Raw genomic sequence first — 144,179 nt, 5'->3', positions numbered from 1 at the left:
TTTATGCCCGCATACTCCAAAGCTCTCCTCTCCATTGGTAAAATAAGAAGTATATTATTCGAGGACATGAATGTCTTTGCCTCCCACCTGACATCTGTCATGGAGTTTAGTGTTCCCTCAGGTCTACATCCAATTCCAGCACTTTCCTTAGAGAATAATTATTGATTTGGAGGCTGGTGGCAAGCACCTCTGCTCTGTACCATTCAGTATGAGAGAGCAAGGAGGGGGAATGTTCTAAAGCAGGTTTTTAAGAAAGAAAAAAAAATCCTGATAATTTCCCAGGACCTGTTTTTCCTCTTCCTATTCATTTACTAGGGAGTAATAGAAGATTCAGAAAACTATAAGTTCAGGGTGGTTTTCTTCTTGGTTTATGTTAGACTGTGGCACTCTCTGCTCTGGCCAGTTTTATCCCTTCTATTTTCTATAGTCCAGAAGTTTCTTAATTTCTGCCAGAAAATGATCCCCTTTCCTGTTTACTACCACTATGACATGTTTATATCTTTTCTGTCATGTTAATGGTTTTGAGTAAAAAAAAAAAAAAAAAAAGGAAAAATGTATGTCATCAGTCCATCATCTTGCTCCAGTCCCCTGGGTCACTAAGCCCCTCTCCTCAGGTTTTCCTACCTAAACTGTTGGCTCCCAAAAAAGTCCCCTAAACCCACCAGTCAGTGTGTATTCGGTCCTGCAATCTCTTTTTTCAAATATGGTAATTACAGAGTAAGATATTCCCTTAGCACTTCTCCCACAGCGTTCTCACCTGTATGAACACAAGCAAGGATCCTGTGGTGAGGCTGGTGAGTCCAAACTGCAGAGTCCAACCAGCAACAGGATGCGCGCATTTGGGAGGGCGCCATGCTGGATGGCTTCCTCCGTCCCAGTCATTGCAGAAAATAGGTTAATTAACAGGCCGACTTCAGCCTTACTAAATTTATTATGAATTATATGTTCTAGGATGTTGGTAAAAGGCCAACACTGGCATCTCTTTAACTAGTAATAATTGTGTTTTATTGTTGTGGACCTATAACGTATTAACCAGACAGGACTCGGCTTTATTAGAATGCACGTGGCTCCCCGGTTCCATGCATATTTATTATGTGAGAGAATGGGATTCTTCTTCTCTAGCCTTCACTAATTTAAAAGAAGATATCCTCAATGAAATGTATTCAAATATTTTGACATTTTGCTTCACCTCACTTACAGAGCAGAAATTGTTTCTGACAGTTATTATACAGTGCTGGAATCCTGCTGCTTCCGCCGTTGAAGAACAGGTTGAAAAGACACAGCGCTTGCATTTTGTTCAAAGAGTGATTCTGTGGCTTAGAAATTGCAGCACTGTCAGCTGTGATTCACTGAGAGTTTAGATAACATCCAGTCTGTAGTCACTGCGAACGGGGGCTTCTAGGCTTGCAGCGAAAGGAAATGCATGGGAGCTGGTACCCTGAGTTTAGCCAGGAGGACCAGGGCAAACTAAGGAGCTGGCATTTGGCCACTTCCAATTTTGGTAGAAATCTTCCTCCCCCTGCTCCACGTGGTCATCCCCCCATTATAACAGGCTTAAATTTCAACTGCATCTATTTGTACAAGGCACACAACAGTAAATGTTAAACTGATACACCGGGGCATTCCAGAAGCTTGAACTGTCTAAAGCGATTAGAGGCAACAGTTGATAGGCGTTTCTTTGATCTTACTGCACTGAAAGCCAAAAATTGCTCTCAGATCATCTGTAAGGGGGCGTGGGATGGTACGCCACAGAACAACTAACAAACCTAAGAAGTCAACGTTCTGTGATTTCTTTAGGGTACCTCTGGTTTATTCAGTAGACTTCTGCTCTGAATGCAAAAGTAATCTTCCAAAGTAATAGGATAAAATATTTACTTGCAAAGGGCCTGACAGTAGCAGTGGCAGAGTTTGGCACCAACAGATTTTCACAGAGCTCCTGAGACAACCCTAAGCAATGAAAGAGCCACTCATCAGCCCTGCTGCCATGATTTATTCAGTTTTCTCCCATTTCACACCCGACCCAAGGCTGTGTCTGGAAACAGCAACACTCAAGGTCAAGGTTGACCAAGGATGCTTTCAGAAGGGCCAGGAGGAGGGCTTCCCTGGTGGCGCAGTGGTTGAGAGTCCGCCTGCTGCTGCAGGGGACACGGGTTCGTGCCCCGGTCCGGGAGGATACCACATGCCGTGGAGCAGCTGGGCCCTTGAGCCATGGCCGCTGAGCCTGCGTGTCCAGAGCCTGTGCTCCGCAACGGGAGAGGCCACAGCAGTGAGAGGCCTGCGTACCACACACACACACACACACACACACACACAAAAAGAAGGGCCAGGAGGGCTCAATTCACTGTACTGCATGTATGGAGATGTAGTTGACTCCGTTGAGCATAAGTCAAAGTGAAGAGCCAGCCCGTGTGGGAACTGAACTTGTTCTTGCAGGTTAACAAACAAGTACATCACAGACTGAGGAGACACTGATGTGAAAAGGGGAAACTCACAGGGTCATGGCTCTGCCTACAGCAGACCAAAGAGTCTAGAAATCTGCCTGGTGCAGACATGCATCTGGGGAACTGAGGGTATTCTGGGTTTGACATCTGGATTGGATAAGCCTGAGAGAACCCAGCTAAGGAGTCAGTGAAAAGCCCCAGGAAGGGCCTCAGCGGGAGAAAAAGATCCTATAGCAGATCAGGGGATTTATTTGCTGGCAATGTCCCCAGCGACCTGTGAGTAAATCTGGAGGGCACTGAAGGGTGACGAGTCCCATTATTCATCAGAATGAGACATGGCCAATTCAGCCCTCATTAGGGGTCTCTGCTGGGCGGTGAGGGGTCATACCCCAGCAGCAACTTGGGAATAAATGAGAAAAAGTTTTTGCCACTTTGGAAAAATGAAAAGAAATGCATCTAGATTTTTTTAAGGTAAATTCAGCCCTAAAGGAACTACAGAAGAATGTCTACATTAAACCAAGTAAATTGTTCCAGGGAACTCTCTCAGTGAATAAATCTGGTCCAGCAGGAAGAGAGGAAGTAGGATCCCAAAGCATGAATCACACTGAATTGCAAATTATCTACTCCTTGTCTTATTCATTTTTATATCTCTAGTTAGTACCTTACAAAATGCTGGACACACAGTAAGTGCTGAATAAATATTGGTGAATGAATGTCAGACTCTTTCATCTCCAGTGTAATCACAATAGGGAACCAGGTGGGAAGCCATAGATTATAGTAGTTTTGAGACCAGCATGAACAGTGGCTGCCCAGATAACTTCTTAGGAGGCATGATTTGTGGGCTCTAGAAGTGTTCCATTGCTCTAAAATATCTTTAAATTTCTGGATTTCTGAATCTCAGCAATTCATAGATTTCCCACTGGTCATGATAATGTAGCTAAGTGCTCTAAATGGGTTATCTCATTTTGAGGCAATAGTGCTCTCCCCATTTTAGGGTTAAAGAAGCTGAGGTAAGTGATTTATTCAAGTTTACAGCTCTGGAAAGGATCTGTATTGACTCCAGAGCTTGGGCTTTTGAGCACCATTCTATTATACCTCCTACACTATTACTAAAAGTCCACAACAGTACAAATATCTTTCTAAAAAGAGAGAAAAAAAGAATTGTCAATCATTAGCATATTTTAAAAATTGATTCCTCAGTTAAATTAGCCAGACATTGAGCTGGACCCTGAAGAGAGACAATTGAAAGGTTTGAAGAGAATGTTTCTGAAAATTTCAATCTCAGAGCTCTGACTTATTTATTTAGCACTTACTGTGTACCAGGCATTTTGTAAAGTATTAACTGAGATATATGCTTCTCTGGATTTATCTTTACCAGGCCAGTTTCATTTTCTGCCAGGAAAACCCTGTTTTCCATATATGTATACTACAAAAGATGTATTACTTACTTAAGTTTTAAAATAAAATCTTAATTACCCATAGAAATGGGTAAACTTTTTTTCTCCTTTGTACTACTGTATCACCAAGAGTTGGAGAGCAAATTGAATGAGAAGATTCTCCAAGGGAACATCCAAAGAATAGGTTAATAAAATGTGCTATTGTCCTATTATCTGGAGAGTGAGGCCATATTACATTTATAAACTTCATTGCAGGAGAATCTCTATAACAAAAGCACTATTCAAAGGGCCATCTATTAAGGAATAATCAAAGGCTTTAGAAAGTGCCTTTAGTAAACATTTGATAGAAAATTGAAGCAGTTACCTATGTAATTCTTGCTATGTGTACTTGAGACCACCTCATTTTTCCCCTTGAACTATCCAGAGATTTTCATGAGGGTAAACATAGCCCGAGGGTCACATTTTTATATGAGCGGAGTTGCTTACTTTTCTTTTCCCAACATAGAGAAGCTTTAACAATGTGAATAGTTACAAGAAAAGGTAACATTTGCACATCTAGATTGTTGAATTTCCTAATAAAATTGAGTCTTCCTTAGTAGAGATTTCCAGGGATTTTCAGTAAATAGTATAAGAAACTATTGGGATAAATATTTCCTCAAGCTGGGCATGTTAAGGGACTGTCCATAAAGATATGGATATCCTTTGACTTTCATATTTTTGCTGTGAATTAAAGACATCTGGAGAGCTAATCTAGTCTAATATATATCTAATGTATATAAAAATACAATGTAAATCTAATATAATATTAGATATTGTATAATACAATACAATGTGATTTAATATATTAATATATCTTAATACATATATTAATATATTGATTAATAAATTAACTGATATACATATATATATGATTGTGTGTGTAGATGAATGTTTAGTGGTCTACCATATGCCAAGTATTTTTTTTTAATATTTATTTATTTATTTTGGCTGCAGTGAGTCTTAGTTGGGGCATGTGACCTCTTAGTTGCAGCATGCATGTGGCATCTAGTTCCCCAACCAGGGATCTAACTCAGGCCCCCTGCATTGGGAGTGCGGAGACTTCCCCACTGAACCACCAGGGAAGTCCCATGCCAGGTATTTCTAATAACAGTGAACTAACACTTATTGAACACTTATTAAATGCCAGGCACTGTGTTTTTAAAATCTTGTCCTAGAACTTGATCAGGGAAAGTTTTATTGGTTACTTTTATCAGCCCTGTTTTACAGTAAGAAAATGAAGGTAGGGGTTAGGTAACTTACTCAAGGCCACACAGCAAGTAGCAGAACAGGATGGCAAGCCAGGCAGTCTGACTCCAGAGCCCATACTCTTGGCCACTTTATACATGTGGTCTCATCTAATTAATAAATTCTAAAGCATTGGTGACACAGCTCCATTTCCGACTTATTTGTGTTTCTCTTTGTGAAGACCCGACATAAGAGTTTGTGCCTCTTGCCCATTTTACTCAAATGAAGACTATTTTATGACAGAACATAGCCTTCACACAAGATTAACAAATGTATAAAATGTGCCAATATCCTTGTGCCTGATAAAACACTTTCAAGTTGAGGATCATCTCAAGCTAACACTGACCTGATCTCCTTTGCCATATTCATTAACCTTCTTCAACTTTTTTTTTTTTTTTTGGCTGCGTTGAGTCCTCATTGCTGCACACAGGCTTTCTCTAGTTGCGGCGAGTGGGGGCTACTGTTCGTTGTGGTGTGCAGGCTTCTCATTGCGGTGGCTTCTCTTATTGGGGAGCACGGGCTGTAGGCACGTGGGCTTCAGTAGTTGTGGATCTCCGGCTCTAGAGTGCAGGCTCAGTAGCTGTGGCACACGGGCTTAGTTGCTCTGCAGCATGTGGGATCTTCCCAGACCAGGGCTCAAATCCGTGTTCCCTGCATTGGCAGGCGGATTCTTAACCACTGCACCACCAAGGAAGTCCCGAAAAGTGAGAATTTTTTTTATCACATATTATGCCCCCCAGAAAGAATCCACCACATGAGAGGCACTGAACAACCAAGTAGACAAAACGACACTGGTCAGCCTTCATCATCAGCTAACCCCAAACTGGCATGGTGAGCACACAAATGAACTGGCCTTAGTGACAGAGATAGAGGCTACATAGCCACAAGGACTTGCTGAGGTGATAGCTGAGGATGAGGGTAATTTAGAAAAGATAGCATGGAAGGGTAATTTAGAAAAGATAGCATGGAAGGGTTGCACCCCAAGACCAATTGCAGCCATGAGGTCTATAGTTTATCCCATTAATTCCCATGTCTAATTTTCCCCTCAGGAAAAGAAGCCCAAGGAATCATGAAGAAGCTGTTCCTTGAACCTGCATGGAGAAGTCGAGCTGTGTGGCCCGATGGGTAGAATGCAATGGCACTGAAAATATACCAGTCAGATTTCCTGTTGTGCGGACCATAATTGACCGCTCCCCCCGGCTGCTGCCCTCTGAATCCACCACTGTGTCTACACAGAGGCAACAGTTTCCGTGGGCAAGTCCCAGCCAATGACTAGCGCAGAGGGCTACTAAATCAGGTCCATTCCAGTGAAATGCAGGACTCTTCAAAAGAGCAACTTGGACCTGAGGACTCCTCATCAACCTGACTGAAACTTTCTTGGAACTGTTCTGAACCCTGAGACTTTATCTATATTGATCATCCGCTCGTTCCATAGGAATCAGACCTGCATTGTGATTGGAAGCCTCTTTCCACCTTCTCCTGCTCCCTCCTCCTTCTTGCATAAGTGTTCCTCCCAATAAATCTCCTGCACATCTATCACTGTGTTGGTGTCATCTTCTAGGAGGACCTAAACTAACACAACCATCTACTGAGTTCTTAATTTCTTCTATTATTTAGTTGTAAATTTCCATTTGATTTTTAAAAATATATTCCAGTCCTCTTGTGAAATTCCCTACATCTTCCTTCTTGAATGTATTAGCCATAGCTATTTTTAAGTCCCTACGTGATAATTCTAATATCTGGATCAGCTGTAGGTCTGTTTCTAATGCTTTTTTCTTTTTGTTTTTGGAAACTTGATCTAGTTTCTTGGCATGCCTGGTAATTATCATCGTGGTTCTAGATGGTATCTTTTTTTCAGGAAAGTTTTAATTTTCTTTTGGCAAGCGGAATAGAGGCAGACCACCTTGATCCAGCCAAAGGGGAGTGTCAAGCTTTGTTAGGGCTGATATGTTTCTGATTTAGTCCTGCTCTTATCATATAATTACTCTAGAGTGTAGTCCTCTTAGAGTCTCAACTGAAAACTTGGGTTCTTTCCCAGTGCCCCTCTATTTTGGTGGGCTCTATTTTGGTGGGCCCCTCTGCTTTCCCAGACCCAGGAAACTGCTTCTACGTCTTGCTCAGCTCTTTATCTTCCTGGATGCTGTTATTCGTCAGGTGTCTTGGCATCTCTCCTTACATTTGCATAGCTTCTAACTCAGCAAATGCCTCAAAGAGAATTTCTGGACCACTTCTCTGTAATTGCCTCCTCTCCTAGCCCTTCAAGTCTTGGCTACCTTGGCAACTCTAAACTCCAACTTTTATCTTTCAGTCCAGTGAAACTGCAGAAAGCTTCAGGCTGCCCCTATCTACCTAGTTTCTTTTCTCCATTTCTTGGATCAGCAAATGCTGGAAGGTAAAAATAGATGCACAAGTGAGGCTTACCTGAACGTGCCTCCCTTTGCTCTTGGACTTTGGTCCTGCAAACCTGGGCTTCCTTGATGTCTCTCTGATGCATTCAAACACATTGTGTTTTATCTAATCCAGTTCTTCAGGCTTTAAACGTGCCACCTTTCCTCCTAACCCCCGGCCTTTGCACATGCTCTTCTCCCATCTTACAACATATTCTTACCTTGTCCACCTATGTGGTAACCACTTTTCTTTCAGGTATTACCTCAACCAATGTTTCTACAGAGAAGCCTTCTCTTACATCCTTGCTAGATCATATCGTCTCTCATAGGCTTTCCGGCTATCACACCTACTGCTACTTTCCAGCTATTGGTATAATTTTATATTTATTAGTGTAACTATTGGATTAAATTCTATCTTTTCTAATAATGTGGGCATTTATCATGTCTGATCAACATTTTAACCCCAGTGACTAACAAAGGCCTGACATTTAAGGAATGTTTAGTAATTACCTATTGAATGAATATGGTGCTATAATTACCTTTTGAAGTAGCTCATCCACTATATTGGAATGTGAGTATATGAATTAAGAGTCTGTCAATGAGTGAGTGAAGCCAATAGCTAACAGCAGAACAGTGTCCCTCTCACTAACAATGACACTATGTGTGTGTGTGTTTGTGTGTGTGTGTGCATAATTGGAATTGAGTTACATATGGCAAAAATGTAAACTACTCAGCAGTAGGAAAGAGACTTCTTGGACAAGTACTTGAATATTCATTGAAAGCAGAAAACTACAAAGATCTCCAGGGATATAATTTCAGACTCCTATAAGAGCATTTATGCAGTAATTCATTGAGCAACTCTATCAAAATGAAATGCTGACAAAAAGAAGAAAGATCAAAGAATGCTTTCATGGACAGAGCAGGAATTAGGCATTGCAAAAGGGAAGGATGAGTTTTTGGCAGAAAGGTTCAGTGAAAGGGAGAAACAGCGCAAAAAGTGAACTGCTGGGGAAAGCAGAAAGTTCAAAGTGTCATGTTACCCGTGTTCAACACAAATCAAAATATAACCCAACATTCCCACCTACCTGACTTTATAAAACAAAATGGACGTTAAGGGTGAGAGATTAATTCCAAATAGCCTAATCATTCTGTTGAAATATCCCAGGAGGCCCAAAGCATTTTTCATGTATCTAGGACGTCCACTACTTTGCTGAAAAACTAAAAAGTCAGAAGAAGTTTAACTATTGTACAGTATATTAGTTGGTACATGAAACTAGTTAAGGTTTACTCTGGTTATCTGAAGCCAAAATGGGCATTTGATCAATTCATCCAAATAACCAATAAAATTATCCAAATTAGTAGTTTCAGTGAACTAGTTAACTTAGTCACATGTGGAATGAACAGCTCCACAGAGAGATCCCCAAATCCAAAGTCTGTTGGTCTTGCCTGGAGCTAGTAGTCTTAAATGACAAAATAGACCAGTTGGACTTAATAGTTATCTACGTGGCATTCCATCCAAAAACAGCAGAATACACATTCTTTTCAAGTTCACATGGAGTATTCTCCAGGATAGATCACATGGCAGGCCACAAAGCGAGTCTCAACAAATTTAAGAATATAGAAATTATATCCAGCATTTTTTCCGACCACAACAGTATGAAACTAGAAATCAATTACAGAAAGAAAAATGGGAAAAGAACAAACATGTGGAGACTAAACAACATGCTACTAGAAAAACCAGTAGGTCCATGAAGAAATCAAAGAGGAAATCAGAAAATACCTTGAGACAAATGAAAATGGAAATACAACACTCCATAATCTATGGGATGCAGCAAAAGCAGTTCTAAGAAGAATCAACTTCAAGACAAGCTCCTAGCACAGTGCCTGGCACATGGTAGTATTCAATACATATCTGTTGACAGATTTAATGTTATTGTTTGGGTGTATCTTACCAAAAGAAACTGGACTAGAAGCTCTTTTCCTGGGCCTTTTCTGGGAATGTTACCAATAAGCAAAGTGTGCAGACTGTATGGGGAGGTCTGGCCAACTTCAAAACCACGTGTTGACATCCTCAAGGGTGCTGAGACATCCACCAGCCTTCTACTCTGGCTGAAATGGCAGGGGAAATGGTGAAGAGATTAACTGGAATGCAGAAAGCCCTCCAGGTCAGCACTCCCAACCTCTTTCAAGATGAGTGAGAAGCATGTGATGACTGCTTACTCCTAGATCTCAGATCTTTCAGGAAAAGAATGAAAGATGGGGAGACAAAGCCAGAGTAGAGGAGGTTGCAACCTAAGAGAATAAACCACCAGGAGTGGTCATTTCAGAAATATTGCTGTAATTAGAATGAAAGTAAGAAGTAAAATCACTGTGAACAGCTTATTTAAAGAGTCCAAAGCACAACATGTCCTTCTCCTCGGTGTCATTTGCTGTCATTGTCTGGCCCACAGGGCAAAAGCAAACCAGGTAGGCAGGTTTGGACGGGCTCTTGTTTACTGTGTCTATGACTTTACAGCACCAAATTTGCAGTTAAAATACCAAAAGTAAATATGAAAAATAATATACATATATGAATCACTTTGCTGTACACCAGAAACTAACACAACATTGTAAATCAACTATACTTCAATAAAAAATTTTCAAACAGTAAAAAAAAAAAAAAAAAATAGCCAACAGCTCACATGCCAGATGTTTTCCTCTGGTATGATGGTCCTCAGTGGTTGCTTAGGCCTGTGTTGGTGCTAATGCATTTTACAAGACTTGTGAAGAAACTCCAATTCTCCACACACAATTATTTATGGTTCATGTAAAGGTGATTGTCTTTGTTGATGATGACACTTACCTGGATACAGAACACAGGATCAATGCAATAAGCAAGGACTGCTCAGGCAGAGCAAAGTGGAAGGGAAGAGCTTGGCAATGGTGAAAGGGATTAGCTTGGGTAGCGAGAGTCAGTTGTAAGTTACACTGAGTATTGTAGAAAAGCTCAAATAGACATAATACACAAAGCAAAGCAGAACTCACAGGAAGCATTAAGGGAGACTGCAAAGTTTATATTGGGCCAGGGAAACATAGACAGTGGAGAGAACAAAATGTCCCTAAATTCTAGAGGCAAAGAAATCCCAGACTATAGAGTTAAGGCACTGCCACTGCTGAGCCATGAGACACTGACAAGCCTTCTTCTTCTCCAAGTGCCGGGAGCCAGGCTGTATTTCCAGTAGGGAATACAATGACCTAAAGCCAAAGGAATAAGCCTATACCCAAGATGGCAAGAACTTGCTCTGAGGAATATGATAGGGGTTCCAAAGGACTGAGAAGCCAATGGGGACAGAAAGGACCTCAAGATTTGCCTATTTAAGACAAAAACAGGTGGGATGAACTTGGTTATAGACTAAGTCATGTCAACTTGAATGTAACAGGAGGTTCCCATTAGGTCTGAGTTACAGAAGGAGGGGACCTTCAGATTTTAACAGTCATGCTGCTTTAGGGTCCCCCTTCCATAGGCAGGGGCCATCAAATCAAGCATTCTTGACCCCTCAGCTCATAATGAGGCCCCAAATATCAGCCCAACAGGAAAAATGGTAGAGCCTGCCCCTCGGTCCTTGGAATATGATTGCAGACTTGTGGCTGCTTTGAAAAGAAACACGGGTGATGCATGCAAGTGAGTTCTTCTCAAATGCTTCTAGCCACACTGCCTGACCATGTCCAGAATTACTGGCCCTGGGGCTACATGGAAAAGCAGAGTTGATCTCATTGGCATCTCTTAAACCATCAAGTTGCCACAGTAGCCCCTTCACCAGCTTGGTCTGAGGGTTTATGCATTTAATCTCCCACATCTCCACATCAGAACTGGAGCAGACAATCTTTGATTAAACAACATATCCACCAGCTCTCATCAGAAGTCCCTCATTCTTCGTATTTGCCCTGCTCTGAACTGAAAGATGGAGGAGAATATATACATGCAGATGGTCTTTAGCTGAGATGAGCCTCATTCTTTGTGAATGGAAAGGGAGTAGATTCATGTAACAAATATTCAGCCTTTCTGCAAAGGACTACAGAAGGATTGTGTGGCAGGACAAGGTGCATGGCACAGGACAGCAGGTTTGTGGACAGAAGACGTTGGGACCCAGAATTTGGTCTTGAAAGCAGACAGCGCCTCTTTGAGGCGATCACCAGGTGCTGGTGGTGGGATGAAGGGACCGAGTAATTCAGGATGAGAGACACAAGGGCCTGGAGGCAGAGATCTCACTCCTTCCCCTCCTCAAAACCTTGTTTTCATTGCAAAAATCACACAAATGCCTCTTACATTAAACTACAACTGAGAACAGAAGATTGGCAAAATTTTCACTTTTCATCTGGATGATTCAACATCATGTAGAAACAGCTACTGTGGACCTCCTAAGGAGGCAAAGGGTGGGAAACAACCTATCTTGAAAGACTGATTTTAAAAAAGTTTAGAAGCCACTAGGTGTTTGGTACTTATTTTCAAGGCTATAAATCCCACAGCAGGTGCACCTAGGCAATCAGGATAGGCAAGAACTCTGATAAATTCAACGGTGATACTTAGGGCCACAGAGACCCTGGGAGGCTATAAATAGTCATTAGGAGTGAGATGTTGCTGAACACAGAGGGGAAAATCCACCAATGGAGCAGAAATGTAAATCAGGAATTACTATGATGAAATTGTGTTTTCATATTAAGTATAAAGGAAGAAAAAAGAGAAAAAGCAAGAACTAGTTTTTTTCCAGTGCTTAGTCAGAATCTGAGCCATTTCAGAAAATGTCCTAAAAGGGAAAAGGAGGAAGGCAGGAAGGGAGGGAGGGAGAAGACTCTCCTCCCCCCATTTCATTCAAATGTCTATCGAACCTGGCAGGTTCAGTCCAGATGTTCCAGCTGTGTCCACAGTTAATGAGCTATCACCTTTCTGTTACCAAGGTTGGGTTTCTTTTTGACAAGAGAACAAAACTTATTGATAAACACTGTTTACTTCTCACATATTCTCTGAGGACCCTGGGATGATTAATATGTATTTGAGAAGTCGTTCTTGAAGTATGTGAAAGTCCTGGCAGCAAAGGTACCAGGTATAGGTAAAGCAGTTATACAAATCATTTTCAAAATTCACTTCTTGCCTGTTTCCACCTCCAAAAAACACATACATTTTCATCATTAAAGTTCTTTGGTTTATTGGATTACATCTCACAAATTTCAGGGAACAATAGAAATGTATTTCATTGTACTATATTTAACAATGCAGTTTTCAGGTTGTTTCTGTCTGTAGTTGTGCTTTTGATCATCTTTTCCATGAATGATATTTCTATTATTGGGGTAGGTCACCTTGAAACGTAGGTGTTTACTATGTATAAATAACTCTATGGAAGTCACATTTTTTGACGTTCTCTCTCTCTCTTTCTCTCTCTCTCTCTTTAGCAAATTCCACATGTGGATTTATAGAGCAATTATTTTTGCAAATATCTAGCAATACAGAATCAGACTGGTGAAAGAGTTGGTAATGATATTGTTATACCGCTTAATATGTTCTCAGCTGACCCACACAGACCCTATTTCAGAAAATGCTTCCACGGACCCAGAATATAATTGATTTATTTCCTTGGTCAGGGAAGGATGGTCATTTATTAGCAATTGAAAAATGAGGTTCAGCATCAAATAACGTTTTATTAAGCCCTCCAAGTGTGATCAGACTAAAAGAAAGAAGACTGGGAGTTCTGAAAATAAATAGAGGGGATAAAGAATAATGGTGAATAGCACCAGCTGTGAAGGTGAACTGCCTGGGTTCAAATCCTGACTCTACCACTTACCAGCTTTCTACCCAAAGCTATAAAATTTTGGGCATTGACTTCTGTGATTGAATTACTTCTGTAAAATGGTAATCTTGAGAGTACCTGCCTCCAAGGTTATTGTAACAATTAATATAAGTATCTACATAAAGCTCTCAGCACATAGTACATACTTAATGTAAAAATTAAGTGTGGAAGTACAAATGCTTAATTGTAGGAATAGTTATATATATTGAGGAGGTTTAATGCTGTATCTCTTCTCCACCACTGCCTGTCCCATATATTAATGTAGGTGGCCACCAGGTCCTCTCAGTCGTCTTCAGAGTCTCTGACATCTTTGCCTTCCTCTTCATCCTGTCACCAGTCTTACTACAGATTCCCTTCACGTTGGTACCTGGACTATTGCAATAGTCTCCTGACTCCAGTCTTGATACCCTTAGATTCCACCCCACCCTGCACACTAACTCCAGTTCTGCTTTCTTATAATCATATAATCATGCCTTCTATGCCTAAAAAATATTGATGTCTCCCAAATGCCCACAGGATGAAGTTGAAATGTTTTAGCCTGGTCTTCAAGGTCCTTCCCATCCTGGCCACAGCCTATCTTGACAACATTTCCCACTATCCACCAGCATTGATACTTTGCCAAGGCAAGCTCATTATCCAGAGCAATGGCATGCTGCCATGTTCCTAAATGTTGATATTCAGTCCAGAACATGGATTCTCAGAAACTTTTCCTAAAGTTTTTTACCATCAGAATCAAAGGAAAATCAGAGACTATATAGGTTCTTCCCTACGCCAAACCTCTTCTCTTTTCATACTAATACACTGAAAGGAAGCAAAATTGCACATCACCACTCTGAAGAGCTTTGAGAACACAAAGGACTCATTAGATTCATCCACATTTGAGATGTTATTCAGCTTATTCAGAATCAGAATCTCAGCAAGTGTGGGGAGGTCAGGATGGGTCAATGTCAGGATGGGGCCATGGGTAAGGGGCTGTGGGATAAGGTCAAGGAGGATGCCTGCCCCCTCCCTAGGCTGCAGGAGTGGCACTAGTGAGGGAAGGGGCAAGAGTAATGAAGGTAATTCACTATTCTAGTTACTTTGCTGCATAACAAATGATTCCAAAATTAGTGGTGAAAAAAAAAACCATTTTATGTTGCTCATGATATCGTAGAAACTTAGAAAGGGCTCAGTTGGGCAGGTCTTTCTAGGGCTAGAAATACAGATATGGGAGTCATGGACATAAAATTTGTGATTGAGGGCCTCCCTGGTGGCGCAAGTGGTTGAGAGTCCGCCTGCCGATGCAGGGGATACGGGTTCGTGCCCCGGTCTGGGAGGATCCCATATGCCGCGGAGCGGCTGGGCCCGTGAGCCATGGCCGCTGAGCCTGCGCGTCCGGAGCCTGCGCGTCCGGAGCCTGTGCTCCGCAACGGGGGAGGCCACAACAGTGAGAGGCCCGCATACCGCAAAAAAAAAAAAAAAAAAAAAAAAAAAAAAAAAAAAAAAAAAATTTGTGATTGAAATCATGGAATATAAGATTTTTCAGAGAGAATGTGCAGAGAATAGAGAGGGTCAAGAGCAGAACCTTGGGAACACCAGCCTTCACAGGGTCAGCCAAGGAAGGTCTGTCTTACTTCCTACTTGTATACACTCCTTATGTATTAAGGACTCCTTTGGAAAGACATTCCATAGCCACTGAGAAAATAGGTGACCAGAAACCCTGCTTTCCTTCTTAGCTCTTCCTTGGAGTCCCTCCTATGGTTGCAATTAGATACTGGGTTGGAGCTGCCATCATCTGAAGTCTCAACTGGACTGAATATCAAGCATACATCTGTGAAGTGAACTGAATGAAGAGACATCAGCATTATGTATTCACACTATCAGTCAGAATACACTAGGTTTTGCTGCAGTAACAAACAACCTCACCATCTCGATGGCTTAAACAACAAACGTTATTCCACATCATGATCACTGTCAATCTATGATCCAGGCTGATGTGGCACCATGTGGATTATCACTGATTGCCATGGCAGAGGGAAAAGAGAATACGACAAAGCACATACTGGCTCATAAAGCTTCCACATGGAGGTGACACAATCACTTCCATTCACATTTTGTTGGCTGAAAATGTGCCACAACCACACTTGAGCTCAGAGTAGAGAGGAAGAATCTTCTAACAAGCCCTAAATGAGAGAAACAAATGCAGTGGACAGCTTTAATGACTTACACAATGGGCGTTCACAACAAAAATGTTTGGCTTTGGTGGGAAGGTCAGGGGAGACCTACTGGGTTTAACCAGGAAAGATAGCATTTGGGTTATACATGAAAGGTGGGAAGGAGTTAAATGAATGGAGATGGAGAGAAAAGAGAAGAGAGAAAAAAGCATGGAGATAAGAAAGCTCCAAACAATGTGATAAGGAAGAGTCTCACTTGACTGGAACACAAGGTTCATGTTTTTTCATTATGCTGGAGAAAAAGATGGATTTGCTCTACACCCAACATGTAAGCTGGATAAGCTAAGAGTAAAATGATATGCTAAGTTATAGAATGGATAATGGGGTTGCACGATAGGCCACGAAACGAGGTTCACCAAGTAAACGAAAGAAGAAGCCCTGAGGATGAGCTCTAAGGAATAAGTTTTTGCTTAAATCACAGAGACAGGAAGTATCCTTTTGGAATTAGAAGATAATAATAAAAGAGTCCCTGGAAAGAGGGGACACGCATATTCTCAGGTAAATTTTCAGTCTTTTCTCATGAATAAAAGAACAGGCTATATGGCTTTTGGTTTTAGATGCCATTGTGCTGTGAACATCTCCTGAGTTCCTTGGGTAGGAGAAATTATTCACATTAGAAATATCTTCCTGGTCATGATTGTCACATAGTAGAAAACCGGTAGTTTCACTGCTGCTCTGAAAATCAATTTTGATTTAAAGCAGTAGATGGTTAACTATCAAATAGCAGTTAATCTCCTCCTCATTGTAAGCTCCTGGAAGGCAGGGCGTGCAACCTATTCAAATTTATGTCTCCATTGTGAGCGTAGAGAAGATATTCAGTAAAATGTGTTGCATTGTCTACTGGAAAGAATAGAAAATTATAGGAAATGACTTCATTTGGTTTGTTCATATTTTTCTTTCAAGGCAAATATTTTGCTTACGTAAGATTTTCCCCTGCATTAAAGCTTTCACGAGCAGAAAGTACGCAGTTTGAATACTGATGGTGTGAATTACCATTTTCCTTAAAACTGTATTCTATGCTGGGCTCCCTTCTCTCTGTGTGTTTTTTGCAGTACCTGTCAACTTCCCACCCTAGTGAGCTGAGGGGAACAACTTAGACAGAAACAACAACTGCCTGCTGAAAACCTCCAGCCAGGAGCACTTCCAAATAGTCAGCTTCAGCGTCTCCCCACAGTGCTGTCACACTCTTTGAGTGCTAACTTCCAAGCTCCAAAACTAAGAGGAAAAAAAGAAGGAGAGTATGAAGAGGGAAAGTTCTTTAGGTGTCTGCTATTTAAGTAGCTCCTTCAGGTTTCCTAGATAATTCTTTTGTCCAGAGTGCCACGTTCTCAAACATCCGTGGGTCCCGGATCCCCATAAGGGAAAGAAGCCTGCATCTCCCGCCCCCTAGACAGCCAGGGTTTACTTTTCTAAACATGGGTATGGCAGCTTTTGGTGACCTAGCAAGTGTATTTATGTCACTGATGCTTGACAAGAACCCTTCCTGAGGACGCTAAATTGTGGGTAAAGGGTGTTAGGCCAATAGGTTATGAAATTATCCTTTGTGAGTTATAGACTTAATATGGTATCTAGATGGGGGAAATATTTACTGCCTTTTAAAAGAAAGAGACACTTAGAAAGCACCTCCATTTTTGGAGAAAGTGGGCATGGTTGTCTAAAATCAGCCAGGGCGTGAATGACTGAGGTGGGGAGGACCCACGTCCTGGCTGGCCCTGGTGAATAAGGAGCACATATCTCTGCGCTTGAGAGTGTTTGGGTGAAAGCACATTAGCAACATCATCACACTCCACATCATCTAACTGTACCAGTACCGTAGCCGGGACAGAGCAGGCTTCAGCGAAGGATGTTTACCAGATAGATCGTATTAAGCAGATAAAAATCATTAAATCATTAGACATTCTGTAAATTATGTTTAATAGAAAATCTCTTGATCATTCTGTTTCATTTATGTAGCACGGTGTTAAAATGGGAATCCTCCAGCTGCAGTTTTGACTGAGGCATTAATACAACAGGCCCTAGCATGAGAGCTGCTACACACAAGGACCAGGGCTGGAAGGAAGAGCAAAGGGACTTGGTGAAGAAATTTATTTGGAGGCAGCTATTAGCCATTACCTGTTACCTACTCGTAGTGTGAGGATCCTCAGCAGGGGTGTGACTCCTTTACTTGGCGCCTAGTGAGGGCATCCTCTGGGATGCAGCCCCTGAGAGCCACACCCAACACGCTGAGGACCACTATGGCCAGGTGAGCAGGTGCCCGGTCAGTCTGCACCTGCAGCGCCCGTGTTTCCCCTGCACCCGAAGGAGGCCACGATGGAGAGAGATTCTGTTGGGTCCTAGACGCCAACAGGAGGAGTCTGCAGCTGATCCACCACTGCCCAGGAGCCCAGGAAGAGATCACGTGAACCCCGCCTACACCGCAGGAACTGCAGGTGAGAGGCCCCGGTGATGGGACTCTCTGAAGAACCAGGAAAGCGCCCTCCAAGAAAGAGCTTCTCACTTCTCCTCCCTCCCCCTCGTGGAGATGAGAAGCAGGAAACAAGTAGGAAATGAAAGACGTCAATACAGGCCTTAACATGGGGGTGGGGCTTCAGCGCTGAAGTCTTCCCTTTGCAAGAAAGCAAGAGTTTACCACTTGGGCCAGAAAATCTAATTTCTGAATTGAGACTTTGTTTTCAGCTTAAAGGGATCCTATACCAATCTTTTATCTAAGAATAATCATAAAAATCACGGGATCATCTCTCCAGGGGCAGAGAAAGATTCTCCTCCCTGCCTAAATTTTAAAGGAGCAGTAGAAGCAAATGCAGAGTAGGGTTTCATCATATCCTAGAAGCCATGCATTCAGCACAGCAGTTACATTTATGATCACCTCCTGAGCCCTGACTGTGACATCACATATATGAAAACTGCCACCATCTTTTATGTGATGTGAAAATCTAGTTTCCTAAGAGAGGAGATTCAATCTACCAATCTTGATCCCTTGAAACTTCTGTAAGGAATAAGAGGGCAACTTTTTGGAGATCTTGTTTTCTCATCAGTGACCCAAGTGTAGCCAACTCTTTCTCACATGTTACAGGTTTGGAGGCTTAGGAATTTAAACTAAGATGGGAATATAAAAACACAGAATTCTGACCCATGCATGAAATTTGCTAGCTACTCTTTTCTACTGTAGCTATTAGCTGCCATTTCTTTAGATGTTGTACTACTAAAATTTCCTAGATGACTGGGTTCTCATTCCTCTGCTAACAGGAATCTTTAGAAACTTAAGTGGCAGAGATGTGCATGTGGGCTATTATTCTCTCAGTGTTGAAGATGAGAGGGGGACGGTGCCCTTGACTTCAGTGTGGTTACCTGAAGTGGGCTGCACCATTCTAAAGGGCAATGGGATCTTTGATTGCAAAGTAAGCATTCGAAATGACTTTTTATTAACAACAACAAAAAAAAGATTAAATATAATTCTTTATCTTCAAAGTGGTCCTTTTGAAAAATTGTGACATTTCTACAAAAGATGACAATCTGCCAACACAGAATAACTTGTGAATGCCAATATTGCTCCCTTCATTGTCCCTGGTTTCCTTCAGAAGCTACATAATCTTACTTTCTAAAAAATGTAGGCTGCAAAGATAATAGAATTCAAAAGGACTACTTTTCAATCTGAAAAGTTATAAAGATGTGAGTTCTCCATGTCTTTAAGGAAATCCAATTATAGGCCTTTTTTATTATTATTATTATTCAAGCGAAGACCAAAAGAGGAGCTTTTCTTTCCTGGTGTCATTTGCTCAGCAGGAACTCACCTTGACACTGGAGCTGATTTTCCTGCATTTCTCATTAAGAAATTACTACCAGATACCCAAACTCAGACATAAACTATGTTTAAGCAGTCCCAGATTGCCCTGCACACCTCAGATATACCGTTTTCTTGATAGTTTATCTGTGGCATTCAGGGATAGGATTAGGGTGGGGCAAGTGAAGTGCCTAGGGCACAACATTTAAGGAAGAACTCACTCTCAGAGTCATGCAAGTAAAGGGTGAGGGTAAGTGTCTCCTTAAACTGTATACCCTGCTTGCCTCCCTCCCTCAAGCTAGTCCTGGCCCTGGTGGAACTTGTTATTTCTAAGTAATCCCTAATCATTAAAAAAAGAAAATGAAAATAAATTTTTAATAGTCTACCAAAATGTGTACTGAGTTGTTTTGGAAATTTTCAAAGAGCAATGATTAAATATTTAATCTTCACACAAACAGGGAGTTGAGTGAAGCAGACATTGACTGATAGACTTTCTGTGAATTACACACAAAATCAGTCATCCCAGAGAGAGCAGGACTCTTTGAGGTGTTCAAAACACAGAGGTATCTGGAAACATTCATCTCTGTCCTAGGAGATAGGTTCCTATTAGTTTTGCCCAAACTAGCTGGTTTATTTAATATATTGACGTGAATACAACAATTTGACTGCAATTCTCTTTTTCTTTCATCTTGTCATCATACCAATTAAACTGTTTTACCACACATTTTTTTTTACAGTGATCCATTTTCCCTTGCCCAGGTTTTAGATATTATCAGTTTCTACCAATTTTTACAATGGTGCCAATTCTTAAACTTTACCAGAATATAGAGTTTTGTCTTTAAGACTATATGAGACTGTTTATCTCACTCTTGGGTTTCCGTTAGCTCAGTACTTAAAGAGTACTGACTAGTAGCCGCTACAAAGACAGTGAGTACCGATTAAAAGAGGGAAGATTGACTTCCGGGTAAGATGGCGGAAGAGTAAGACGCGGAGATCACCTTCCTCCCCACGGATACACCAGAAATACAGCTACACGTGGAACAACCCCTACAGAACACCTACTGAACGCTGGCAGAAGACCCCAGACCTCCCAAAAGGCAAGAAACTCCCCACATACCTGGGTAGGGCAAAGCGGAGAGATCCCCACACAGAGGATCGGTGCCGAGCGGCACTCACCAGCCCGAGAGGCTTGTCTGCTCGCCCGCTGGGGCGCGCAGCGCTGGAAGCTGAGGCTCGGGCTTCGGTCAGAGCGCAGAGAGAGGACTGGGGCTGGCGGCGAGAACTCAGCCTGAAGGGGGCTAATGTGCCACAGCTAGCCGGGAGGGAGTCCGGGAAAACCCTGGAGCTGCCGAAGAGGCAAGAGACTTTTTCTTCCCTCTTGGTTTCCTGGTGCGCCAGGAGAGGGGATTAAGAGCGCTGCTTAAAGGGGCTCCACAGACGGGCGCGAGTCGCGACTGAAAGCGCGGAGCCCAGTGACGGGCGTGGGACGCTGGGGCTGCTGCTGCCGCCGCCGAGAAGCCTGTGTGCAAGCGCAGGTCACTGCCCACACCGCCCTTCCGGGAGCCTGTGCAGCCCGCCACTGCCGGGGTCCCGGGATCCAGGGGCGGCTTCCCTGGGAGAACGCACAGCGCGCCTCGGGCTGGTGCAACGTCACGCCGACCTCTGCCGCTGCAGGCTCGCCCCGCACTCCGTGCCCCTCCCTCCCGCCCGGCCTGAGTGAGCCAGAGTCCCCGAAGAGGCTGCTCCTTTAACCCTGTCCTGTCTGAGCGAAGAACAGACGCCCTCCGGCGACCTACACGCAGAGGCGGGGCCAAACCCAAAGCTGAGACCCAGGAGCTGTGAGAACAAAGAAGAGAAAGGGAAACCTCTCCCAGCAGCCTCAGAAGCAGCGGATTAAAGCTCCACAATCAACTTGATGTACCCTGCATCTGTGGAATACATGAATAGACAACACATCATCCCAAACTGAGGAGCCAGGAGTCAGTGCTGTGCCTCTGAGGTGGGAGAGCCAACTTCAGGACACTGGTCCACAAGAGACCTCCCAGCTCCACATAATATCAAACGGCAAAAATCTTCCAGAGATCTCCATCTCAACACCAGCACCCAGCTTCACTCAACGACCAGCAAGCTACAGTGCTGGACACCCTATGCCAAACAACTAGCAAGACAGGAACACAACGCCACCCATTAGCAGAGAGGTGGGCTAAAATAATAAAAAGTCCGCAGGCACCCCAAAACACACCACCAGACGTGGACCTGCCCACCAGAAAGACAAGATCCAGCCTCATCCACCAGAACACAGGCACTGGTCCCCTCCACCAGGAAGCCTACACAACCCACTAAACCAACCTTAGCCACTGGGGACAGACACCAAAAACAATGGGAACTACGAACCTGCAGCCTGCAAAAAGGAGACCCCAAACACAGTAACATAAGCAAAATGAGAAGACAGAAAAACACACAGCAGGAGAAGGAGCAAGATAAAAACCCACCAGATCTAACAAATGAAGAGGTAATAGGCAGTCTACCTGAAAAAGAATTCAGAATAATGATGGTAAAGATGATCCAAGATTCTATTTCCCAGATCCAAAATATTGAAAATAGAATAGACAAAATGCAAGAAACAGTTAACAAGGACCTAGAAGAACTACAGATGAATCAAGCATCGATTAAAAACACAGTAAATGAAATGAAAAATACTCTAGATGGGATCAATAGCAGAATAACTGAGGCAGAAGAACGGATAAGTGAGGTGGAAGATAAAATAGTGGAAATAACTGCTGCAGAGCAAAATAAAGAAAAAAGAAGGAAAAGAACAGAGGACAGTCTCAGAGACCTCTGGGACAACATTAAACGCACCAACATTCGAATTATAGGGGTTCCAGAAGAAGAAGAGAAAAAGAAAGGGACTGAGAAAATATTTGAAGAGATTATAGTTGAAAACTTCCCTAATATGGGAAAGGAAATAGTTAATCAAGTCCAGGAGGCACAGAGAGTCCCATACAGAATAAATCCAAGGAGAAATACGCCAAGACACATATTAATCAAACTGTCAAAAATTAAACACAAAGAAATCATATTAAAAGCAGCAAGGCAAAAACAACAAATAACACACAAGGGAATCCCCATCAGGATAACAGCTGATCTCTCAGCAGAAACTCTACAAGCCAGAAGGGAGTGGCAGGACATAATTAAAGTGATGAAGGAGAAAAACCTGCAACCAAGATTACTCTACCCAGCAAGGATCTCATTCAGATTTGATGGAGACATTAAAACCTTTACAGACAAGCAAAAGCTGAGAGAGTTCAGCACCACCAAACCAGCTTTACAAAAAATGCTAAAGGAACTTCTCTAGGCAAGTAAGACAACAGAAGGAAAAGACCTACAATAACGAACCCAAAACAATTAAGAAAATGGGAATAGGAACATACATATCGATAATTACCTTAAATGTAAATGGACTAAATGCTCCCACCAAAAGATACAGATTGGCTGAATGGATACAAAAACAAGACCCATATATATGCTGTCTACAAGAGACCCACTTCAGACCTAGAGACACATACAGACTGAAAGTAAGGGGATGGAAAAAGATATTCCATGCAAATGGAAACCAAAAGAAAGCTGGAGTAGCAATTCTCATATCAGACAAAATAGACTTTAAAATAAAGACTACTAGAAGAGACAAAGAAGGACACTACATAATGATCAAGGGATCGATCCAAGAAGAAGATATAACAATTGTAAATATTTATGCACCAAACATAGGAGCACCTCAATACATAAGGCAAATACTAACAGCCATAAAAGGAGAAATCGACAGTAACACAATCATAGTAGGGGACTTTAACACCCCACTTTCACCAATGGACAGATCATCCAAAATGAAAATAAATAAGGAAACACAAGCTTTAAATGATACATTAAACAAGATGGACTTAATTGATATTTATAGGACATTCCATCCAAAAACAACAGAATACACATTTTTCTCAAGTGCTCATGGAACATTCTCCAGGACAGATCATATCTTGGGTCACAAATCAAGCCTTGGTAAATTTAAGAAAATTGAAATTGTATCAAGTATCTTTTCTGACCACAATGCTATGAGACTAGATATCAATTACAGGAAAAGAGCTGTAAAAAATACAAACACATGGAGGCTAAACAATACACTACTTAATAATGAAGTGATCACTGAAGAAATCAAAGAGGAAATTTAAAAATACCTAGAAACAAATGACAATGGAGACACGATGACCCAAAACCTATGGGATGCAGCAAAAGCAGTTCTAAGAGGGAAGTTTATAGCAATACAATCCCACCTTAAGAAACAGGAAACATCTCGAATAAACAACCTAACCTTGCACCTAAAGCAATTAGAGAAAGAAGAACAAAAACATCCCAAAGTTAGCAGAAGGAAAGAAATCATAAAAATCAGATCAGAAATAAATGAAAAAGAAATGAAGGAAACGATAGCAAAGATCAATAAAACTAAAAGCTGGTTCTTTGAGAAGATAAACAAAATTGACAAACCATTAGCCAGAATCATCAAGAAAAAAAAGGAGAAGACTCAAATCAATAGAATTAGAAATGAAAAAGGAGAAGTAACAACTGACACTGCAGAAATACAAAAGATCATGAGAGATTACTATAAGCAACTCTATGCCAATAAAATGGACAACCTGGAAGAAATGGACAAATTCTTAGAAATGCACAACCTGCCAAGACTGAATCAGGAAGAAATAGAAACTATGAACAGACCAATCACAAGCACTGAAATTGAAACTGTGATAAAAAATCTTCCAACAAACAAAAGCCCAGGACCAGATGGCTTCACAGGCGAATTCTATCAAACATTTAGAGAAGAGCTAACACCTATCCTTCTGAAACTCTTCCAAAATATAGCAGAGGGAGGAACACTCCCAAACTCATTCTACGAGGCCACCATCACCTTGATACCAAAACCAGGCAAGGATGTCACAAAGAAAGAAAACTACAGGCCAATATCACTGATGAACATAGATGCAAAAATCCTCAACAAAATACTAGCAAACAGAATCCAACAGCACATTAAAAGGATCATACACCATGATCAAGTGGGGTTTATTCCAGAAATGCAAGGATTCTTCAATATACGCAAATCAATCAACGTGATACACCATATTAACAAATTGAAGGAGAAAAACCATATGATCATCTCAATAGATGCAGAGAAAGCTTTCGACAAAATTCAACACCCATTTATGATAAAAACCCTGCAGAAAGTAGGCATAGAGGGAACTTTCCTCAACATAATAAAGGCCATATATGACAAACCCACAGCCAGCATCGTCCTCAATGGTGAAAAACTGAAACCATTTCCACTAAGATCAGGAACAAGACAAGGTTGCCCACTCTCACCACTCTTATTCAACCTAGTTTTGGAAGTTTTAGCCACAGCAATCAGAGAAGAAAAGGAAATAAAAGGAATCCAAATTGGAAAAGAAGAAGTAAAGCTGTCACTGTTTGCAGATGACATGATACTATACATAGAGAATCCTAAAGATGCTACCAGAAAACTACTAGAGCTAATCAATGAATTTGGTAAAGTTGCAGGATACAAAATTAATGCACAGAAATCTCTGGCATTTCTATATACTAATGATGAAAAATCTGAAAGTGAAATCAAGGAAACACTCCCATTTACCATTGCAACAAAAAGAATAAAATATCTAGGAATAAACCTACCTAAGGAGACAAAAGACCTGTATGCAGAAAATTATAAGACACTGATGAAAGAAATTAAAGATGATACAAATAGATGGAGAGATGTACCATGTTCTTGGATTGGAAGAATCAACATTGTGAAAATGACTCTACTACCCAAAGCAATCTACAGATTCAATGCAATCCCTATCAAACTACCACTGGCATTTTTCAGAGAACTAGAACAAAAAATTTCTCAATTTGTATGGAAACACAAAAGACCCCGAATAGCCAAAGCAATCTTGAGAACGAAAAATGGAGCTGGAGGAATCAGGCTCCCTGACTTCAGACTATACTACAAAGCTACAGTAATCAAGACAATATGGTACTGGCACAAAAACAGAAAGATAGATCAATGGAACAGGATAGAAAGAGTTAAACCCACGGACATATGGTCACCTTATCTTTGATAAAGGAGGCAGGAATGTACAGTGGAGAAAGGACAGTCTCTTCAATAAGTGGTGCTGGGAAAACTGGATAGGGACATGTAAAAGTATGAGATTAGATCACTCCCTAACACCATACACAAAAATAAGCTCAAAATGGATTAAAGACCTAAACGTAAGGCCAGACACTATCAAACTCTTAGAGGAAAACATAGGCAGAACACTCTATGACATAAATCACAGTAAGATCCTTTTTGACCCACCTCCTAGAGAAATGGAAATAAAGACAAAAATAAACATATGGGACCTAATGAAACTTAAAAGCTTTTGCACAGCAAAGGAAACCATAAACAAGACCAAAAGACAACCCTCAGAATGGGAGAAAATATTTGCAAATGAAGCAACTGACAAAGGATTAATCTCCAAAATTTATAAGCAGCTCATGCAGCTCAATAACAAAAAAACAAACAACCCAATCCAAAAATGGGCAGAAGACCTAAATAGACATTTCTCCACAGAAGATATACAGACTGCCAACAAACACATGAAAGGATGCTCAACATCTTTACTCATTAGAGAAATGCAAATCAAAACTACAATGAGATATCATCTCACACCAGTCAGAATGGCCATCATCAAAAAATCTAGAAACAATAAATGCTGGAGAGGGTGTGGAAAAAAGGGAACACTCTTGCACTGCTGGTGGGAATGTGAATTGGTACAGCCACTATGGAGAACGGTATGGAGGTTCCTTAAAAAACTACAAATAGAACTACCATATGACCCAGCAATCCCACTACTGGGCATATTCCCTGAGGAAACCATAATTCAAAAAGAGACATGTACCAAAATGTTCATAGCAGCCCTATTTACAATAGCCCGGAGATGTAAACAACCTAAGTGTCCATCATCGGATGAATGGGTAAAGAAGATGTGGCACATATATACAATGGAATATTACTCAGCCATAAAAAGAAATGAAATTGAGCTATTTGTAATGAGGTGGATAGACCTAGAGTCTGTCATACAGAGTGAAGTAAGTCAGAAAGAGAAAGACAAATACTGTATGCTAACACATATATATGGAATTTAAGAAAAAAAATGTCATGAAGAACATAGGGGTAAGACAGGAATAAAGACACAGACCTACTAGAGCATGGACTTGAGGATATGGGGAGGGGGAAGGGTAAGCTGTGACAAAGTGAAAGAGCGGCATGGACATATATACACTACCAAACGTAAGGTAGATAGCTAGTGGGAAGCAGCCGCATAGAACAGGGAGATCAGCTCAGTGCTTTGTGACCGCCTGGAGGGGTGGGATAGGGAGGGTGGGAGGGAGACGCAAAAGGGAGGGGATATGGAAACATATGTATATGTATAACTGATTAAATTTGTTATAAAGCAAAAAAAATAAAAAATAAAAAAAAATAAAAGAGGAAAAAAAAAGAGGGAAGATTGCGTCTTAATAGGAAATTCCTTTGACTAGCAGATATATTTATCACATACGTTGTTTGGTCCATTGTGTTTCTTAATGCTAGCAATAACATTAAAAATGTAATGTGGCTATTGACAGTTGAAGATTCTATGATTCATTTTCTCCATTCATGGACTAAGTATAAAAATAAATGGCATTTCCTGCTATTTCCCAAGTCTTAACCGTATTTTTTTTGCCTACCTCATACAGATTATACTTGTCCCCTTTCATCAAGTATGGCCAAAGAAAAGTCAAAAACTTGTGTTTCTCTCTGAAATCAAGGTGGCAAATTATCAAGAAGCAACTCTTTGATGCTTTTGAATGGCTGAAGCAAAACATCCCACCTTGACTTAGGCAATAAAAAAGCCAGAGAACTCCAGTTGTTTTACAAGATCTTAACATCACCAAAGGAAAAAAAAAAATAGAAAAAGGATTACTGATTTCTCTTTCCTCATAGCTTTAGACCACAGAACTTGTCAGGATTTCCAATAGGCTCCATTACTCAGAAATCAGAGTGTGTGTGTTTCTCTCCAATGAACTAATTTACCATCCTGTAGAAGACCAAGGGATTTGGTGCCTATATCAATCAGGTAATTGCTATGACAAATAAACCCCAAAAGTTCAATAGAAGTTCATTTCCTGTTCACTTAACAGCACTATGCAGCATTTCTGGTAGATAGGCAGATTTCTTGCATTCAGTGAGTAAGAGGTCTGGGCTTCTTCCATCCTGTGGTTCTGCCATTCCCTAGGATTACAGAGTTCCCTACATCCAGTCACAAGGACAAACAGACTTTGATGAAGGCACACTCTATTCTCCATACCCTGGGCCAAGAAATGTATAGCATTTCCACTAATAGCCCACCAATAAGAATAGTCATGTGATCCTACCAAGAAGCAAGGAGTTTGGCAAAGAAGTCCATGATTGGGCAGACACTTTCCAGTGACAATTCTGTGATTGGAGGGCACTTATTTTGGTGAACATCTCGCTCTTCCAAAATGTTCAACTGAACATAGAAATTTTCATGAACTAATGACATGCACTGATCTCATATTCTATTTTGAAGCAGATTCTCTCAATATCAATACACCATGATTATAAGTTACTTAATTTTTCTAAAATTCTCCACTCTTTGAGGTTTTGGGGATACTCTTTAGCACAACAAAGAAATGGTGTACTAAAAGTTATTCAATATCCCAAAGATTTAATGAACTTTCCATATACCTCACTCACAGAGAAAATTGCACGTGATTGGAGCATCAGTTTGATAGTATGACACTTATCTGTGTTCTGTAATTTTTGCCTGCATATTGTTATAGTTTCATTTTTATCTTTAAAAATGCCCTGAATTTGAACATTGTTTATAGAACCTTAATTCTTGAGAAGAAAAGTATACTAAGTTCCAATTAATAAGCCAGTCATTTCCCTCTGCTGCCTGTCTGCTCCTTATTGGATCCATAGGTCCATAATGTGTCAAAGATAGCAAGAACCTTGGACTTGATCCAGTCCCAAACTCCTCATTTTACAGATGAGCAAGTATGCTAGCAAACATTATTGATTCTCACTCTTCAAATGAGTTTTTCCTTTGCTTTTCAACCCTTCATCACTTCTTTTTACCATTGTGAATGCCAGGCCATTACCTGAACTAGCTTCCCTGTGACTCCTGTACCCTTGTCTGTGTTTACTCATGAAGTAAAAGGGCTTCTGCTATCCAAGCAATTTCCTAAGTAATATGGCAGGCAGTCTGTGTCTCATTTCAATGTTATTAGTAAAAGTGATCTACTGATATTTCTATTTAACTCTTGGCATTGTTCTTCTTTGACAGACATTAGTCAATATAAAATAAAGCTCTCTTGTTCTCTCCCTTCAGGAACAGAAACTATGAAAGAAATGTCCTACACAACACCCTTGTCTTTTTTGGTTATTTCCTGCCACCAGAAGCTGGAATTGTAATTTAGTTCATCATAAAAGACTCATTTCTCCCCATCAATCTGCTCCACATTCTCATTGACCTTCCAGTAGGACAATCACAGAGCCAAATGCCTTTAAAGGTTAAAGATATCAATTATATCTCAATAAAGCTGGAAAACAAACAAACAAACAAATAAATGTTTAAGAGACTCATACTAGGGAAGTTTAGTACAGGTATTTTTTTTCTTTTATATTTTGCAAGGCTGGATGTTGAGAGTCACATTTCCACATCAAAAAGAGTCATGTACGAAAATGTTCATTGCAGCTCTATTTACAATAGCCTGGACATGGAAGCAACCTAAGTGTCCATCATCGGAAGAATGGATAAAGAAGATGTGGCACATATATACAATTACTCAGCCATAAAAAGAAACGAAATTGAGCTATTTGTAATGAGGTGGATGGACCTAGAGTCTGTCATACAGAGTGAAGTAAGTCATAAAGAGAAAGACAAATACCGTATGCTAACACATATATATGGAATTTAAGAAAAAAAATTGTCATGAAGAACCTAGGGGTAAGACAGGAATAAAGACACAGACCTACTAGAGAATGGACTTGAGGATATGGGGAGGGGGAAGGGTAAGCTGTGACAAAGTGAGAGAGTGGCATGGACATATATACACTAACAAATGTAAAATACATAGCTAGTGGGAAGCAGCCGCATTGCACAGGGAGATCAGCTCGGTGCTTTGTGACCACCTAGAGGGGTGGGATAGGGAGGGTAGGAGGGAGGGAGATGCAAGAAGGAAGAGATATGGGAACATATGTATATGTATAGCTGATTCACTTTCTTATAAAGCAGAAACTAACACACCATTGTAAAGCAATTATACTCCAATAAAGATGTAAAAAAAATTTATTTTATTAAAGTATAATTGATTTACGGTGTGTTAATTTCTGCTGAACAGCAAAGTGATTCAGTTATACATATATATACATCCATTTTCATATGCTTTTCCATTATGGTTTATCACAGGATATTGAATATAGTTCCCTGTGCTATAGTAGGACCTTGTTGTTTATCCATTCTATATTTAATAGTTTGCATCTGCTAATACCAACTCCCAACCCATTCCTCCTCCACTGTCCCTCCCCCTTGGCAACCACAAGTCAAGAGCTTGTTTTTAGTGGTAGCCAAGAAGGTCAAAGTAATGCCCCATCATAATGAAAAATGAAAAACAGAAACAATTTGGGAAGGTGGTTGTAAACAATAGACTGTGGAACATGGAGCATAAGACCAATGGCCCCTCATGTGTACATCTAGAAAATCAGTTGGTCAATGTGGACACGTTCAACCCCTGGTTGTGCTGGCATCCTAACCATAGGCAGAGGAAGGAAGAAGGATGAGGTTACAGGGAGTCAGGATTGCAGAGCTGGCTTGACTGAAGGAATGGCTCCTCCTGATGGGATATCTGGTTGTCTAACATCCAGCGTTGAAAGTGACATGGCAAACTTGCCCTTGGTTTGAGCTGGCAATAAAACCCAATGAGATCCAGAATGGCAGGCCAGTCATGAGAGAAAGGCCTGGTTCCTTAAGAGAGAGGTTGGCAAGAGTTTGGATAAGAGTTAGGCCTCATGTCTCAGTGGGGACCTGGAAAGCATGGCAGGCAATGGTGAAAGAAGCTGGTGACTAGAGCAAGGGTGTTAATGAAGACAACGGCTTGAGGCTTTCAGACTTTGGGGCTTCTCCCAATGCTGAAGGGCCCTGCTGGGGCAGCCTGTGTGATTCTGGCTCTATCTCAGGAGTGGAGCTGAGGCAGCTCATGTCCTGTCTGTGTTCAGGCTGGCCAGGGTCCAGGAGGTGCCCGGCCCAGGAGACTGATGGAAGAGCCAAGGTCTGAATAGCTCAGGGGAGCCTGGAGGAACAGCCACAGAATTGCCTTTGTACCAGGAAGGTGTGTGGGGTAGAGAACAGGCTGTGTACCAGAAACCGTTCAAAGAAAGCAGCGGAAATAGTTGGAGATTCAGGGCTGACTGAAACAGGAAAGTACAGGCCAAAAAGGCAGGTGAGTCATTGTATAAAGAGAGCGCTAGAAGCCATGAAGGTCTTCTTCCTTTGAAAAACAGAAACAATTCTCAAAAGGTGGGAATAGGCTTTGTAGACTGCGTGTGATCTCTGGCTAGGCTCCCATGCTCAGCAGGAACCTGTCCTAAAAAGGCTTTGGCTGGGGAGAGCTTGTACGTGGAGAAGCCTAAGCCCTCAGAAGAAAGGCCCATGTTTCCATTAGGTCTAAGTTCTCAATTGATTAATTGAATTTAATGCCTTGTGTAAAGTCATAGAAATAAATCCAAGTACACTTGATGCCTCAAAGCTAACAAGGAAGAGAGTTTCAGGGAAATGAATGACAGATTAAAAGAGAGAAAGTAGAGGAGATAAAAGAAAAGATAGGGAAAGAGAGAAAGAGACCACACAGACATGGGAACATTCTTTATCTTTAATTGCACTGATTTATACATTTTGACTGAACATTCTGAAGATGAGTCTTTGCTAGACTTTGTTACCTTATTTTTTCGTATTTAAGTCAGATTTTACACAAAAAAGTTTGCAGTACGATTACCAACTTCTACAAGGCATGCCTCACTTGTGTTACTTTCTACGAAGTTGATTTATATTAAAACGTTGAAAACATCACTGTCTGGATGTGGACAGTGTTGGCCCTAAATGCTTCTTAGTGTAACTTCTAAATGTACTGCTAAACATCCAGGTATTTAGCAGTTGAGAAATGCTCCCCTCAGACCCACGCTTTCCATTGCCCCGTGAACCTGAACTTTTCCATCCTAGACCTTGGTATCAATGTGTGGTCCCTGGTTAAATGGTGTTTTCCTCTCACGTGCTTTTTGTATTTACCACATCTCTGTTTACAATCTTCAGTGTAAAACAAACTCTTTCAAAATGAAAAAAAAAAAAAAGACTCATTTCTCCCCATCAATCTGCTCCACGTTCTCACTGACCTTCCAGTAGGACAATCACAGAGCCAAATGCCTTTAAAGGTTAAAGATATCAATTATATCTCAGTAAAGCTGGAAAAGAAACAAACAAATAAGTGTTTAAGAGACTCATACTAGGGACGTTTGGTGTGGGTATTTTTTTTCTTTTATATTTTGCAAGGCTGGATGTTGAGAGTCACATTTCCACATCCAAAGATTTTCATCCCATTGCACCAGAGTATATTTCACTAAATGTTTAGTCAGTCTCCAAACATTTTTTTCTCAACATGGAATCCACCTATTCACTGAAATGTAATGCATCACTATCAGAGTATGAGAAGCCACCATCTCCACCATCTTCTTCCTGAGCTACCCCGTCCTTGCATGCACACACACTCACAAGGTGGGTAACGCTCTCTCCCTTTGCATTTCCACAGCAGCTTCTATTTATATCTGTCTTAATACTTATCAAGGTGTATACTTCAGAGGTTGAGGTGGAAACTAAACTGTAGCACCTAGTGAAATATGGAAGATTCTCAATAAATACTGGCTAAGTAAATGCATAGGAAACCATTAACATTAGGTTAACCCAGATATACAAATTAACACAGACCCCTAAGCTTCAGACCAGAAAAAGCACAAAATAGATAACAGAAAGATTTCTTCCTAATTGACAGAAACAATACAATTGCAATCAGGTGAGTGGAGCCAAAGGTGAAATTTTTTAGACTACTGATGATTGCTGAACTCATGGATAGAAATATAAGACTGAATATTTGTTCATATATTGAACAAATATTTATTGAGTGCCTACTGCTTACCAGAGGCTGTAAATAGGAGGAAGAGTATGGGTAAAGCCAAGGGTGACTTTTAAGTTCTTTATTGAATGGCCTTTAAAAAATCCCTTCTCCATGGTTTTCCCATTGTGTTCCCAAGGGGTTATATCCTGAGGAGCCCCTTACTCTCAATACTTCTTTATAGCAACATGTGTTTTGTTTTGTTTTGTTTTGTTTTGTTTTTGCGGTACGCGGGCCTCTCACTGTTGTGGCCTCTCCCTTTGCGGAGCACAGGCTCCGGACGCACAGGCCCAGCGGCCATGGCTCACAGGCCCAGCCACTCCGCGGCATGTGGGATCTTCCCGGACTGGGGCACGAACCCGCGTCCCCTGCATCGGCAGGCAGACCCCCAACCACTGCGCCACCAGGGAAGCCCAATCAACATGTTTTAACATTCCTCTGAGCCTTACTATGTATCAGTCTCTGCGCTAAGCGCTTTACGTGGCTTATCATATCCAATCCTCCTAACAATCCATTTTGAAGATGAGCTGGAGACAGAGAGGTGTAGTCATTCTCCCCAAGGCCACATGACTGCAGAAGTGATCTCCACACCCAGGCCATGAATCGCAGCACTGTACCCCTCCTCGCGGTTTGACCTCCCTCCCATTTTCATAGGGGATATTCAGCCCCCACATCATATATTCAGCAAACCCTGGCTCAAGGTCAAGACTGAGGGCCCGTGTCTTACTGCTGGCCCCTCGCTTGCCACTCTTTGCTCAGTCATTCTTTCTCCCACAGCTCCACATTTGGATGCTTTGCACAGTGCTAAATCCCCTGCTCCGTCTCCAAAAAAGGACACATGTGGTAATTCAGGATCCTGACATAATGAAGCACAGCACGGTTCTGGGAGCATGCCATGGTGAGGGTTGGGCACGTTGGGACCACACGTAGCCCATGAGATCACAGTGCCCTTCGAGGCCTTTGGGGAAGGGAAATAAACCCCCCTGGTCTGAGGAACTAAACCCCCAGGGATGGGATGGATGCTTCCCTTGACTCAGCAGTCTCCCTTTTTGACCCGCAGACCATTGGCTCTGGCGGGCTTCAGATGAAACTTTCTCCAGCCTGCCTCATCAAAGGGAAGCCTGCTACTGTGCACAGAGGCTTTGAGGCTTGAAGAGGAGAAAGAATATAAAGCGAGGAACTGAGGGCTCTCAGAGGACGTCTCTCCCAAAAAAAAGCAGGACGCAAGAATAAAAGACCCATGATTTCTCTAACGGTACGTAAAAAATACGGGTTGCTAGTTTGTCACATCGTAAACGTTTTCCCCACTGACTCCGAAGCCGTCGTGAGCTGAACCAAATCTGAATTAAGAGAGGCTTCAAAAGAAGCTTAACAGTTGGTCACAAGAGGTAAATTTCCCCGTACTGCCAAAGGGAAGGCTCCCCAGAGGGTGCTAAGTGGTAGGGTCTCTTCAGTAGCTAATACAGTAGAAAATCATAACTCTTCACAGGCCAGAGCTGGATGCCATTGCCACCTTCACCAACTTGCTCAAAGTCGCAGTAAAACCAGAATGCAGACACACAGCTGTCATCTCTGGTGACGGATTTACTGACTCCGGATGGCCGCTTCTCTTTTTAATACTTTCCTCCCCAGCCAGGATGCGAATGACACAGACACACGCCACTGAGATTCAGAAAACTCTTCCCACAATTGCTGTGCTTTAGAATAAAGTGTTACCTTCTCACAGAGTGGGACACCTTGGAACAAGTGCACATTTGAAGACAAAGCAAGAGGAGAATATTCAGGCTCCTCCTCCAGCCTGAGGGGATGGGGTTTGCTCAGCCTCCAGCTGCCTATCTGCTCTGGAAGCCTTTCTGGATGACGACCTACATCCCCAAAAGGGAAGAGGAATGCCCACACTGTTCCCACCAACTGGGATTTTGACTCCTCATCAGGGAAATTTGTGAGTGTGTCTTACAAAGAATTCAATAGTGCTCTAAGCCAGGCACTATTCTAAATGCCTTGCAACTTGTCACAGGAACAATCCCATTATAATACCAACAAGGAAACTGGGATGTAAACGTAGTCATTTGCCCCACATCACACAGACGGTAAGTGGCAGAGCCAGGCACCCAACTCAGTCTTGGGCTCCTGAGTCCAAGCTCTTCAAGGCCAAGTCCGCTGCCTCGCCATTAATTCTCTTTTTCTGCACAAACTAAATTCATGTCTCTGTTACATAAGAGCTTCCTCTAGGTTTGATATTCCCAGCAGGACTCATAAATTATCAGCGTTTGAAGGTGCAATTCCACAAGCTGGCCCAAGATGCTGGGGGGAAAGGGAGAAGGTCAGAAGGAGGTGGAGAACCATTGCCATTATGTTCCCGTGGGCGGTAAACTGGGCAGCTTGGTTTTTCATTGCTGTTTTTCCAGTTGCTGTCAGGAAACCAGGGAGCTTGTGATTCATCTGCTGCTTGGAGCGATACCTGTGACAACTTCCGTCTGCAGGCTCCTCTGGGTCTTTTATGTCCCCACTGGTTGTTACTTGGTTTCTCTACTTCTGAAATGTCTCTGGATGCTGTTTCATTATGTAGAGTCAGGCAGAAGACAGACGGATGTGTGTGAAGCAGCGGTGAAGCTGGCACCAGGTCTGCAGTGTCTGTGGTAGTTTATTACTTTTGCCAGCAGAAGAGAAATCTGATCCTGGCAGATGCAGCCTGCTGTGAATCAATATTTTACAGGTAGTATACTTTGAAGAGATGACATCAAGACAGAATCAAAAGAGAGGAGGGAGAGAGAGGGAGAGGGGAAGAAAAGGCACAAGCAGGAGCAGAGAATTTATCCTGACATCCTTTGACAGTCCTTTCCACAAAGAGCTAGAGGAGCAAGCCAGGGTAAGGTGAGCCGAAACTGACACGGGGGACGACGGACTCTTTGACAAAAGCCATTACTCCCCACTTGCCTTCACCACACACACGCCATCACAAAAGGGGAAACGCAGCTGTGATACCCTTTGGACCAAAGGATGCCTGTTCTGAGGCGCAAGCTGAGAAACACCCAAAGACATGACAGGAAGCAGACCTTTTCCCCTCTGGTTCATGGACTGGGAAGCTGAGAAAGCGCTTGGTGGAGACACGAGCAAGCCCTTCGCATGACTGTCCTGGTCTGTGCTTTCCAGGTGTCCTTGGGGATCTCTGGAAAGCATTCCGGAGCCTCAATGTGAGGACAAAAATAGAGGGCAGGTAGCAGGAGTTTGCCAAGGCCTTCAGGCTCCCAGTGGACTGCGCGTGGGGAAAGCTCTCCCCGGGAGCACGCCTGCAGACGCAGGCGCTGACAGACTGGCTCCCGGATGAGGTGGGGAGGCTTGCTGTGCTGCCCAAGACACAAGGAAGCAGTACTTATACGTGGCCTAGAACAGTGGGAACGTGGCTTCTCGAGGGCAGAGAATTAATGAAATAGCCATCAAGTTCCTCCCCTGGACAAGGTAGTAGGGGTATGAGAGAGATACAGAAACTAATAACCCCCAACCCTTGCCTTCATGGGGAATTAAGACAGACACACATTCTGCACTAATGCACAGTCGACTGATGAGTGCCCAAGAGATACTGCAACAATGCACTGTGGGATTTCAGAAAAGACCGAGCTCTCTTATACCCTAGACTTGCAGCCTTTTAAGATCTGGGAGGAGCCTTGACTTAAGGGATGACGACAACTGACTTGACACTGGACAGTGGGATCTGGGAGAGCCTCCAGCCACTTGTGCCAGGACTGGAAAGATGGGTGGCATCTGGGTCTGGCAAGATGCACTGGGTTTCAAGAGGGCAATAGGGCAAGGAGGCATCCCAGGCAGAGGGAGTTATCTAAGTCAGCATTTCTCAGACGGTGTTCCATAGCGCACGGGGAGTGTAAGAGAGACGTTACATGAAATAGCCTCTTGGACAAATACATTTTGGAATTCCCAACTTACGTGGAGATATCCACCTAGGGTTAAAAATGTTAGAGAAAGTTTTAGGGGGAGGAAAAGAGGTGACCAATAGTTAAAATCTACAGCAGTTAGAGTGAACTTTTAAGAAGGCAAATCTGATCATTTCACACCCCCGCTTACAATCCTTCCACGGTTTTCCACTACTCTTAGAATTAAGCCCACATGCTTAAGAGAGTTGTCTTATGTCCCTCCCTGGCATCATTTTAAGCTTGTCCTTTCCCTCTGTGGATCCAGCCATGTGCTGTTCTTCTAGGCCTTCGAATGCATCACATTCTTTCTAATGTCCAGGCCTTAGCATGTATGGTTTCCTCTTGCTGGCTAATTCCGAAAAATTCTTTAAGCTTCAGCTTATTGAGAACCCTGAGTCAGGTTTTAAAGTCCCTTTCCATGTGCTCCCAGTGAGGCCTGCTTTTCCCTCCACAACCTCTCACCCCACTAGGGCTGCACCCTCAGGAACACAGTGCCCAATGCCCAGGGAGCTCCATAACACAGAGAGGATGAGCCTTGAAACATCTGCTAGCGCCAGGGCATGGGGGATCCCTGAGGAGGGAGACTCAACATCATTAGCAGCCAGTGAGTGGACACTGAGGGAAGGGAAGACAGCCTTGAAGCTGTTTCTTAAGATTGTTTGGCAGTGACACGCGAGGTAGTTTGCAGCACAGAGAGGCTGGTAACAAGACAACACGTTAGGTGAATATTGCACGAGCTTGGCTAGAGGTAATGAGTCTAGTCTAGCGGGGTGCTAAGGAGTGTGAAGGGAAGCGAGAGGCTGGAAGAGAGAGCGTCTGTGAAAATGGTCTATAGGCGCCACAAGTGATGGGACAGAAAAGGATAAGGGGAGCAAAGGTGACTCCAGGTTTTGAGCCCATGTGATTGGAAGACTAGTGATGTCACTCACAGAATGGCCTTCAGGAGATGCAGCGGAGAGGAAGGGACTGTGAGAGGAGGAGGAAAGGGGTTCCACTGTGGATACTTTGACTTTCAGGGGAAAGTGGATTTGGCCCTCTCTGGAATCCCTTTACCAAGCCTGGAGTCAGCCTCGCCTGCTCCCTGCCTCACACATCCTGCCATTGTCCGTCTCCTGATGGTCTCCCAACTTGGTCCTTTCCTCTCCTCTCTACCACCTGACTACTGCCTGTATGCAGGCTCTACCACCTCTCATCTGAATTCCATATGCACTGTGGTGGTTAATTTATGTGGCAACATCCCTGGGCCATAAGGTACCCAGAGATTTGTCAAACATTATCCTGAGTATGTCTGTGAGGTGTTTTGAATGAGATTAACATTTGAATCAGTAAACTGAATAAAGCAGATTGCTGTCTCCAGTGTGGGTGGGCCTCGTCCAATCAGTTGAAGGTCTGACTAGAACAAAAGGCTGACCCTTTCGAGAATAAGCAGGAACTCCCCCTGCCTGACTGCTCTGACCTGAGACATTCGAGTCTGGCCTTCAGACTCAGACTGAACTTTGGCTCTTCTTGGGTCTCGACTCTGTAGATTTGGGGATTGCAACTTACACCATTGGCTCTTCTGGTTCTCAGCCCTTCAGACTCAGAATGAAACTACACACCAGCTCTCCCAGGTCTCCACCGTGCCGACTGCCTGTCTTGGGACTTCTCAGCCTCCAGAATCTCATGAGCCAATTTTTTATATTCTCTTTCTCTCTCTTTCTCAGATAGGTAGGTAGGTAGGTAGATAGGTAGATAGATAGATAGATAGATATTAGATCAACAGAGATATATCTATACAGAGAAATATATCCTTTTGGTTCTCTGTCTCTGGAGAATCCTAACACATGTACTCTTTCTCTCCCTGCTGACCCATCTCTCAGCTTCCCACTCTCACCATATTAGGCTCAATGGACAAATTACTCTTTCTAAATTAGCTCACTTCCAACCATGCTACTCCCTAATAAACCTGGATTTAGAAGGTAGGAGGGTGATGAAGAAATCAGATAAGAGAACCATTAATCTTAGGGAGAGAAAAAAAGAGATGATCAACAGTTAAATATCACGAAACATCGAGGATAATAAGAACCAGAATGACACCACAGTTCCACAGTGAGCCGTACTAGTGACCCTTGAGGGATCCATTTCTGCAACTTGCTGGGCTAACCTGAGGTTGAGAAATGCAGAGCAGGAATAGTGGAAGACCCAGAACAAGGCTTCTCAAACTCTCTGTGAGGAAGTTTCAAGCTGCTCCTCCGTTCTCACCCCCAATCAATTGCAGACTAATATTCTTTAAAATATAATAAGGGTGGATTACTTTTTGAATGATCACATGCTTGGATGTCATGGCAATTTCACATTGCTATCAAAGTTTTTAAACACTTCCTTTCAGTTCCTGAATTATCTCATTGTGGATCTGTAGCAAACAGCTCACATCTGTCCATGGATCACATTTTTTTCAGGTGAAGTATAGTTGACTTAAAATATTATATTAGTTCCAGGTATATAACATAGCAATTTGATATTTTTATACATTACACACCATACAAAGTTCTTATAAAATATTGACTATATTCCCTGTGCTGTAACGTTACATCTCTGTGACTTGTTTGTTTTATAACTGGCAGTTTGTACCTCTTAATCCCCTTCACCTATTTTGCGCCTCTCCCCCACCCTCTCCCCTGTGGTAACCACTAGTTTGTTCTCTGTGAGTCTATTTCTCTTTTGTTGTATTCATTTGTTTGTTTTGTTTTTTAGATTCCACATATAATTGAAATCATACAGTATCTGTCTTTCTCTGTCTAACTTATTTCACTAAGCGTAATACCCTCCAGGTCTATCCATGTTGTTGCAAATGGCAAGATCTCATTCCTTTTTTACGGCTGAGCAATATTCCATTGTGTGTGTGTGTGTGTGTGTGTGTGTGTGTGTGTGTGTGTGTACTACATCTTTATCCATTCATCTGTTGATGGGTACTTAGGTTGCTTCCATATCTTGGCTACTGTAAATAATGCTGCTATGAACTTTGTGGTGCTTATAGCTCTTCAAATGAGTGTTTTCATTTTCTTTGGATAAATACCCAGGAGTAGAATTGTTGGATCATATAGTAGTTTTATTTTTAATGTTTTGAAGATTTTTCATACTGCTTTCCATAGTGGCTGTACCAATTTGCATTCCCACCAGCAGTGTACTAGGGTTCCCTTCTCTCCAAAGACTCACAAAAACTTATTTGTCTTTTTGACAATAGCCGTTCTGACAGGTATGAGGTGATATCTCATTGTGATTTTGATTTGCATTGCCCTGGCGATTAGTGATGTGGAGCATCTTTTCATGTGCCTGTTGGCCATCTGTATGTCTTCTTTGGCATGGACATTTTGAGTAGCAATGATCTGCATCTGTACTGTCCTTGCTGATACAGTAACCACTAGCCACGTGTAGCTCTTGAGCATGTGAAATGTGGTTAGTCTGGATTGAAACGTGTTCCTGATATCAAAGGCTTAGCATGAAAAAGAATGTCAAATACCTCATTAATACTTTTCAAATTGATTACGTTAGGATGATAACATTTTATGCATATTGGGTTACATAAAATAAATTATTAAAATTAATTTCACTTGTTTTTATGTGGCTACCAGAAAATACATGGCCTATGTGGCTCATGTTATATTTTTGTGGACACTGGTCTAGATGGCAAAACACTTCAAGGGTCAAGCATCCTTAAACCTGCATCCATGGATTCACACCAGCAATTTGTTATTTTTCCATAGAATCAAACCACAACCCCATCCCTGTCTTATTTCTTAGTCATGTAATTATATCCCAGTTGTTTCACAAAAATATTTGTTTCCAGGCTGAGCTGCACTGAACTGAGCACAAATGGGTTTGAGGGAATGGCTCTCCCAGTACAGAAGAAGGCTCAAGTTTTGCAGGCTCCAAAACTACAGTGGGAAAGGGTAGGAACAAGAGTGGGCACGAGGGAGAGGAGGGGATGGGTCTTTGGAGGATTAGGTGAGCTTCCCTGTAAATGTCAACATCTCAGCGGGTTGACCTGACTTACTAAAACCCTCGTGGGGAATTGTGGTATAAATACTTAGTCTAAATTACTGAACTAAATACTCTCTTCACAGGAGGGCTCAGTTAGTTCTTATATTAAAGAAGAAAAATTGTCCTTGGAAAAAACAAACCATCAGGTCCTGTTTAGGCATAATTTGCATTTTCAAGAATGTCATCCCAGTGGAAAAACTCTCTTAACAGCAGATTCACTGTGACTCAGTATCTGAAGAAAACCTTTACCTTGACTGAGAGACTTGGGCTTACGTGTGGGTTGAGGACGGAGGACAGGATACAGTGTTAAATGGATCCCGCGGTTTTGGGCTCTTTAAGCAAATTAGCAAACATTCAGCCAAGACTCTTTTTAAAGATTTTCTAATAAATTAAAGAGTAATAAAAAATTATTATTGCCAATTGAGGATACACAGCATTATCTCTTTTGCCAAGAGTAATCAATTGGATTCACCCCAATCATTCCTTCCCCTTGAGACAATTCCTTGCTTATGGGCACACACAACAGGTTCTCACTGGGGTAAATGATTCATTGCTTTGAGAATCACTCCTTTTCCACCTTCGCTTGTCCCTAGCAGGTGGTCTGACCAGAGACCATCAGGCAAAGGATCTCCCTGCCACCTCCACCCCTTCCCTTTCAAGAGGTGCTGTCCTCATGCAGGGACGTGGATAGGAAGAGAGGGAAGGAAAAGCTTTCAGACCTCTCTGCCACTTTCCTAACCATCCAGAGCCTCAGGGCAGTACTGAGGTTACAAGCTTAGGCTCAGCTATTTCCTTCATAAGCTTGGCATCAGCCACAAGTAAAAGAGTCATTTTATGACTTCCTCTTTAAACCCATAAAATGGATGGACTTAATGTACTTGATTTTCATATCGGGGCAAGAAAGACTGATGGTCACTCATGGTTATGTGAAAAACCTAGAAAATATAATAGCAGTGTGTGGTATCCAAATACTGAAAACCTAGGGGGACAACACACCCCAGTTTATGTCTACTTTCATGATGTAATTATTAATAGAGCCTCCTTTCATTCCCCAAAGCACCCCTACTTGGACAATAAAGTACATGGCCACTCTACAGAACTGGAAAATAAGATGAGCAAAACAACTGAGCACGCAACCTACTCAACCCCGTTGCCTCACTTCTATGAATCACACTCATAAAAGCTGTGTATGCTAAGCAAATGCTGCATAACCATAATTATGATTTCCATCGGGAAGTGACCATTGATTAGGAAATGGAGTTCTTTTATTGGAGAAGTGTAGGGCTAGCCAGAGGTTAATGGGGACAAAAGCAGGCTGGCCTCGAATCCTTGATAGATTAATACTGATTTGCATGGTGAAGGTTAAGTGCTATGTGGGCTGCCAAAGGAAATGCAAGTGTCTCCGAATGATTCTGGATAAACAGGAAGGTCAGAACAGGAACACAGGCAACCTGTGTTCTGCTCCCGCTTATGTCCTCAGGGGGTGACGTGGTCGCCTCTCTGGGGGCTGAGCTCCTAAATTCTCAACAGCTCACCTAATGTTGACAGCCTGGGAAGAGTAACAGGAAATAGTGAAACACATGCTTTTACAGTACAGTGGTCCTTGCCATGGCCTATCTCTGGGGCAGGAGTCTAAATATCTAACACAAGGCATAGCCCAAGTGGAGGCTCGCTGGAAACAGCCAGTGTGACCGTGCTGTGTGTTCTGTCTGAGAATCACTGCTACGGGCAAAGCCCAACAAGGTCTGACCCTACCCCACTGCTTACACACCCCCTCACTCACTATGCTCCAGCCACACTGGCCCCTTTCCAACCCCTGGAACAAGCCAAACTCAGCTCCCCCTCTGAGCATCTTCCTGTTCCCAGTGCCTGGTATGGTCCTTCTCCAGGTCCCAGAAGGGCTGAGCCCTTCTCTTCTGCCAGGCATCAGTGCAGAAGGCAGCCCTTCCGGACAACTCTAGTTAAAGGAATCATCCTCCTAGGATATTGTGTCAAGTCCCCCATTTATTTCCCTCATTATATGTCACAAGGTGGAACTGTCTTGTTTGTTCGTGTCCTTCCTTATTGTTTGTCTCTCCCTCTAGAACAAATTCCATGAGAACAGTAGCTCTTATTCTTTTTTTAAAAATAAATTTATTTATTTATTTATTTTTTGGCTGCATTGGGTCTTTGTTGCTATGCGCAGGCTTTCTCTAGTTGCAGTGAGTGGGGGCTACTCTTTGTTGTGGTGTGTGGGCTTCTCACTGCGGTGGCTTCTCTTGTTACAGAACATGGGCTCTGGGCGCTTGGGCTTCAGTAGTTGTGGCTCATGGTCTCAGTAGTTGTGGCTTGTGGGCTCTGGAACACTGGCTCAGTAGTTGTGGCACACAGGCTTAGTTGCTCCGCGGTATGTGGGATCTTCCCAGACCAGGGCTTGAACCCATGCCCCCTGCATTGGCAGGCGGATTCTTAACCACTGCACCACCAGGGAAGTCCCACTAGCTCTTATTCTTCTTAGCCATTATATCATTGTGGCAATGCCTGGAACATGGTATTTATTGAGTGAGGAAATAGATGGATGGATGGATGGATGGATGGATGGATGGATGGATGGATGGATGGATGGATGGATGAATGGATGGTGTTTACAGGGGATTGGGCACAATGATCCCCAGGGAGGGATAGTTGCCCCAAAGCTACCTTGTCAGCCTCATCCTCATCGAGTCAAAAAACCCTGAGCAAATAAGAAATAGCAGAGCTGAAGGAGCTCCTTGCCAGATACCCTGCATAAGCCCGATGACGAGAGTGAAAGAGTGTCCAACTTCTTCCCAAGATTCTCTGACCATGGATTATAAATCACACAGAACCCAGAAAAATTTGTCCACCATCTCCAGCTCTCTAAGCCTCTGTTCACAAGAGCAAAGTGAAATATTAGGGAGGGGAAGGCTGGGACACTACCAGGGAACTCATGGAAAAAGACTTACTAGGAATTCTCTGGCAGTCCAGTGGTTAGGACCCTGCACTTTCACTTCCAAAGGCACGGGTTCAATTCTGGTCCAGGAAATAAGATACCACAAGCCGCAACCAAGAAAAATAAAAAGACTTATTGAGGAAAGGGGGCACAGGAAGAGGGACTTAAGGAGGCTGGGAGGGATGACCAGACCAATGTCTGAATGAATCATCAGGTCTGTGGTCTATTCTGAACACATCTGCTGCCCCATCCATCCTCCAATCCACAACGCATGGACAGACACTGTCTAAATCTGAGGAAGTTACTTAATGCCCCAGTTTTCATTTTCTCATCTGGAATGTGGTAATACGGAGTTACCTCCCCAGCTACTGTGGAGAGTGAGCACTTTGCACATGAAGAGGGCTTGGAACACTAACAAGCAGTGTAGTTTGCTGATGATGCAGAAAACTTCCAAAGACAAATGCAGCTATCCATGAAATTACACCAACATGCCTTCCAGCCTAGGAGGGGGAAACGCTACAGTGATGAGAAGAGGTCATCCCACCTGTCCCCTGGAGATGAAAAAGCATTAGGTTTTAAAATGTGAAATTTTTCTAAGAAGGAGAAACAATGTAACCACACATCAGTACAAGAGTATTCTCTCTTTGGTCACAATTTTACAGAAGAAAATGTTAAAGTTATGACACCTCAGCAAAGCTGAGTAACAGAACTGGGGTTAGCGTCAACTGAAAACTGAACGGGAGTTAAGGACGCTTCGCCCAGCCTACATTTTCAGGATGAATCATCGTAAAGCTATGAAATTGGGGGTAAGGAAAGGCAGGGGGTTTCAACTATCTAATTTACTCAACTGATTTCTATATACTTGCTTTTAAAGGGTGCTGTCTGAAATACTCCCTCAAATTCTGCCTTTAATATCATCATAATAATAATTTCCATACCACAGTGACAAAAGCCCCAAGGTTCAGAGGGGCATGGTGGTGACAGTTACTGCAAAAAGCACATGAACTCTATGATGTAGTTTTGCTCAGGTATAAAAGGGATTTTTTGATTTGATCACAGAATTATCAACTGAATTTTCTCTAATATAGGAGATATTATTAGTGAGTCAATGGCTTTTCCAACACACTTAAAATTTAGTTCTTAAATTTGAATAATGGGAAATGGAATAATATCTTTTCCCCAAAATTTTGCCATATCCTTCATTTACTTATGTGTACCTAGAGGAATTCCTGATGTGGGTATATATTTCATCTGTGCTTTCAGATGTACTTATTCATGCATTAACATGTAATAGAGAAAATAAAATTTCAAAAATCTCAGTCTAGAAGCTTAGCTGAGAACTGAGGTTTAGATACATGTTAAACTCATTGTATGACAGTATTATAAACTTGTGAGTTTATAAACAATTTGAAAGATATTCTGGAGTAAACATAAACCATTACCAATTTGCTGTTGTCTGAGTGCTCTGATGTGGGGGTTTTATAAGTGAATTCAGTATCGTGCACCTAAGCATGACCCCCTAGTTGAGCACCCCAAGCCGTCTCAGTGAGTGCCTGCAAGCTTGCACTTGGCCTTCATCAGACTCACCAGCACTTTCCCTTTAAGATTTCCTTCAATGTGCTACACTCAGGCTCATAACAGGCTTTGCATTTGAGTATTTTGTTTTAGCTTTGCCTGTAAGTAACTTTAACACTTGACTAACCAACCCTTGGTCGCTTGCCCTGGGTATTTTCACTCCCAAGCCCTGGAGCTGATGGCTGGACCTACAAATGCTACAGCCCACAACCCTTGCCTGAGTGTGTGCTTTCCCTAAGTCTCTGTGACGATGACTTTTTCCCCTTCTGGTCCTGGAAACCTAAACTTTTCATTTATACTTTTTCTATAGGATAGAGAAGCCCTGTTAATAAAGACGTTTCACAAAAAATGTCCATCTGTGCTCATTGGGATAAATGAGGAAAAGGCAAGGTGAACATAGGATCCCACTCTAGAGTTAACCAGGGGCCAAACCAAAGCTTGTAATCCTAGATATTCATTCTAACCATCTTAATGTTTTAACATATCATATAGCTTTTATTAAAAAAAAAAGAATGAGGTTATTTTTATTTCCTGGTTACAATATTTTATTTAGAATTTTTAAATTGGCTAACATGCTTGGTAAAAATTTTTAATTTTATAATAAACAATAACTAATCTATTTGACATCTTACTCCGGTTATTTTATTTTTTAATTCCTTTAATGTCTATTCTTCTATTTGTAAAACGAAACACACTCACCCATATACAAAGTTTAGAAAATACAGCAAAGCATAAAAACAAAATAAAAAAAAAATCACTGAGAACCCCACCATCTCGAATTGCATAACATTGCATTCTGATGCATTTTCTTCTTTTTCTCTCTCCATTTATTTTAGAGTAAATAAACAAATTGGCTCAGAATCCAATTAAAACCCTGCTGCACTGTAATCCTTTGCTGAAAAAGAAGCCACAAAGGAAAGCTCAGCTTCACTCACCAGGCCCTGCCTCTGGACCACAAAAAGGATGCCATCTCTTCTAATAAACACATTTTGAGCACATTTTGTGTGCTAAGCACTGGGCTGTGTGCAGGGAACAGAGATAAACCACCCAGTGCCAGCACAGTCACCCTCGGGAGGCAGAGAAGTAAATGGACAACATAGTATGAAAAGCCCATGACAGGGGTGAGCCCAGAGGACAGGGATCAGAAAATCTTCCCGGGGGGATGGCACTGGGCTTGAGTCTCAAAGGACTGAGAGAACCTAGTTAGGCAACGAAGAATGCACGTGCCACAGAGAAGAGCCAGCAGTGTGAGCAAAACCTCAGCACTAGAAAGACTGGCAGATTCAGGACCTGCCAGTCATTCTACACAGCTGGGGCAACAAAAGGGGTTATCCGCCGGAGATGTGATCAACTCAGTAACTTCCTCCTAAGGTTTTGAGAAGCCAAATGTCTGTTATCTGGATCAATCTGCGTCAAAAGTGGAGGCACTAGCATCAAGACACTATTGATCTTCTGGATCCGAAGCTATGACCTATGGACTTTCCCCAAGGCCCCCTTGGACTTGAATCAATCATTTTTAAGGGTGGCCAATGTCCAGGTTGATTGAAGACATTTACTAAATGCCAGCTTAGAAAGGAAGCAATCTTGATCAGGTTTCTCTTTTTTTTTTTCTAGTTGAAATCTAGCAGCCTAATCATCTACAGAGGTAAAACCTACTTAGTGAAAAAGCACAGCTTCCTATATTATCCATTTTAATAAAAAGACATGTAGAGGCAAAAGAATGAATAGTGTATATACCCTCTAACCTATGTGTGGATGCATTCCCTTATTATCTCTGTACATTCCTCATCTCCACCAGCCTCTGGTCAGAGCCCGTGTTGAAAGCTAACGCTGCTAACGAAAGTAGCAGTGGATGACTAACAGTACACATTAAACCAGGGATGCCAAACAGGCTTCATTTCACCTGCCAGATCCTGCTGATTGGTAGTGACTGCCTACCAAGATCAAGGCAGTGGATATTTTAGACTTTACATGCCACACAGTCTCTATGGCAGCTATTCAACTCTGCTGTTATAGTGTGAAAGCAACCACAGATAATACACAAACAAATGGGCACAACTGTGTCTCAATAAAACTTAATTTACAAAAACAGGTAGTGGGTTAGTTTTGGTCTGCTGATTCCCAGCCTAGAGCACTGAATGGAGAAAGGCCCAAGCCTGCATCTCAGCCAAATGATAAGGGTGGGGACACAAACTTGCAATCACTGTATTATATTAACTCCATCTAGGGGTTGAAACTTGGAAATGAGACAGCTTAGTGCCAATTCTGACTCTTTCTCTAATTTACCAGGTAATTGCAAGACAATTGTTTAACTTCTTGTATTGGTTAGTGTTCTTGGTTGCAAACAACAGAATCCACTCTGGCTAGTTTCAGGCTCAAAGTCATGAACCACACAGCAGGATCAACACGATAACCAAGGATCTAGGGGCTCCATCACAGACATCTAGAGAACCAGATTCCTTCACCACCCTGCTGAGCAGTGGACCCCTCACCTGGACACCAACTCGTGTTGCTCACTTCTGCGTTCAAGTCTCACACTTATGCATCTGAATAACAAAGTCTAAGTGACATATCTGTTCCCCAGCCGAAGAGAACAGCTGGGAAATATAGGTTTTGGATTCTCTCTTGAGAAAACAATTCTCACAATATAGGAAACCATCAAAATTTAAAACTTGTGCACAAAAGATGCTGGGCAACCCTGGCTGACAGGAGTTCTCTATACCTCCCAGTCTGAATTTCTTCCCCTGTAAAATTGGCGACCCTGTTGCTGTACCAAACTGCTCAGTAAGGTAATTTATAGGTGATGTAGATGTTTAACTTCTAAAATAAGGAAAAATATTTTACTTTGACATTAATTGGTTATTTTTAAACTTCTCAGGATGCCAGCCTAACGTGTGAGCAGCTGTTGAAACACATAATAAATATATGGCTTAAAACCTAATTTTATCACTGAGTTTTACTTGTAATTCATTACTTTCTTTTCATCCCACCTCTAAAAATAGCTACCCCATACACCAAGGGGTAGAGGAAATCTGAGAAAATACAACTAATTTTAATAACAACATTAATAACAAGAACCTTCCCAGTCATACTTTTACTATATACAGAAAAACAACTGATGTCATTTTGCTCACCTTGCAATTTTTAAGTCTTCCTTTCCTTATTTTTTTCACTAAGTACATCAGACCAGAGGCCCTGGCACCACATGTGTCCCCTCTGTAGTCCTGGCAAGCGTCCTTTACACCTTGACAGTTTTATCACCTACAGTCAGCCTTTTCCATAAGCCAGGCAGGCATGTTATTGGAAGCTGGTGCGTCGGCTCCTTGCACGCGTTTATGGCTCTTCTCATCTCTGTCTACAAAGGAGGAGGCTCTTTTATGGTTGTGGGGATAATTGATTCACTAGACTTTCCTCGGGTCTTTCAAAAAGCTTCTCACCTGATCACTTATTACAATTGTAAGCTTCTCTCGCAATTCAAGCAGTAGGGTAATTTTCCAGACTTGGGGAAAGCTTCCCTTCTCTCAGTTTTTTATGCTGGCTTCTCTTAACTAATAACCTGCACCACGAATCTCCATTCCTGCCACCAGTCATTACCACTTTGGCGATTAAATGCATCACAGGGGCCTCCGTCTCCCGGTTTCCCCAAGTGCTCTTCTAGAGCACATTTCATTGAATTCAGAAATCAGCTGCTGACCTTTTTAAAAGAAAAATAAAATAAAAATACATATTTGCTCCTCATAATCAACTTTTCTTTAAATAATGGAGAACTCACTCCATTCATTTAAAGACATAACAAAGTTTATTCCAAGTCATCTTGGTCTTGTTCATTACTGTATCCCCAGCAACAAGCTGGGCCTGGCACATAGGGGTCCTCAAAAGTACTTGTTGAATTGGGCTTCCGTGGTGGCGCAGTGGTTGGGAGTCCGCCTGCCAATGCAGGGGACGCAGGTTCGTGCCCCGGTCCGGGAGGATCCCATGTGCCGCGGAGCGGCTGGGCCCGTGAGCCATGGCCGCTGAGCCTGCACGTCCGGAGCCTGTGCTCCGCAACGGGCGAGGCCACAACAGTGAGAGGCCCGTGTACCGCAAAAAAAAAAAAGTACTTGTTGAATTGATAAATAATAGAAATAATCAATCTTAAATTTCTATATACCATGTTCCAGATGGTTCTTCTCAGCCTTTATATTCTATGGCACAAGCACCCCTGGTATCCAGTGTTAGATAAAAATATCAACCACAGCAAAGGAAGTAGAAATTTCCATCAATATCTTTCTTAAAACAAGAGAAACAGAAAATGGCTCACCAAAGGTCCAGTTGGTTAGGACATTATATTTGTGTGTTCACTAAATGTGGCATAGCCATTTCCTTTGCTTTAAGTGAAACAAAGAGGGTCAGGAATCCTTGGTCTATCCCTATCACCCCCAGTCTGTTAAGCTAAGGTAACTCTTAGTTAATGAATCACCCTCTGGTCATAATTTTTGAGCCACTAGATGTAGATATAGAATGCAGGTGTAGGATATAGATTGTTCTTTTCATTTCACATTTTGTAATGCAATATCTCTAATATCTGGGTTATTCATGGAAGTACATGGATGGCTTAATACATAAAATGTTGTTTATATGTGCAAATTATACCAACTGCGAAAGAATCCATAGCTTTAATCAGCTTCTCAAATAAGTCAGTGACCCAAAAAAGCTCCGATCTAAATGTAATAGTGAAATCTAGCTATACCTGGTTGTTCTGCTTGATGTGGCCCTGCCTAAGGTAGCTTGAAAAGAACTGATAGGGAATAGCATTTCCAGCTTTTCTGGGGATTCTATAATGTGGAAGTCTTGAAGCATCATAGACTCAAGATGTTAACGAACTTAAACTATTCACCAAAAACTATGCTCTGGAAGACTAGGTGCAAAAAATTACGAATCCAAGTCAGTCAGGTTAAAAAAATGACCTTTCTAAGATGAGATTTAATCTATACCAAAAAATTCTGCCCAAAGTGCCAAACTCTGCTGGGTATTGCATACAACACACAAAATGTGGGATCATATAAGTAGAAAACCACATCTATATCCATACAGTGTAATATTACTCAGTTACAGCAGGGAATAACTTGCTGATACATGCTACAACATGGATGAACCTTGAAAACATTATACTAAGTGAAAGAATCCAGTCGCAAAAGACCACATATTTTATGATTCCATTTATACAAAATGTCCAGAATAGGCAAATCCATACAGACAAAAAGTAGATTGGTAGTTGCCTAGGGCTGAAGTGTTGAGGGGAAATGGGAAGTGACTGCCAATGGATATGTGGTTTCTTTTGGGAAGATGAAAATATTCTAAAATTGACTGTGGTGACAGTTACACAATCCTGGTAACATACAAAAAAACAGTGAATTGTACATTTTAGATAGGTGAATCATGTGATATGTTAATTGTATCTCAAGAAAGCTGCTAAAGAATAAAAAAGGAATAAGCTTTCTCCATATCAGAAAAAAGAAATAGAAAACCACACCAAAAAGTCAAAAGCTGAAAGCATAGTATGGTGTGTATGAGGCGTGCATTTCAGTCCATGCTGATGGCACCGGGTGGAATTGTTTTAGGATCTGGGGAAATCAAATGACTCTCCAAGGACAGTGGGGAAAGGATATGTTAATGTAAAAATTCAAGTAATGCAGGAGAACTGAATGTCCAGAAAACAAAAGCCAGTAGATCCATACTCAGGAATGGTAGTCCTTTTTGAGTAAATATAGGTAAGCCCTTCTCACGCGCACCCTGAACTACTTCCTCTTTCTAAATGGTGTGAGTTTGTCTCTGCAGCCCACAGATGTTGCAGAAATTCATCTCATCTTACTCTTTACAGCCTGGATCACTGTACTCTCTCACTCAAGGTGGAGGAAATGTGTACAATGCTTCTTCCCCCATCCCTCACCATTGGACAGCTTCCAGGGAAAGCACTTGCTTTGCCTGGGATTGAAACATATCTTTTCCATGTACATGTTCCCAGCCAAGACGTGCTTCTTAAGAAATATATTACATATAAAGATTGGGGAAGCTCAGAACCAGGCTTCCAAACTTTTTTTAAAATCTAAAACAACAGAGAGTAGATTGCCCATGCTTTTCACTCCATATCAGGATATATGTATAACATAGTTTCTCCAAATAGAGTATATTTTTAAAAATAAAAGCTCAGAGGGAAAGACTTTTCTCTCTAAACAGACACAGGAAACTAAGTACAAAATGCAGTATCTCTTCCAGCAAAAAAAAAAACTTAGGTGTCACACTGGAAGGTGAAGAGCAAGATCTGAAGAGAATGAGATATAGCACAGGTACTTTTTGATTAGCAGGATGGAAGGCAGGTGGAAAGAAATTTGGGTGTGTAGCACTGAAATGGTCACCACTGAAAAAGTGAGAACTTAAGGAACTAGTATTTGGATAATCAGTCCAAACGAAGTATTTCCTGAGTAGAATGAGGTTTTACATTTTCAATTACCTAAAAAATTGCCCTAAATTTCCATTTCATGCTACAAATATAGATACGGGCAAAGCTATTTACTGATGGGGGTGGGGGAGAGGGAGGGAGACAAGTGAATTAAGAGTGAACTGAGAATGCGAAAGTTTCTAACAGCTTTAAACAATCATTCTGCATAACTTAACGTTGGGGGTATAAATTTCTAAGTGGAATATTTCAATAGCATCCATAAAATTCAGGAAAATAATAATAAAGGTGAGTATTAAAAAATAAAGCTAACCAGGTATCATTTCATTTTATATAAAATGGAGATTGCATTCCCAGCTGGTCTGAAGTTAAGACAGCTATTTCCATTTACTATGCCCCTTAAAGCAGTTTTAAAAGTATCAGCCTCTCTGCTCAACTGTAAAATGCCTGCTAGCTTTTGAAGGAGTGCTTTGGAGGGTGAGAAAGATTCAACTCTAAAATGGCTAAAAGACAGTTTTATGAATCTCACTGTGTCTACAAGATGAAGTATTCAGGCTGTTATCATGTGCTTATATTTCCAGGATATGAAGAGGCAGCTCCTGACTCCGTATTGATGACTGCTTACTATGCTGGCACCTTTTGTGCCACACAATAGGTAACACATCTGCAAAACTGTTCTCAGAAGCAGGAAAGGCAGCTGTTAAAATTACACTCTTCCTACATTAAAACCACCCCCAGTCGTGAGCCTTGCAAGTACCATTAAGAAGTCATCTTACCTGATCCCTGTTGATGAGCTTTATATATATACATGTAGTCTTCTGAAAATAACATCAAGTCATGTTGCCAGGCTTCTATTATTAGCAAGGATTCCACCTCTTGTGAAGCAACAGAAGCCAAACCATTACAGTTTATAGACCCCCTAATTCCCACATTAGGCAACCAGTCTCCCATTGGGTTGGAAAAGGCTGAACTTTGCACGCATATAGAGTTTACCGGAAACATTCATTTCAGTAGAAGAGGACAACTCAAGGTGGCAAAAATCAAAAGTTTTCCATTCCCAACCCATTTGCCTCTTGTACAAAGTCAGTCTCCCTAGCCCGCTACCCAGCAGCCCACCAGAATCATGAGGGTCCATCTGGATTATGCTTAATATTACCCTCAGGAATTGGGCACCTCACTTTTTCCCAGAGGATGAACTTTCAGAGCAGGTTTTCTGTAATGAAACCAGAGTCCTTGATTAAGAACAAGGATTCAGCAAAACCGTCATGGAAACCTCTGCCTGTTTCCTAGGAGGCTGGATGCCCAGAAAGCCACATTCATGAAATGGTGGTCCAAGAATTCTCTCACATTTTTCTTTGAAATCTGGATTTGTTTTCTGGGGCTGCTGTAACAAATTGCCATGCATTGGGTGGCTTAAAACAGCAGAAATTTCCAGAAAGTTCCAGAGGACAGAAGTCAGAAATCAAGTCTCCAAGGAGAATTTGTTCTTTGCATCTCTCAGCTTCTGGTGGCTACCAGCATTCCCTGACTTGTGACCACATCTTTCTAGTCTCTGCCTCCATGGTCACAGCCCTTTTTCTGTCTGTCCTATCTCCCTTTGCCTCTCTCCTATAAGGACATTTGTGGTGGCATTGTAGGACTAACTCAGATAATCCAGGATAATCTCCTCATCTCAAGATTCTTACCACATACATCTGCAAAGACACTTTTTCCAAATAAGGTACAAATTCCAGGGATTAGAATTTGATAGCAATACCCAATGCCTTAATCCTTGAGTAGCCACAGGTTTTGAAAGGGTCATTGGTACAACTGCTGATTGACACAAGGCTGTTGGTTTATTTAACATTTTCCTCTAATCTGTGCCAAAAAGTTTGGGCTTTTTTGGTGCATTGGTGCTAGAAGACGTGGAGACATCTGGCCTTCCCTGTCTTCCCTTTAATCTTGCCACTCACTTTTATCCTCTCTCCATCACCTTCTCTTTGCCCAACACACTGACTTAGCTCTGTTACCAAAAGGGGAATGTGTACAGTGCTTCATCTCTTTATTTCACATGTATCCTTTTAAAGTGAGTAGGCAAGAAGAGGAAGCATAGTTCACAGAATCCTTAGGCTGCAATGATTTAGCTTTATGCTCAATCCACTGCCTTCAGGAACAAAAAAGGTTTTTTTTTGTGTGCCATAGTCTGTTCCCTCTTTGTCTCCTTTCTTCTTTGTTCTTAGATGAACTTGGCTAACAAAATGTGGCTGCCCTGCTATCTGAGGGATAGGCTATTATGCTATAGTAATATACATCCCCGAAATCCCAATGGTTTAAAAAACACATCCAGGGTTTGTCTCTGCTCATGCTACATGTCTATTGTAGGTCAGCTGTGGTTCTGCTCGGCACCATGTTCATTCAGGGCCCAGGCTGACCACACCTTGACAGTTGTATGGCAAACAGAAAAGAGACATAGCAAACCATGCCCTTTTGCTTAGAACTTCTTCCTGGAAGTGGCAGATGTCACACCTACTCACATTTCAGTGGCCGAAACAAGTCATATGATCACTCTTGAGTGGGTCAAAGATGTATGATTCTCCTGTAGAGAGAGGGGATTGCAATATTTAGCAAACTTCCACAGATTCCCTTCATCATTTTCCCAAAATGGCCATCCAACCAATGCTTAGGACCTCAACACCCCTTAAAGAAGACTATTCTACTTTCATTCAGTTATAAGTATTAGAAAATTGTTCCTTAAGATGGTTACAAATCTATCTCCTTGGAGTTTCCACCCATTGGTCCTCATTTTGTGCTTTGTCCATGAGGACAAATTTAGTTGTTTTCCATGGGACAGCTCCACAAAGATCAGAAACACCCAAGCCCTTCAACTATTTCTCATATAGCGTGGCATTTGACCTTCTCTTGATAACCTTATTTCCCCAACTCTTTATTCCAATAATAAATCTCTTCAGCATTCTCTCTGTCTCTAGAACTTTTGACACGTTTGGCTTCTAGCGATGTGTTTTTACCATCAAATGCACTTCACTGGGTTCAAACACCTGTCACAATGCCTGCGGTCTCCCTCCCAATAACCAATGAACAAGATTCAGCAGGAAGATACACGGTTATGGCACCCTAGGTATCCGTGTTCCATGGCACTGTTTGTACCTCATTAGTAAACATTTTCTTTAAATTATCTTGGATACTCATTAAATATTAGCAGCTACTTAGAACCAAAGGATAATTATGAGTTTAATGAAGCGTGCACCAGCTTGCTCAAGTCTAACGTTTGTTTCTCTGCTGGGACCCCATTTTACTTTGCACTTATCCTTCAGCAAAGCTACTCAACAAAGTCACTTTGGCAATAAGAAGTATTTAATTAGATTAATGAATTTTTATCGCCTCTCCTAGGGATTAGGCTTGTTAAATCCTGGCGACCAAAGAACAACAGATTTTTTTATTACTGAATGTTTAGGGATGCACTGGTTGTGCTGCCGTGGCGGTCCTCAGAAGGCAAGCTGCTCTGGGCAGTTCTACCTGGCATCCCTTGGTAGGCCAGGGATATTTGGCATAGACAATCTGTGCCTTCAGTGAAATCACAGAAATCAAAATGCAAATGAAATCACGCACACCCCAGTCAAGGCTTTCGGCAGCTGTCTTTCTATCAGAGGCTGCTGACTTAGGGTACCCTGACAAAATCTGCCCCTCTTTCTCTATCTGCAGGTATTTGAGAGGAAAGGGAAGACCCTATAACCAGCACAGCTAGCTCTTCATGAGGGCATGTGTGTCCACGGATATTTTCCTAAGTCACTAGTGTGGTGGCTCATAATAAGGCAGTAAGGGCAAATTATTTTCAGAACAGTTGTGTTTTCAAGATGTTAAGCGATATACATATGTAAAACAATTTGGTGTCTTTCTTAAGTAATGCTTTGAATGCTGGCAATATCTTTCATCTAGCAACTTCAAAGCACTTTTTTTTGGAAAACACGGACCACGTTTCTCCCCATCGCATTCTTGTGAGGTGTTTTCAAGCATCGACATCCCGGCTTAACACATGGAAAAACTGCGGCACAAAAGCACAGAACTGGTTAAAGTGGGTAAAAAAATAAATAACTAAAAAATAAAAAATTCCATATCACAACAAAAGCAGGGTTTTACGGTGACAAGACTGATGTTCTTTCAGAAGTATGTAAATCCAAACAGAATCACGGAATCCTCTCTTGGAGTTTTACGATGATGCCCCAGGAAAAGAAAAAGGAATAAGAATGGGGTCTGAAAGGAGATGGGGGACTTTCTGGGGTGATAAATTTTTGATCAGAGCAGAGAGGGGAAAACAGACCTGGAGATGCTGAAAGTCAGCTTCGTGGCAATTCAGAGGAAAATTCAAGCTAAAATATAAAGAATGATATTCCTAAATTTAGTCAATTTGTAAACATTTAGGATTTGTTACACAACATACACATGACCGTATAATTTATCACCCCAATTGGGACATTTTTGAGAGAGAAAGGCAGTGCCATTAATCATTACACTAATTGTACTTCTCTCAGTTATTTTCAGTTAGCCTAGAAATCAGTTTTCCGGTCTTTTAAATAAGTGTTCTCATTTAAACACTGTCCAAGTGTTACAAAAACCTTAGTTTTTGATTAGGAACTAGGAGAGAAGTTAAAAAAAGAAAAAAATGAGCATGGCGAAGGGTTTGTAGGAACTACAAAAATGTGTATCAGGTTGACGGCCTTTTTCTTTCCCAAATCAGTCTCCTTTTCTAACACGTCAGGTGGAAGAAATGCTGCCAGAGAAAAGACTGCACGAGGCTCACTTACAATCTAATTTCTCTCTTCTTTCCAATTATTTTTTAATAAAAAAGCCCAGGGTTCTCTGCTGTCCATATTTAGCTGACTGCACTAAAGCAGTCACAAAGAAGGTGGCATTTAGGGACTGTCCCTCCCTGTAGACACAGACATTTTTCACCACACTATCAATAGTTTAAGTCCATATAGAGAGAGCTGGACTAGATCCCCCTACAAAGGAAAAGTCCCCTTCCAGCACTTACCCTGGTGAGGTAGCTAATGGAAATAGTAGCCTGGAGGGGGGATCTTTTGTTTTGTTCTATTTCAGGACCCAGAATAAGAACCCACATACTTCCTCTAGACTGGTTCAGTTCAACAGAACTTTCTGAGATGACAGAAACGTTCTATATCTGCACAGTCCAATCCGATAGCCACTCACTACCCATAGCTATTGAACATTAAAATGTGTCTAGGGGGCTTCCCTGGTGGCACAGTGGTTAAGAATCTGCCTGCCAATGCAGGGGACACGGGTTTGAGCCCTGGTCCGGGAAGATCCCACATGCTGCAGAGCAACTAAGCCCATGTGCCACAACTACTGAGCCTGTGCTCTAGAGCCCGTGGTCCGCAACAAGAGAAGCTACCACAATGAGAAGCCCATGCACCGCAAGGAAGAGTAGCCCCCGCTCGCCACAACTGGAGAAAGCCCGCACACAGCAACAAAAACCCAATGCAGCCAAATAAATAAATAGATAAATAAATTAAATTAATAAAAAATAATGAGATAAAATTAAAAGTTTAAGAAAATGTGTCTAGTGTAATAATTAATTAATTAATTAATTAAAATGTTCTAGTGTGACTAAGTAAGGGAATGTTTAATCATATTTAGTTCTAATGAATTTAAGTTAAAAGTCGCATGTGGCCAGTGGCTACTGTGTTGAACAATACAAATCTAGACACTCCAGTTTATACATAGACCATTTTGTTTTCTAGGAATCAGTAGATGCTGCACATGTTCAAGTTTCTAACATCTAAGAACAGTTTTGCACATTGGAAACCATCTTGTCTTTAACTAGAAAAGGGGTCCAATCTTGGGTTCAGCCACCGAGACGACAGCAGGAGTGGGGAAATTTTCCATTGCCATGGTGACAGACCCCATCAGGGCAATGATTGAACAGTGAAGGCTCTGGGGCCAACATCCTAACCTTAAAGGACAGACTCCCAAGAGAGAAAATAAAGCAGTGGACACACACTTGGAAAGTAGAGACACGTGGATCTGTCAGAGCATGAGATGCTCATGCATGAGACTTAAGGTTATCTTTCTTTTACCTGCAGTTAAGACAGTTTAAAACAGCCGAGTGGTTGCCTTTGTACTAATATCACTTAACATTATGTTTGAGTGACAGGTCTGATTCACCAAGGTAGCAAGATCTGTCTGGGTTTGGAGGGCTCTCCCTGCAGTGAAGACAGCTAAGTGACTACAGATTGAGAGCTCTTTTTCCGCTCCTTTTGTAAACAACTCTGGTGTCAGACTGTCCCCTGCTGGACAAAGAAGGAATTTAAAATTAGGTACCTTAAAAAAAGGACTGCCACACCTCCTATTTCCTACCTGAGTGCTGTATTTTACTCACGGTTCCCGAGACTTACCACTATGAGCAGTTTGGATAAAATTACAAGGCCTTGGTCGCATCCTTTCATTTATTCCAGATCTTGAGGCAACACAACACCACAGAGGTGACCCCACCAAGGGTAAACTTGGACTCTCTTCTGTACCTTTTGAGCGGCTTACCCTTCCTTACAGGGTCTGCTGAATTTATGAGGGAATAGCACATGTTTTACGGAGAATCAAAGCTGGACAAACCATAGGGGAGTTTAAATTAATGCAGCTCACACACCCCACACACACAAGAAATCAATTCAACCCATGGGCATCAGTTGACTAACCACCTGACATAATATTCTTCAGTCACCAAACCACGCCACAAATGCCGTTATTGGGACTATTTGGCACTAACCCATATTTGCAATATCAGTACAAATGCTTTGTTATTAAGGCATAGTTAAAGGACAAATTTCCTTTGTTAAAAATGCGTTTCCTGGGCTTCCCTGGTGGCGCAGTGGTTGAGAGTCTGCCTGCCAATGCAGGGGACACGGGTTCGAGCCCTGGTCTGGGAGGATCCCACATGCCGCAGAGCGAACGGGCCCGTGAGCCACAACTACTGAGCCTGCGCATCTGGAGCCTGTACTCCGCAGGAGAGGCCGCGATAGTGAGAGGCCCGCGCACTGTGATGAAGAGTGGCCCCCACTTGCCGCAACTATACAAAGCCCTCGCACAGAAACGAAGACCCAACACAGCCAAAAATAAATAAATAAATTAATTAATTTAAATTTTTTAAAAACATATTTTAAAAAAAGGTGTTTCTAAAGTCCAAAGTAAAACCAACTGAATTTCAGCATACCTCTGACCTACAGAGTCATGATATGCACTAAATTCATTACATACTCAGAAACAAGCACTGAATTTAACTTTTTAAACTACTTAACCCTTATTTAACTACTGTAGTTTATTTTTTAGAATTTTGACATTTTCTGTATCTATTTTTCCCACTTCCGAAATGGAGTTAAGATACAGAATTAAATATAAACTCACTTAAGTTAGGGAGAATTCACCTTATTACATCCTTACCATAGAGGAGCCACAGCTAGGACTTCATCAGAATAATCACATCCGCATGTAAGATACTATTCAGCTCCATTTCAATGGACCTCGCCCCTGGTCCTGAAGTTATAAGCCAGATGGCACTGACCCTAGGGATAGGGACAAGCTACACTGAGGGAGAGAGAGCAGTGGTCTGGATACAGAGAGGACGTATCTCCAATTAATAAAAATTGGATGAATTTCACACTTCATTCATCTTCCTTGACTTCAGGACAATGACGCTTTGACAAGACCCTGGACAACAAGTACAGAAACTTTACTCTCATTTAAACCCAATTTAGTTTCTGAGAAAATGACACATTGCTAGACAATGACACATCACATGCCCAGTCATTAAATCTGCTGCAGGGTCTGAACTGGACGGACTAGGACTAAAGTCCTGCGCCACTTGTAAGGCCACCCGTCTGCTAATGCGCCCCTGCAGCCCTGAGCTCCGCACTGTCCTGGGAGGCAACTTACCTCATCCGGGGCCTGTGCTCCCGGAAGGAGGGAGGGCGAGAGGGGGAGGGGAGAGCACACGTGATAATAATAAGGCAAATGAGGAGACCAAGGCTGACCTTAGAGTCACCGTTTCTCTAAAGACCAGAGAAGTCACCACAGGTGACCAATCATGCTGTAACACTATCAAACTTCGGGAGATTCAGAACCTCAGGGTGGGCAGCTGTCTCCATCTTGTTCTGGCCCCTCTTGGATCTTCTCTTGTTTGGACCTTCATGGACGGACCCAGCTCTCCAAGGTCACGGGCACACACGTGTGCGTGTCCTGAATGCTTCAGCGATCCTGTTCCTCTAACAGAGCCACGTAGGAGATTTTGAAACTGCAACTCAGAAGACTCCATACACAAGTAAAGGTATTTTTTTGGACGTGGTCATTTTGTCACTTGGTTATAAACTGATTGACGGGTGATAAACTCACAAAGGAAGGCTTAGGCAACCAGGTGCGGAAAATGCCGAAATGGACCCCTTCCACATCCAGAAATGGGTTCCTCTGGCAGTGCTAGCACAGGTAGGGTTGGGGATGAGGTGAATCTTTTCCTTTCTTCCACCTTTATCTCCTTCTGTACGAAGTGAGAATAGGAACATCTGCTTTTCTGACAAAGGTATTTTGCTCGTGCTTGAAAAATGCCTGGACGGTGCAAAGTGATAGGAGTTGCTGGAGTGACAACGTGTTGCAAGAACAGAGAAGCCTGGCCATGGCCGGCTTCCCACTCCCCTGGAAGTGGTGTCCTCGGGGGCTCTGCTTGGCCCCGGGCACCAGCCCTGCTCACATGCCCTTCTCCCTTCTACACAGATAACTAAAATGAGGAAGAGATACAGGTGACGGTGTGTGCCAGGAGCAAATGCTGCAGCCAGGAGGACCAGGGCCGCCACAGTGCATAGACAGCCTCATACACAGGACTCCGAAGGCCTGCTTGGTACGATGGAAAGGCACACACAGTAGCGAGCTGCAACTTATTTCCCACTAAGAACTTTTCATTAATGAAGGCTTTCATCTCTCCAAACACATTAATAAAGGCTTTCATTTGTTAAAAAAAAATAAGCCATCCAAAGAAAGAAGCATCTGGAAGAGAAAATATTGCATCTATCTCTTTAAGATCTGGGGGTGACAGTAAAGAGATACACTGTTAAGATATTTCTATAGGAATTCTTAAGATAGATCTAAATTCATGAAATGAATAGATCACAGGCTAACCAATCTATTATCTTGGCCACCTTGACAATTGATATAGATCAATCTGGTTTTAGCTAGAGCTTTTAATTGGGTTTTGTTTTGTTTTTTAAGACTGTGGTTTCAGATCAGGATCACCTGAGCCACAGCTGAATTCATCCACTCTTTACTAAACTCCCTCTCTGATAACAACAACTAACATTTATTGCATGTCTAGTATATGTGCCAGGCACCAGGCTAGCACTTTACACGCATTAACACATTGCCTAGGACAGCCTTGCAAGGTAGGGTTCATGACTGTCCCTAGTTTACAGATGATGAAATGAGGAACTTGGCCAAGGTTACCTAGCACATACAGGCAGAGTCAGGACTGGATTTGCACATGGAATCCAGTTATCCATAGTACGCAAAAGTGTGTATGTGTGTGTATTCAGGTATTCAGAGCTGTGGTGCTTTAGAAAGGTGGGTGACCATTTCTAAACCTTCAGGAAGAAGGGACAGTCAATGTATGCAGGCTGACCATCCTAACAGCCAACGCAGGTCCGGTCCATTTGGTTTTACTTGCCTACATCTGGAATAATGAAAATTTAACAAGCTGAAGCTCCTTGGTACGACCCTTAGGTGTATTTGTCTGCATGCTGTATAAAACTACGTATATTTTTCATTTAGCTTATCGAATTTATTGGCATAAAGGGGTTCATAATGTTCTCTTATTACTCTTTTGATATGTGTAGGATCTGTAGTAATGTTCCCTCTTGAACTCTTATGCTTTGTCATCTTTCCTCAACCTTGGTTTGAGAATTTTGCTGTATGTTTTAAAGAATCAAATTTGGCTTTGTTTCATCTTTGTTTTCTATTTTATTGACTTGCACCATAAGTTAACAAGTGTTTTCAAGAACAAGCAAGGGTAATATATAATGAAAAAAATCAGAGGAGTAGTTAGTTTCCTCCACAAGGAGCTTGACAAAAGATAAAGAGAGGGCCTCCCTGGTGGCGCAGTGGTTGGGAGTCCGCCTGCCGATGCAGGGGACGCGGGTTCGTGCCCCGATCCCGGAGGATCCCACGTGCCGCGGAGCGGCTGGGCCCGCGAGCCATGGCCGCGGGGCCTGTGTGTCCGGAGCCTGTGCTCCGCAACGGGAGAGGCCACAGCAGTGAGAGGCCCGCGTACAGAAAAAAAAAAAAAAAAAAAAAAAAGATAAAGAGAGAACATTGTGGGATAATGTGAATATTCTTTATAATTATTTAAATGTTGGTTTCATAGCTGCATACATTTGTCAAAATATATCATGTACACTTAAGATCTCTGTGTTTTAATGTTTATAAATTAAATCTCAAAAAAAGAAAAAAAAAACTACGTATATTAACAAAGGCTTCTTAATGCCCCACACAAGTCTTTGACCAACTCCATCCTTGAAGCTGATTTAATATTGCTGGTTTCTGATTTAATACCAAAAATAATTCCAACCCAATAAATCTGTTTAGAGAGGAAGACTGAGAAAAAGGACCAGGCTGTGAGCGTGTCTTCATGCTCTGATATTACAGATAGGAGTTTAATCAGACATGAAGTTTTCACTCCATTTCCGTACTCAGTGTCAACGGGCCCATCTCTTTCCCTGTGCCAGGGATGATATTAATTTCTCCCGAGTCACGTGTGAAGTGACCAGGGGAAGAAACACAATCAATCCACCCCGAAATTGGTAGTGGAATGGAAACACCACAGAAGCTGCTTAGAGCTAAGGTTTGGACAACATCTTTTCTGCATGGCGCTGAGAAGAAATTGTTTTAAAAGAGAGGAAAGGGGAGAAGGAGAAAATGGAAATCTAATTTCGAGAAGTAAGGATTAAAGAGTCCATTACTCATGCTGTTTTCGCTGTATATATTGAGTTAACAACATGTGATTTTACTGGATGAAAATGTGGGCCCCATGCAAGGCGAGCATGGTGCAGATCAATCCGCACGGTGACAGTAATGAGTGAGGGTTAGTGTCTGGTCGGTGTGAGGCTGTAAACAGTCCTGGGTTTGGAGCTGGTGTAATAAGTGGAGATTGTTCCTGGACTTACTGGGGAGCACAGATAGTTTCTGCCACAGGAAAAGCAACCACCCCCAAGGCAGAGAGGCGCAGCATCGCTATCTCCCTGCTTATCTACTTGTAATGTGCGAATTGGGGGCCCCAAAGTGCAGAGTCCCCACAGGGGGCAGGACTGCAAGCTCCTCCGAGCTGGCTGCCTGCCTCCTTTTATTTAGGTATTTATTTATCCTGTCTGCCTGCAGCTCTGTCAATACTTGCCAAGTCGGTGTTTCTCTCCGCCCACCCCATTCCCTTTCCAAAGGTGAGGGGTCAAGGGAGGAGAAACCAGCTACCAAGTTAACCAAAGGAAACCCTGAGAATCCCAGGTGTGGATCAATCCATTGTGATGGGGCTGGGAGGAGAGAAAACAGGTAATAAACTCATTTCTGAGCTCTGTAATGAGTCACTATAAACGCCACCCTCACCAAGCCTGAGGTCAGGCAGCGAAAGACAGGTCGAACGCAAGGGGAGAGAGGTAGCCTGTTCATCTAAATCTCAGAGTAGTGTTAGATGGCTAGGAAAAATGGGTTTAACTTCCACATGATCTGGTGTCCTGGACTGTAAAGAAAAGAAAAAGGGATTTTACTCTTTCAAAGCTGTCGCTGGCTATTGGCTACACACATTCTAAAACTAATGACCTGCTCACTGCCTAATATTTACCATTAAAAAGCCTGCATATTATCATTAGAGTGAAGATCAGATCAGGCAAGAATCATCCATGGATGTGAAATCTAAAGGAAATTTCCATGCTGGGCAAGATATTTGCATGATCTTAAAATGCCTACCCACAACGAAGTGAGAGAGTGGCATGGACATATATACACTACCCAATGTAAAATAGATAGCTAGGGGGAAGCGACCGAATCGCACAGGGAGGTCAGCTTGGTGCTTTGTGACCACCTAGAGGGGTGGGATAGGGAGGGTGGGAGGGAGACGCAAGAGGAAGGGGATATGGGGATATATGTATATGTATAGCTGATGCACCTTGTTATAAAGCAGAAACACACCATTGTAAAGCAATTATACTCCAATAAAGATGTTTAAAAAAAATGCTGACCCACAGACTGCTTATTAGTTGCAAGGGGAAATATGGTAATTATAAAATGGAGAAATCAGAAAACATCTTGACTGAGTGACCACAAGTAACATCACTGAGGAGGGGAGGTGCCCCTGGTTTGCCTCTGGATGTACCACAACTTCCCCCAGGGAACATTTCGGCCGAGAATGCATAGCCTGCTTCCAACCAGGAGGAAGCATCTGACAAAATGAGAAATGTTCCATTAAAAAAAGATGGAGGCCTGTATTCCTTAAAAATGCCAATGTCAAAAGGACAAAGAAAGGCTCTGGAAATGTTCTAGATTAAAGGAGGCTAAAGAGATATGACAACTAATTGCAATATTTGACCCTAGACTGGATCTTGTATTGAGGGGGAAAATGCTATAACGGCTTCTATTGGGTCAGTTAACAAAATTAAAATGTGGACACTAGCTTAGACAAAAATATTGTGGCAATGTTAAATTTCCTGAAGCTGATAGTGGTACTGTGGTTACATAAGAAAATATCCCTGTGTTAAGAATACACTCAGAAGTATTTAGGGATAAAGGACCATAATATATGTAAATTACCCTTAAATGGTCCAGAAAAACTAGTCTGAGCATATATACATTTACATATATCATATTGGAGAGTATAAATATATGTACATGTAAAGAGAGAGAGCACAAATAATATAGCAAGTGGAATAAAATGTAAACAATAGGTAAATATGGCCAGAGACTTTATGGTGTTCTTTATACTATCCTAATTCTTGCAAGTTTTCTGTAAGTTTGAAATTATTTCCAAATAAAAAGATTTGTTTTAATGTTTAAGGCTTCAAGTCAGTACTGCATCTTCCTTGCTTATTTCATTTGAATAGATGCTCAAACCACAGGAAATTACACAGAGATGCGTTGGTGCATTTTACTTACTTGCAGTTTATCTGTTCTACCAGAAGCAACACATCCTGGACTCAAAATCTTCCCCAATCACTAACCGATAAAGCACTGTCCTAACAAATTTTCATGCATAAACGAAAGATGATAAAACAAAACTGCATGCTACCTTAAGCCAAATACTTTTCAACACCGGGATTCTAAAACAATTCCATTGTACATTTAGAAATTTCCAGTTATGCTCAAATATATCTTCCTGTAGTATCCCAACACAGAAAGAAAGTATCCAATAGATGGCATTCAGAAAATATTCAACCTAAGATATACAACACAGTTTGCAGAAACATATTATTGTAAGTTATATTATGACTTCTCTTTTATTTAATTAACAATGTTTGTAATATCTCTCTACGAACAGCCCACAAATATCCAAGCAGTTGGCAACTCAATCTAAACTTTTACTTGGTTATAGTGCCGGAATAAAAATCTTGCACTTCTATTTGACCTCTTTCTGATCTCACAATTTGATGAAAAGATTATGATTTACCAAAAGTTGCAGCCAATTAGGCTAAGAGGAAGGGGCTGTTGTTCCCAGGAAGCACCTCCTCCTCACCAACATAGTAGTTTTTTTCAGCCCCCTATCAGTTGTTTAGAATGATGGGATTTGTATATACCCTACTATGTGTAAAATAGATAACTAATGAGAACCTACTATACAGCACAGGGAACTCTACTTGGTGCCCTGTGGTGACCTAAATGGGAAGGAAATCCAGAAAAGATGGGACATATGTATATGTATGGCTGATTCACTTTGCTGTACAGCAGAAACTGATACAGCAGTGTAAAGCAGCTATACTCCAATAAAAAACAATTTTTTTAAAAGAATGACGGGATTTGGTTAACCTATTACAAACACCTATTCATTGCAGCTTGAGTGGTGAAAGGAAGAAAATCAGGTAGAAAGATTAGTTTTAAGGGGACCCAGCTGAAGTCCTGGGGTGTTTTCCAGAGCTCCTTCTCCTGGTGGGTCCTGAACACCTAGTGGGTCCTGTGGTTTTACTGAGCTCTCGGCTAGCACTTTCTGCTCAGTCCCTTGGCCTCCTAGCTGCCACTTCAGTAAGCAAGTGCCCGGCATTCAATGTCAGGTTCACCTCTCTGGACTTCCCCTCCCTTCAGGATATTGGTCCCTCAAGACCTTGTTGCCTAAGTGTTTTCCAGTGCCTGCAAATGATTGTTGACATTTGTCCACCTGTTCTAGTCATTCTCAGCAGGAGAGTGGGGCTAAAATAAGATGGTCTGCCATTGTTGGATGTGTCAATATAATTATTAAGGGGACAAAGGAGGATACAAAACTTGGCTAAGGAGAAATTTGAATTTTCTTAGTAGGACAGTTATGAAAAAGAGTTAAAGATAGGACTTTTATAGACATAGAAGCAAATTTAGCCTTAACAAAAAAGACTTGGAAGAATGTAGCCCATTAATCAGCAAGTGACCTTTCTTCTTCACACTTTTCCTCCTTTAAACACTAAGTGATGTCTTTTGCCCCTACTCAACTTTGCACCCCCAAGGAGAGAAAGAGGACCTCAGTGAGTTAAAGCAGTTTTTCCAACTGCATTCTAAAAGTAAATATTGCACAGCATGGGAAGCAAGGAGATAGCATTTATGGAGCACTTACTGCATGCCAGGCACTGTGGAAGCACTTCACTTTTAATCCTGACCAAGACCCTTAAAGTAGGCACCATTATTACCTCCATTTTACAGAGGAAGAAATCGAGAAAGTAACTTGTCCACAGTCACACAACGAATAAGTGGCAAAGCTGGAATAAGAGCCCAAGGAATCAACTGTGAGTTTGACAGAGCTTTACATACTGCAAAGCACTCTTCAAGAGGTGCACTGCCTGGCTGCAGAGCTTGGAGCCAAAGAAGCTGAGATGAGCACAACCCTTGTCTTGTAAAGGTGAAATACCTACATTTTGGTCTCTGTCAGCTGGTGCCCTTCACTACAGCCTCACCTGTGCTTGACCTCAGCCTCCCTTGCTGCTGGCTCCCAGCCCATGGTCATCACTTGTCTCTTCGACCTTCCAGAATCAAGGAAGGAAGTGGCATTTGACTCCTTCCGTGCATGCTGGGATTGGCCCTTCACACCCTTTATCTCATTTAATCATCACAGCCTCTCTGTGAGGTTGGTTTTATTACCTCTATTTAATGGTTGAGGAAACAAGGGCCCAAAACTGTTCAATAGCTTGCTTCTGTCTGCCTCCAGAGCCTCTAATCTTTTCACTAAATTATGCTGATTCCACTCTTGATCTGAAAGACAAAGGCTGTAGGTAAGATTTCACTAAGAAACATTTCTCAGGTGCTTTAAAATCAGGATCTCAAAAATTAAGAGGCCAGGGCCTTGACTGGTGGTAGATTCTCCTGGAAAAAACCCCTTTCAAAGTGAGCTTTTCTTTTGTAAATTAAAATCTTCTGAAAAATAGTGAATCCTGCCAAACCTCCAAAGAGAGTAGTTTCACCTAAAACTCACCTAAGAGGAGACTTTATTTCAACAAATGATTGAAAACCAAAGATTGGTATGAGACATGCTGCATCACATTGGCTAGAAGAATACAAAATTTCAGGAGTGTTGGGTCTGAATTCTCCCTGGAGAGAGGGCATGCCTCTTTCCTCTCTCCCAAGTTTCCAGAATGGCCCCAAGGAAAAGCGTGGCTGCTCTCAAGTGTGAGGGACAGCTTGGGTTTGTTCCACAGCTGGCAGATGTCAAGATTCCTCTCTCAGAAGATTGAGAAGTAACTGAACAAATGTAAAGAAATGGGAATTAAACTCTTTTCATGCCTGGTTATAATGAGTGATGTCTGGGGACTCTTTGACAAGGAAATGAAAAGTCTTCTACGTTTCATGGTTTAGTGAAAAGAACACTAACTTCCAAACCAAGAGCTGGCTCAGCCTCTTACCAGCTGTGTGACCTTAAATAATTTGCTTAACCTCTCTGTGTTTCCATACTTTCACTGGTATTACTCTCGCTTGAGGATACATGAGGATGCAGGTGAAAGGGCCTGGGATGTATTTGGCCCACACCCTCCCTTCCTTATTCTCTCCTCTCAGAATAGTGGCCTTGGGGTCCCTAAAGCAGTTGTTCTCAAACATTGGTGTGCAAAGAATCACCCAGGACACTTTTTCAAGCAAACATTCCCTTGCTCTGGTGCAGTAGGTCAGAGGTGAGATTGAAATGCCTGCAGTCCCACTACTGGTCAACTTCTAAAACCCACTTTGAGGAACACTGCCCAAGGCCTTTCCAGCATTGCCCCTCTTGGGGCCAAAACTACTCTCGAATTGTACCTCTCCAAATTAAACACGTGACCCAACATTTTCTCCTTTCCTTATACAGTAGATGCTACGTATCAGCGGGTTCCAGAACCACAGATTCAACCAACCATGTATCAAAAATATTCTGGGGAAGAAAATTTTCAGAAAGTTCCAAAAAGCAAAACTTGAACTTGATGTACACAGACAGCTATTTATATAACATTTACATTGTATTTACAACTATTTACATAGCATTTCCATTGTATTAGGTATTATAAGTAATCTAGAGATGATTTAAAGTGTACCGGAGGATGTGCGTAGGTTATACGTAAATGCTATGCCATTTTATGTAAGGGATCCTGAGCATCTGAGGATTTCAGTATTGGGGCAGTCCTGGAACCAGTCCCTCGTGGATACCAGGATAGCTATATACCTGTCTGCGTTGGTCAGGGTGCCCAGCAGTCCTTGCTTGCTTCATTCTGGAGTGTTTCCTGTGACATTAGGGCATACTGGCCAGCAGAGCGTACTGCCAGTTCCATAGCACCCTCCCTGTCTGGCCAGATTTATGCCACTATCAGCGGCTTCCAAAACCCTAAATCATGCCTTAGACAGTCTGAGTAAAGGGGACCTTGAGGCAGAAAAAGTTAAGTGGGAAGTGGAATCACTTCATGGCAATTAAAGTGCTTTGAAATGACTTTAAGTACTTTTAAAAAATTTATTCATTTTATTTATTTTTTTTATTTTTGGCTGCGTTGGGTCTTTGTTGCTGAGTATGGGTTTTCTCTGGTTGCAGAGAGCGGGGGCTACTCTTCGTTGTGGTGCGCGAGCTTCTCATTGCAGTGCCTTCTCTTGTTGAGAAGCACAGGCTTTACGTGCACAGGCTTCAGTAGTTGTGGCTCATGGGCTCAGTAGTTGTGGCTCACGGGCTTAGTTGCTCCGAGGCTTGTGGAATCTTCCCAGGCCAGGGCTCAAACCCGTGTCCTCTCATTGGCAGACGGATTCTTAACCACTGGGCCACCAGGGAAACCCCTCTCCTAAGCATTTCAAAGAAATCTATTTAGGAAATATATGTATAGAAGTTAGTGAAAGCCTAAGGTTATCTGGATCATCAAATTCCATACACAAAATCTGTATTTCATATTGGCCAAAGATGTTTGTTGTTATTTGCTTAACGAATAAAGGCTGGTAAATTAACATAGTCGACCTCACGGGCTTCCTCTTTCTTCCATTCCCTGCTAACTGGTGAGAATGAAACAGTAGCAAGTCCACAACAAGCGCAGGAAGATGACGCTGAGGAGGAAGAAGGGAGCCAGGCAGAGAATGTCGGAGAATAGATTCCTCCTTATTACAAAAGCAACATGCGGGCTTCCCTGGTGGCGCAGTGGTTGAGAGGCCCCCTGCCGATGCAGGGGACACGGGTTCATGCCCCGGTCCAGGAAGATCCCACATGCCGCGGAGCAGCTAGGCCCATGAGCCATGGCCACTAGGCCTGCGCATCCGGAGCCTGTGCTCCGCAACGGGAGAGGCCACAGCAGTGAGAGGCCCGCGTACCAGAAAAAAAAAGCAACATGCACGGTGTTTCTGTGTGTGCAGCTGCAGAACAGCTACGATCCTGCGTGTATTTGCAGATCCTCATCTTGACTGGGAATTAAATCAATGCACTGCTGCCAGCCCTGGCCTCTTAATTTTTGAGATCCTGAAAGGGACCATGTAAAATCTTAGCTGTGGGTGCAAACGCTCCAGCCACTCGCTTATCTGCTGTTGAGCAGCGCACTCCATCGCAGATTGTTCTTAGCTCCATCTGATCTATGGGTCAGCTGGTCAACTGCTCTGTGATGATTAACTCAGGAGTCTAATCAGTGTCTATGACAAGGAAATGCAGTGGTCCTATCAATGAAAACCAGAAGCCCCTGTAAGACTCACTTAAGTCACATACAGTCTGTCCCATAATAACTAAGAATTTCTCTTTCTCCCTCTTCCTCCTCCCTCCCTCCCTTCTTCTTTTTCTCTCTCGTATTCACACACACACACACACACACACACTACTTTTCCAACAGAACTTCCTCTTGTTCCGAAATACCAAAATCAACACCAACTACTTCTCTTTTGTCCACCCCCAGTGCCTTCTCACATCCATTCCTGAAATAATACCCTAAAGTCATCACTTGTTGCTGCAGGACAAAGGCATAGCATGAAAAAGAAAAGAAAAGGAGGACTGAGTTCTCTGAAAATCTCAGACGCCCGCTGAACTAAGCCATCTATGCATCTTGGTCAAGCGCAGAGCTCCCCCTAATGGCCGGCCCAGGAAGCGGATAAAACGGAGAACCGGAAGTTTCATACAGCCCTGTATTTCCAAAAACGTAAAACAAAGCAAGCCACCTCTCAAATGCTAATCTTGTTCAAGATAATCTTGCCCTCCTTGCACCCTCTCACCTCTACCCACAAACTCCCATACCATCGCCAGCAGGTTCTGTGTTAGAATCCCACTTGTCAAGGCCACCTGGTGGGGTGCCCCTGTCCCCCAGTAAGGCTCATGCCTGGGTCGCCGTGAAGAGCTTTCGCAATGAACCTGGCTCTGAAGGCGTCTCCTTGTCATAAATGCCAGACTGTCACAGTGGACTCAGGGGAGCTGTTTGAAAAATTATGGTTTTGGTCCTGAATTAAAGGATTGCCTTCCTCCTGAAGGCCAGCTGTTGGCCGACTCCAGTGCCAAGAAGACACTCTTCTAAGTGTCCTCCTGCGTTCCTTTAAATCACCGCTAATCCTCTGGCTGAGAAGCAGCCAGCAAGCCTCACAGCGGGGGTTGTTTGCTCACTGATAGGGCAGGACCCTGGTATCTGCTCTGCTCAGGAGCACCTTGAGAACCAAGGAACACGCAGAGCTCTCTGAACACCGGACAAGGGCAGCTTCCACATCAAAGGAAAATGAGTGTCATTTACTGAAGCTGACAAAAGCCTCCAAGTCACTCAGGGTCTCATTCCAGGCAGAAGAGACGAGGATGTGGCCCCCATCCAACACTCCTCAGCCCCTCATCCTCCTTCAGACATGACTCCAGTCAGGTCTACGGGACCCCAGCCCTGCCCAGCGCCCCCATATCCCATGCCCAGGTATTGGGCATTATCCCCAGACCTCCTTCTCCACTCATGCCCTCACAGAACATTTAGAACAGTCACCGGCTTCTGGACCTGCCATTAGGATACAACACGACTAATGCACTAATCCAGAGGTGGCAAACTGGAGGCCCATGAGCCTGGCCCAAATCAGGGTGGCCATAGAGATTTTGTAGGACCATGCAGTGTTTCCAGAAATTCTGACTTAATTATCAACATTTTAAAAATCAGGCTATTTCAGGCATTAATCTTTGCAAAAGGAAGGCAAACGGCTGCCTGGACCTCAGTCCTATACACTCGCAGGGGCCGGGCCGTAGCTGGCCCGCCACTCCTGTCCAGCGCCACCACAGTAAGCAGCCCTCTCGCAAGCTACTGGCCTGGCCCCTGAGGCACTGTGTTTGCAACCATGAATTAATCAGATATATAACACATTAACACAGATTAGTTTATTTGGCGCCTCTCCCAGGTAACATCTTCACCCAGTTAAAATGCCTGTCTACAGAAGATTCCTAAGAAGTGATTCTAATGAAATCTGATAATGAGAAAGTCAAAGGGGGAAAATATTCTAGGTTCATAAGGCTTTTCAGCACCCTTCTAATTTCTCAGTGACAGTTGGGCGTTTGCCACATCTTCAACATAGGACCCACTTTGTACTATCTGGTGGATTTGTTCAAATTAGTTCCGCTGGAGAACTAAAAATAGAGAACACAGAGTAACCTTAAGTCCTTTTTAAATCAAAGCAGACTCTGCATAAATAAATAAATACAAAATGTTGAGATGGGCCTGAAAATAAACTTAGGCCCAGGTCCTAAAAGAAATCAGGACAATTTATTTGTGTCTCTTTGTGTTTTTCTTCTGATTGGTTTTTAACGGAATTCATATTCGTAGAATAACTCAGAGATGTTGTCTTCAGGCAAATGCTGTGTTTTCAGCTAAGAAAAAGAATCTGGGCAGGCCAGAGGTTATCAGAATGTCAGTCACTGGGGTTCAAGTGCAGACAGCCAATGTAAAATTTTCAGAGTAAGTAGAACTTTGAAAATTATGTTAGAAAAGAAACTGCAAAACTACTGTTTTATGTTTTGGGGAGGGGGTTTTGTCTGTTTGTTTTCTTTTTTAAAGTAAGAGTTTGGTTGGGTGGATTTATTTACTCAGTTGATAGAAATAAAGAGAAAAGTACATATAAGACATAGATATTATACTGTATAGGAAATACAAGTCCTATATCAGAATGTATGCCCTGAGGACAGAATCTATCAAAATTTATTATCTCCCTATAAGTCTCCAGCCCAGAACTCAACACCCCAGGAGCAGCTAAATACTTGATGCCTGACTGTGTCCATGAAGCCATGTTTCTCAGCCTATTTTTATACTACAGCTTGTCCTATTTTACCTGAAGGACTTTTCCAATTAGAATGTTGTAATCGGAAGTGAATCAGGCAGAACATTCATAATACTGTCTATAATTTTCCCAGAAAAAAAAATTTATTTAGATATTAGATTTTTTTAGTCTCTCTACTTTTCACAGCTTTATAGCATTGAGTTTTGAGTTTTTAAATTAAACACAAAATTTTAAAATATAGTTATAGAAATGCTATAAAATATTTTTCATAAAAATTACTAGAAAGTTATTCTTGATTTTTTTAAAAATACCTTTTTAGAATCCTCATCTTGGGTAAAGCCTTCATTTTATCAGATAATTTTTTGTAATTTTATCAAAAGTAAGCAAAACCAACAAGAAATTGTTCATTGGAAATGTAATTTTTTAAAAAGATGAATAATTCAGCTTCTACATCTTCCAAGACAGCTATGGGAGATACACGGAGCAGTCATAATCATAAGAGAAACCTTAAAACACTTAAAGATAACAAAGTCTTAGACAATACCAGAAACTTAGACATTATCTGTTCAACACTCAACTCAGATGAGGAAGCTGAAGCAGTAAATGCTGAAGTGAATTGTCTGAAAAGTTACACCTCTTCTTGAAAACAAAACCAGGGATTACTCTGGGTCTGTGTTGCTCATCACTCCAGATATCCTTCCTTGATTAGCAAGTGAAGTTCAACCATGTTGAATATTCTGCATTAAGTTAAGGTGACCGGGAGAGTTAATAAATGAACACCCCTTTCCCAATGAATTCCAATCTGTCGTACGATAAGAATTCACTGACAGCCTTTTAGAAACATGAGCACTTGTATATGCAACTGATATTTGTTGCCACACTTACCCGTATGCACAGGGGCCCTGACTAGGAGCTGAAAGAATGACAAAAGAAATGGAAAATTCTTCTCTACCCTTCTGAAGCTTACATTCCTTCAAGTGTACTCCTCCTTAAAGGAGATAAGAAGTAAACCTGTTAAATAATTAGCAGACATTGCAAAACATCACACCAAATCACTGGTAGGACAAAGTGTCAGAGGATTAACTAAAGAACAAGACCAAATGTGGATAGGATACATCAGGAGATGCCCTCCAGCCAAGGGGATATTTGCATTAGGCTCTGTTAAACCCTGAAGGTGCCACCAACTGGGTGGTATGAACCCCCCCACTGGGGCCCTAGCCTGAGTTGAGATCCCCCTGTCTTGGCCAGGGAGTTTCTTTTTAACCTTCTGAATCACGCAGCCAGAAAACGAAACCAAAGCTGAGATTGAGCAGGGCAAGCTTTATTCGAGGGCCAGAGTATAGAGAAGCGGGAACTTAGTTCAAAAATCAACTTCTCAGCCGGGGTGCAACTGAGACAAGGTTGAAAGGCAAGGCTAATGGAAAGGAGGCAAAAGTATTGGTTTTCTGGGAATAGGCAGGGTTCTTCCGGGAACTGGGATGCCACCTCTTTTCTGTCCTCGTATGGTCCTTTGGCCTCTGGTCCGGAGCCCGTCAAACCATCATGGCACAGCAGGCGGAGATCTTACTATTACGAGATGGTAATGGGCTGCAGGGCAAGGTTGGTCCCACTTTTGGAGCTGAACCAGCTTCCACCAGCTTTCTTGTGGTTAGACTCTCTTATTCCTGTGCTGTGAGCACAGCTAGAGGATCTGGCTGGTGGTGGTTTTCTGAACGTTTCCCCAGAGGGAGGGGCAGAGGTAGGGTTCTGGGTCAACAGCCTTGGTCACAGGGAGAGGAGGAAAGAGGAAGGGAGGGGAAAGGCGGCCTTCAAAAGACAGCCCCGTTGCAGTAAGATATCTCTGACTAATCTGCTTTACCCCTCAAATGCACTGCTGTAAACAACTGCAGGTTCTTAGAAGAATCATAAAGCACCTCCTAACCTTGACCCATAGCGGTCTCTGGCCCTTTGGACGCCCCTTCTCCCTCGCATGCGCAGAAAGCAGCGCACTCTTGGCCCCTTTGGGCGCCAGCCAGGCCTCTGTATGACACTTTAACAGAGCGTGCAACTGTGAGACTGGTAACACGTTTCTGGTAAGACCTGGTCCCCAGATCCAAATTAGTGCTCCTGGTTACAGACAACTGCCCAGTTAGCCTTGGGGGTTGGGGCAGAGGGTTGATTTGCAGAAGATCCCCTCCCCTGGAAAGCCACATTGGTCCCCCCGCACTGGAACAGAGTCTCAACCCTCCACTGTGGCATCCGGACTCCCTAAGCCAGCTCCACAGCCCCTTGCATAAGAAAATGGCACCTCTCAGTAATGACCATGTGATGGGTGCTGTACCTACACAAGCTCACTTAATCCTCAAAGCAACACTGCAAGGTGGATATCATCCTCTTTGTTTGTCACCTACAGAAACAAGGCTCACGGGGCTGCCGTAACCAGCCCTGCATGGCACCAGAAGTTAGTATTAAGGCTGGAATGTGAAGTCAGGTGGTCCTGAGCACCAAAGCCCAGGCTTGAATAATCATCATGGCCTCCCTGGGGGTCACTCAAGGTGGAACTGGAGCTAGAGCAGCTCCTTTATGTCAGAGCTCAGCTCTTAGCTAAACCTGAAGGGGGTTGGTGTCAATGAGTGGCCGGGTGATTCAGGAACTGATATTCCTGCTGATTCCAGTGATGGTTAGACCCAGAGGAAGCCTGACACACTGTGAACTCTTGAAGGTAAAGACCACGTCATTGTTCTATCCCCTGTGGCACTCAGGAAGGGGCCTTTCTTGTCCATCCACCACCCTCAATAGTTAGGTAAAATAATGACCCATCTCCAAAAATGTGCTTTGTTGTATACTTATTTCATCCATATAATCCTTTCAATTTGCCTTTTTTTTTTTTCCTGTTTTTTTTTTACTGGAAGGGGACAGGATGGTGGTAACTGGCTGAAATTTGACTTCAATACCACTGTCAGAAAAGGTCATATCTGGTGTCATGGGTGCTATAAACAAGTCGTGGCCAGCAATTTCTGGTGTAGTAAAGTTCTGTGGTACAATGAGGGACACATCGGTCACTTATAGAGTCTGTCCTGAGCAAAATGTTCTTTCTTTCCTTGGAATGGATCTTTGAATTCAATATGGCTTCTGGTTCAAGCTTTCTTGGCCCTGTCCCCCAGTCACCAGGTGGGTGGGTGGGTACCGGTGGATGGTCTGATATTAGATCAACAGGGAGACTGCCATCACAACAAAATTTTGCTTGTTCTGCATACTTTTAGATCATCTTTTTCCTTTCTCCCAAATTCATCACAAAGGAAATCAAAGTCCAAGTACCATGAAAGAGATAACAATATTCTACAGATTAAAAATAATGTTTAAAAAATGATGACAAAGTGTTTACAGCTTAACTTTCCACACAGAGATACACGTAAAAACTTACAAAGTTTAGCCCTAAACTGTGCTCCTTTATGTTTCTAATATTCTGCTCATAAAATCTCTGAAGACCGAGACCCCATGTAGGTACAGTTACTGCTATTTCAGATACAACCTGTAATAAAGTTAATCAGGCACACATTTAACAACATACACGTGGTAATTGTTATGGCACTGCATAGTAATTGGACATTAAGACTAAATGATTCACATAAATTATAGAAAAATGGAGAAGCCACATTAGCCCTTCCTCTATACCACTGGTTCCCAAATGCCTGTGTGCAGACCACCTGTATCCACATTATCTGGAGAGCTTTTGAAATTATAAATTCCTGATCCTCCTCCCCCTGGAGAGTCAGATTCAGTACATTTTGGTCTACAGAGAAGCTTTGCACCACACCAAGGCTGTCAAGTTCACATGCCTTCACAAGAAAGGCAAGTAAATTGGGGTATAGGGCAATGTCTTTTAACACAAGTAAGTGTGTGTCTAAGAAAATAAGTATTTCTTCCAAAGGTATTGACATTGAGAATATTCTCTAATACCCTGAGACACCTCTGCCACCCTTCCCCCCACCTCACGCCCCTGAAAAACAGGTCTCTGTACTGAATGGACACTGACAGCTTGCAACCTCCGTGGACTAGACCACAGTGGCCGTACTTAAGGGTTTACTTTTCTTGGTACATGAAGCAGAGATGGTACACAAAAGGATCTTCTGCTGTGTATGGCCATGGCCTTCACACATTGTAGCTAATCCTAAGTCATTGCTAACAACACACATTCACTCATTTCTTCATTCAGTAAGTTTTTACTGGGCGTCTAGTATGTTTCAGGCACCTGCCTCAGCACAGGAAATACAAAAATTGAATAAGACCAGTAGCTCACAGTTTGGAGGGATAGGTTTCAAAATGATTCTGATGGTCAGAATGGCATGACAATATTCCTTGCAATCCAAGTGCAAGAACTGATTTCTCACTGTCCGAAGGCTGAGAAAACCGATCTCGCAGAAAATCTATTTGAAGTGTTCCTCCCCAGCAATTGCCCACCCCGCCTCTCACATCCCAACGTCGACACAGAGGACAGGCCGACATCTGAAGCTCCGAGGCTCTGTGAAGCAGACGTTACCTCATGCTACATGGCTCTCTTGTCCACGGTGGCACCAAGAGAAATGGGGCTTCCAGGACGTTCCATCCTGCCAGCCGTCTGATGATGTATTTGAAATGCCCATTTCTGGGGCTCTCCAAATGAGTGACATTTATAAGGTATCCTTCTCTTCCTTGAATCAAAATGTACCGAGATTTCTTATATCTTTTGCTCCCCCAGCCAGTGCTTAGTGCTTATATGGCCAAAATATTGAGCAATTCCTTTTCTGTGCTCACTGTTTAGCTACAGAAATGCAAACTCCCCTGGGTAATTCCAAGCAGTTTCTTTACCCAGAGATCATCTCTGGCCACAGAGCAGCTCAGCTGCAACCTGCGTTGTGTGTGCTGCATTATACTGTAACATTTTCAGAGTCAGGGAAGATTTATTCAGTGATCAACTGCTTCGGCATCCTGAATCACTCCAGAGACAGTCTGTTAAAGAGGGGACCTTGAGGGAGCTGAAAATGTAAGCAAGAAGTGAAATAATCCTCTTTCCCTTTTAACCCCTTAAGCCCTGATAAGGAAATAATATTCGTTTTTTTATATGCATAGAGGAAAATGTCTAGAAGTAAATTCCTCATACTATGGAGTGCTTATCTGTAGAACGTAAAATTAAAGGTGATGTTTATTGTCTTCTTTTTGATAATCTATATTTTCTACAATAAACTTTAGTTCTGTAGTAAGAAAAATATTTTAAGATGCACGTACTGTTCTTCAAAAAGTTCTTCCAACGGAGAAAAAAGACATCATCAGCTATCTCAGGAACTAGGTCAGAATTTGGAAGACCAGTACACTATTCACCAGAACAGATAGAGTGGTTACATATAACCAAAAAGCAAAGGCTTACAGAGCTTTTAATATTTGAAATTAATACAAGTCAGGAATTGCTAATAATTTTTATTTAACACTACTCACTAGACAAAAGCTGTTTCAACTTATTCCAATTTGCTTAGAGATTCAGAATGAAAGATATCCTGAGAGGGTCAAAAAACTGGAGTGTCATGTACACAACTCTTTAAGACCCTTCAAAGTGAATATCTAACCTGTCCTCTGAACTCTATGGCAGAAATGGGCAAAAGTGGCCTTGTTGCTAACTGAATGAAAGCCAAAGGGGCAGGTGATGGAATTCGCCACCTACCCCAGTCTGCCTACTTTTGGATCACACAGGTTTGCTGAAGGAAAAAGCGAGCCACAACTTGAATGATCTTCAAACTCAAGATCAAGGTGAAATATATCTCTTAGAAGTATAGACACATCTTCCCTCCAAGGTCTTACAGTCAGGCTGTATTGTGCACAACTACACAAAAACAAATTTACTCGGTAAGTCAACTGGGGCATTTGCTTACTCGACAGCAGGATTTTTAATTTCTTTGTCATTTGACCTCACGTGCAAACAGCCAAAACCAAAATGTCTGAGAAAGGATGAACATAGGAAAAAAACAGCTACTAGTGGACGAGGCTGGGCATACAACAAGCAAAGGCATTCTGAATAAAGACCACCAACTGACTAAAGTGTGTGTGGGGGGGTGGATTTCAGATGGTGATAAACTCTATAAATTAGCAGGTATCGTCAAACATGCATATATAAAACCACTATAATAACATCTAATCATAACATCCATGGCAGGAAACAATCATGCATGAATTGTGGATATAGTTCAAACTTTTAACATAAAGGATGATCATTTGTTACTTTAAGTTGAAAACAAAGTCTCGCTGTAAAAAAAACACTGATTGAGCCTGGGTCCCTATTGTCAGCTACAATAGGAATTAAATTTAAACCTACCTATGGATTTCAGATTAACTGTTTTCACATTTATTCACATAATAGCAGAAATGACTAACTAGCTTTGATTATATAGAATAAAAAGCACTCTGTTTAATTAATTCGCCATCGATTTTTACCAGGTGGACATTAGCCAACGTTTGGTCTTTAATTATGATGTGTACAATCAACTCACTCAGAAAGTTTAAAACCTCGAAGTCGAAGTTTAATTTTTTTTCCGTCAGTAGCTGTGAGAAAGAAAAATAAGAGTTGAAAATTTTTTTAAAAACCACAGACAGACAAGGCGAGTCAAAAGGAGAAATCTTCATTTCCATAGAATTGTTTTATTTTGACCAAATATATACTACTCTCAGTGCAATTTTCTCCTTAACCATTCTGGGAACCCGCCCTTCCTGTGATGAAGAAACTGCGCAGTATCTCCTGATCTCGACAGCTGCACCAAAGACGACACTCAAAAATCAATGTGCTCTCTGAAATAGGGTGCAGCAAAGATGTGAAAGCTAGATACATACATTCATGTGGTTTTAGATTTTTTAATCCCTTTAAAGATATGCTTCACCAGTGTTATCAGATTTGACGTTATTTTCTGTTTTTCTAATCACGTCCCATGATGAGTTGGAGCATCAATTCAAGATTTAAAAACTTTTTAAAGAAAGGAAAAAACAGAAAGAGAGAAAGGAGGTGTTGCTTAGAAAAAGGCACACAGGGGCCACGCTCCCTACCATTTCAAATTCTATCAAATGTCCAGAATGAACCATATCCTTCTCTGAAACCATAGAAGACCATCACTGATGAGAATGAGGCTTCTCTCTCTCTCTCTCACACACACACACACACAAAATGAATGAGAGATGTCACCATGAACAATCCCAAGGGCTATGCATTTATTCATTTCTAAATGCTATATAACTTCATTTTAAGGACAATTAAATATGTATTTGCATTAATGAATATATGCTTTTGTGTGACGTATGCAAGCCAGGGAAACTCTGCAGAGGTTTGCCACCAACTGTACTCCAGATTCTATCAAATCAGATCAAATTTATCCCTTGAAAGACACTCTTGAGTTTCTAGATCTTCCTTATAAATGTCCTACTTCATCAGGATGTTGCTGTGGTGTTTTCTTGTTTGTTTCTTAATTCTTGTCCAAAACAAGCGATTTTGGACACACTTCCTTCTCATATTTGCTCTGTTGTGATTCTAACTTCCTTGTAAGTCTGTTAATAAATAATACATCGTCTTGCCGGCTTTGGCAAATATGTGCAAGTTACAGTGTTTCCTCTTCTTCCCATTAGTCCATCTGGCAACCATTTCATCCAGCAGGAACACACAGCAGAGCGAAACTACTCTGAGCACGGTCCTTAATGGAGAGGCACTGCGGCATTTCACTGTTGGGGTAGCAGCGTTGGGTGACCTGTGGCATCGCCCTCAGTGAAGTGAAAACCATTTCACTAGCTGTCTTTTCAACTGTGACAGGCCTTAGTCAAAAAACCAGAGAGTGTGACCTGCCAATCACAGGAGTGAGAGGCCCGAGGGCCATATGTCACCCGATTCTGCAGCCCCTTCTGACTTGCGGTGTAAATAATTCCCAGTCAGCAGGCTCTTCTCACCCACGTGCTGCAGAAACAAGAGTTTTTCCATCTACACTGTAACTTGTTTGGTCACGGACTTGGGTGACTTAAATGTGAAAATCATTTCCCTTGTGGTATCTGTCATTGGTTGAGATATGTGATTATGGGTCTGCTGGATCCACAATTCCCCAGAAAAGATTGTTGATCCAAATCCGAGAGAGCAGCAGAATCTGTGTGTGACACCGGTGGCGTTTTGCCCGTCACCACACTCCAGGGAATGTGGCCTGGGAGCAGGGACCACATTGCTCCTTGAATGGAAATCAGCCTGTTAAGATGCTAGGCCTCCACGCGGAGTATCACAGCCTCTCACCATCACTCTTCTAGCTGCCAGCTCCAAGCCCCAGCTGAGAAAATGAGGTCAAAATACTGAAATGTAAAAAGCACTACACACACATTATTACTGCTTTTACGATTAACGATCGTCATCTCAGACTCTTCACTTTTGCAAGCTGGTACCTAGTATGCTTTTTGCAAACTGGATAAAAGTGCCCAGCTTTAGAGAAAACGTTGGCCTTGATTGCCAGAGGGATTTTTTTTTTTTTTTTTTTTTGCAGTACGCGGGCCTCTCACTGTTGTGGCCTCTCTCGTTGCAGAGCACAGGCTCCGGACGCGCAGGCTCAGCGGCCATGGCTCACGGGCCCAGCCGCTCCGCGGCATGTGGGATCTTCCCGGACCAGGGCACGAACCTGTGAACGCTGCATTGGCAGGCGGACTCTCAACCATTGCGCCACCAGGGAAGTCCGCCAGAGGGATTTTGAGATAGCTGCTCCATCCCACTCCTCATGTCCACCCCTCGACCTGCCTGCCTAACACTGTCTACCAGAATCACCTGGAAAACTTGTCAAAACACAGATTGCTAGGCCCCCACGTAAGGAGTTTCTGATTCAGCTGATCCAGGATCAGGCCTGAGAACTGCATTTCTAACAAATTCCTAAGTGATGTTGGCCTTACTGGTCTGGAGACCACTCTTGAAGAATCATGGCTATAAAGATAGAGGACTTCCTTTAGAATATTAAAAGAGGTGTGGGAGATGTAAAAATAGATGAGTTATATGAAGAAAATGTGGACGATGGGAAGAGGGGATCCCAAGTGGTTGTATTAGAAAATTACCAGCCTGCTGTCATATGTATACATACAGATCCAGTAGTTTTAATCTCATTTAGGGATGAGTGTACTGAGGCTCTAAGTGATTGGGCCATTTGCCCAGTGTCACGGGGCTGGTCTAGCGCTAACAGACTAGAACTAAATTTCGGTTCTCCTCTATTCTATGTTTTCCAGTGCAAAACATTGCCAGCAGTTAGGATATTCACTGTTTTGGACAGGGAAAGAAATTTCACACTTGATCCCTTTCAAGGAAAAGTGGTGCTCAGATAACCCACCGTAGTCACTCGAGATCAAACAGGAGGACAGAAGAGGAAGCCTCACCAGAAAAAATACTATCCAGAGATGCACACATAGGTTTTCACAAAATGGCTAATGTATTAACCAGGTTTGGTGACTTAGGAGTCGACCTGGCATTGAGCTTGAAACTCTCTCTTCGCTGTTTTGACTCTACCACCCAGGAGGTACTGGAGTAGCTCGATTCCCTGTATGGTTTTTAGCAGCATCTGCCTTCAGCTCACGTTCCAGTTTGACTTGTCCTGGCAGAGACAAAGCTTGCACTTGCCCTGGAAGCCCAGTAAGAGCTAGCATAACCCAGGGCCTTCATTTCCTCGTCTGAAACAAGGAGAGGGTAAGAATCCACAGACATTAAATGGAGATGTGTTGAATTTATTCAGTAGTCTGAACAAATTCCTTTCTGGCAGCGTACATGGATATGGCTTGTGAAATATTGTCTATATGAGCAGTGAGACAGTTCTAGAAAGATCTAGAAATAAATATTTCTATGTGTCTCCAGTTAAGTCACCGCTACAAGTACCAGTAATGAAAACAATAATGCTGTCAGATTATTCTTTGGTTAGTACAGATTTGCTATACATAGAGTCGTTTACCTTTGTCTCACTGGACAGTCAGCAGCAGTAGAAGTCCTGGGCTTTAACTTTTCTTTTAATTCACCTATTGGTCTTAGGAAAGATAGGAAAGTAAGGACAGGAGTCATTGTGTGCCGGTAAATGTTGAACAACCAGCTCTCTGGGGAGGGGTTGCCCTGACTTGTAATGTTTGCCAATTTCTGTGGTGTAAATAATCCACCACGGTCCTTTTAAAGCTGTCAGCCATTTAACAACTAACTTGCAAAATTCCTGACAAAAATTGGCTCTCAAGAGTGGTACCACCAGCACACCACTGGGCAGGGAAGAAATCACATGTGGCAAAAGTATCCAACTAATGGGATCTTCCACACCCTGTAGGGTGAAAAAAAAATGGTGGAGCGGGAAGGGGAAAAAAAACTGTTCTAGAAGTCAGGTAACCTGAATTATAGTTATTTGCCAACAGCCAGATAAGTAAACAGATCTGTTACATACAGAACCAACTAAAATGACACAGTGGACTGCACACGAAAGAAGGCTCTGGCAATTAGTTCACAAAGACTGAAGAGATGTCGCAATTGTCCGCCACACTATCGTAATACTGGCATGGATTGGTCTAAAGGTCGGGGTCTTCAAATCCTGTGATTCCACAAATTCCACTTGTACGTCAGTTTAAATCACCAGGCACGGTATGAGTCAGGGACCTATGCTACCAAGACCTAAAGGGACAGTGTGGTGTGACAAAAAGCACTGACCTAGGGTTGGAAAGCCCCAAATATAGTCCTTATTCCTCTACTGAATGACTTTGGGAAAATCATGTTAACTTTTCTAAGTTTCAGTTTGCCTCATCTATAAAGTAAATAATCCCCTAAAGTCCCTTACGACTCTAAAATCCTACGCTTCCAAGTGGAATTTCTTTTTTTAATCACTCAGTTGTTTTGAGTTTAAAACTTATGCTTGCTGCAAAGTAGTGGTGGAAATAAAAACCTGCATGAATTACAACCTGAGTGTGTGTCATTAGCGCTTTAGCACAGGAGCTGAGCACACCATCCTGACAGAATTGTCAGTGAGAACGCAAGTCAGGGGCAGTGTGGGAAGAGCTCCCCATGTCAGCTCCTTGCCTTTTAGTAATTTCAGTCATGGAGGACTTGGATTTGCCTCTGAACTTCTCCACACCCACCCACTGCAGCTCCTCTGTGGCCTGAACCGCAGACTACACAAATGCAACCCCTCCCAGTGTCCACTTCACAGGTCTAGGGCAGCCTTGCTACTCAAGGTCCACATGGGCTCCTTATCAATATAGACAAGGGTCTCTGTGGCATGAAGTGCTAATTTTACAAGATGAGCTGCAACAACCTTTTAATTACTCCAACTAGAAATTAAATTATTAAAAGTTCTGTGCCCATTGCAAGTAACACTGTTCCAGTCATTATGTGATCCATTCTTGAACCTGCTGGGAAGTGTTCCAGAAAATTCTGCCTAATGAATTGTGTGTGAGTGTGGGTGTGTGTGTATGTGTGTGTGTGACAGACAGACAAACAGAGAGATTGGGACGGGGGAGGAAACGGGGTAGAAATAGGGTATGGAGAGCTGGGTATATGAGCCTATGAGCTTGTGTGTCCATAGATACGGTTCACAGAAAAGTGACCAACAAATGATTTTAAAAGAGGGTTTGGATCAGAATTCTAGCTTGCTCTGAACATTCAAAACCACAGCGTTAATGTAGAGTTTCTCAGGTATTCCTAATTTGTGACTTAAAACTGTTAATTATTGAAGGTTGATGTAACAATATCTTGCCTTTTTGATTCAATATCAAACAATCAAATCTCAAAATTGCTACTTCTGAAACAAGGAAAATTAACACCGCATGGAGCATCATGATGGAGATTATGCTCTAACCAGCTCTGTAAAACCACAGAATGAGATAGGATACAAGAAGACATGAGTGAGGGGAGTTACGTAAGGTGATGTGGACTCCGAATAAAGGTACAGACTGCAAACTAAAAAGTCAACTTTGGGAACCATGTGCCATGTTTGACTTTCCTGGACCAAGAGCAATGACGGAAAAAAAAAAAAGAAAAAAACAAAAACCCTAACTTTGAGTCTTTGTGATTATTAATTTTTTTAAGAAAAAAGAACTTTATTTAAATCAGGCCCTGAGCAGGTTGGCTGAATGCGTGGAAACCTCGCTCAGCCTGCAGATGTCTGTCTGAGCTGCCACATGGCAAGAACAAGCCCTGGGGGTCTCAGGAGCCCAGCACAGGACCCCAAACTTCTGATTCTGGTGCTGGGTGCAGAACTCCCCATCCCTTTCCAGTTCATTACAAACGCCTATTGTTTGCCGTATTTATCTGCCATCACTGCTGTTTGTTAGCAAATGGAAAGAGAACTGCCAGGACTAAATTTCAGCCTGCCCCCAGAATAGTGCAAAGGCGCTACAGGAATTGCACGACAGATGGTCTTTGAATGATATACAGAACCTCTGCCCTTGGGCCCGCTTTGGAGGAGCTGTTTTGGATTGTTGCTCGTCAGAGTGGGAGGTTGTTGTGTGATATGTGATTATTCCATAATAATTTTAATTATTTTGCCTGTTTTCAAACAATAGTCTCAGCCTTTTTTAATTTTTACACTCACTGAGTTGTGACGCGAGCATTCTTTTCTCTGTGTTAGCAGGGATTAAAATCAAGCCCTGTATCCCTTCCCCTTTTTCAAATAATCCATGTTTAAATAAATTACCTCGGTCTGGAAAATCAAGTTACGTGGCATCCTCCTGGCACACACACAAGCAAGAAAAAAAAAATTCCTTATTGTGGAGTCTGGTTTGAGATTGTTGTGGTAGCAAGTTTCAAGAAAAGCCTGCTCTTTGCCTCTTTGGAGCAAAGCTCAGGCTAAGGGAGGTTCATTTACATGCACGTGGAGATCCCATCAGATCTGCTCAAAGGTACAGTCCGAGGCAGTCAGACGGCACCCGATGCGCATGTAAATGAAGCTCCCCAAGTGGGGTGCAGGTTTCTGAAGATGGGGAAAATACACCTTCTCGGTCTCATCCAAATCCAGTAGAAACTTCCGAATGTTTTTCTAAAGCAGCAGGAGTAAAAGAGAAGCAGATGCTAAACTTTCAAGGCATCCGAATGCACTTCTCCTTACCGGGTAGATTTGTTGGCTGAGTGCTGGCAGACGAGGTGTGGGGCTAGAACGCAGGCTTTCGGTTTCTTGGCCCAGTGGGCAGGCGGCTATCACCCTGCACATACCAGTGGTTCTGGCATTGGCCTCCAGCTTTTACCTAAAGGAGAACATCACGCTGGTAAATGCCAGGGGCTGTCTTGAAAGATAAAATCTACAGTGAATGTAAACCACAGGAGAATCAGGGAGTGAGTTAATATTCATAAGGTGGCCTTTTTACCCAACATAAGAATGTGTGGCTTTACCTTGAGGTTGTTGCTTATGCAATTCTCCCCTACAGTTGAATTCTGTGTCCCCAGATAGGCTGTGGTCCCATCCCACAGCCAAGAGCCAAATCAAGCTTTGGATAATTTCTGGGCTGACTAGTCTGGCACCTTGGTAATAAGAAAGAAATTCTGCATCCCCTTGGTCTTCAGCTATGTGATATAGTTACCTCGAAAACAGGAATCTCTGGTGAGTGGGGTTACTAGAAAAGAGAAAAAAACAAAACTCTGACCCTGCTATTTGCTGGAGAAATCTCCCATGGAGTCTTAAGTGCTTCCCAACAACTGTGGTTTTAATCCAATAACAGCAGCTCTTCTAACAGACAGAAAGCCAACTCACACAGCACGTAATACCCAAATGAAATTCAGATAACTCCCGCTGTGTTGACAAAAAGGATTGGGGAAACGCCCTCTGCTCCTTCCCAAGAAAGACGTGCCTTTGGTGAGATTCAGCCAGCCTACCCTCCCAGAGAATGGCCACCCAGCTTTCTCCCCCTGCAAGGCAAGTGTGCAGAGATTTCTGGTTGTACAAAGCACAAATTCTCAGAAAAAAAAGTATGAATTAATCTTTGGTGCCTCAAGGAGCCACAACTACTCGTCTTTTGAGACATGGAGGATCACCTAAGGAGAACTTCCCTGGCTTGCTAGGGTGTGATTGCTTTTGTAAGAACGCTGTTGCTGACAATTTTCATCAAGGTGTATGATTGGAAGAAGGGCTTTGACAATATCAGCAGTCATAAACAACGTGGATCTGTGTTCTCAGCCTATGTGAAATCGTGAAACCCCACTTCAAACATGTTTACATGTTATCATCTGTCATTAAGTTTCCGTATAGGTCAGGTCCTATGCAATGTACTGTATAGACATTATCTCTAATACTGACAACAACCAGGAAGGTATTTATTGTCATCAGTATATAATTCAAGTGGAAAAAGAGCCTCATGTTGATTGAATGACTTAACAAAGGTAACTCAGAATAAGTAGCCAAGTCAGAATTTGAAATCCCTATTTAATTCCAGCTGCCATATTCTTTGCACTGATGTGTGTGTATGTCACATATGTGCCATATCACATTCATTGTGAAAGTGAATGCAAATTTCAGCATATTTTGGATTCCTGAAGGAAGAGCGTATGTATACCCTCAGTACTGGACATGTTGTGAATTCTCAGCAAATACTTATTCACTGGAGTATTCCTTTATAGATACATAGTTCACTTAGGCTCAGTCATGTAGGCTTTACCTGCTACTTCTTCGTGCTCATTTCACATGATGTTTACCCTGGCTCGACCTAATTTCTGGAAAGTTTCCCTGGTTGGGCCAAAGGGATTCAGCCAACCAAAGTTCACACGGACCAATTCTAGGTGAGAGCAACTATCAGTACCTATTCCTGAAATTAAGTCAACAAGAATCTAATAAACACCCACAAACAACTCAATTCTTCTGACAAAGAAATATGGTAAAAATAAATAAGTAAAATATGGAGAGTTCCAATAAATTGACCAAACAACAACAACATTTTATTTATTGACTCTACAGAGGATAAAGAGCAAATGATTCTACATTCAAATCCCCCACTGCATCTCCTGCATCTTGTGCTTTGTAAATAAATTTCCCTGTGTTTTTGTACGTAATTCACATAATTTAGAAAATAATGCTGTTTTAATACAAACACACATAATAAATATGTTTATTAGCTTCAAGATAACCACTGGGAGATTCCATTCAAGATCAATAAATAAATAGCTTAAGTCAATAGCAAGATGACTATAACTGAAATAGAAATATATATTTTAAAAGAACAGCTACATTGAAATGTTAGCCCTTTTGCCACATTTCCTGAGAGCTCCTTTTTTAACATTAGCAGTCAAAAGAGTGGCATTCTGTCAGGACCCCAAGACCTCTATGGATGGCAAATTTAACAGTTAAAAGATTGCACAAAGTGCTTTTATTCTGAGCCACATGTGAATTAGGCTCAAGCATAAAGGAAAAATAAATGGGAATTAGAGGACAACTCACAGAGGCATTCCAGTTGGGGAGAGAATACCACCATTAAATCCCAAATGCAATTTATGAATACAGCATTTGAATTTTCTAATTGTTTCTACAAAAAAAAAAAAAAAAGAATGAGGCTAATGGAATTACATTGGAACCAGCCATTCAATCATAGACAATTTTGCTGACTAATGTCTCTGTACATCCAGTCCTGAGCTCCTGATCACATCTGTAATCTTGCCAAACTTTAAGTCCAATAAGAGAAATCTTTTTTCTTTTTGTTTTTTCTTCCCCTGGGTAGGAATAGAAGAGTCTGGTGATTTCAAGTACTCCATGTTTCATGGTCAAATAGGATCAATTTGATACAGCTGCCGGGGACATATGAAGCAGAAAGGGGGCCTTGGAGATCATCCAAGGCCCCCTCGTGCTTGTAGTTTTCAAGTCATAGTTTGTAGTTTTCAAGTCATCTAGAACCATTTTGAAACTACTCACCACGTTGTCCACTCTTCTCCCTCCAGCGGCCTAATATGCACTCCGTAGCGAACAGGAGAAAAAGAAGTCTCCTTGGATAAGCTGCCAGACCAGTGAGGTTAAGTATCTCTGAAAGAGATAATAAAATATTATTATTATTCCCAATAAAATTATTATTTTCTATCATGAACACACACTATTGTATGACAATTTTTAACATTTGCAATAGACACTCCAGTAGACCTCCAAAAGGCTTTCACCTAAGACTAAATATGCAGGCCCAATCTGTTTTCAAAGTTCTATGCATACAGTGCTCCTAAGAGGGCAAAGAGCTCAGTTCCATATGGTGAAAAGAGTCATTCATTCATTCATCCACTGCATATGTTAAATTTCAGGTATACCAAGCAGTGGGAACTCAGTGTCTATCCTCAAAAACGAATACTGTCTAGTGAAGAGACAAAAACATGCTAACAATTAACGGCTCAAAATGAGAATCGGTATGCAACAAATTTCCCCCGGTTTGACCGTCTGTGTGCTTCATCACTGAGGCTCCCCCCACTGAGGCCCAAACACTTCCTCTCCCATCAGACACAGCTGCTGCTGCCTCTCCTCCTGTAGGACAGTCTCCCCTGGCACTCTACCAGAGCTGCTTCTGTGACCAAGGCAGTGCACGCTGCTCCCGCACACCTCTATTACCCTCGCCCACCTCCCCTTGTCCAAAATCTCCTTAGTCAAGACCAGCCTGTGGCAGATTAAGAGGATATAACCCTCTCCTGTTTGTGTTTCACCATGTTGTAGACTCTAAAGAAATTTTACAGAATTTAGTGAAGTTGCACCTGCAGACCTGTAGGATTCAGACTCATCGGAATGAGGCCAATGTGCGTTTGGCCAGGAGACAAATCCAAGCCTCCAAGAGGCTCCTTGACCTCCTTGGAAAGGTCTTGAGCCAGGCCACCCCGCTGGCTGTGCCGACATCACCAAACCTGCCTGAATCTTGGAAAAGGACAGAGCTTGGCTTCTTTTCCCAGGAGGCTTCTTAGCCTCAATGGCAATACATTTCTATGGGGTCTCTCCCACCAGATCACAGACACATCTTGACAAGTGTGACTCCTTCTTGGGCTCCAGTGAGGACAGCACCAGTGCAGTTGTGGAGGAAGTACAGTGGGGCGCAGAAAAAGCAGCTGAGTCTGAAAAACGTCACTAAGGAGATAAGATTTGAAATATGCATTGCACTTCATGAGTCAGACCATCATTGTGGAATGGAATGGAGGATGGAATCTCAGGAAAGTAGAGGAACAGCCAATTCAAAGACTTAGAGGAATGAAAAAAGTACTGTGTGTTCAGGAAAATACATGCTTGCTTGTGTGCTTGCTTGCTGAAGCACAATATTTGATGTTGGGAGGAAAGGAGTAAGAGATGAGCCTGGAAACTAGTAAGGGTTTGATCATAAAGAGTCTTATATGCTACCTGAAAGAAGCTGTTTTATCCTATTTTGGTTTTTTGTGGATTTTGGGTTTTTGGTGTTTTTTTAGCAAACATTTGAAGAGTTGAGCTGGATAATTATTTGATCATATTTACCCATTGGAAAGATCACTGTGCTAATAGTGTAGAAGGTGGATTTGAGGCTAGATAGACTAGAATAGGAAGAGGCAGGAAGATCTATATGGAAGGGGCTACAGTTTTCAGGCAGGAGGTCATGAGATATTGTGGCAGACAGAATGCTGAGATGGCCCCAAAATTCCCACCCACAGGTGCACATTCCCTGTGAAACCCACTTCCCTTGAGTGTGGGGGAGGACTAAAAATATGATGGGTTTCATTCTGTGATACACCAAAGGTGAAGGAATTTTGCAGAGGTAATTGAAGTTCCTAATCAGTCGACTGTGAGTTACTCAAAGGGGAAATTATCCTGGATGGACCCAACCTAATCAGATGAGCCCTTAAAAAAAATATAGAGAGGTCAGAGACTGGAACCATCAGGGATACCCTCCTGCTGGCCTTGAAGAAACAAGCTACTCTGTTATGAGAAGGCCTACGAGAGGATCACATGGCGAGGATCTGCAGGAGCCTCTAGGCTCCTCTAGATAGGAGGCAGCAAGCTGAAATCCTGACCCATATAAACTGTGAGATAATAAATGTGTGTTGTCTTAAGCTTCTAAATTTGTGGCAGTTTTTCATGCAGCAATATAAAAAATACAGATATACATAGCAGGAGACAAATAAGTAGTGTATTCAGAAGAAAGCATTGACAGGAAGTAGAGTTTGAGCTGATGTGAGTGAAAGAATGGCTCAGAAGTTACTGGCTGAGGTGGTAGATAATCAGTTTTATTTTCGACATGTTGAGTTTGCTATAACTTGCTATAGGGCATTCAGGTGGTCAGGTCTAGAATTCTGTTGGATATAAGGACCTAACGCCAAAGGAAAGTCAAGGGTCAAGCCTGGTAAACAGGCCACATCTGAAGGGCCAGACAGAAAGTGGGAGCCAAAGACTGGAGCCAAAGGAGACAGAGTAACCATGGTAGCCAACAAACACGGAGGATGGAAGCAGGTAGATGGGAAAGGGGCCTGAGGAAGCCACCTGCTGGTCTCTCAGGGACTCCGCATGCTTAGGTAACTGCTCCAGGGGCTCTTCTTCTGTGTTGTTATTGTCATTGTTTTTAAGAAGCAAATCAAATCAGGCAGGGCCATGGTTAGGTTGTGATCACCAGGGCAAATGTAAGGAGAAAGGAAAGAAGAAGACTAAGGATGAAGCTCTCGGATGCATCCATGTTCAGATGACAGGAAGGGGAAGGGGAGTTTGCCATGAGACTGAGAAGGAGGGGCCTGAGAGGGAGAAGGAGAAAGAGGAGAGGCAGTTTTTCCTGGAAAACCCAGGAAAGGGGAAGTTTCCAGTGGACATGCTCACCAGTCTTGAAAGCCACCATATAAGGGGAGGGCCGAGATGCCCATGAGGTAAAGCAATTATAACCAGTGGAATTTAATGTTAGCAGAAGTTTAAAGTTGAGTCCCAGTGGCCACTTTATGGCAAGTGCTTTACTTTCCTCATCTGTAAAATGAGAGTAATAAATGAGGGTGAAATACCCACCCTGCTTTCCTCCCAGGGTTAGAAATTCTCACCCCCTGTCCACTCTGCTTCATAAAGGCTTGAATGTAGAGCAGCCAGCCCTTTCCACCACCTTGGGCCTAAGAAGACTGGGTCTCAACCTCAAACTGCCCTGAACTGCTTTGTTGGGTTCAAGCTAATTCCTTTCTGAAAGGAGAGGCTCGGAGACAAAAATGCTTGCCAACCATCTCTAATTGCCAAGAAGTATAAGAAGTTGAAATGTAGAAGAAGGGAACCTCACTCCTCTTTATTGTTTTTTAAACTTTTATTGGAATATTAGTTGATTTATAATGTCGTGTTAATTTCAGGTGCACAGCAAAGTGAATCAGCTATACATATACATATATCCACCCTTTTTTAGATTCTTTTCCCATATAGGTCATTACAGAGTATTGAGTAGAGGGAACCTCACTCCTCTTTAAAGACACATTGTCACTTTGTTTACTCAGCACTTGCTTCATTGGAAAACAGCTGAGAACCAAGAAACGAACAAAAGAGACCTCTAACAGCCACCTCTACACCACAGAACACACCCTCATTAGTGAGCTTTATCAGAAAGGATTTCTTAGGGTTCTTACTCGAGGTCTACTTTTCCCCTTTGGAAATTCTAATAGGCTTGGTGATATGATTTCCAAATAAATAGCCCAATAAGAGCAGCAAATTAAAAGAAAAAGAGGACTAGAAGAGACAAATCGATTACAGTAACCAGTGACAGCTGATGGCTTAACAGCGAGGATGGAAATGGGGGAAAATAACTATAGAAGGCAAACAAAAGAAGTAAAAATCACAGCAGTTTAGGATCATTTAGTGTAGAATAAAAACACTCTGCATACTACAACAGACCTCCGAGGGAACTAGAGCTCAGCACGATGGCATAAGCCATCATAAAAAAAAGTTAAATTACATTTGCTTATAGTCTAAAAGGCAGAGATATTCATAATATACAATAACAATAAGAGGAGACTATGGCTTGATCCACTTATTCTTTAAATGGTATTTCTTGAGGAGCAGCTATGTGCCTGGCACAGAAACATAAAGGAGAAAGAATGAGATGGCGGCTGTCTTGAGTACCTCTCAGTGATCTGGAAGCTCAGCTATACTGAGAAAATCATTCCCTGAAAGGTGTCCTGTCCAGAGCCCTTAGAACATTTATTAAAATATCAAGGTGGGGCCTCCCTGGTGGCGCAGTGGTTGGGAGTCCGCCTGCCGATGCAGGGGATACGGGTTCGTGCCCCGGTCTGGGAGGATCCCATATGCCGCGGAGCGGCTGGGCCCGTGAGCCATGGCCGCTGGGCCTGCGCGTCCGGAGCCTGTGCCCCGCAACGGGAGAGGCCACAACAGTGAGAGGCCCGCATACCACAAAAAGAAAAAAAAAAAAAAAAAAAAAAAATCAAGGTGTAAAAATAAATAAATAAAATAAAATATTAAGGTTTTTGAAAAATCTAAACAATTCACACTTCCCTCATTGGCAAAACCAGGTCTATTTTATCCAGAATGAATTGACTGTTTTTGCTGAAAAATAACAAGAAGAAAATCTGAATATGATTCTCCCAGTACAACAGCTATCTACGCTATGGTTGTATATAAAAAACACCTTCAGGAGCTTCAATGATTTTTAACAATAGTCAGGCAGGAGTGCTTTTGTGGACTCAGAGTGCATGCTATTTGTTTTATGTCATTAATGTAAGCCCCAAAAGTGTTGAAGTTAAAACCAACAGGTAACTTAGATCCAGGGGAAAAAAACCTGGTTCTTTCTGATCAGTATCTTATACCAGTTTTTAGAATCCCACAAAGTAAAATCTAAACCAGTGTTTCCAGACTATAGGTAGACCAGTTATATTAGAATTCCAAACTTCTGGGCCCCATCACAGATCTACTGGGACAGAATCTCCATATTTTTTAAAACCTCCACAGGTAATGCTAACATGCAACCAGAACCGCTTATGGCTCTAATATTCTCCTGTTTTCAATGTATCTTACACCAAATAAATAAAAGACAATTTCCCCATAAATACTATAGTCCAAATTCAATGAAAAGAAAATCCCAGATGTTCTATATTAGATTTTAATCTTGTAACTAAAGAGAAAATAACATCAACAAGGGAAATAAAATTCATGGTATTTTTTTCATAATTTTGAGGTTTACAGGTTAGAAAAGTGAGGAACTAAGCTAAAAAATTTCAAACACAATTATATTTTGGCTACATCATCTTTGTATCATCATGCATGAACCCTTGGGGTATTAATAATAAAGTCAAAGGGAACCTGAAACTTTTGCTGGAAAAATAGAATTTCAAAAAAAGCTTGTCAGTCTTTAGGAACAATGCCAAGTCTCTCTTTCTCTTTCTCTCTCTCTCACTTTGGTGCTGTTTAAATTTCCTGCTTTTGCAAGCCCAGATATAATATGAGGATGAAAGAAGAAACATGTAGAAGCCAGAAATAGTCTCATTACATAGAATTTAGGGACCCTGTGGAACGTAACAGGTTAGAGAGAGTGACATTATATGTAATTAAGATGTCTAGGGTTCATTTCAGTCCCCAGGGGACAGATGCAAAATATATAACTATTAATAGCAATGGTTAAATAACAATAATACAAGTTCTTCTTGTATTGTTAGATCCCAGAGTTGGGGTTTTTTTGGTTTGTTTTTGTTTTTTGGGTTTTTTTTTTTTTTAAGGATAAGTTACTATTATTTGGAGAACTCCAAGAACAAGTTGAGTAAAGGGAAAGTTACTTGACTTAGGACCAAACATTAACTTCTAAGCTAGAGGGTCAGATGGTCCCACACATGATTTTTGCCTCTCTCAAGGAGAAGATAAGTTTCCCCTACTCTCCTTTTTATCAGGAACAAATTGAAAGACTTAACAGACTAGGAAGCTGTGGTGACCAGTGTATATGCTGGGTTTTGGCAGGCCAGAGAATCTAGCCTGTCCTTTCCTGGTATGGTAAAACTTTTGTAGAAGCTCTCCCTGGGCATTTGGTGTGCTGAACAAATTGGCAAACCAATGTGTACCCTCTATACACAGAGCATTGTTTTGGGAGCCGAGGGAGATAGATATCTTAACACTGTATGAGACAGGATTCTGTCCTCAAGGAAATTAAAATATAGCTGGGGGAAAAAAATCCACAAACATCAATTAGGGAATTGTATGCCATAATTCATGATTAAGTAAAAAATTAATGTCATAGCTGTTCAGAGAAGGCGAACTAAAATGAGACTAATTGGGAAAGACTTCATGGAATTAATGCACTTGGGCTTTGAAGGATGCTACCAGAACTAGTCTCAAGTGGATATGCAAGGGAAAGAATTGGTACTCGTACATGGAATTACGTGTATGTAAAAAACTTTATGGTTTTCTTTTTCCCTCTTTTTATTTTTCTTTATTACTTTAAAAAAAGATGGAGACCTTTTTCCCTTAGCCATGACTTAGAAATGTATATAAAATGAGGTTGACGATTTAACAGCTTTAGTGACATGTTCTTAGACAATCTTCAGTTCTTCCTAGATTTGGAGAAGCAGCAAACTTGAAACAGTAAGTAGGAGAAAAATGGGGAGGCTGCTCTAATTAGACCAGCTGATACCAGAGAGTAGCAACTATGAATAATAACGGATGAAGCAGAACCCTGAAGGCTCAACAATCTGGGCCCATTTAACACTGAGAAAATACAACCATACTCTCCTCATCCACCCACCCCGAATTGCCCCAGAAGGCAACCATCATAGCTCCTGGAATGCACTTTCTCTACCGATACCAATCTCTTTTTTAAAAAAGAAAGAAAAGGAAGAAAAATCGAAAGAGGGGGAAATATAGGGGAAAAGTTCATTTATTTGTTTACATAAGAATTTTTTTATTGAGCAACTACAACTGCTTTAAGTAGTAGAGACACAACTGTGAACAAAAGAAACAAATTTCTTACAGTTTTGAGCTTTTGTGCCAATGGGAGAAACAATTCTCCATCTTATGATTTTTAAAAAGAATGAGATAAACAAAGCTTCAAATATAACTTAGGTCCAATTCCCCATGGTTTAGTGAAAGTCAATCTAGATTTTTTTTTTCAGTCTATCCTACACCACCTCTCTGACACTGAGTCTAGATCTTGGAGCCTTTGCCTGCTGGTTCTTTTTCAGGAAGACCCCTCCTTGTCTTTCTAGTTAGCAATCACTCTTCTGCTTTCTGTATCTGGCCTTCCTTGGCCCCTTCTCCATCCTTCTTACCTGCAATAGAGGTTTTCTTTTCCCCGATTCCCCCATTTTGTCTGTTTTCCCCAAACTCCAAAAGGTCATACACCTAGGCAATTGTGAAAGCCAAAATTCAGTTACGTGATTCCTTCCTCCAGACCAAGGGTCTGAGGAACTAAGAACTAAGCTTCTTGTTAGCCTCTCAAGACCGGTTCCCACCCTGGGCAGGAGTCACAAATGACATTGCTGAATCATGGCCTAGGGGACATTCAGGAACTAAAACCAGGTATTCTGGTTTGCGAGGTTGTTCTTTCAAGAGAGAAACTTAAAACCCTTTTCTTTTCTTTAATGAATGATTCTAGTTTTGCTCTGAGACCCAGCTCCTGTTTTATTTTCAGTTGTCTTTTTCCATAACTCCTTTTAGAAATAAAAATGGGAAATATTACCTAGCCCCTAGGAAGAAATATGTACATACATTTAAAAAGCAGTTTCATGCAACCTTAATAACCTGAATTCTATTTCCCTTTCCGTACATGATGGATGAAATTACTTTGATTATGCTGGCTTTCCAATTACTCATTCATGCCAAGAAAGCCAGCCCTTGAAACCTCGTCACCTTGTTTATTCCTTTCCCACCTTGCCCTTCACAATCAGAAAATCAAAGAGCACTGGAGCCGGAAGGAGCTTCCGTGATCCCCAAAGGAAGGATTAAACTTAAAAGTCATACATATTGATTGACCTGAGTTTTCTAAAATTAAACCCAAGTAACAATTTCAATACCAATTTTTAAGCTGTAAAAACTGATTTGGAGTTAGAGTTTTGAGACATATGAAAGGCTTGGTAAATATATAACCTGGTTGCCAAAGGGTTTCTACTTAATATACCAGGAAATGATTTATTCCCATGTGTTCACTTTATTCCTTAATCCAAATCAGTGATTTTCAAATTGTGCCCCTTTGGAGTCCGAGGGTCTATCACACACAGAAGTGAAGGGGGACCAGTTCTGGAGGCTCTACATGCTCTGTCCCTGCTTTGACCAGAGACCTTCCCCTTTTTCTCTCTTAGGGTTAGGTTATCAAGTACGAGTTCATACAAATAAAGTTTTCTGCTACTACCCAGAAAGGAAAAATAAATTTGAAAAGGAAATGAACTTAACACAAGTAATGGTACACAAAAAGAATACAAAAAGTCAACCATAATCATTCTCTCACAGTTAGACTGGGACTAGCAATTGGTCCTGGAATCAGCATTGGGTTGGCCTGCTGCTGTATAATTCTTCTTGACTGGCTCTTCACTACCAAGCACCAGGGCTCACCACCAACTACCCCAGGGGCCAACTCCATAGCCATAGGCATCGTGGCTACTTAGATACAGCTCTGCTAATACAAGCTCTGCTTGTAGTTTATGGTTGCAAGTTCACGTATTCATTCAACAAACACATAGTGAAGGGCTCAAAGACAAAGACATGATGCCCAGAAGCAACAAATTTTTAGTCTAATGGGGAAACAGATAAGCAAAATTTATAATTAAATTATGGAATATAAAAGCAGGATGACCATTATTTTAATGGGGGATGTACAAGGTGTGGTGAAAGCTGAGAAGAACCACGCCCTAGAAGAGTCAGGGAAGGCCTCACAAAGAAGCCTCAGCAGCATTTCAGGTGAAAGCACAAAATATGAAGCAGGGAGGGGGAAGATTTGGCTGGATAGGCAAGCAAGAGCCATGTTAGGAAGCGTCATGACATATGGAGGACTTCACATGGTCTATCCTGTAGGAAATGGGAAGCCAATAAGCCATTCACATAGCATTATTGAACAATGGATAATTTCCTCATTTCCCCAGCAGTTTTTTTTTCCTCCTTTATCCCATTCATGTCAGCAAATATTTTTTGAGTCCCAGCTCTGGGCCAATCACTGCTCCAGCCATAAAGAAACTTTGAAGTCATCTAAATCCTCTGAGACTCCAGATCTGCTGCCAGCCACACCCCCAGCAGGGCTTTTGGGCTAAGCCACCCCTGGGATGTTTGCTCCAACTGCCCAGTCGTTTCCTTGGCATCTCGTATGGGGATTTTCCACCAGGAATAAGCAATGGAATTTTTTTTTAACATCTTTATTGGAGTATAATTGCTTTACATTGTTGTGTTAGTTTCTGCTGTATAACAAAGTGAATCAGCTACACGTATACATATATCCCCATGCAATGGAATTTTTTTAACTGCAGAACTAGATAACATAAGTAAGGAAAAGAGTTAAAAAGGAGGCTCTTGAAAACATTTAAAATAGCTGCTCAGCATTGAAAATCAGCTTACGGGATGGCAAATGCAAATGTGAGCTCAGACAGGCCCAGCTCAGTTTTGCAAATCCTTTGGTAATGAAAATAGATCCGCACTTTAATTTTTCAAACCATAAACCTCCCCGAAGCAAGTAAGAAAAGAGAAGAAACATAAGGGAAATGTTCTACAAAGGAAGTGGATTTTGCATTTGATGTGTGGATGGAACTCAGTCAGGACAGAAGCCCCAAACACTGTGAAGTGGACTCAGTCATGGCTGGTACCCCAGGGTCCATTCCAGTTGGGAGCATCCCTTTCCAAAGTCCAGGATCATCTCATCTCCCTTCCACCCCCAACTATCACATCAAACCTTGCTCTCTGGAAAGGAGACAGTACCTTCATGAACACTAAGGTATAAATGACAGCTTTAAAATGCCACTTCTTCTTTAGGGTATTTGCATTTTAACAGAGTCTAAAACCTCAAGCCAAAGGGAAACCCCTATGAATGTGAACGTATGAAAACAGTTTGCAATGAGTTCTTTTGCTGTTTCTCCACAGACTCAAAAGTTACCTGGCAGAAAGCAGCTGCTTGATTATTCAACAAGGGAGAAGTTGAGATTTACAAACCATCAAGTTCAGACCTAGTGTACTTTTTTGGCAGAAAAATAAAACAAGGGGCAGTGCACGTGGCTTCTCCAGTGCTGAGCTCCTGCCCAGTCCCCCAGCAGCCCCTCAGGTGGCTTCACAGTGAGTTTTGAGACACTGTACCTCGCTGTGGATGCTTTCTTCTGAATTCCGAAAGAAGGATTTCCAACACACTCTGACGACAGAGCATCTCAGCAACTGCCCCCCATCCGCAGAGCCCTCGCCAACAAGTCTTGAACTCAGGGCCCCCGCGGAGGGGTGAGTTGGGGGGCGGGGTTCTTCCTGAGATGCTCTCTCTGGGCCCTAGAAGAGGGGTGAAGCTGCTCCTGGTATCTGCTACTCCTATTTCTTCAGATTCTCTTTACACTTGTTAGCTAATCCCTCATTGCTCCAACCCCCTATTGAAATCAATAATTCTTTATATTAAGCTTTTCCTGTTCAAATTAAGTAAATAAAGCACTTTTTTATTGTCTTGAACTTGATAAGTTACCGAACTCTTCTCCCCTCCCCCTGCTCCGGTTCCCTACCCCACCAGCATAAGATGTTATTTCTTCTGCCAAGAGATTTAGACAAAGCCAGAATATCTAGTTTTAAGGCCCTTGTACAGTTTCTTGACATATAAAATCACCAAAGGCACTGCCTCAAGGCAATATTTCTGACTGTCTTACTTTCCTCATGGCTTATAAGCTGAAAGAAATTCAAATATCCCAAATTTCAAGGGGTGAGGATGTAAACTCACTTGCTAGATCAGTTCTTGGTCTTTCCTAGGTTGTAGAAAATCTAGGGAAATAGTCCATGAGGTAGGAAAACAAAATGAAACAAGAAGCCTAAGTTTATCTGCCTGATATACGCTGAAGAACTCAAGAAATGAGGAAGACAGAAGAACAAAGCGTCCTGAATGTTGGAGAAAGTCATGATAAAGAGAGAGAGAGAGAGAGAGAGAGAGAGAGAGAGAGAGAGAGGGCTTCCCTGGTGGCGCAGTAGTTGACAATCCACCTGCCAATGCAGGGGACATGGGTTCGAGCCCTGGTCCAGGAAGATCCCACATGCCGCAGAGCAACTAAGCCCGTGCGCCAGAACTACTGAGCCTGCGCTCTAGAGCCCATGCGCCACAACTACTGAAGCCTGCGTACCTAGAGCCCATGCTCCGCAACAAGAGAAGCCACTGCAATGAGAAGCCCGCGCACCACAATGAAGAGTAGCCCCCACTCAACACAACTAGAGAAAGCCTGCACGCAGCAACAAAGACCCAACACAGCCAAAAATAAATAAATAAATAAAGTAAACTTTTTTAAAAAAGAGAGATTTAGAAACTTAGAGATTTAGAAATTTTCAAGGAGATCGTAATAAGTAGTACTCTAAATTATAAATGTAATCTCTCTTTAATCCTTGAAGAGATACAAGTGAAGATTGAAATTACTTTTTCTTATGGTTGCTGGACTGTTTCTTAAAGTATGAGGCAAGCCACGTGGGTTCCCGTCATATTAGTTGTTCTAATACTTCAAAATGCTTATTCTTTCAATAACCCTACAAAAGTGCCCTAAAATTCTACTTCTGAACCTAGGAGATTAACTTTCCTAATGGTGATCATATTTAACCTTCATCAACTGAGCCAAAACACCTATAATCCCTCCAAAGAAAGAGCCTACTTTCCAACGAAGGTATCTGTACCCACCAGTCAGGGATTGATGGTCACCACTCTTATATGTCAGTCAGTAGCCCTCTCTCTAGAGTTTGGATGGGGTTCCTTCAACATGACAAACACTTTCTCGGCTAATTGGTAAAGATTATCTCTGAATAACAAAGATCATCCTACAGGCAAACACTAGGGAATCATCCCCACATGCCAGACCTTGCCAGTGACCCAAGTTTGTTTCAAACTAGTTCAATGAGCATGTAGTGAACCAATATAAATCTAACTCTACTAAGAATAATAGTGGGATTTTTTCCACTTTCTTTGTTTCTAAAGGCATATAGGGTGTGACCCACACATCCTCTGATGCCTTTTGCTTTTTGTCTTTCTGTATTTGTTTCCTAGCCTGGTACTCAAGCAGGCGTTCTGCCCATGACCTAAAAAAGGGTGGCATCTCTCCTGCTTTACTTCCACCAGCCCTCAGTATCCACATAGTCCCAGCTTCAACCCAACATTAAAACTCTTTCAACCTGGTTTCCCCCCGCACTGGGTTCTCTTATCCAAATCACATTTTTCTGTATTGCCCACAACCGGTTGTTTTCTTTGAACTACCTCTGCTGTATCATATCATACGGACTTAAAAGTAGATGATCCCTCCCTCCACTTTTCCTGACAAGGAGTAGCAGTTTGTTTTGTTTCTTACAATCCCATTAATTCACGGTCTTCCTCACCCTTAGCACGGAGCCAGGCCATTATTGTCAGTTCCCCACTATGTTTATCATTTTAAACCAAAACCTCTCATTTTATGCCATTGTTATGATTCTCCAAAACCCCTTCACCAAAATAAGTATATAGTTCATCCTGAGGCTGATGCTACCCAACTGCTCCTGTGTTTCTCCACATCAAAAGGTAAGGATGGTAAAAACGTTAAAAAAAAAAAAAAGATTAGTAGAAAAAAGAAAAAAGATAAGGATGGGATGCAGGGAAAGCTTTGAGAACAAGTCAATGCATTTTTTGGCCCCAACTCAGAGATTCCTGTGGCAAGCCCTGCCGATTGGCTGATGCAACATCCATACCCAATTTCTTGCTCCTTTGGTCCTTTCTACTATAGAACATGGAATGAGTAAGTATGCACTTTTCCAGGCTTTTCTGCAAGTAGGGTTAACCATGTAACATAGATCTGTCCAGTAAGATGTAGTAGAAGTCTGCCGAGGTGAGGATGGTCCTGGGAAAACTTTTGGTTTCCTGATAAGAGAGGCAAATATAGCTGGCCTTGCCCAATCCCCCATCTTTCTGCTTTGAAGGTAAGTGCAATATCTGATGTTGGAGCAGCCATTTTGTGGCTAGGAGGCAACAAGTACAAGGGAAAGCTGACCGTGACATTGTCAAGCTGCTGAACCAACTCTAGCAGCTGCCTGCTTCCCTGACCCTTTGTTACGTAAGCCACTATACACTAAGTTTCCTGTCACATGCAGGCCAAAGCATTCCTACTTAACATACAGGGCCACCAAATGTCTTGCCAGAGCTACCTTTAAAATTTTCTTCATCCTTTTCCCACTTTGAGAAAGAGGCTCTATTTAATAGTCTTTATTTTCCTGAAGAGTAAATTATATTTTTTTCCATTTCAACATGATACCACAAAGGAATTTTTTTTTTTTTCTTTTTGTGGTACGCGGGCCTCTCCCTGTTGTGGCCTCTCCCGTTGTGGAGCACAGGCTCCAGACGCGCAGGCTCAGCGGTCATGGCTCACAGGCCCAGCCGCTCCGTGGCACGTGGGATCCTCCCGGACCGGGGAACGAACCCATATCCCCTGCATCGGCAGGCAGACTCTCAACCACTGAGCCACCAGGGAAGCCCAAGGAATACATTTTTTAGAGTTTGTGTGCTTACGAATTTAGTGGTATCTATCACTACCTGACATTATGTTATTTAATTACTATAATTATATTTATTGTTAATTAATCCATTAAAGTTGTTGCCAATATATTGATTAATTTTACTATATGTCATAAACATATTTTACTCAAAATTAATATCATATTGTATATGTTACTTACATTTTATTGATAATATATCATTATATTATCATACTATATAATATGTTGTCTACTTATTGTTTTTCTTTCTCACTGAAATAAAGACAGTGCCTAGAACAGTGCCTGGCACCAAGTAGCCATAGAGTAAATATTTCGTGAATAAATAAATGAATCTTACTTTAAAAAATACTTATTTAAAATTAGTCTGTTTCAGGCAAAAAAAAATTCAATGGGTGTGTTATTAAGAGGTCCGTTTAAACGAGGGGTTCAGCTTGACATCCTACAGAAGGAGCCTTTGAAAAGATGGTAATTAGTTTTTAAAATAAATTACATTTTTTGCTATTTAAATTCCCACAGGCAATTAGACTGCTGTTTTAAAAATGAGAGTCTGGGAAGATGTCTCTTTAGTAGACTGCTGTTTTGACCATGGTCCTTCTTAAACCTCATGTCTGGAGCACAAAGTCAAAACACAACTTCTCTTCAGCCTCAGGGATCAGGAGCAAGATGCTGACCCACACTTTTGCCAGTTAGTTTCCAAATCCCATTCAAAGATCCCTTTATGACTAGCATCATCTCAAAATGTATACCCTCGGTTTTCTTCTATGCTGCACAATTTAAATAAACAAAATCTTCATGAAAGTTTTTTTGCGGGGGGGGGGGCGGTATGCGGGCCTCTCACTGTTGTGGCCTCTCCCGTTGCAGAGCACAGGCTCCGGACGCGCAGGCTCAGCGGCCATGGCTCACGGGCCCAGCCGCTCCGTGGCATGTGGGATCTTCCTGGACCGGGGCACGAGCTCATGTCCCCTGCATCAGCAGGCGGACTTTCAACCACTGCACCGTCAGGGAAGCCCTTCATGAAAGTTTTTTAAGTCCTCTCTGCTGAAGAGCAAAAAAAAAAAAAAAAAAAAAAAAAGTTTCTGGTAGCATGTGGTCTTTCTCAAGTCAAACAATTAATGTTAAAAATTACCCATGTTTCTCTTAAGGGCCCTTCCCACCTCTGGAAATTGAGCAGATCTTCCAGCATGAATTCTGGCCAGCCCAGAGGTCATCCACACAGGGAGGATCATGGCTTCATCACCAGAGAGGAATTCTTCACGGCTGATGCTGGATCAGTGAGCGGCTCTGCCTGCCAGTGCAGGACTCACGTCAGCTATCACTCTTACCCAGATTTGCCCAACAGGGTACCGCCGACCACTTTCCAGAGCCTGAAGCCTTCACTCGGTGCACACAGGAAAAGCAGAATCCAGTATGACCAGCTCTGAACCAAATCACCTGTCACCCAGAACAAACCCCACTGCAGGTTCCACTGTGGAACTCTGCTCAGTGGACCTGAAGGCCAGGCTCCAGTCAATTCAACTCCCAGGGCAGAAAGGTGCTCCCCGGAGGTAAGTAGTTAAAGACCTTGAATTTGTTATCTACCACCGCAGAACAAAATTACCACAAACTTAGCAGCTCAAAGCACCGCACATTTATTATCACATAGTTTTGATGTGTCAGGAATTTGGGCACAGCTTAGCTGGGTCCTCTACCTCAAGAGGCTGCAATCAGATGTCAGCCAAAGCTTATCTGAAGGCTCAACTGGGGAAGGATCCACTTCCAAGCTCACGTGGTTGTTGGCAAGATTTAGCACCTTGCAGGCTGTTGGACTGAGAGCCTCAGTTCCTTGCTGGCTTATCTGCCAGGAGCCTCCTTCAGTTCCATGTGGGCCTTTCCATAAGTCTGATCACAATAGGGCAGCTCGATTCATCAGACTTCAAGGAAGAGTCGCTCAAGCCACACACTCAGGCTTCAGTCTTCATCTTCTCTTCCCACACATTCAGTAAGTCAGTCAGTACGTCCGACTCATTCTAACACTGAAGTGTCTCTCAAATCTGTCTCCTCTCCACTTCAAATGCTAAGATTCAAACACTCAACATCTCTCTACAGAACTGTCTCCATAGCTTTCAAATGGGTCTCTCTGGCCCAGTGGGAGGTTAGTAAAGGCCCTGATTTGTAGAATTTGCTGATTTCTATAGTATAAATACTCCCACCCTGGCTCATTTCTAGCTACCAGTGTGACACCACAATGACAGTGCTGGGGAGAGAAGCCCAGCAGCACACCATTATATAGTGTTTCCACCATACAGATACAGTGCACATAGATAACCTCAAGAGCATAGGTAATGGTAAAATGCGGTAAGATAATTAGGAAGTGATACGCTTTGCGCATGAATTGTCTTTGTTTTCAATATAACTTAATAGTGACTTTATATAGTTTAATATTTAATAACATCCATGTTCAATAACCCACACAGAAAATTCCTGAAAACCTAACAATTGGCTCTCACATCTGATACATACCCTGTCCAACACACCACAGCCGGGTCCCTTGTCTCTTGCACTCAAGTTGTTCTTCAAAGCACAGCAGACAGACATTTCAACACAAATCCAGTCATGTCACTGTCCCTGCTCTTTTTGGTGCTTTCTCATACCTACGGCTCTGACCATGGGTCATCCTCTGACCACACCTCTGACCACACCTATGGCTCCAACTGCATTTTAGTTCACAATTAAACATGAATGGTAATAACAGCAGTAACAGAACCTAACAGTTACAGTATTGACATTTACTCCATGCTAAGTCCTTAGCATGCATGTATTATATCATTTAATCTGTACAACAATCATATGAACTAGCTACTCTTAGTGTCCCCATTTTACAGATGAGGAAAAGGAAGTGTGTCTCAGTGACCTGTAAAAGTTCACACATAGCATAAGTAATGGAACTGGTCTAATAATAAAACCCAAACTCTTAGGACTAAGATAGTCTCCTCAATTCAACACTTTCCACATGCACTGTGTTCCTCCTGTCTTTACCCCGTTGCACACTTTTTCTTCCTCTGTTTAAAATGCCACATCACCACTGACCCCAGTACCACATCACTCCACCCTTCTCATGCTGCTACTCTAAGTACCTAGTTCAATGGTAATCTAAACTGGGAGGCAAGAGAAACTGAGAGGCTCAAGAGTGTCCAGTGAGCAGTCCACTGAGAGTCCAGTAACACTGGGATCAGTGCTTATCTGGGGCCATGAGGCTTTACCAGCAAATAAATAAATAAATAAAAATAAACCAAAAAATTGTTTTATCCAAATGCCAAGGCACAAAGGAAACAGCTAAGGTGTCTTACAGTTGAAGCAGTCAAAATATATTTGTTAAAATGGGGTCTGGCTAACTATCCCTTCTGAAGCTACCATTAAATTAGCTAACATGAAAGTGACAAAGACAGGGAGAGAGAGAAAGAGAACTAGAGGGGAGGGAAGGGGAATGGAAGAGGAGATGAGAGGAGGGGAGGAGAGAGGAGAGGAGAGGACAAAACACATAATGTCACCCATCACTTAACTTACAGATAGCTTATTGCCGAGATCTGTGTGGCAGGTAGATGTCTCGAATACTACAGTAGTCCCCCCTTATCTGCAGGGGATACATTCCAAGACCCCCAGTGGATGCCTGAAACCGCAGATAGCACAGAACCCTATATATACTATGTGTTTTTTTCTATACATACACACCTACAATAAAGTTTAATTTATAAATTAGGCATGGTAAAAGATTAACAAAAAGAACTAAAGAACTAAAGTAGAAAAATTGTAACAATATACTGTAATAAAAGTGATGTGAATGTGGTCTCTCTCTCTAAACATCTTGTTGTACTAGACTCACCCTTCTTCCTGTAATAATATGAGGTGATAAAATTCCTACCTGATGAGATGAAGTGAGGTGAATGATGGAGGCCTCGAGATGTAGCATTAAGCTACTATCGATCTTCTGACCATATGTCAGAAGGAGGATCATCTGGCTCCAGTGATCCTGGATCCCTGAGTCACGATGATGTCAATGGTTGATGTTAGGAGCAGACAACGTCCATGGCTGGGGGTCCCAGGCAGGACCCAATGAGACGGAATGAGATTTCATCACGCTACTTAGAACAGCACACAATTCAGAACTTACGACTGTGTATTTCTGGAATTTCACATTTAATATTTTTGGACCACAGTTGCCCGCAGGTAACTGAAACTGCAGAAAGTGAAACCACGGATAAGGGGGTACTACTGTAATCTAAATGCCCATTAGGAGTATGATAGGAAATAAATTGTGCTATAACCATTTAATCAATTATTAGCCAACAATTAAAAGAATGAGATGAACCTATGTGATATGACATGGAAAAATCTCTAAGTTGGAGTGGGGGGAAAATATACAGACAGTATGTATAATATGTACCCATTTTGTTTTAGTCCTAACTGTATTAGCATATGTGTACATTTATGTAAATATATAGAAAAATGTCATATTAAACTTTTAATAGATTCCTCTGGAAGGGGGGTAGTTTTTCCCTTCTTATTCTATACACTCTGTACAGTTTGCATTCTTATACAGCAAATGTATCCCTTGAATAATTGTCTTTGTTCTGTTTTGTTTTCTTACTACACATTACTCAAATGTCAACTCTGTAATCTTCCCCTGATTTCCTTTGCCTTTTCCTGGATGATTCAAAAGCCTGCTGTACTTTTCTCCACATTCACATATGTACTATTATTTAGTAAATAATTGTAAACATACATCTTCTCCTACAAGATGGGTTCCCATGTTTCATTCATCTCTGAATTCCCCACACCCAACACAATGTCTGGCACATAGTGGATTCTCATTATTTAAATGAATGACTTAATTAATCAACCAAACAAACAATATAGGAGTGAGACAGTTAAGCTTTCCAAATTCTATGGCTAGATTATCTATGCCCTATCTGATTCCATGGCCTGTAGTTTATCAAGATAAGCTCAGGACTCTTCTTAAAGAAGCAGTATAGGGGTTAAGAGCAACGGTTCAAATGCCAGCTCCATCACTTTCCAGCTGGTGACCCTGGGCAAGTCATTTACCTCTGTAATTCAGCTTCCTCTTTTATGAGATGGGGCTAATAACAGTTCCTATTTCATAGAACTGTTGTAAGTATAAATGACTTAATACATGTGTTGGCTATCACTATTACTGTTATTAAGAAAAGAGTGAGTTCCCTGGTGGCCTAGTGGTTAGGATTCTGGGCTTTCACTGCCGTGGCCCAGGTTCAATCCCTGGTCAGGGAACTGAGATCCTGCAAGCCATGTGGTGCAGAACAACAACAACAAAAAAAGATATTACCTAATAACAGCAGGAAAAAATCAAAATTATTATAATCTTCAGGATATTGAACTCCTAAAGAGGCTGAGGCTGGCTAGCATCTTCAAGGCCAGCACAGAGAAGGTAGGATAAGACGGGACAAAGCACAGGGGAGGCAGCTATGGGCATCCCTGTAGATGGAGAAGGCTGAGTACTGCCTCCAGGTGGGAAGATGCAAGCCTAGCTGCCCTAAGGGATTTTAGTTTGTCCCTAACAGAAGGGTCCCCGCTGAGTCAGAAGAAAACTTTTCAATGTTTGGGCTGAGGGGTAGAGCCCTTTAAACTGTGGAAAGGCCCATTTCTGTGCTCACGTCTCAGGCCAGAGGGACAGCTGTGGGTGGAATTCAATTCCCTAGTGTCCCTGCACATCTCTAGGATGAGGAAAGCATTTTGAAAGCCTATTTCCTTATGTTTCAGAGATACTCCCCACAGATATGAACTATGGGAGTCTCCACCCAACCTGCCACCAGCCACATTTCTAAGGGGGAAATAACTTATAATACCCTTTTCTTTCATTGGTTTCTGGTGAGATTTTGATGCAGCTGACATTGAAGGCTCTTCCGGAGAAAATGGACCAACCAACCAGCCATTAGGATTGCTGTTGGGTTTTAGGTCTAGCTCATGATTTTTGGTGACATAATTTGACCACCTGAGTCTATATAATAAGGAATCTTGTTTTACACAATTTAGACAGACTCTGTTCATAAGAGAAACAAGACTGAGCAGCAAAGCGGGGAGAAGGAGGCACACAGACACTGGGAACCACAGTGAGTTTGTCTCAGGCAGACAAGAAGCTAACAAACCATGTATGTGAGTGTGTGTGACCATGAAAACTTTGAATTAGCTGCCAGACAGAGTAAGTGCCCTAAAACTAAGATACATTTTTAAATGCTTTTATTCTGAATATTTATTCATAGGTCAAGCCTCATTTTTCATTTCATTAATGCATTCATATTGCACCTGTTTTCCTCTCCCTTAGGTGCTTTACATATCCAAATGAACAAATGCCAATTCACTCCAGGCTCCTTCGCTGCCTCTTAACTCTCGGCCTCTGACATTCCCTTTCTCTCTCTCCTACCTGCTCTGAATCCTGCTCTCTGGACCTTCTCAGTCCCCAATCCACAGTCCCACGCTTACCACCCTTAGCCTTGCCCACATGTCTCCTTTTGTTTGCCCTGAAAGATGCCAGATTGGAAGTAATTTTCCTTTGATTTAAAATCCAAGCATGAGAAAAGCTTTATCAATTCAGTCTCAGCCTCCAGTTCTGGAGAGAAGGTAGTAAAAAGAGTTTGTTATTTCCAAGTGTGTTTTTTGTCTCAAAAAGCAGTAAACAACACTTTGAACAACCAGACTCAACTGATCGGTCTGAACGGTTAAAAGAACAAAAATCTTCCCTTGTATTTAGCATAACTATCTAATCACCAGGTAAATTTCACTAAATAAGGGATCAGAGGGACTTGAGGACAATCTTCCCTCTTAGAAGGCTGCAGTTAAAAACCTGACATGATTCAGTCTTCTGAAGGTACTTTTCCACTACCCTGGAGAAGCAGCCCATGGTCTATCCAGATTATTGGATGGTAATTATTTTTGTAAATTTTCAATTGATATACATCAGCATGCAGAAATTTTAAGGGTACACCTAGTGAGGTTTTACAAACTGAACAGCCTGTGTTACTAGCACCCAGAGCAAAATATGTTACTAGTGTCCCAGAAGCCTCCCATGTAGCTCCTCCCAGACATTAACTCATTCAAGTGTGACTGCAGTTCTGACTTCTATCACCATAGATGAGCTTTGCCTGTTTTTTTGAACTTTATATAAATGCAATCATACCACATGTGTTCTGAACTTTATATAAATGCAGTCATACCACATGTGCTCTTTTATGTCTGCCTTCTTTTGCTCAGATATTATGTCCATGAGGTGAATCTATGTTGTGGTGGATATCGTTAAGTCATTCTTTTTCATTGCTGTATTGTATTCCCTTTTATGAATATACCACAATTTATTTATCCATTCCACTGTTGATGGACATATGGTTGTTTCTACTTTGGGCAATTATGAATAATGCTGCTATAAAAATTCTTGTACATGCCCTTTGGTACACACATTTATGAATTTCTGTTGGGTTTATACCTAAGAGCAGAACTGCTGCAACATAGGGTATGCATATGTTCAGCTTTAGAAGATATCGCCAAACAGTTTCCTGAACTGATTTTAACAATTCATACTCCCACCAACAATATATATGAGTTCCAGTCCTCCACTTTCTCTACAACACTTAGTATTGTTAGTTTGTAAAATTTTAAACATTCTCATGGTGGTTGGGAATAACTCATTAGGGTATTATTTTTCATTTCTCTAATGGCTATTGATGATGAGGATCTTTTTGTATGCATATTGGCTAGTGAGATATTCCCTTTTGAAGAGGGCTGATTTGAGCCTTTTGTCCATTTTTAATTGGATTTTCTTCTTTTCTTATTGATTTGTAGAATTTTTAAAATAAATTCTAGGTGCTAATCCTTGATATTTGTGATGTAAATATCTTCTCCTGTCTAATGTAAATATCATCTTCTGTTGCTTCTCATTTCACTCTCCTTAATGGTAAGAAAAGAGATTTTTGATTTTAATGAAGTCAGTTTATCAAACTTTCACTTTATATTTAGTTCTTTTTGTGTCCTATTTAAGGAATCTTTGCATATTCCCAGGTCTTAAGTACATTCTCCAATGTTGTCTTCTAGAATATTTATTTCACATTAAGGTCTATGATCCACCAAGAATTGATATTTGTGTACAGTCTGAGATAGGGGCCAAAGTCCTTTTTTTCCCATATTTATATGCAATTGATCTAGCACCATTTATTTAAGAAAGAAAACAGCCTTTGGCCCTGTACAGCTGTGGCACATTTGTCATAAATCCAGTGGCCAGGGATATATGTGGGGTCTGTTTTTGGACTTTCTATTCTATTCCTTTAGTCAATTTGTCTGTCCTTGGTCCAATAGTGTTAATTACTGTGTCTTTATAAGAAGTCTTGGTATCTGAAAGTCTACAGCCTCCAACTTTGTCCTTCAAGATTGTCTTCACTATTCTTAACTCTTGCATTTACATACAAATTTTAGAATCAATTTGTCATTTTCCATTTTTTAAAAACTGCTGGAATTTTTATTAACATGTCATTAGATTTATAGATCAATCTGGGGAGAACAGACATCTTTTCCATATTGAACCTCAGATCCATGAGAATGTTATAGTCTTCCATTTATTTAGTTCTTTCATTTCTGTCAATAATATTTTATAGTTTTCTGTGTAGAGGCCTTGCATTTATTACATATTCCCTGACAACTTAATATTTTTTGTTGTTCATATAAATGGCATCTTTTTAAAACTTTACTTTCCAATTTGGTGTGGCTGATAAATGTAAATATAATTAATATCTATATGTTGACTTTACTGTATACAGTGGCCTTACTAAATTAACTATTATTGATTCTAATAGTTCATTTGTAGATATTTTGAAACCTCTGTGTACACAATCTGTCATCTGCAAACAAAAAGTTTTATTTCTTCCTATATAATACTTACATATTTTGTTTTGTCTCATTGCATTGGCTAGGAATTCCAGTACAATAATGAATAAAAGTAGTGGTAGTAGACATCCTTGCCTCATCCCTGATATCTGGGGAAATATTTTCACTCTTTAATCATTAAGAGTGATGTTTGTTGTTGATTTGGCAGGGAGGGGAGTTTGATTCCTTTTATAATTAAGAAGGTTACTTTGGGCTTCCCTGGTGGCACAGTGGTTGAGAGTCCGCCTGCCAATGCAGGGGACACGGGTTCGTGCCCCGGTCCGGGAAGATCCCACATGCCACGGAGTGGCTGGGCCCGTGAGCCATGGCCGCTGAGCCTGCGCGTCCAGAGCCTGTGCTCCACAACGGGAAAGGCCACAACAGTGAGAGGCCCATGTACCGCAAAAAAAAAAAAAAAAAAAGGTTACTTTTTATTCCTAGCTTGCTAAGGACTTTTTCATAGTTGGTATTAAATTTTATCAAATGTAGTTTCTTAATTCATTGAGGTGATCATTTTTTTTTCTCCTTCACTCTGTTAAAATTTCTGCTTAATTCCACTATGGTCAGAGAATATACTCTGTATGATTTTTATTTTTTCAAATTTGTCAAGACGTTTTATGGCCCTGCATATACTCTATTTTGGTAAATGTTAAACATTCACTTGAAAAGAAAGTGTATATCTGCAGTCGTTCAATACAATAGTCCCTATATGAAATTAGGTAAATTTTGTGGATCATGCTGTTTCCATTTTTATGTGCTGACTAAATTTTGTTGTCTGAAAATCCATAGCAGAAAAATAATTAGAAAATCACCAAAGTTTGGAAATTAAGCAATATAATACTAATTAATCCACAAATCAAAGAAACATTCACAATAAAACCTAAGTAAAAGTGTGCTTAAAGAAAAATGTATAACCTTAATGCTTATGTTGGAAGAAGAGTACAGCTTAAAATAAATTTATGCTTGTTTTATCTTCCTTGTAAGTTGACTCTTTTACCATTATGAAGTGTCTCTTTTTATCTGTAACAGTGCTTCTCAGCTGGGGACATTTGGTAATGTCTGGAGACAACTTTGGTTGTCACAATTTGGGGTGGCAGGTGCTGTTGTGTCTAGTGAGTAGGAACCAGGGATGCTGATAAGTGTCCGACAGTGCACAGGACAGTCCTCCCACCACCCCTCATCACCAACAAAGTGTTATCCAGTCCAAAATTCCAGTAGTGCTGAATTGAGTAGCCCTGTTCTATAGTAACACTTCTTGCCTTAAAATCTACTTTACCTGATATTAATTTCATTAATATTCATATGGGATCATTTTTCTTCTGCCTGAAGAACTCCTGTTATTATTTCTTTTGATGTTCAAATGCTAGAGATGAATTTCATCAGCTTTTGTTTATTTCAAAATGTCATTTTTATTTTACCTTCATCTTAAAGAATGTTTCCTTGGTAGAAAATTCTAGGCTGACAGTTACTTTCTTTTGCCACTTAACAGATGCCATTCTATTTTTATCTAGCTTCCATTAGTTCTCATAAAAGTCAGGTGTTAATCCTATTTTTGCTCGTGGGCATGTTTCTTTTCTTTCTGACTCCTTTTAAATTTTTGTTTCTGATTTTGTCTTTTCTTCAGTTTATTGTGATGTGTCTAAGTATGGTTTTCTTTGCATTTATCCTAATTATAATACATAGAACTTCTGTATCTGTGGTTTGATGTCCCATGGATTTATGAAAATTGTCAGCCAATATATTTTCAAATATTACTTCAGACCCATTTTCCCTCTTTTTGTTTTCTAGGACTCCAATTACATACATTTAGAGTTTTTCATCATTTCCATATATATCTCATATTGCATATTTTTCATCCTTTTTCTCCCTCTGTGCACCAATCTGGATATTTTCTACTGACTTATCTTCCAGTTCAATAATCCTCTTTTACATGTGTTCTAATCTGCTATTAAACCCACCTTTGAATTATTAAATTCAGTTAATTGTAATTGTAGTTATAGAATTTCTATTTGATTCATTTGTATAGGTTCTTGTTCTCTGGTAAAATTTTCCATTGTTTCCTCCATTTTGTTGAGCACATTAATCATAGTTATTTTAAACTATGCCTGTGTCTGAGAGCCCCAATATCTGAATCACCTGTGGGTCTGCTTCTTTTATAGTTTTTCCTTGTTTTTTTGTTTTTTGGGGTTTTTTTTTTTTTTGGTCCTTTGGTCCTGTTTCGTATTATGCCTGGTAATCTCTTATTTTAATGTGTGAGAAATCCTGTCTGTGTATAACTCCACAGAGAGGATTTAATTTTTTTTTTCCTGGAAGACAGAGAACTGGGAGATCATCCTGATCCAGGTAAGGTGAGCCTATTTCTGATTTCCCCTTGTCCCAGGGCTTGGCCCTCCTGGAGTCCCAACTGAAAGGTACAGCTCATTACCAGCCCCCCTCATCCTGAAGTCCAATTTCAGTCTCCTTAGCACTGTGACACCACCCTCTCTGCTTAGCTTTTTAGCCTCTTGCATCTACTTTCTACTTAGTTTATCAGCATCCCATTCCAAGCGTGTACTTCTTAAGATGTGACAAATGACTCAAGGAGAAATTACAGGCAGGATACTGGGCTCAATATCCTACAGCACTCTTTCCTCTAAGATCTCTAAGATCCTCAAGTCCTGGCTGCCCCAGGAATCTTGAACTCTAATATTTGACTCCCAGCCTAATGAGCACACTTGCTGCAAAGTTTCTGTCCAGACTCTGTGCCCTGCCCTACAATTGGCAATTGCTCTATAAGGAAAAATTGATAGTGAATGTAGGACTCACTTCAGTGAGTTTTCCTTCTCTTTGGAACTTTGACCTGTCAAGTCCTGGCTGCCTTGATTTCCCTTTGTTGCCTTCAAAAAGCTGTTTTATAGTTGCTTTTAGCAGGAAGGTTAGTCTGATACTAGCTACTCAATCTTAATGGAAAGCAGGAGTGGTAATTACTTTTTAATAGGCTATAAGCAATACAAAGTTAAGAACTAATTGGATTCATTCAATTATTTGGCTAATTAGACTAATAACCATCTTGAATTTCCACAGCACCATTCTTCCAAGGATTTCAAAGCACTTCTACACATTAAAAAAGGACCATTACTAGTTCCCTCCAGCTCTAATTTGTAATTTTAAAATGGAATAATGGATAAAATAACAAGTTCCCAGGTACATAGCCATTCAGAGAAATTAGATAAAAAGAGTACTAACATGCTGATTGGCAAAATCATTGAAGTGCTTTGAATCCTAGGAAATAGATTCCCCTCAAGTACACCATGGTTCATATTAAGCATGTCACTCCCCATAACCTCTAGTAACCTAAAGGGATATGGAATTTATGTAGCATGTACTAAGTGCTGGTTTGGATACTTCATCACGCAGAGTAAATATAGGTTGCATCAAGGCTACTCAAATTATATTTTTAAAAATATAATTACAGGCAAACCTGAGAGACATTGCTGGTATGGTTCCAGACCATCACAATAAAGGGAATATCACAATAAAGTGAATCACACAATTTTTTTTTGGTTTCCCAGTACATATAAATGTTGTGTTTACAATACACTGTAGTCTATTATGTGCAATAGCATTATGTCTTTTACAACTTAACTTAAAAAATACTTTACTGTTAAAAAATTCTAACCACCCTCTGACAATGTAGGGTGGCCACAAACCTCCAATCTGTAAAAAAACGCAGTATCAGTGAAGCACGATAAAGCAAAGCAAAATGAAACGAGGTATGTCTATTACAGTGAAATAATTTTCTATAAGATTTATAGGACAACAAATACTGGAGTTTAATTCAGAATCAGGTTTCTCATGTAAGTGATGCCATGACAATATTACAAACCATATTCTGTTTATCCTTTCAGGTTTACTGTAGCAGTAGCCTTTGAGTGATATTTTTTCCTATGAAGTTGCAGTTTTTTTTTGCATGACTTCTCTCCAGAATTGGCATTAAACCTGGATTTCTTACAAATTCTTTCCAGAGAAGCATATTCAGCTTATAGAAAAATCTAAAGATTAAAAATAACCCGAAACCTGCATGGGGAGAAAAGTTATTAAATAAGCTAGTAAGAGCTTGTAGACCTGAGCTCTAAATCATAGTAAATAGTTACAAATGAAACACAAAGCACCCAATAGACACACAATAAATATTTGATGATATTGATTTCTTGCATCCTAGGATGAGTTTTTAGTGGGGCTTTGATAGTAATTGGGTACCTCATCTTAATTCCTTGACACAAAGGAATTTGGAATAATCCATCATCATGCTTCTCCAAGATTCTAAATAACAAGCACCACTAGCTGGGTGAGAATAGGTTGCCCTCATAAGGCCCCTTGCAGCCCTGTGACTTGAGAATTAATAATAAATGGAGGCTGGCATTTTTATAGCCAATTTCTGACCAGAATTGAAAGTGTCTCATAGAGACTGGCTGGACTTCTTACCTTTTCTTGAAAGACTAGGAAGAAACAAATATGCCTCTGCTAATTCTACGGCACAGAAATCAAATATTTCAACAAAGGTCATATCACATGCCCACCTCAGCTAGGTCAAGTGCCTGGGTGTCCCCACTACCCATCGAATGAGTTATTGATTTTCTGCTTACTGTTACTCCCTACACTGCTTGCTTCATAGACAAAATCCTAACTGCTAGGCTGTTTCTAATATAGCGGTACCGTTCTTATGTCTGCAAATTAACAACATCTGGTATAATTCTTCTAATGCACAGCTCACACCTATTTTGTCCCATTTATGAAAAAGCAATATAGCAAAATTATATAAGTGAGGAATAGTGAGAGAATTGGGCTCTCATTCCCTTCTTGCGTTTACCAAAAAAAGTTTCCACCTTGTTGAACGTTTCTAGTAGGTTACTATCACCTGCATGATGAAGATAAAAGATGGGATCAGTAAACAGGGCTTTTAGAACAGTAAGATTAAAAAAGAGTAGTTCAGATCCTATGCACCCTCAAACTTCACGAAGCTTAAAAAATCTAAACGGGGCTTCCCTGGTGGCACAGTAGTTGGGGGTCCACCTGCCGATGCAGGGGACGCGGGTTCGTGCCCCGGTCCGGGAAGATCCCACATGCCGCGGAGCAGCTGGGCCCGTGAGTCATGGCCGCTGAGCCTGCGCGTCTGGAGCCTGTGCTCCGCAACGGGAGAGGCCACAACAGTGAGAGGCCCGCGTACCGCAAAAAAAAAAAAATCTAAACGGAGAAGTTTTAGAAATTATACGAGTATAATTTGAGTTTATGCAATGAATAAATTAAATATTCATCACTTCTTGACTCCTGTATTATAATTGCCTGCTCTCCACAGTGAGAAGATCCATGGTCAATGTTGTAAACTAATTTCCACTTTTTAGATAAAGACATAGTCTCTAAATTCAGTAACGCTGTTTCCACTTTTGGTTAACAGCATGCAATATGCTGAACTTCCTTTATAACCTTGAGCCCATCTCACCAGCCTTGGGGTAAAAGGGAAATTGTGTCGGTAGCAACCAAACTGCCAGAAGGAGCAGCTCAAATACGTCCCACTATCCAGCCAACACCTGGCAGGTGTCTAGTGGTTGGTAGAGGTAACTGTGGAATAGAGGTGGAAAATGGATTAGGTGAGCACACATCCACTATTGGAATGTGGCTTGCTTCACTTTTTCTTGCTGATGTGAGTAGACTGCAGCCTCTTGCTACTTCTACAGCCCTTTCCTATGTGAAGCTCAGCAGAAACGACAGCATCAGCAGTCCTCTAAGGGAGAGAGAGGGTCGGCAGGGAGACAGGAGACCAGCTCACCTGGGGTCACTGCTCTAGGCTGCCCGGCGCCCCTGGAGAATCTCTGATCTCCCCCAGCAGCATCCTGCCAAGAATCAAATACCTCTCCCTCTTTTTGTGATCAGCTCGCTCGTTCCCTCCAAAAAGGACTTTGCTCCAGATTAAAATCCTCACCTCCCGCTACCATCTCTCAGGTTGCATTCAGAATCAGAAAATCCAAGAAATATATTCACAGATGTTCCCTTGTTTATTTGTTGACTCTGTGTAATTTGTTTGCCCTAATTTGTTTTTGTCTACCTTGGGACTTCCCTTTTTAATTTCCCTTTCTCTGTTTACCCCTCTTTGTGGAGCAGCGGTCTGTTAAGCTGTGAGAGGCACACGCCAAATTAAAAAAAAAAATGCACTGCAGATTGTTTTAAGCATGGGCTGCCCCTTTGGGCCTGAAGGCCTTGCTTGAAGCCTGCACCTGCTCCTCCTCTTGAGACCAGGGCTCCTGATCTTTATCCCTTGCCTTTAAGCTGCCTGATTCCTATTATCCAAAGTCAAACAGCGTTCTCTACATTCACGCCTCCAGCACTTGGCATGAAATTAATAAGCCTGGCTGATATATTTCCCTGGAAGCCTGCCACTCTTTAACAGTGGTGTTAGATTAAAAATTTTGGCATGGTTAATGAACAGGGAAAAACTGAAGCCAAAAGTTTCATGCAGCAATGCAAAGATTTGGGGGTTATGAAAAGAATACCAACTTTCCTCATATTTTCTGAATGCCATCCTAATTACAGGGTTAGATAACAAGCACAACTAGACAGTCAGTACTAGAAGAAAGAGGGCATTCTCAGGCTCTGCTCATATTTAGATTTTATCATCTTTCCTTTCAATCACATGGCCTTCTGTTAGACTGGGTTATCTAAAATTGTAATAATAGCTATTTGTGCTTGAAACAGGCCTCCCTCATCCCAGGTCACTGTTTTTCTCATTAAAGGAGCACTGTGAATGGATTTCAGGCCCCAAACAGATCTTCCTGATGTGAAAGTCAATCCAGTGAGAGAAGATTGTTTGGAGTTTATTGAAGACCAGTGTCTCATTGTTGGAATTCCAGTCTTCACCATTTATGTCTACAGCCACACTCCCTAAATCATAAAGACACATTGCCACCCAGCACAGGGGAGACACTTATTTCCTAGGCGCATCACTTTGCCCTCACCTCCTTCTCAACACAGCACCAACTGAGGAGGGTTAGCCTCACTCAGAAGATGTAAAATCCAGTGGGTGCGCATGACCCATCCCATGGGATAAGCGTTTCTCAAAAGAGAGACAAGTGTTTGGCAAAACCAAGACAGAGTCTTGTATGCCACACAGGGCTGTCTCAGTGTAGATGGGGACAGGAACCTGGAGCCACAAGCGCTCTGTTCCCAAGTACCCCTCTCTACTTCTGAGAGGGTGATGCCACACGGCCAGAATCCTGGGAATATGAAAGGACCACGATGAGGAGGGAGGCTGGAAAGGAAGAAGGAGAAAAAGGAAAGTTCTCCCTGCTTAGTGGAAGCACACATATGCTCTCCAGGCTTGTTCAGTCTCCTGAAGAATGGCAAGGGATCACAGTGACCCCTGGTGCATGCCACCCCCCTTCAGGAACTCTTGGCTCTGAGCCCCAAGGCCCAGCAAAGGTGGGATCTCAGGGGCTGTAGAGCTCCCAATTCTTTGAGCCAATTTGGAAAGCCTGGGCAAAGAGCTCAGAAAGGGATGCTCAGCTGATCAAACACAAGGTTTACTTTTTATGTGCTCTGAAGTGGCAAGTAAAATCAAACTAAACCTATCTGTGATCCATGGATAATACAAATCCAAGAGACTGTTATTTTTAGGTTTCGCTTTAGTTTCCCTGATCAATGGAACAGTCATAAGCAAAAGCATCATGTCAAAATCACCAGCGTCGCTCAAAAAGCTCATTTACAACTGAAAAACATCACGGAGAGGTACATGCATGGGAATCACATCACCTCCACTTGTACTGGCCAATGCAACAGCCATTCTGGCACAGATACCCTATCTAATCAAAGACTTGAAGGAGAAACAAATGGAAAATATCCCTCCGTGAGCTGAAAATAGGAAGAATGACTAACACTCTTCTCTTAGGTTACTGGGAGGCAAAAGGCTTTTACAGCACGTGAGGGATTCATCAGGAGACAAGAGTTGACCCTTGGTAGAGTCAAATCAATTTCATACCAACCCATTACAACAAGCGTCTATTATATTCATTATTGCAGAATAGTTCAAAGCTTTTTTTCAACATAAAGCAAGCATAAAGAGATCAAAGCTCCTGGACCACACATAATGCAGTTGAAAGTTGTCCCAACATGTTCTCTGCCTGCAAGACAAATAAGTTAAATATATTTGCAAATGTCAACTTCGTCCCTTTTAATGCCTCTTAAATTAGGTCAGTGAGTCTGTTTTGGAAACAGAAGTAGGATGACTCACAGATACTTGCTTGGCTCATTCCTTGAGCTTAGACAACAAAGCAACTCAGTTGTAAGTGTTCTGGAATTGCCCTCCTATGATCCACATCCTTAGGACACTGTTACACTCTGACCATTTGTATTTAGAGCCCGGATCCTTTGTTCAAGAACAGTACGTTGCTATTGTACACTTGTATCATTATCAGGAAACCTGAAAAAAGTAAACCCATTTTAAAAATGTGTTTAGCTCTCTGGCCCCCAGGGTAAATGCTGGTTTGCTCCTGTGGCTGCACTGAGACTTTTGTATCTCAAACCGAACTTGCCCTGAATACTAAATTCCTTTCAAAGAAAGATGAACCTTTGCAATAAGTGATCTGTCCCACTTTAAAGACTGGTTCCAATGTCCCAACATATCCATTTGTCTTTGATCGTCTGAACTCACGTTGCCCCCTGCTAATACCTTTCTTGGGGAGTTGTCACAATCTTCCTTATAACGGCAGCAGGGTTTTTGTTTTTTTTTTAATCTGTCTCAGTTCCTCAACTAGAGGGTAAGTACTTCAAGGGCAGATCCCATGTCCTTGAGCTGAACCTTCCCACAAGTTCGCCTTTCCTGAGCAAGACATATGTATTCTCATGTCAGCTTAAACACCAAAAACTTTAAGTTAATTTGCATTGAATAAATAAATGAATACATGTTTCCAGTCAGCCCAATGCTTTGAAGACAAAAACCTTCTTTTCATGATTCTTCACATTCTGAATAGCACAGACCTCCTGGAGTAACTGCCTAGGCTGGATAGAACACAAGGAAGATTTCAAGTGGACAGTAGATCTGAATGATTTAAACAGGGACCACAAAAATACTATTTATGAGTTTTAAAGTGCATCGGGTCTCAAAGTATCATCCTGTATCTTTCCCAACTCCTCACTAACCCAGCTCGTACAGTTTAGAGATATTCTGCAGCATCTTCCCAGGTGCCCCATCCCTGGCAATTATAAGCTTCTACCAAATAACCAGCATATACCAGCCAAGAGACTAAGGACAACCTTAGATGGGCTGTGACATTGGGAACTCAGTCAATGTCCCTACTGGGGTCCCAGGCTGAGAACAGATATCTTGGGCATTGTATCCATTTCCTTTTGCTGCTGTAACAAATTATCACAAGTTTATTGTCTTAAAGTTTTGGATCTCAGAGGTTTAAAATGGGTCTTACTAGGCTAAAATCAAGGTATCATCATGGGGTATGTTCCTTCTGGAGATTCTAAGGGAGAATTCACTTCCTTGATTTTCCCAGTTCCCAGAGGCCACCTGCATCCCTTGGCTCATGGTCCCATTTCTGCAACTTCAAAGCCAACAACATCAGGCTTCCCTGGTGGCACAGTGGTTGAGGGTTCGCCTGCCGATGCAGGGGACACGGGTTCGTGCCCCGGTCCGGGAAGATCCCACATGCCACGGAGCAGCTGGGCCCGTGAGCCATGGCCGCTGAGCCTGCGCGTCCAGAGCCTGTGCTTCGCAACGGGAGAGGCCACAACAGTGAGAGGCCCACATACCGCACACAAAAAAAAAAAAAGCCAACAACATCAGGCCAAGCCCTTCTCACTCAGCCTTCTCTCTGGTCCTCTCTCTTCCGTCTCCCTCTTCCACTAGTAAGAGCTCTTATGATTATATTGAGCCCGGATCATCGAGTGTCCTCTTCCCAACTCAAGGTCAGCTAATTAGCAAACTTCATTCCATCTGCAACCTTAATTTTCTTTGCCATGTAATCTAACACACTCATGGGTTCCAGGGCTCAGGACATGGACAGCTTCGCAGCCACCATTCTGCCCACCACAGGTAGGCAGAACAGGATAGCAAAGGAACCACCGGCTCAGGATGGAGAATGGAAGGCCTGCTCTAGAGAACACTGTCTACACAGAGCCCTCGGCCAAAGGGCCAGTGCTGCCATCCATCCCCGGCAGGTCATCAGAGCACCCCTGCTTCTAAGGTGGCTTCTTCTTTGAGGAAAGAGTGTGAAGTGAAGAACTAATCCATGCTAAGAGACTCCCCAAGTCTTCCCGTGACACAGGCACTCCCTGAGGAAGGGGCACCACTTGACCCAGGGAGATGATGGACCAATGGTGAAATTTCAGACTTCATTTGGAAAATTATTCGGATGATTCTCAAAATACACCATGTACTCACTCCTCTCCCCACCTTTGCAATTGGGCTGCCCTTATACCAAAGCAACAACGGTCAGAGCATCACGTGTGCATGAGAATGAGAAAGGGATAGAACACAAAGACCCAACACACACACACACCACTTTCTTATTGTTCTTAGACATCCAAAGGATCTTTTTCTCATACAGAAAGTTAAATAGGAAGATAGTAACTTTTCCATTACAATTTGCTGTTGCCTGCCCCCTAGGGGTGCCAGTATGGGTCAGTTAATGTCCTGTGAAGAGCAGGGGTGAGATTCTTTATGGGGTAGTGTTTATCCTCACCATATGTTTTCTGTTATTGACTGAGAGTGTTAATTGGCATTTCAGGCATCAGGAGGGGGAAGATCAAGGGCACCCAGGGAGAATGCATCGTCTAGTGCTCACCCTACCCTCAATTAGCAGGTTAACACGTCTAAATGCTCATCATTTGTGCTGATCTACTGCTTACCCAGCAAATGGGTCCCACTTGGAATGTGCTGTACGTCAGCCCCACAGTTTTCCCGTCTTCTAGTTTACTTAGAAAAAAAAAAGGGAGGTTTCATTTTTTTTAATACGGTGGCTGCAAAATATAAGTGAGTGTGACTACGCTGAGATTCTCAAGTAACTGAAGGTTTGGGTGGCACCTGGGTGTCCTGATTCCATCCCCTCATCCCAGGAAGACCTCCCACCCTACCACCATGCCTGAGGTCTCATTTTCCCATTTCTCACCCCACATTCCTCACCTGCCTTCCTGGGTACCCACGGTAATCCATTCCCGAGTCTATCAAGGCACTTGCCCTCTTCCCCTACAAACCCAAACCGACACTTCTCCAGAGAGCTTCCCAATACTTTTTGAATATCCAACCTGACTACAAATAAAGACATTCCACTTAAAACTACACAGAAAGATGGAATCTCAAAATAGAGAAGATTCTAAGAACTGATGACACTCAGTATAATAAGGCTGCTGACAGTGTGAATAAATAGGTGCTTTGGTTTGGAGGGTTTGGAACCACTTAGCTGGAAGGCAATTTAGACACAATTATCAAGAGTCCTTCAAATGTTTATGTGCTCTGACTCTGCAATTCCTCTGTAGGAATCCATGTTAAGAAAACAAAGAGAAATGTAGTCAAAGACTTAATGTGCAATGTTTTTCATCACTCAGTTACTTGAAATCGAAAAAAAGAAAAAAAACTTGGAAACAAAAGTACTATCATCTGAATGTTTGTGTCTCCCTAAAATTCATATACTGAAATCCTAACCCCTAAATGTGATGGTATTAGAAGGCGGGGCCTCTGGGAGGTGATTAGGTCGTGAGGGTGGAGCCCTCATGAATGGGATTAGTGCTCTTATAAAAGAGGCCCCAGAGAGATCCCTAGCCTCCTTCCACCAGGTCAGGATACAAAGAGAAGTTTGCAATCTGGAAAAGGGCTCTTCCTTGACCATGCTGGCACCATGACCTCAGACTTCCAGCCTCCAGAACTGTGAACAATAAATTTCTGCTATATAAGGCATCCATTCCGGGGTATTTTGTTACAGGAGCCTTAACAGACTAAGACACAATGAATCCTAACAACAGAAAGGTAGTTAAATAAATAATGCAGCGATTAAAAATTATGTCTTACAGGAATAAAGACACAGACGAAGAGAATGGGCTTGAGGACATGGGGAGGTGGAAGGGGAAGCTGGGACAAAGTGAGAGAGTGGCATGGACATATATACACTACCAAACGTAAAATAGATAGCTAGTGGGAAGCAGCCGCATAGTACAGGGAGATCAGCTCGTGGTGCTGTGTGACCACCTAGAGGGGTGGGATAGGGAGGGTGGGAGGGAGACGCAAGAGGGAGGAGACGTGGGGATATATGTATATGTGTAGCTGATTCACTTTGTTATAAAGCAGAAACTAACACACCATTGTAAAGCAATTATACTCCAATAAAGACCTTATAAAGGATTGGAACCAAGATGGCGGAGTAGAAGGACTTGCTCTCACTCTCTCTTGTGAGAACACCAGAATCACAATTAGCTGCTGGACAATCATTGACAGGAAGACACTGAAACTCACCAAAAACGATACCCCACATCCAAAGACAAAGGAGAAGCCACATTGAGATGGTAGGAGGGGTGCAATCACAGCAAAATCAAATCCCATAACTGCTGGGTGGGTGACTCACAGACTGGAGAACACTTATACCACAGAAGCCCACCCACTAGAGTGAAGGTTCTGAGTCCCACGTCAGGCTTCCCAACCTGGGGGTCCAGCAATGGGAGGAGGAATTCCTAGAGAATCAGACTTTGAAGGCTAATGGGATTTGACTGCAGGACTTCGACAGGACTGGGGGAAACAGAGACTCCACTCTTGGAGGGCACACACAAAGTAGTGTGCACATCTGACCCAAGGGAAGGAGCAGTGAACCCAGGGGAGAATGAACCAGACCCACCTGCTAGTGTTGGAGGGTCTCCTGCAGAGGCAGGGGTGGCTGTGGCTCACCATGGGTACAAGGACACTGGCAGCAGAAGTTCTGGGAAGTACTCCTTGGTGTGAGCCCTCCCAGAGTCTGCCATTAGCCCCACCAAAGAGCCCAGGTAGGCTCCAGTGTTGGGTTGCCTCAGGCCAAACAACCAACAGGGAGGTAACCCAGCCCCACGCATCAGCAGTCAAGCAGATTAAAGTTTTACTGAGCTCTGCCCACCAGAGCAACAGTCAGCTCTACCCACCACCAGTTCCTCCCATCAGGAAAATTGCACAAGCCTCTTAGATAGCTTCATCCACCAGAGAGCAGACAGCAGAATCAAGAAGAACTACAATCCTGCAGCCTGTGGAACAAAAACCACATTCACAGAAAGATAGACAAGATGAAAAGGCAGAGGGCTATGTACCAGATGAAGGAACAAGATAAAACCCCAGAAAAACAACCAAATGAAGTGAAGATAGGCAACCTTCGAGAAAAAGAATTCAGAATAATGATAGTGAAGATGATCCAGGACCTCGGAAAAACAATGGAGGCAAAGATTGAGAAGATGCAAGAAATGTTTAACAAAGACCTAGAAGAATTAAAGAACAAACAAACAGAGATGAACAATACAATAACTGAAATGAAAAATACACTAGAAGGAATCAACAGCAGAATAAGTGAGGCAGAAGAACGGATAAGTGACCTGGAAGAGAGAATGGTGGAATTCACGCTGTGGAACAGAATAAAGAAAAAGAATGAAAAGAAATGAAGACAGCCTAAGAGACCTCTGGGCAACATGAAATGCAACAACATTCACATTATAGGGGTCCAGGAAGAAGAACAGAGAGAGAAAGGACCAGAGAAAATACTTAAAGAGATTATAGTCGAAAACTTCCCTAACATGGGAAAGGAAATAGCCACCCAAGTCCAGGAAGCACAGCAGGCCCCATACATGATAAACCCAAGGAGAAACACGCCAAGACACATCGTAATTAAATTGGCAAAAATTAAAGACAAAGAAAAATTATTGAAAGCAGCAAGGGAAAAATGACAAATAACATACTAGGGAACTCCCATAAGGTTAACAGCTGATTTCTCAGCAGAAACCCTACAAGCCAGAAGGGAGTGGCATGATATACTTAAAGTGATGAAAGGGAAGAGCCTAAAACCAAGATTACTCTACCTGGCAAGGATCTCATTCAGATTCGATGGAGAAATCAAAAAAGGTTTACAGACAAGCAAAAGCTAAGAGAATTCAGCACCACCAAACCAGCTCTACAAGAAAGGCTAAAGGAACTTTTCTCTAAGTGGGAAACACAAGAGAAGAAAAGGACCTACAAAAACAAACCCAAAACAATTCAGAAAATGGTCATAGGAGCATACATATCGATAATTACCTTAAACGTGAATGGATTAAATGCTCCAACCAAAAGACACAGGCTTGCTGAATGGATACAAGAACAAGACCCATATATATGGTGTCTACAAGAGACCCACTTCAGACCTAGGGACACATTCAGACTGAAAGTGAGGGGATGGGAAAAGATATTCCATGCAAATGGAAATAAAAACAAAGCTGGAGTAGCAATACTCAGATCAGATAAAATAGATATTAAAATAAAGAATGTTACAAGAGGCAAGGAAGGACACTACATAATGATTAAGGGATCAATCCAAGAGGAAGATATAGCAATTATAAATATATACGCACCCAACATAGGAGCACCTCAATACATAAGGCAACTGCTAACAGCTATAAAAGAGGAAATTGACAGTAACACAATAATAGTGGGGGACTTTAACACCTCACTTACACCAATGGACAGATCATCCAAAAATGAAAATAAATAAGGAAACAGAAGCTTTAAATAACACAATAGACCAGATAGGTTTAACTAATACATTCCACCCAAAAACAGCAGATGACACTTTCTTCTCAAGTGCACACGGAACATTCTCCAGGATAGATCACATCTTGGGTCACAAATCAAGACTCAGTAAATTTAAGAAAATTGAAATCATATCAAGCATCTTTTCTGACCACAATGCTATGAGATTAGAAATCAATTACAGGGAAAAAAGTAAAAAACACAAACACATGGAGGCGAAACAATACGTTACTAAATAACCAAGAGATCACTGAAGAAATCAAAGAGGAAATAAAAAAATACCTAGATACAAATGACAATGAAAACACGACAATCCACAACCTATGGGATGCAGGAAAAGCAGTTCTAAGAGGGAAGTTTATAGCTATACAAGCCTACCTCAAGAAACAAGAAAAATCTCAAATAAACAATCTAACCTTACACCTAAAGGAACTAGAGAAAGAAGAACAAATAAAACCCAAAGTTAGCAGAAGGAAAGAAATCATAAAGATCAGAGCAGAAATAAATGAAATAGAAACAAAGAAAACAATAGCAAAGATCAATAAAACTAAAAGCTGGTTCTTTGAGAAGATAAACAAAACTGATAAACTATTAGCCAGACTCATCAAGAAAAAGAGGGAGAGGCCTCAAATCAATAAAATTAGAAATGAAAAAGGAGAAGTTACAAGAGACACCGCAGAAATACAAAGCATCCTAAGAGAATACTACCAGAAACTCTATGCCAATAAAATGGACAACCTGGAAGAAATGGACAAATTCTTAGAAAAGTATAACCTTCCAAGACTGAACCAGGAAGAAATAGAAAATATGAACAGACCAATCACAAGTAAAGAAATTGAAACTGTGATTAAAAATCTCCCAAAAAACAAAAGTCCAGGACCAGATGGCTTCACAGGGGAATTCTATCAAACATTTAGAGAAGAGCTAACACCCATCCTTCTAAAACTCTTCCAAAAAATTGCAGATGAAGGAACACTCCCAAACTCATTCTATGAGGCCACCATCATCCTGATACCAAAACCAGACAAAGATACTACAAAAAAAGAAAATTACAGACCAATATCACTGATGAATATAGATGCAAAAATCCTTAACAAAATACTAGAAAACAGAATCCAACAACACATTAAAAGGATCATAGACCATGATCAAGTGGGATTTATCCCAGGGATGCAAGGATTCTTCAATATATGCAAATCAATCAATGTGATACACCATATTAACAAATTGAAGAATAAAAACCATATGATCATCTCAATAGATGCAGAAAACGTTTTTGACAAAATTCAACACCCATTTATGATAAAAACTCTCCAGAAAGTGGGCATAGAGGGAACCTACATCAACATAATAAAGGCCATATATGACAAACCCCCAGCAAACATCATCATTCTCAATGGTGAAAAACTGAAAGCATTTTCTCTAAGATCAGGAAAAAGACAAGGATGTCCACTCTCACTGTTATTATTCAACATAGTGTTGGAAGTCCTAGCCTCAGCAATCAGAGAAGAAAAAGAAATAAAAGGAATACAAATTGGAAAAGAAGTAAAACTGTCACTGTTTGCAGATGACATGATACTATACACAGAGAATCCTAAAGATGCCACCAGAAAACTACTAGAGCTAAACAATGAATTTGGTAAAGTTGCAGGATACAAAATTAATGCACAGAAATCTCTTACATTCCTATACACTAATGATGAAAACTCTGAAAGAGAAATTAAGGAAACACTCCCATTTACCATTGCAACAAAAAGAATAAAATACCTAGGAATAAACCTACCTAGGGAGACAAAAGACCTGTATGCAGAAAACTATAAGACACTGATGAAAGAAATTAAAGATGATACCAACAGATGGAGAGATATATCATGTTCTTGGATTGGAAGAATCAATATTGTGAAAATGACTATACTACCCAAAGCAATCTACAGATTCAATGCAATCCCTATCAAATTACCAATGGCATTTTTTACAGAACTAGAACAAAAAAATCTTAAAATTTGTATGGAGACACAAAAGACCCCGAATAGCCAAAGCAGTCTTGAGGGAAGAAAACGGAGCTGGAGGAATCAGACTCCCTGACTTCAGACTATACTACAAAGCTACAGTAATCAAGACAATATGGTACTGGCACAAAAACAGAAACATAGATCAATGGAACAAGATAGAAAGCCCAGAGATAAACCCACGCACCTATGGTCAAATAATCTATGACAAAGGAGGCAAGGATATACAATGGAAAGAAGACAGTCTCTTCAATAAGTGGTGCTGGGAAAACTGGACAGCGACATGTAAAAGAATGAAATTAGAACACTCCATAACACCATATACAAAAATAAACTCAAAATGGATTAGAGACCTAAATATAAGACTCGACACTATAAAACTCTTAGAGGAAAACATAGGAAGAACACACTTTGACATAAATCACAGCAAGATCTTTTTTGATCCAACTCCTAGAGTAATGGAAATAAAAACAAAAATAAACAAATGGGACCTAATGAAACTTAAAAGCTTTTGTGCAGCAAAGGAAACCCTAAACAAAATGAAAAGACAACCCTCAAAATGCGAGAAAATATTTGCAAACAAATCAATGGACAAAGGATTAATCTCCAAAATATATAAACAGCTCATGCAGCTCAATATTAAAAGAACAAACAACCCAATCCAAAAATGGGCAGAAGACCTAAATAGACATTTCTCCAAAGAAGACATACAGATGGCCAAGAAGCACATGAAAAGCTGCTCAACATCACTAATTATTAGAGAAATGAAAATCAAAACTACAATGAGGTATCACCTCACACCAGTTAGAATGGGCTTCATCAGAAAATCTACAAACAACAAATGCTAGAGAGGGTGTGGAGGAAAGAGAACCCTCTTGCACTGTGGTGGGAATGTAAACTGATACAGCCACTACGGAGAACAGTATGGAGGTTCCTTAAAAAACTAAAAATAGAATTAGCATATGATCCGGCAATCCCACTACTGGGCATATACCCAGAGAAAACCACAATTCAAAAAGACACATGCACCCCAATATTCATTGCAGCACTATTTACAGTAGCCAGGTCAACCTAAATGCCCATTGACAGACAAATGGATAAAGAAGATGTGGTACATATATACAATGGAATATTACTCAGGCATAAAAAGGAACGAAATTGGGTCATTTGTTGAGATGTGGATGGATCTAGAGACTGTCATACAGAGTGAAATAAGTCAGAAAGAGAAAAACAACTATTGCATATTAACGCATATATGTGGAACATAGAAAAATGGTACAGGTGAACTGGTTTGCAGGGCAGAAATTGAGACACAGATGTAGAGAACAAATGTATGGACACCAAGGGGGGAAATCGGCGGGCGGGTGGGGGTGGTGGTGTGATGAACTGGGCGATTGGGATTGACATGTACACACTGATGTGTATAAAATTGATGACTAATAAGAACCTGCTGTATAAAGAAAAAGAAAGACGTTAAAAAAAATAGAGAAAAAAGGGCCTCCCTGGTGGCGCAGTGGTTAAGAGTCCGCCTGCCGATGCAGGGGATACGGGTTCGTGCCCCGGTCTGGGAGGATCCCATATGCCGCGGAGCGGCTGGGCCCATAAGCCATGGCCGCTGGGCCTGCGCATCCGGAGCCTGTGCTCCGCAACGGGAGAGGCCACAACAGTGAGAGGCCCACATACCGCAAAAAGAAAAATAAATAAATAAATAAATAAAAAATAGAGAAAAAAGAAAAAGAAAACAATGTCATGGGGGTATGAGTAAATGCTGAAAAGCCAAATTAAAAACAAATTATGAATGAAAAAAATATGTCTTAGAAAAATATTTGATAAGACAGGAAAATAATGAAAATATAATTTTAAGTAAAATAGCAGGATACACTCCCATCCCCAAATTTGCTTCATATATTGAATTATTAGTCAGGATTTTTCCATAATATTTCTTATTGCTCGTACTCTTCCTGATGTGTTATTAATTACCACAGGGAAGAGATGACACAGCAAAAAGTGGAAAACACAGGAGTCAGTTCTTGATTCAAATGCTCTGCCCTGGCTTAGGCAAAATAATTGGAAAGATGCAATGTGAAGAAGAGCAAAGCCCCCCACATACCCTACCCCAGGGTTAGATAAAGACCTTCTTGCCTGGATCAAGGAAGAGCTGAAGGAGACGCAGAAAAGTAAAGAGCGTATTCATAGTGTGTGTGTGTGTGTGTGCGTGTGTGAGTCTGTGTGTGTGTGTGAGTGTGTGTGTGCTGGGGAAGAGCATGAAGTATGATGATAGGTTGGAAAAAATGGAGAGCAAAGGGAACCTAGGCTCGTCCTGAACAGAGCTCAGGGAAACAGCAGAGTGATGCAGAGTTCCCTATGCCCAAGGAGGAAAGAGCCACACGCTGTGTCTAGAATGATAAGTACCTCATCACACACATCCAGTTCCCAGGAAAGCATGGGAGCAGCAGGACAAATCAGTGTCAGGATTGGCATGGAAGTCACAGGCCCTTTGATGGCCTCATGAAATCTCCTCCAGCCCAGGGTGGCACCAAAACAGCCAAGCAATCCTGGGTCATCGTGAAATCAGGGAAGTGACTGAGAGACAGAGGCCCTGGCCCTCGGAGGACCAGTGCACACTCTCCCTCAAAGCTTTAGAATTGAACCAGCTCTTTGGTTCTTTCACCAAAGACCAGACACAGAGTTCCCTCTTATTCTGCGAGCCATTGTCAGGGACCCCACCACACAGTCACATTTTAAACTTCTGACCTATGTGCAATCAGTTCTCAGACCCCGTATCTGGTCAAGCCTGTCCGCTCTGGCTGCCCTCCTCAGATGAAACCCTCCTCCAACAGCACGGCTGGAGTACTGGGCCCAGGAGAAGGTTTTCCACCGTCCAGGCTCTTTCCTCTTTGTTGCTAACCCACTGTCGCCAGCAGTCATCTTTCTGAAACTCTGATCCCACCAGCCCTGCTCGGAAGTCCCCAGCAGGTCCTCAGCCCAGAGCTCATGCTTTACCTGTCCCCCAGGCCACATGATAACCAGACCCACCCAATGAATCCACCTACCTCCCCATTCTCTGCAATAGAAACCCCATTTCAGACTCTCTCTTCTCGCCTGGAGCATCTTTGCAATCCAAACTAGCCACTCTTCAAATTCCAAGTCAAGTCCCATTTCTCTAGCAAAATTTCCCCATCCTTTTAGTTCCCATGGATCTCACCTTTCTTTGATTCCAATGGCACTTATTATCTAAACCAGTTCCTCAAATTCTTAACCACTTATGGCCTCACATTTTTTCACAACTGAAGTGTATGTTGTCTCTATGGCGCAACCACCCAACGTGGTCAAGTTCAGGGGTGGAGGTGGGGGCATGGGAAGGGAACACATTTTCTGCACCAGTTGCCCAGTGATGAGAGTGCAGGAAGTGCTCCTTCGTGCATTCATTGAACATCAATTCCTTTCCTAATCCTTCATTCCCAGCTGCATTCAGGGCTGATGGGAAAAGGAACAGACTGCAGATAGGGCCAATGGGCAGAGCGGGGACCTGGGAAAGGATTCCCAGCAAAGGGGAGAGTGCTCACTCCAGAACACAGCTTAGGCCTCCCTAGTGAAGTAATTTATTTAAACGCTGTACTTAAGACTACGTCCTCTATCAGAGAACAGACTTGTGGTTGCCAAGAGGAGGGTGGAGTGAGAGAGGGATGGATTGGGAGTTTAAATTAGCAGAGGCAAACTGTTATATATAGGATGGATAACCAATAAGGTCCTACTGTCTAGCATGGAGAGCTATATTCAATATCCTGTGATAAACCATAATGGAAAATAATATGAAAGAGAATGTATATATATGTATAATTGAATCACTTTGCTATACAGCAGAAATTAACACAACATTGTAAATCAACTATACTTCAATAAAATAAATTTTTAAAATAAAATAAAAAAGACTACGTTGGTGAGACTTAAACGCTTAGACAATATTAGTACTGCTAATGTGTGCTTTAGGTCTGGGACAGGGAGAAAAGGCAAGGTTTTAAAGAAAAGAATATGAGTCTAGGACTTGTTTAGTGAAGCAGTTTAAGCACAGTTTACCAAATGATGGTGCAAAGCAGAGGTCACAGAACAGCTGTGTGTGTGTGTGTGTGTGCTCACAAGTGCACATTCATGGCCAAGAGAGCTAAGAGCTGGCCTATCACATTTTTACCAGAAACTGTCTAAACAGTATATGTTGAGATCAAGAAAGAAAAGTATACCACCACATCAGAAAAGTAGATGAGGGAATATACAGGAAATTCACACACACACACACACACACACACACGCACACAAAAGTTCAACAAGCACAGGGAATACATCCCACCTTATTAGTAATCAGTCAAAAATCTCTCTTTCCCTCCTCCTTCCCTAAGGCCTAGGGGTATCATAAATGGGAATCTCAACAAACAAATTCAACTTGTGTTTACTTTCTGTCTGCTGTGTGTCAGACACTGGGTAGCAATGCAAAGCCATCAACAAGTTCAAGCAAGACATGCTCACCTCTATGAGCCCGTCGCTGTAGAGGATGCACAGGCGGAGGGGTGACAGCACAAGGTAATCTAAGCACCGCATTAGGATCGCGGTAGTGCAGGTGACAACATTTGCTTCCAACTCAATTCATTCTCTTCTTCCTTCTAACCTATTTTCTCTCTTTTTAATTTTAATTCACTCTAACTACCAATATTACAAGTCCTGCCAAAGGGATGTATTTATAAAAGGCTAAAAATTTTTCACAAAAACTGTATCTGGCTTTTACTTTTCACCAAAGTGTTAAATTCTGAAACTTGGAGGTTGTGTACAAAGGTGCTCAGATTCAGGAGTGAAAAATGAGCCATGTATTTTGGCTGCTTGAGTTAAGTGAACCAGAGATCAGTAGACACTTCCCAGATGAAAAGTCAATTCACTTCAAAGAATTCTTTTCTCTTTAATAAATTGTAAAGCATGGGGCTTCCCTGGTGGCGCAGTGGTTGGGAGTCCGCCTGCCGATGCAGGGGACACGGGTTAGTGCCCCAGTCTGGGAAGATCCCACATGCCACGGAGTGGCTGGGCCCGTGAGCCATGGCCGCTGAGCCTGCGCGTCCGGAGCCTGTGCTCCGCAACGGGGGAGGCCGCAGTAGTGAGAGGCCCGCGTACCGCAAAAAAAAAAAAAAATTGTAAAGCATGAGAGTAAGTCACTTTGCACGTTTCTGGGGCTGTGTGACTGACACATACTAATAATGGCTATGGTGGTCATCTGATCAACCATGAGTTGCTATTTCTCACACAAAGGAGAAGAAAGACACCCAGGGCAGGAGTCTGATCTCAGGTTTTCAACTACAGAGATATTCTATTTTAAATGTATTCTGTTTTACTAGGTTTTGCTTTCTTTCTCCCTCCTCATCCAGTAAAACAAATGCTAGGTGTTATTTTATGAGAAACCCTAGGTCTTCTCATAAGGAAATAAGGAGAAGTTCAGCCCCCCAGAGCTTCTGCTCACCTTGGACGCTTTCCTCGGCTGGTGGAGAGCATGACTGGAATCAAAACGCAGATTGACGTGCGTGGAGATGGGCTCCAGCTCCCGGTGGCTTCGGAGCGGCGTCAGTCTCCGGAGGTGGGATTTGGCTCTGAGAGAGCTCGGCGCTCCGTTAGAGACGCGCGTGTCCATGCCTTGGCTGTAAGTGACTCCAGGTTTGGTGCTTCTGCGTGGAAAGGGCACTTGGTTAAATACGCTCATGCGATGTGGTGAATCAACTCAGCTGGGAAGTCTTCTGGAAAGCGGCTCAGGCCTCCATTTCTGTTGTTACCAAATGCAAGCTTGTGTGCCCGACACACAGTGAGGCCAAACAATACCGAAATGTCAGAGTTTGGAGCAGAGAAAGGTTTACTGCAGGGCCATGCCAGGAGAACGGGGGGCTCCAGCCCTCAAAACCCCCAACTCCCCAAAAGGTTTCAGCAAAGCTTTTGTAAAGGCCAGGTGAGGGAGGGAGGTTACAGGATATGCGATCAGCTCGTGCGCAAATCTCTGATTGGCTGATGGTGAGGTAACAGGGAGGTTAACACAATCAACCCTTAGGCGCCAGAAGGTGTGGGGGCTACACGCTCGTAATCATCAAGCAGTTAATTTCTTTCATTTGGTGGTGGTTTTCAGCATCTGAAAAACTCAGGCAATATACATGAGATACTATTATCTAGGTACTTCAGACAGGAGCTACAACAGAGGATATGGGGGAGGGGTCTGTCCCTGAAGGCCCCCATAGGGTCCTGCTCGGTTACACTGTCACTGAAGACAAAAAGGAGCTCTCTGCGGCTCTCTCCACGTGAACGGCACACAACGGGCCAACTCAGGGAAAGCTGAAATTAATTAATCCAATTGCTCGGCATTGAGGAGGCATAACCGTGGTATTTAAAGGTAGATACAGGGCTTCCCTGGTGGCGTAGTGGTTGAGAGTCCCTCTGCCGATGCAGGGGACACGGGTTCGTGCCCCGGTCTAGGAAGATCCCACATGCCGCAGAGCGGCTGGGCCCGTGAGCCATGGCCGCTGAGCCTGCGCGTCTGGAGCCTGTGCTCTGCAACGGGAGAGGCCACAACAGTGAGAGCCCCGCATACCGCAAAAGCTGTGACACAGGAGAGTTCTCACTTACCTGTAATAAGAGATTTTTATTTATTTATTTATTATTTTTGGCTGCGTTGGATCTTCGTTGCTGCACGCGGGCTTTATTTGTGGCGAGCAGGAGCTACTCTTCGCTGTACCGCACGTGCTTCTCATTGTGGTGGCTTCTCTTGTTGTGGAGCACGGGCTCCAGGTTGCAGGCTTCAGTAGCTCTGGCACGCAGGCTCAGTAGCTGTGGCTCACGGGCTCTAGAGCGCAGGCTCAGTAGTTGTGGCGCACGGGTTTCGCTGCTCCGCAGCGTGTGGGATCTTCCCGGACCAGGGCTCGAACCCGTGTGCCCTGATTGGCAGGCGGATTCTTAACCACTGCGCCACCAGGGAAGTACTGTAACATGAGATTTTTCAAAACTTGTTTTCTCTCCATAACAAAACAGGTTTGGCTTACAAACTTTCACTTTCCCCTCATTGTTCCCAATCTCCCAACAAAGATAAAAGTGTTAAAGTTTATGATCAATGTAACATTTCTGTTTCTCTGTTATCAAGTAGGTATTTAAATTATAAGTTTTTTTAACATGGGAAATTGTGACGCCTTTAAGGTCTTTTCGAAGTTGTGTGGGATGCTCGCAGGGGATTCTGTCTCTATTTTTTTTTTTTAAACTAAGTATATCTCTCTGCTTCCTTTCAGGAGGCAGGAATATGCAAGACCATCTCCATCAACCAGAGTGCTTCTGAATTCTTCCACTTTCAGAAGCTTCCTGCCTCAGGTGACTCAGATGTACCTGGGAGCATCAGCTTCCCGGGAGAGCTCTCAGGTAGATGCTTGGGGTCTCAGGTCAGAACCGGCCCAGCCAAGGCTCAGTGGGAGGAGAGGGTGGCACCCAAAGCCCTGGATCTAGACTGGCCGGGAGAAGAATTCAAACAAGGGGCTCCCTGCCTGGGGCTGCTCTTGACAAGTGACTGGAATGTATGTGTTCCTGCATGAGTCTCTGCAGTGTTCAAAAAATACACAAGTCAACTGACAGTTTGTTAGTGATAAGGATAAAATACTAGATACGTCAAGAATACTTTCTAGTTTATTATCCTTTCAAGGTGCAACAGAAATGAGAAAGAAATGGGGGAAAGGGGAGAGGAGAGGAGAGCTTGAAAAGAAAGGACATAGGCTTTGAGCAGCTACTGTGGACCAGGGGCTCTACATACCTGTCCCCCACAATCCTCCTAATTGTCCTAGGTCATCATTACTGTTCCCAGTAACAGGGAAGGCAACTGTAGCTGAGTGTATTTATGAGACTTGCACGTGGCCCGGGGCTTACGAGCATCAGAGCGAGGTCTGCCTTTTTCTACTGTCCCTACATGATTTCAACTCCCAAAGTCCGCTCCTTGCCAAGAGGTGACGTTGGACGGTCACTCAGTGCCCTTGGTGAGGTCTTGTCCTAACACACTAAGCAATTCCCTTCACACTGGAAGTAGGTGTCACCTCTCTACCACCCTGGACCCTGGGTATCAACACAGTCCACCAGCATGAAAAACTTCAGCAGCTGAGAGTCTGAATTGGGGCCTCAGTGTCTCCTCAACACTCCCAAAAGCCAAAGAATTTTCTGGGCTCCCTCTCCCATGTATCCCAGGGGAGTCCGGCCAAGCTCCAGCCCCACAGGGGCTTCTCCAGGCTGAGATCGGGCCCTAGGGCACTATGTGAGGGGTTTTAAGGCTTCCCTTCAGTGGTTCAGAGTAGTCTGAATTTTATAGGCTGCCACTTGAGTTGGTTTCCTACCATCCATGGGCAGCTGACAGCTGTCAGGGAGCAAGCTTCCCTCTTGCCAATGGCCAGTCCTGAGGCTCATTCACAGAGACAGGGACAGAGCCCAGACAGACCGTTCTGGCTGTTTCTGTGAGGCCCCAGCAAACTGGGTTTGGCTGCCAATGACCTCTAGAGTCTGCAGAACATGCAGGCTTCTCGAATACCATTGGATCAAGTTACCACGAGCTGGGCACGGGCCTGGTAAAAGACTCTGGCCGCTCCTGAGGATCGCTTTGTTTCCACCAAATATGCTTTTCTTTCCCGCCACTAACACCTTCTGAGTTCTTCCCATGTGCAAAGAGTGGGGAGACAGAGCCTCTGGAATGTGTTCTGTCTCCACCGATACGGACAAAGCACAAGGAGCTTTGTCATTCATTCGTTCATCCATTCATCAGTCACTTATTCACTTATTCAACAGATAGATATTGAATATCTATCCCGTGAAAAGTACTGTGTTAGGCCATGTGGAAAATGAAAGGAGAGCTCACCAGAGGATCCTGCCCTCAAAAAGGTTAATAGAGGAGGGCTTCCCTGGGGGCGCAGTGGTTAAGAGTCCGCCTGCCGATGCAGGGGACACGGGTTCGTGCCACGGTCCGGGAAGGTCCCACATGCTGCGGAGCAGCTGGGCCTGTGAGCCGTGGCCGCTGGGCCTGTGCGTCCGGGGCCTGTGCTCCGCAATGGGAGGGGTCGCAACAGTGAGAGGCCCGTGTACAGCAAAAAAAAAAAAAAACTTTAATAGAGGAAATAAGTCACAGATATAATTTCTCGAAGATAAGGTAAAATATAATTGTTGCAATGATAGAAGAAGTAGAGTGGCATGTGTCCTGGGAATGGAAAGACATTACTGGCATTTGGAGTATCGGGGAAGTTGTCTGGGAGTTTATTTCCCCAAAAGCAGACCCTGAGACAAAGATCTGAGTGCAAGTAGTTTATCGGTGGGGGAGAGGCTCTCAGGAAGCACAGGGAGTAGAAGGCAGCAAAATGAGGAAGACCAAAACAAGATATTGTAATGAGTAGGTTACCATTATGAGCAGCTGGGGCTCACCTCCACGGGGAGCCACTGGAAGAGCCCTGAACACGCCTCAGAAATCACAGTGAGGGAGGAAGAAGCTGGAGTGTTTTCCCCTCAACTCTCATCGCTCAGGGTTGAAGGTAGCTCCTAGGACATTCACTGTCTTTGCCTGGCAGCTCAAACCCCAGCCTGTGGCCAGAGGATACTCTCCAGAGGAAGTTCCAGTGTTCACAGGACCCATCTGCGGGTCCTCTGGATGGGGTAAGGGAACGGGGTGGGGCAACTAGCCTGCGCTCCAGAAGTCTTCATGGAGAATCAGTACTTGAGCAGGGTCTGTCTTAGTCCATTTGGGCTGCTGTAACAAAAATACCATAAACTGGGTGGCTTATAAACAACAAACATTTTTTCTCACAGATCTGGAGGCTGGCAAGTCCAATATCAAGGCTGGTTCTCAGCAGACTTGTTATCTGGTGAGAACCCACTTCCTGGCTCATAAACAGCCATCTTCTCACTGCAACCACACACGGGAATGACGAGGGAGCTCTGTCAGACCTCTTTTATAAGGGCACTAATTCCATCCATGAGGGCTCTACCCCTATGACCTAATCACCTCCCAAAGGCCCCACCTCTTAATGCCGTCACGTTGGGCATTAGGTTTCAACATACAAATTTTGGGGAGACACAGATATTCAGTGCCATTGCAGGGTCTTAAAGGAAAGACAGTATTTGGCTTGCGGAGGGCAGGGATATTTCAGGTGAAGGAACAGCCTCAACAAAGACACAGAGGCAAATAACCACAGGCTGTACAAAGGGAACAGTGAATAATTCAGCAAATCTGGACCTCGGGATAACACGTAGTGGGGCTGGGAGAAATGCAGTAGGGTAGGTATGAGAGAGCTGGATTATACATCAACGTGCTATAGGATCAATATGGAATGTGGATAGTTTGAAATAATTTTAGAAATATAGATATTTAAAAAATTCCATCCCTGCATAAAAAACCTTACTCTATCTCAATGGCAAACTATTTGACTTGACCAAGAGGCAGGCTCAGATTGAATCTACCTTGTCTTTGTGGCTAAAATTGTGTCTTTGAGTGGCCTCCAATATTGATTATGAAGTGCTCTTGCTGGTGAACTACAGTTAATCTTTATGACACACAGGAGATGCTTCAAAACATGTCAGGGGCATGGCTCTCAGCATTGGTAAACAAACACTTCAGGGCAGTGTAAACAAGGCTGAATCTGACAGCCAAACCATAAATAACCCACTTCCTCCCTTATAGTTTGGGAATCGTCTTCTCTGAGTGTATCACCATTATACTGAGGTCTTGCCTCTGCCACTTGGCTACTCTGGAACTAGGATCTCTCCCCACAGCCCAGCACCCACAGAGTCATTCAGCTCTTTGCAGAGAATTCCCACGCCAAGAATGACCAGTGCTGGGAGGCCAAGAAACTCTGACACACCGACACCTCCTGTCCAGGGACTTTCTGCCTCCAGTACTGTTGTTCCACCACATGTATAAGGACACAGAGTTGGGGTAGAGGCTTCAGCGGGTGAATTAGAGAAGGGTTTAGAATCTCAGTCTTAAGAATTCAGATTTTAGGTCCATAGCAGAATTGGGAAATTCTGCTATGGACCTAAATTCCTCTTCTCATCAGGGTCAGAGACTACCTATTCTCTGACACCTCAAGGGAAATCAACCATTTTTTTGGGGCTGCGTTGGGTCTTTGTTGATGCACGTGGGCTTTCTCTAGTTGTGGCGAGTGGGGGCTACTCTCCATTGCGGTGCACGGGCTTCTCATTGTCGTGGCTTCTCTTGTTACGGAGCACGGGCTCTTGGTGCGTGGGCTTCAGTAACTGTGGCACACGGGCTCAGTAGTTGTGGCTCATGGGCTCTAGAGTGCAGGCTCAGTAGCTGTGGCGCACGGGCTTAGTTGCTCTGTGGCATGTGGGATCTTCCTGGACCAGGGCTTGAACCCATGTCCCCTGCATTGGCAGGCAGATTCTTAACCACTGCACCACCAGGGAAGTCCCAACCTTTTTCTTTTTTTTTTTTTTTTTTTTTTTTTGGCCATGCAGCATGCCGGATCTTAGTTCCCCAGCCAGGGATCGAAACCATGCCCTGTGCAGTGAAAGTGTGGAGTCCTAACCACTGGACCACCAGGGAAGTCCAAATCAGGCTTTTTTAAAAAATGACTTTAATAGAAAAATAAATATCTATGTTCCTTGGTTCATGAAACTAAACACGTCCCCAAAATGGGATGCAAAGATGAACTTCCCAAAGCTAAATTTATTTTTAACTCAGCACAGGAACCTTCTCTTTAAAGTTGTTTTTACTGTGTAAAATAAGAAACCATTTGTAGTATGAATTTTAACCTTCCTCACATCCAAACCACCATCATCTTATGTATCTGTTTGGTAATCTCAATGTTCTTTGGGTTTTCTTAGAATGGAGCATAAAGGGAGCATTCAATTAAAAGTGATGTTTATTGGGAAACTTTTGAAGGTGAGGAGTATGTGTGTTACCCTGATTGTGGTGAAGGCATCACAGGTGTATACATATGTCCAAACTCTTCAAATTATGTACATTACATAGATGCAGCTTCTTGTAAATCAATTATACCTCAATAAAGCTATAAAATAAAATGTCATTTTTCATTCATTTCAGCTCAACCCTTTATTGAGAGCCTGCAAGGAAGCAAGAAGCACTATGCTAATGAGTCAGTGAGGCAGAGGTGAATGTAGCACATTCCTGTAGGTTCAAGGAGTTAACATCCTTATTTTATTCTCACTGAATGTCATAGTGGGCCTTATGTCATGACTATAGAAAAGCTGGAGTTTCTTAATGCAGTGCTGAAAGGGTGACAATGGTAGTCATTTTACAGACTAATAAAAAAAATATTGACCTCAATAACTCTCCTTAGATTATTTGCAAACAGTTTAAAACCATAAGAATAGGTCCATGCTCATTTTCTTTCACTGAAATTGGAAAGCAATATGTCATATAAACAATAATCTTTACATTTTCATTGTCCCTTTCCACAGACATTCATAATTTTATTTTTTTGCAGGAATTTCTCGCTGCATCTTGAAGTTCTCTCCACAAGTCCAACTTCAGTTGCTGTTCAGACCACCTCCATTTCTTCTAATCATCTCAGATGATGATCAAATAAAATCAAAGTCCTTGGCTTTCCAAAGAGAAGCCATAAGAAAAGAAAGTAGAAAAATCCAGCGGGAATATTTTCCTAAAATTCCCATCAAAAGTGTGAGACCCAGGGCCTCCCTGGTGGCGCAAGTGGTTGGGAGTCCGCCTGCCGATGCAGGGGATACGGGTTCGTGCCCCGGTCTGGGAGGATCCCATATGCCGCGGAGCGGCTGGGCCCGTGAGCCATGGCCGCTGAGCCTGCGCGTCTGGAGCCTGCGCGTCCGGAGCCTGTGCTCCGCAACGGGGGAGGCCACAACAGTGAGAGGCCCGCATACCGCAAAAAAAAAAAAAAAGTGTGAGACCCAGGCTGGCTTTCAGCCTCAGCACAACAGGTCTCCTGCCTGGGACAACTGGTTCTCCACTTGCAAGCCCAGGGGCCCTCCCAGTTCTAATCCTGAGCTGGGGCAATAGAACTTAAAAAGGTCCCTTTGTGTGTCTGCTCTGAATGCATTATACAATATATACCAACTTACTTAATTCTCCCAACACTCCCCAGAGCTAGGTTGGCATTAGCTCAAAGGTAAGACACCTGAGGTCTTTACCAATGGTGAGTCAGTGGTGAAGCCAGGATTAAATCCAGGTCTGTCTGACCCCAAAGCCCATGCCCCTTCAGCCGTACCACATGGCCAATGCTGGACCATACCACTCTCTTGTGCTAAGTGTCCAGCGTCTCTGAACCCTCACCTGGTGTCTGGTGCCCTGCTACCCACTGACTGGCTGCTTACTGGGTATTCAGATCACTGACTAACTCCTTCTGCTGGGATTTGCCTCTCTGCTGGGGCCCCCAGCTACCCTGTCTTGGATTCCCATTGCTGGCTGCATGGCTGACTCTGCCAGGCTATTTCCCTGCTCCTTGGAATCTCTCCTGCTCTGGCCAAACCAAGCCTCCCTCGGCTGCTGCAAGCAGACCAAGACTCATTCCTGGGCTCTTCCCAGTGTCCCTCAATCTGCCCCATCTGCCTGTGAGCCCCTGAACCAGGGCAGTGTGAATCCCCAAAAAAGGACAGGAAACATCAGGACACCAGAGATGGCAGGTAATCGACGCTGCGATGGCACCATGTGCAAAGGTCGAGCAAAAGCTGACTTCCAAAATAAAAATGAACAGGCTTTTGCCCAGAACTTTCTAGATTTCTAGCCTCAGACCCAAGAAAAGTATTCAACTTTCTTCAAACTTTACGTAGAATTTCATTTACCGCACACACCCGGGGCCAGACTAGCAGTAACAAGAGCTGGAGAACAAAAGCAATTTTCTTGAGTAATAGTCAGCAACCTTTCCAAAGGGAGGCCCCATCAGGCTGCTCTCCCTGATGCTCAGGCGTGCCTGGGCTGGGCAAGCAGGCGCTCACTCATCTCGGGAGGTGGGGAAGCATGCTGACTCTCAATGAAAACCACAGGCTTCAAGGTCCTACCCCAATTTAGAAGAGCATTTCTGTTCAAAGCTGGATCACTGCATCTCAGAAAGCACCCTGGCTTCCAACTGTCTTAAGCCATAGCTGTTTTAATAAAGTAGTCTGTTGAGCTGAAGCAATTCTTTAAATACCTCAGAGCATCCAAACAAAACATTTCCTCTTTAATACATCTTAATACCCAGGTAAGAGAGACTGAGTCAGGATGTTCCTTTTCCAGTGTGATCAGGACTCACAAATTTTCTAGTATCAAGGAAGACAAAGCTCATGATTCACCTAAAAAGTGGTTCCAAAATGATTTCTTCCAAGTTGAAGGAAATAATGAAGAGGATTATATGGTCCTCAATATAGTCATGAGAATCCTGTAAGCTTCCTCAGTCTAAACATGCTTAATTTTTTTTCTGATTACCAAGTATATATTTATGGTAGAAAATTAGAAAAGTACAGAAAACCACAAAGGTAAAACTTTAAATCGTTATGCACTAACTCAGAGATAACTGCTATTAACATTTTAGTGAATAAATCCCAGTGTTTTTTCTGTGTATGTACATTTGTCTCACCTAGTTTTTTGTTTTTTACAAAAATGGAAACATTTTGTATAGACTATGTGTATTCTGTTTATTTTACTTAATATCCAAACAATTTCCCATGACATTAATTTTTCTTCTACAACATAATTTTAATGGATATTTAAGTAGTTTCTAATTTTCTCTATTAGAAATAACATCAGTAGTAAAAGTTCTCATGCATAAATCTTTCTGTGCATCTCTACTTATTAGTTCCTTATGATAAATCCCTTGAAGTAGACAAAGTCAGAGAGTATGAATGTTTTTAAGATTTTGGTTTATACTAACAAGTTGCCCGTCAAAAATTGTACATATTTGTAGACTATGCTCTATTCCTTGTACCTTTGCCAATAGGTGGCATTTCCACTTTTTTGCCAATTTAATAGGTGAAATTGAGAACACACTGTTTTAATTGGCATTTCTTTGTTTATTAGTGAGCTTGAACATTTTACCATATGCTGTTTGGATATTTGCTTAAATATTTATAACTTTTATTCATTGTTTATATTATGGTATTTATCTTTTCCTATTTATTTTTAAGAGCTCTTTATGCATTAAAAATAACCATCTTTGGTCTACCATATTTGTTGCCAGGATTTCCCACAGGCTAACATTTGCTTTTTAATATCACTTAGGATATTTACTTAGTTATAATTTATATGCCATTTTGAAAGTGCTCCAAGTAAGAAGTAAGAAACTTTCTACATATAGACCCTAACATCCACTGATGGGAGCAAGGCACCACATCACACAAGTTCAGGGGCTCTAGTTAGGTTGGAAGTGATTTGAACAGCACCCACCAGCTATGCAGTGGTCCTGGATTCCAAACACATTGTCCATAGAGATTGTAAAGAAAAAAAAGCAGCTGAGACTTAGTCTGAGCTCCTACCTGGTCAAGTTGATTTCTGACCAATGATACAGGACAAGATGCAACAGACTTTTCCTGTAAAGGGCCAGAGAGCAAATAGTTTAGGCTTTGTGAGCCATATAGTCTGCCACCACTACTCATCTCTGCCATTGCAGCGTGACAGCAGCCATAGACAATACACAAATGAGTAGTTTTGTCTAAGTAAAACTTTATTTACAAAAACACTACAATCTCAATTTCATGTAAAAGTTTCACATCTCACAAAATATTATTCTTCTTTTGATATTTTTCAACCTTTTACAAATCTAAACACCATTCTTCTCTCACAAGCCATACAAAAACAAGTAGTGGGCCAGATCCGGCCCATGAGCATTAATCAGTTGGCCAACCCCAATGCAGGATGAATGTCTGGTTCATACAGATCTACTAGAGAAGCCTGAGGAAAAGGACACGTTTTAATTAGTGAGCAGAAGAGATGTGTACCACTTCCATGTAGGATCTTTAGACGCCATCACAGGGCTGTACCATATTACCTCTTGTCTCACTCCCAGCAATGCCCCTGCTGCTCAGCCTGGATCCCAGAGTGAAGATATATGGAGCAGGACCACAGTCAACCTGCGATGAACATAAAACCTGATTGAGAAGTAACTCTTTGTTGATAAAAGCCACCAAGATTGGGGGATCACTTTGTTACTGCCCATATTTTAGCTTATGCTGACTGATACATACCTGAAGAGATTATTTTGTGTTTGTATTTGCTTAGCTCCTACGGGCATTTGAGTTTAAAAGTTTTAAGTCATGTCAGCTTTAGTTTCTTCAGCTATAAATTTGCAATACTCTGTATAGTTAACAGGTTATTATGAGGATAAAAATGAGATAAGATATGTGAAAATGCTTTATAAATTACAAAGCACTTTAGAAAGGTTTTCATTATGTTTATTATCAAAAAGCCATAAAATAAGACAGATTTTACAGAGTTCTACTATAGAAGTGGAGGTACTATGGTCAGGGAGGGAATCAAGATAATTCAAATCACAGAAGTTT

Source organism: Mesoplodon densirostris, chromosome 12, assembly GCF_025265405.1.
Source record: "Mesoplodon densirostris isolate mMesDen1 chromosome 12, mMesDen1 primary haplotype, whole genome shotgun sequence".
NCBI lineage: Eukaryota > Metazoa > Chordata > Mammalia > Artiodactyla > Ziphiidae > Mesoplodon > Mesoplodon densirostris.
Note: the sequence above shows the minus strand (reverse complement) of the source record.